The sequence below is a fragment of the Musca autumnalis genome, unplaced genomic scaffold (genome assembly GCF_047663935.1).
Source record: "Musca autumnalis isolate F117 unplaced genomic scaffold, ASM4766393v1 scaffold_5, whole genome shotgun sequence".
NCBI lineage: Eukaryota > Metazoa > Arthropoda > Insecta > Diptera > Muscidae > Musca > Musca autumnalis.
Window position 1 is genome coordinate 172,658,651 of NW_027412088.1, and position 117,830 is coordinate 172,776,480.

The 117,830-nt window shown below is 36.6% G+C and overlaps 3 protein-coding genes and 1 long non-coding RNA gene across 6 annotated transcripts; 1 reads left to right on the forward strand and 3 right to left on the reverse strand.

Annotated features, from left to right (window-relative positions):
• Positions 1-721: 721 nt before the first annotated feature.
• Positions 722-33,941, reverse strand: LOC141406568 (UPAR/Ly6 domain-containing protein crok). 3 transcript variants are annotated; one of them, XM_073992296.1, is made up of 4 exons: positions 33,631-33,941; positions 11,737-12,417; positions 1,819-1,983; positions 722-1,188 (listed from the first exon to the last, which is right to left on the reverse strand). In XM_073992296.1, exons 2-4 carry the CDS (start codon positions 11,792-11,794, stop codon positions 929-931), a joined length of 483 nt encoding a protein of 160 aa, XP_073848397.1. In that variant the 5' UTR covers positions 11,795-12,417; positions 33,631-33,941; the 3' UTR covers positions 722-928. The 3 variants fall into 3 exon arrangements, with proteins under 3 accessions (XP_073848397.1, XP_073848398.1, XP_073848400.1); XM_073992297.1 differs by having other exon boundaries at positions 33,546-33,841; XM_073992299.1 differs by lacking the exon at positions 33,631-33,941 and adding an exon at positions 24,554-24,826.
• A 9,391-nt stretch (positions 33,942-43,332) lies between these two features.
• CtsL1 (cathepsin L) lies at positions 43,333-91,818 on the forward strand. Its single transcript, XM_073990950.1, has 4 exons — positions 43,333-43,627; positions 54,567-54,691; positions 90,301-90,515; positions 90,591-91,818. The coding sequence occupies exons 2-4, from the start codon at positions 54,599-54,601 to the stop codon at positions 91,294-91,296; spliced, it is 1,014 nt and encodes a 337-aa protein (XP_073847051.1). The 5' UTR covers positions 43,333-43,627; positions 54,567-54,598; the 3' UTR covers positions 91,297-91,818.
• A 9,923-nt stretch (positions 91,819-101,741) lies between these two features.
• On the reverse strand, positions 101,742-103,755 carry PIG-V (phosphatidylinositol glycan anchor biosynthesis class V). Its single transcript, XM_073990546.1, has 2 exons — positions 103,624-103,755; positions 101,742-103,562 (listed from the first exon to the last, which is right to left on the reverse strand). The coding sequence occupies exon 2, from the start codon at positions 103,534-103,536 to the stop codon at positions 102,205-102,207; it is 1,332 nt and encodes a 443-aa protein (XP_073846647.1). The 5' UTR covers positions 103,537-103,562; positions 103,624-103,755; the 3' UTR covers positions 101,742-102,204.
• Positions 103,756-105,194: 1,439 nt separating this feature from the next.
• LOC141387362 (uncharacterized) lies at positions 105,195-105,726 on the reverse strand. The gene is made up of 2 exons (XR_012408552.1): positions 105,517-105,726; positions 105,195-105,452 (listed from the first exon to the last, which is right to left on the reverse strand). It is a non-coding gene; the product is annotated as an uncharacterized lncRNA (long non-coding RNA).
• Positions 105,727-117,830: the final 12,104 nt, after the last annotated feature.

A 117,830-nucleotide genomic window follows, 5' to 3' on the forward strand; every position in this document is an offset into this window, starting at 1 on the left:
AGCACAAAACCATTAAGTACCAAAAAGCCCATAATTTCTTAAAAATAATACTTAATTTAAGAGGAAAATAAATATAACTAAATACATTATAACAAATATTTGTTGTTGGTTTCGTGTTGTTTTTTAAATTTAATTTTCAGGCAGTTTTTCTATTGTTTTATTATTTATTTATATATGGAAAGAAAAACCTCATTCTTTAAACACTCATCTAACACTCCCCACACAAATCAACTATCTTATACAAAAAACACAAGAAATACACAAACAATTGTAACTCACTTTATGAGTTACATGAAAATAGAATACCAAAACAAATTGTATCGAAACTGATTTAAACAAACGGAAAACTGTAAATATCCCCAGCTGATTCAAAATATAAGTGTATTCCCTTTTTCTTCTTCTTCTTCTGTTTTTTTGTTATAACAATTAACTAAATTTTCGTAGTTTATATTTTTGTTGTTTTATTATTCAAGACTCAAACCAAATGCTAGCTCGTACTTTTGCTCTTTGCTTTTTGTTGTAATGCTGTTTTTTTTCTTCTTTGTGGCTCTGTTTTGTGTGGTTTTTTGTTTTTAATTTTAGTAAATATCCTCCTTCAGATAATCAATATCTTGTTGTTTAGTGTGTTTTGTTTTTATCTTTGGGTTTTTCTTGTTTTAGTTTTTGTAATGTTATCGTCAAGCGTAAATTTTCTTTATGTATTTTTTTCTTAGCTGTGTAATTTTTTACTTTTGTTTGAGTTTATTTTCGTATTATATTTTTTCTTTTATTTCTCTATATGTATTACCTCTTTCCGTTCTCCAATCCAGTGTTTTACTTCATTTCCTGCTGGCGCTTTTTCTACTTAAATCTGCTTGCAGAGCTCCGGTCCTTACTATTATTTGGTTTTTATTAAGTTATTTGTTGTTGTTGTGGTTGCAATTAATATTTATGAAGTTGGCTGCAAATGAAGATTGATACGTTTACACGAGAACATAATGAATAGGGCAGCTAGTGTATAGGGCATTAGGTGTAACATATAGTTATTGTTGTTCAGCGTAGATGTGCCATGATTGCACAAATCTGTGGTGCAGGCACAATAGATGGCCTGTACATCATGGGTACCCGAACGCTTAAGGCAGGCACCATCATCTGTGTTGTTGTCACGTATATAACCGCAACCGCGCACAATGCGTACTTTGCCATAAACTGAAAGTAGATGAAGATGGAATTAAAAGATATTTTCGCAAACTATATTCCGTTTTTTAAAATGTAAATATAACGGGTATGAGGTAATGTTATTTTTTGAGAATTCCGTATGAAAATTAGTTTAATTTTCTAATGCAAAAGAGCAGTTTGAAATTTTTTTAAAAGTCCAAATTTTTATATTTTGCAGTTTTCCTTGCGGCAACTGTCAGTTTGAGGAAGAGAGAGAGAGACGAGGCATATGGGAACCTTTTACCTCTTAACACACTTTCTCACCGACAAACTGACGATTGCTCAATAATAAGTACCTAATGTAAAATCGGGACTATGTACAACGCTAATGGCAAACCTTTTGTTCAAGTAAAGTTGCTCGGTTTGAGTTTTACGTTAATAGAAATACTGTTGATTAACTTTTTCTGAAAGAAAATGTCTATAGACGAGCTTTGGCCACTTTCTTCTATAAAAATGGACTTGGTGAATATGTTTTATGTATTAAAAAGTCCACTGATGAACCTTTTTTACAAGCATTCCAGTTGGAAATTTTGTTGTACCAAAATTGCTAGACTTGTTTTTTTATATTCTAAAAATTTAATATTTATGGGAAAAAAGAACAAATTGGCATTTTAAACTTACCCTTTTGTATGGTTTTACGGCATAAAACTGGGACCTTATCCTTAAGATGTTCACGTGGTTCCTGTTTGCTGCAGTTAACCTCACCTATCGAATAGGGATCGAATGGGTCACCGCAACGACGATCATATTCACTATTACAATCATAGCACATAAGAGCCGTTGTAACTGCAAAAGAAAATCAATTAATTATAACAAATGTTTAAATACAGTCGGATATACCAATTATATCTATCGTAAAAATCATGGTTTAATAATAAAGGTTAGCTAAACCTTCCTGCCAATTTAATTTTTTTTCTTTCGACTGTTCCTAAAACGTCAAAACAATGTACACAATCTTTGTATGTGTGTGTGATGTTTGAATAATATGCCAACAATTTTAAAAACAATCGAATTCAATGATTTTCAAAATTGTTTTTAGAACATTTGTGTGGAAGAAATCGTTCAGCTTATTATTGAAACACACATTTTATCATAACCACAACTCGATTACGTGGAGAATCCTTGGCTCTTCATTGGTATTTTGTAAACAAACCCACTTGTTGCCTTTTTGTTTACTAATTTTGAAGTTTTATGAATTCAGGAAAAACAAGGGTTCTATAGATTTTTTTCATTTAAATCTACCTCTTTACTTATACCATGGTAAAAATGTAAAAAGCAATACCCAATTACGTATGTACATATTTTAATTTTACCTCGTTTAAATTGTAAAATCTTAAAGCCTAGTTGTAGGCAATAGCCTACACATGTTTCGTATTCATACACGCTATGCTAAGACTGGCTATTTTTAACATAATCCACTTAAACGGTTTGAATGATAATTACACACGTGCCGCGTATAAGTTTGTACTCTGTGATGCGGCCAAAAGAATGCATATTTTTATTTATCTGTCATTGGTATATGAGAAATATTCCTTGGTGTATGCAAACTTTAATCTTGAGAGCTACAAAAGTTTTTCTATAAGCTACTTAATGACCTCTTCTTTTCCAAAAATATACATCTCTCTTAAAACGTATGTCAAGTTTTATAAAAATATAAGTAAAACATATTAAGAGCATATAAACGTAGCTTTACACGCAGAGAAAAAATATTTTTCGCTTTTGTTGGAACAAAAATATATGTTTTGGTTCCAAAAATGTATTTGTTTTGTTCAAACATTGTAATCCAAATCCAAAAATACCATCTTTTGTTCCAAACATAGAAAACAAAAACAACTTTCGAATTTCCGCAATATTGTTAAAATCGTTAACAATACCGATTGTAGGAACTATCATAATCTAATTTTGTTTACAAAAAGTATTGTCAATACAGAAAACCAGCCCAGAAATTTTTGATTTGAGTGCATATACTTCTCATATACACTTTTCGCATAACTTGGATATAAATGTCGCGTATAATATTGCAATCATTGATGAACACAATACATGGTTTGCTGCATTGGCTGACAACAAAGACAAACAAAAAGCCACAAGAACCCACCACAACATAAGGAATAATTAAACACCATAACAAACATGAAAAGGAAAGAAGAATGAAACAAAACAGAAACAAATAAAAACAAGAGTTTCACAAGTACATACAAATAAAAACAAAGGTAAAGGCAGCATGTCATACAAACACACCACAACTCACCAAAATTGTTTTTTCAACACGGCATCGAATAGCGAGAGAAGAGAAACAAATGTTCGAAGAAAAGAGAGAAATATTGTTCAGTTGACACAAACTATTTTTGGATTTACAATACTACATGAGGAATCCAACAATATGTTAACAATACATATTTTGCTCTTGGAATATTGTTGGATCAAACATATTTTTTTCTCTGCGTGTACGGAGTCATTAAACTTTATTAAGAGTATAAAAACATAGCCTGAAGCTCTAAAAACATCAAACGTTCAAGTAAAGCTGAACGTAATTTCTGATAGAAGAATAAAGAAAAAGTCAATCTATGTTGCCCTTGCTCTTTTATTCTTCTATCAGAAATGACGTCCAACTTTGCTGAAACGTTGGATGTGTTTAGGGCTTAACAGAGTCGTTAACCTTTATGACACAGCTGTCTTAATCAAACACAGTTCACCTGTTCAAAATGCATTAAGCTACATGGCCAAGAATTAAACTAGATCTGTAGAATAATAACTCTACATTAGCTTTGTTCCTTTACTTTTTATTGGAAAAAGTGAAAACTGTCAAAATTGCTCTCTCATGGCCATGCGATTCTCTAACACATTTTTTGATTTACCGACAAAAATCGGTAAAATTAAAATGCTTATAAATTCGGTAATTAACAATATTTTTCGGTAAGTTAGCGACAAAAAGAAAGTAGTCGTAAAGTTCTACCGATAGCAAAAGTGTCGTCAACTTTTACTTGAACTTTTCATTCATAATTTTGCGTTTTAATTTTACCGACATTTGTCGGTAATTGAAAAAATGAGTTAGAAAATCGCACTACGGATAACATGTCAAAAGGAAACATAAAAATTCAAGTTTTTCTTTTATTTCACTCTTTTTAAAATTGTTTTGTCAGCGTTCTCTTTTTTTTCTTTTTTTTTTGTTACTTTTTTATTCATTGCCAAATAATCGTCAAACAAATGTCGAAAATCAGTTTTCAGACAAATTTCTTCGGGTAAAACTGAAAACTGATTTTCGACATTTGTTTGACAATTATTTGGCAATGAATAAAAAAGTAACAAAAAAAAAAAAAAGAGAACGCTGACAAAACAATTTTAAAAAGAGTGAAATAAAAGAAGAAACTTGAATTTTTATGTTTCTTTTTGACATGTTACCCGTAGTGCGATTCTCTAACTCATTTTTTGAATTACCGATAAATGTCGGTAAAATTAAAACGCAAAATTATGAATGAAAAGTTCACTGTTGCTATCGGTAGAACTTTACGACTACTTTCTTTTGGTGGTAGAAGATAATGTTATTTTTGTTCTCACTCTCTTAAAAATTGCATCCACTTTTACCACCTTTTTAGGGTTAAGGAACGCTTTGCAGGTTCAAATGATAAGAAATGGTAACCTCAAGCAAGTAAAGGAACACAACTATTATGTTAATCTTCAAAAAAATATGTTCACTAAACACAGCTCAATCTTTCTAGCAATGGTCATTCTATTAATGATGTTTGACCTGTAAAATTTTCTTAATGGGGATATTATCAACGAAAAACAGCATTAAAAAGCTTCTTTTAGAAGATAATTCATTCATTCATTAATTCAAAACATTTGTGTTAACTAAACACAGTTCAATTGTCCCAGTGATGATCATTAAGCTACCTGGCCACACATCCCAATAGTTTCATTAATATGGCGTGCGAATCGCCCTAATACTTGTGCCAGACTATGAAAATGTTTTGAGCTTGTGGGTAAGAAGGGAGACAGGAGGCTCTTTCACCTAAAAGCTAAACAATTTTCATGTGCTATTTTCAATGTCTGGCACAAGAGTTAAACTAAAAAACTCATGTGTTAACTGAACACAGCTAAATTGCGGGAGAGGCTATCATTAAGCCACATGGTCACACACCAAACACAATTGACAAACTCTGTGAATTTCATTTTAAAAAATTCATGAAATTAGGCGTTGTTAGATCAAATTCCCTACTACAGCAATTTTATGATTTTACTCGATCTAGAAACGCATAATTTTGTGAAATGTTTTAATGAAATACACGATAGTGTGGTTAAAAATATGCCGAAACGTGAACCTATGGAAACATTTTTTTGGTGAAAAAGTGTTGTAACAATTAGGATTCCTAATTCACTTTATATTTCATTTATTTTTACAAAATTGCCAAAAATTTGTTAACCCGACTGTCTGTGAAAAAATGATGGACAGCTGGAAGACAGCCGACAAATGTTTGTATGTGTTAGTAAATCAGAGTTGTATTTGAAGACAAACTTTCTGGTGTAAACGTCTAGTAAGTCATTTCTGGTAAAACAATAAAGAACGACAGAGCCAAATACCAGAAATAACTTAAGGCCCCGGCACATGCGGTCCGTTGAGTGTCGCGTTACAACTACCACAAACAATCTTCAAGAACAAATTTGGCATCACTTACACATTTTTCATGTGCTTTTTTTTTAGCGCGAGGCGCGACTCGCAACGGACCGTATGGACCGAAGCCTTAAATCAAGTATGCGAAGATGCTCATGTACGGAGCCCTAACTTTTATAGCGGACACAGAATGTTTCATATAAGTTTGTGAATAAGGAAGACTATTGGGCGTTCACCGCTCCCTCTTCCAATAACTGAGAACTATTCCAATTTATATTGCAGTGTCATGCAGATATGGCTTTGAACTGCCCTAGTTCTATAGTTAACTTTGTGTCAAATAAATACTGTTCAACTATAAAGGCCTAGGTACATAAGCTGCCTTGCCTGCATGCCTTGCTTGCTTCTGATAAAATAATAAAAAAAAAGAAACGGACAATCCAGTTCGAAATTCGCTCGACCTTCTTTATGCTTTTATTTTTATTATGTCAGAAATGAAGCAAGAAAGCAAGGCAAGCAGGTGAGGCAATAGATGTCAGGAATGGGTGCATTTAAGGGATTGCTCTGGACTTGCCCACGCGAGGGACTACGATAGGAACTATGTTGCAGCATGCTGCGCGCACACAGCCCCCAGTGAATCGTCGTCGTCAGATTACGAAACTCCTTCGTCGTCGGATTACGAAACTCCCCCGCAGTCCCCCCAACAGCAGCCGCACGCGCAGCATTTAACACCAGCCGTTGTTGTTCCAATCCCAGAAAATGCATCCTTTTTGCAATTTAATTGCAATGGGCTCCGAGGTAAGATCGATGTAATAGTGGAATTTATGAATCGGAAAAAGATCAAGGGCGCGGCGGTGCAGGAAACCATGCTGAACGACCACAGCTTAGTACGTTGTGATGGTTACAACGTAATAAGGAAAGATCGCACCAGATGTGGAGGTGGGGGATTAGCTTTCCTTTTCCACCAGTCTGTTCAATACAGACCTATCTCGCTTGAGCCTGCCTCTAATGACATGGAATGTATGGGGGTAGCAGTCAGGTGTGAAACTGCCGAGATAGAGTTGCTGAACGTATACATCCCTCCGAAAAATAGCTGTATCTCAGATTATACGCCTGACATTAGCCCGCTTTTGGAAGGTCATAATCGTCTGGTACTGGAGGACTTTAATGCGCATCATGAGAGGTATAGCGCTGACTGAGCAGATTGATAGCTCTACGTTTTGCTCGGTCGATGAGGGCGCCCCTACCAGAATTAGAGGAGCGTGTCACAGTTCGCCAGACAAAACCATCGTATCACCTGGTCTGACAAATGACGCCACCAGGCAACCCGTCATTTCCCTTGTATCAGACCATCTCCCCATAATTGTCTCCATCAGCAGACCACCCGATTTCATCACCTCTGAACGCCGCACATTCGTCAATCATGGGAAAGCTGATTGGCTGAGTTTCAGAGAGTTCACCAATCACCGCTTCAGAGAATTGACCAATCCTTCTGATGTTCGGGTAGCGGAAAGGACGTTCCGAGACATCATCAATGCTGCAGCCGCTCGCCATATACCTGCTGGTCGAATACCAAATTTCCCAGCAGAGGCGACGGGATTAGCAAATGAGCGTGATGAGCTTCGACAAAGCAACCCCGACGACCCCAGAGTCAGGGAGCTGACACTGGAAGTTAACAGGCTGGTCGGCGAACATAACAAGTGGTTAAATCATCTGAAGAGTTGCAACTTTGGAGCCGGTATAAGTAAATTGTGGACAACGGTTAAGTCACTCTCGAACCCCGGAAGGAGGGATGACAGGACCTCAGTCACGTTCGGCGACGTTACGTTGACTGACCCGAAGAGGTGTGCAAGTTACTTCAATCGACTGTTTGTCGAGCACCCCGAGAGTGACAGGGTGAAGAGAAGAGTGTTACGTCCCATTAGATCTCTTCCTGCCGAGGATGAACCACCACAGTTTACAATGGATGATGTTGCGAATGCCATCAGGAACGCTAAATCATCCAAAGCGTTGGGCCCTGACGGAATTTCCATCGTAATGTTGAAACAGCTGGATGAGCCGGGTGTGGAGTATCTCACTAAAGTTCTCAACCTGTCGCTAGCCACCCTTATTGTTCCCGAAGTCTGGAAAATGGGCAGGGTGGTCCCGCTACTGAAGCCAGGCAAGGATGCCAACAAAGGCATCGTACAGGCCGATTTCGCTATTGTCTCCCGTAGCGAAGACCCTTGAGGCCTTATACTATGTTTACATTTACGAAATCCACTCGATTTCATCTGTCAATTCCATTGCTCAAACGTAAAATGAAATCCAATCGATTTCAGATGAGTTTTCATTTGACGTATACACAAAGGAATTGACAGATGAAATCGAGTGGATTTCGTAAATGTAAACATAGTCTTAGTCCTCCACAGCATTAGAAATAGCTATCAAGTTGCCGATCATGAGCATGGATTCCGTAAGCAGCACAGCACGACAACAGCGCTGCACACCATCTCCACACATATTTGTGGAGGGCTCAACCAGGAGCGGCCGTGTGATAGAACAGTGATGGTGGCGCTTGACTTATCAAAAGCATTTGATACTGTCAAGCACTCCACGCTGTTCGAGGACATCGAGCAGACAACCCTCCGGCCAAGTCTGAAACGTTGGATAATCAACTATATGTGTGGTCGCCAGTCGTATGTGGAATTTAGGAACAAGAAATCCAAGCCCCGTAGAGTGAAACAGGGAGTTCCCCAAGGAGGGGTGATATCTCCGGAACTGTTTAACCTCTACCTTTCCTGTATTCCGCCCCCTCCAGACGGCATTGAGATCGTAACGTATGCGGATGATTGTACGATCCTGGCGTCAGGTACTTCCCTGATGACATCTGTGAGAGACTGAACTCCTATTTAACCGATCTAACCACCTTTTCCCACGCGAGGAATATGCAGATATTCGCCACTAAATCGACGGCCAGTCTGTTCACCACATGGACGGCGCAGTATAGAAGAGAGTTGAATATCAGTGTCGATGGTAACAGAATTCCGACCACAAACTGCCCCAAAATTTTAGGGGTCACATTCGACACCAGTTTCACGTCGTCCGCGCATGCCACAGCTATCTGCGATAAACTGAAATGTAGGAACAAGGTCCTCAAGTCCCTAGCCGGCAGCACTTGGGGTGCAGATAAAGAAACCTTGTTGACCACGTATAAAGCGATAGGTCTGTGGTAAGCTATGCGGCGCCAGTTTGGTCTCCGAATTTATGTGACACGCAGTGGGATAAGATTCAAATTTGTCAGAATGCCTCCCTGAGAACAGCAACAGGGTGCCTCCTCAAATCTACAGTGGACCATCTACATGAAGACGCAAAGATTCTTCCAGTACGACAACATAATGAGATGCTATTGTTGCAGTACTTGCGCGGGTGTTACCGTGAGAGCCATCCCAATCACCATCTGCTGGCCACCGATACACCCAGGCATAGCAAGAAGGATATTCATGCTCTAGAGATGACGGTCCAACAATAAAGGAGAGAACCTCTAGATCAACAGGCATATCAGGCAGGTTTGAACAGCATTCACACGGACACAGTTGCTAAGTGAATGCAGTCATTGGAGCACATCCCCCATCTATTGCAGCTGAAGAGCGTCAGCTGCCACGACAAACCAGAGTAGTTTTGGCTCAATTACGCTCAGGATATTGGAGTCGCCTAAATTTCTATTGGGCGGGAATCGATTGCACCGTGCAAGACATCTATCCAGTATGCAGCATGGGCCCGCACGATACTAAGCACCTATTGAACTGCCCCGCCAAGCCTACTCATCTGACTCCAGTGGATCTGTGGTTACATGCCATCGAAGTAGCCAACTTCCTGGAACTGGAGATAGACCCAGAGCCAGATTGAACAGGAGAACGAACATACAAACATAATAATAAAACACTGTTACAACAACAACAGCAGGTGAGGCAGCTTATGTACCATTAAGTTACCTTCCCACACGTCAAACTATTAACATTTTGTATTGAATTAGTAGAAATATTGCCTCCTTTGAGTTATTTAATAATAGAATGTGTTCAGAGAAGCTCTCTTCGAAAACTGAGAAATAGTCCATACAATGTTTTGGTGTTTGACTTGGGAGTAATGACTGCGAACTCCCCTAATAATGAAATAACATCTCTGTCAACTAAACACAGTTCAAATGATGGTCAATTTATCACAAAGTACCTAGTACACATCAAACTATTGGTCTGTTCCAGAACTGCAAGAATCTACTAATTTTTACTATTTTTTCCGATAACATAAAGGGAAAAATGCTATCGTAGTAAAAAATAGTAGCTTCTTGCAGGTTCTGGAACAAAGCATATTATCATTTTTGAATTAATTGAATAATCTCATTTTTCGATAAATTGCTCAATTATACGCAATATAGGAATTAATAAAGATTATTATTTAAAACTTAATTTCTTTACTTGAATATGTTTAATGTCGAATAATATTGGCACAAATTACAAGCACAATTTATTTTCTAATTAATATTCACTGGACTTTCTTAACCCTACGATCCATAACCACATGGACGAACGGGAGTCCATAACCAGGGTACCCGGGTACCCAAGTGAAGTTTTTTTCGTTTATATTCAAATAAAATAATATTTGTATGTACAAATTATTAAAATCGCTTAGTTTTTACATCTCAACTGTACAAATTTCATGTTTGTAAGATAAAATTGGTTTCTATGAGCATTTTCTAGGATAGAAAGGCTCACAAAAAAGGACTAGTTTTGTGTTTTAAGTAGAAAATGTTGGGTTTTTTATTTGTGTACCCGGGTACCCTGGTCATGAACCCCCGTATACAAAAACTTTAAAGTCATTTTTTTGTTCATATATTTAACCAAATTTGATAAACTTTTATCCAGTCTCTAAGTTTGGCCGAAATCCCTGATGATCCGGAGTTTCATGTTGATATCTTCAAAAATAAAGGAACAGCAGCACTTTAAAGTTCAAAAAGTACCCGGGTACCTGGTTATGGACCCCCGTATACAAAAACTTTAAAGTCATTTTTTAGTTAATATATTTAACCAAATTTGATAAACTTTTATCCAGTCTCTAAGTTTAGCCGAAATCTCTGATGATCCGGAGTTTCATGTTGATAGCTTCAATAATAAAGGAACAGCAGCACTTTAAAGTTCAAAAAAGTACCCGTGTACCTGGTTATGGATCGTAGGGTTAATTTAGGATAAATTGACCAATTTGTACATAAAATTTTAATTAATACAGACTATTTTTACCATATTTTAAGTAAAGTAAAAGATACCTGCAAGAAGATACTATTTTTACTACGATAACATTTTTTTACTTTATGTTATCGGAAAAAATAACAGAACAATTATTTTACTTGAAATATATTTAGTATTAAATAATTTTGGCACAATTTGCCATCACAATTACTTCTGCATAATCTATTGACATACATTTTTCGATGAGGACATGGACATGTATACATACATTACATTGTATACAATTGACGAGCTGAGACTTTAAGCTGGTGGCCGATATAAAAAACGGACATGGATATGCACAATACAATTGACATGTTCCAATGAATGTGGGTTAAAAAGCTAACAATACTTGTTATACATTTGCTATGATATTGCTGGTAATAAAACTAAAGTTTTCACTGTAACTAAAAATTCTTTACAAAGCAAAGTAACTGTCATTAAAACATGATTAATGCTCTATTTTGTATTCCCCAAACCTAATAAAAACTCAAAATCACTTTTATTATGACCCCCTAAAGGCTAAATGGGGAATTATTTAAATCCCTTAAGGCCATAAACTGTCAACCCTACTACCCACTACATTTTTTTATGCGTTACGCATCCCAACTAATCACTGCAAACACTTCAGATTTTTTTTTTTTTTGTACAAATAGATTTCGTACTTACCATGCAGGCATGCCAAGAAGGCAACCAAAAGTAATGTTCTTTCCATAAATGGTGACATTGTTAACTAATTGTTTTGTGGTTGTTGTGTGTTTTTTGTTGTTTTACTCTTTAGAGGTTTTCTGTTCTGCTGTAGTTGCAGTAAGTTTTTTCTTCTGTTTTTTTTTTTAGCGGATTAAGGAAATGGTTAGAGACAACAGCACCACCACAAAGTCTTTACAAAATTACAAATCAAGCACGAAACGACGACGTTAGACGTTATCACTGAACCAATAAGCCAACCAACCGCGAACAAACTAACAACTGATTGATGAACGACGACACACACAAATTTGTTCACAACAATAATATAACGGTTCTATTTCTTATTCTCTTCCTTTAAAGCTGTAAGGTTTGGTTGTGTGATGGATATTCTCTCAGCAGCAGCAGTAGTTGGTTGTCAGCAACAATTAAATCAATAGAGATTCGAAAACACAAAACCCGCACTCAGTAGTGATATATCCTTCGTACTGTTTTTTTATTTCGTTATTTCATCTATTTTATTTTTTTCGTCTCTATATTTCGCTTCCTTTTTGTATGGCACCAACACACTCACACAGAGAGAGAGAAATCAAAGAAACCAAACCGTTAATGTCGAATGTTAAATCAACAACAACATATCGCAGTGTAGCTTTTAGAATAGAACTGTACAGAGCCATAATCCGCAAAGAGGAAGCAAGAGAGTGACATGCAAAGAGAATATAGAAGAAGAAGAAAAAAATAAATGTTATTAATAATGTTAGTTATATGAAAGCATGTTATTGTTTCATAATACCGAAAAAGATTACCGAGAAATGTCATTGTCATATAACAATTTGTTTTTACTTTTGTTTTCTTAAGTCACAGTTTGGCATTAAAGAAATTTGTTTGTAGACGCGAGATGTTGTTTTTAAGCATATCTGTTAATTGATATTACTCTATTCCACAAATAGATTAACGCAGTATAGTATAAGAAAGTTAAGAACTCAACAGTTCAGAACTCTCATTAGATAATAAACCCATGTTTTCGAAAGAAATCGATTTTAAGGTTTACAGGTCTCCGATAGTAAATGGTAAATGATATAAGATTTTAACGTAAAAATCCAGTACAGTTTCAACTTAAAGGCCTGGGTACATAAGCTGCCCCGCCTGATTGCCTTAAGGCCTGGGTACCTTGCTTTCCTGCTTCATTTCTGACATAATAAAAATAAAATAGTAAAGAAGGCCGAGCAAATTTCGAACTGGGTTGCCCTTTTCTTTTTTATTCTTTTATCAGAAGCAAGCAAGGCAAGCTTATGTACTCAGGCCTTAGCTTATGTACTCAGGCCTTAACTTTTCTGCTTCATTTCTGACATAATAAAAATAAAAGAATAAAGAAGGCCGAGCAAATTTCGAACTGGGTTGCCCTTTTCTTTTTTATTATTTTATCAGGAGCAAGCAAGGCAAGCATGCGAGGTAGCTTATGTACCCAGGCCTTAATTTGTTGTATACATAACTCCTCCAAACAGTGATAATCCACCACACCAGTGAAACCTCGGAGGAGTGAGAAAAATTTATAGAAGTACTACTTTGGATCCCAGAAATATCCAGAATTATTTCATTGTATTGCCTATAGTACTTTTACGAAATCCACTCGATTTCAACTGTCAATTCCTTTGCGTATACGTCAAATGAAATCTCATCTGAAATCCATGTGATTTTATCTGACGTTTAAAGGGCTGTTTACACCATATATCAATGTCATATGAGCTGTCATTTCTTTCACCCATTCGACATTCTCTATGTTTGTCAAAATTGACGTCATCCATATAACTTTCAATTTGTGCGTTCATACCTACAAGTGTTATTTTCGTATGACATAACCTATAAATATAAAAACAGATGTTTTTGCCATTGTTTACATTTATTGTTGAGTTGCAAATTTGCGCAAATTTTAATTTTGGTTGAAGGAAAATGAATATCTAGCATGTTTGTTGTGGTAGAATAGGTTTTTGGGGTTATAGAGGCATTTATGTTTTCGCCACAAAGCAATCATTTCCAAGACTGCTTCTTACGACCAATCGATCTGAAAATTACATTATAAACACCCTTTGTTTACTTTTCTAAATATTTAAATATACATAACTTTCCATTTTCTTTTTTTAAAGATTTTGTTTTTCATTTTCTTTTTTTGAGAATGACAGAAAACAGCTGATAAATTTATGTTTACATACATGAATGCCGTATCAAATAGAGCGCTCCCTAAATGTAAAATTTACATATGAGTTGCCAAATCATTTTGATAGAGGAAAATTTTCATAGTGGTCACACTATGTGTACAACATTCGCAGGTAGAAAATTTGACATCTCATACGACATTGATAGATGGTGTAAACAACCCTTAAGCGTTGGAATTGACAGTTGAAATCGAGTGGATTTCGTAAATGTAAACCTAGCATAGTCCCGGTCTACACTAGAGTAATTACAATGAAATTTTGGCATGAAATATTGCATTTTTGGGGAAACACACATATTTTCAAGAAACTAGTATACACGCTTTCATGTGTTCTGCAATTTTGCTTTGTTGCAGTATTCGTATGAAACAATCAGACCGTTTTATTTTAGATTTTCTTTTACTTTCATGTCAAAATTTCAGTGAAATTACTCTTAGTGTGGCCCGGGACGTAGTGTCAACTGCCCTAGTTCGGAAATAATAGGCTGTTTTTATTACAGTTTTTTGTCGGGTTTACGTTTTTATAAGGATTTGTTTGACGTACACGCAATGGAATTGACGTTTGAAACCCAGTGGGTTTGTTAAATCTGGTTTTATGTAAACGTACTGTTATATGCTGTTTATATTAGAGCTTTTTGCAGGGTTAACCTTCTTTGAGAGGATTTGTTTGAAATATAAGCAATGGAATTGACATTTAAAACCCAGTCGGTTTGTTAAATCCGGTTATATATAAACGGGGTATTACACTTGTGTTAACTAAACACAGCTCAACTATTTGATTTTCATTAAGCTATCTGCCACACATCAAATTATCATAATGTTGTGTTGAATTAATGGAAAATATCGGCCCCTTTGAGTTCTTTAATAATAGCATATATTAAGAGAATCAAAACGCTCTTTGCCGAAAATTGAGATATATTCCATAAAATGTATTGATGTTTGACTTGGGGGAAACTACTGCGAACCCCTCTAATACCATAATATCATTTGTGTCAACTAAACACAGTCCAATTTATAGTTTACTGATCATTAAGCTACATAGCCACACATCAAACTCTCATTATTTGGTAGTGTTTTACTAGAAAATAGCGACGTCACCTTTGAGTTGTATGTTGAGATGTGTTCATATTGCTTAACTGTACATATACAATATTGGAAATATTAAAGATTTGTATTTTCACATTTAAGTAAACTTAACAATTCATTTACTTGAACGTTTAGTATCACATTCTTTTGGGACAATTTACAGTTACTTCAGTACTTCGACTTCCAGTCGAAGCCAGTACTACTACCAGTTGTACCAACACGTTTGGGACTGATCGCCCACATCATTCCAACAGGAAATAACATGCTGTCCTCTTTGACTCCACAAAGAACCCACAGGAAACGCAACAACAGAAAACACAAACTATTCAAAGATACTCCGCACTACATCAATGACAAAATTGGCGTCGCATTAACGACCCACAAACTTCGGGTAGAAATATCCATGTGAGAGAGTTTATTCTACTACTCGTAAGTCCACTGAACATATGACGCGTAAAACCACTTAAATAACTTAAGGCCTCTGCACAATGGCACCTTTGAGTGCCGCATTACAACGACCACATGAAAAGGTCACTTTTTAATGTAGTTGTAGTTTTGACTTTTATTTCCTTTTGCATATTGATTCCAAATCAAGGGACTATTGATAAGCAGCACTTAAGGTCAGAACAGAATCAATCGTCGCTTGCTTCCCCAAATGTCAAATTATAAAGGAATGCCAGAGCCTCTTTGCAAATCCGCCTGCGTTCCCCGTGGTATTCCTTTATAATTTGACATTTGGGAAGCAAGCAAAGCAAACGACGATTGATTCTGTTCTGGTCTTTATGGAGCATAATGCTTGGTTTACATTTACGAAATCCACTCTATTTCAACTGTCAATTCCATTGTATAAACGTCAAATGAAATCCAATAGATTTCATATGAGATTTCATTTGACGCTTAAGCAATGGATTTGACAGTTGAAATTGAGTGGATTTCGTAAATGTAAACCTAACATAACAAAGACCGAAACACAGCCAAACATCTTAACATGAGGACTCGCGACAAGAGACTTTGATGTGACATACCAGAGAGATGCCCCATTGATCGCAAAAGCAAATCCACCGTGCCAATATCACGCACCAAACGCCTGCTCAAAGCCAAGTCAGTCCACAAACTCCTCCTGAACAACTCTGCTATCGTTGCCATTTTATCTTTCAATGATTCGAAATGCCACATGAAGTTTATTCTCTCAGCCATAGTTAAGGCCTCGACACATAAAAAGCAAGGCATTCTTGCTGAAGTCATATCAGATAAAAGACTAAAGACCAAGTTCGACCTAATACAAAGATTTCAGAATCACATTTGAATTAGGTCGAACTTGGTCTTTAATCATTTACCAGATATGACTTAAAATAACTAGACCAGAGACCATCCGATGCCTGACAACTTTGCGAGCGCACTATTCCAAGACACGCATTTTATCGAAGCCAACTCATAGGGTAGAACAACGGCGGAATTGCAAACGCTTATGCTATACGTCACAGCTTTTGGAGAGAACGAGGTGCAGGAGCTCTATTTCATATGAAAGTTTTAACGTGTAACATTACCTTATGTGGCTCTGGAATTCCTTTATAATTTGCATGGTACAAATACACAGGTAGCCGCATCGGCAATTGTTGGTAACATAAGATGTCAAAATTTGACATCAATTCAATGCAATTGACACATTATGTTACCATCAGCTGGCTTGATAATGCTACCTGTATTATTGTACCATGATAATTTGTCAGTTGGAAAGGTTAATGAGTTTTGGCCATGGCACAATTACCCAGGTAGTGGCATCGTAAAATTTTGCATATGTTATGTCAAAACTTTCTTTATGTTGTTGGGGAAATTACAACAAAAATAATTTTTGTATAAAGGGATTTGACTTTTCATATTCGATAAGCTGGTGTGATACCACTACCTGTTAGTTCTGCCATGGTTTTGGCCTCAAAGGCCTGCGTACATAAGCTGCTCTGCCTGCTTACCTTGCTTACTTCTGATAAAAGAATAAAAAAGAAAAGGGCAACCCAGTTCGAAATTTCCTCGGCCTTCTTCATTCTTTTATTTTTATTATGTCAAAAATGAAGCAGGAAAGCAAGGCAATTAGGCAGAGCAGCTTATGTACGCAGGCCTTAAAGGTCGTGACAGAATCAGCTCGTTCCTTGCTTTCAAATGTCAAATTGTATGGGGGAACGCCGGCTGAATTGCAAAGAGGATCTGGCATTACTTTATAATTTGAAATTGATTCTGTTTCTACCTTAAAGGTCGCTGCACATACGGCGCATTGAGCGTTGCGTTACAACAACCACATGAAAACTTCAAGAACAAACTTGGCATCACTTACCCATTTTTCATGTGGTTGTTGCTCTCAACGCGCAACGCGTCGCACAACGGACCGTATGGGCCAAGAGCTGCGAAAAAATCACCTGTACGCAGATCCTTAAGCGCTCGGCACATACGTCACGGTACAACAACCACATGAAAAAAGTGATGCCAAGTTTTTTGAAAAACAACAATGTGGCTGACGCATTAAAGTTAAACATAATTTAACTGTTTTGGGCAACGCGTGTCCCAACGTGTCACTAAACGGACCGTATGTGGTCCGCTTTAGCATTGGTTGAACTTGCTATTTGTAAACACTTCCTGAGAACATCAACTATCTGCACATCAGACCTCTTTCCCTTCCTTTCTGAAAAGGTGAAATTATCTAAATAAAATATGTTAAAAATGTTAAGGGAAGGAAATTATGGATACTGTCAAAAGTGTCGTCAAAAAAACAGTGAAATGATTAGAACGTTTTAGGAATTGGGATTACCCTTTTCCAATCACACCGACAACAAAATTTCTAATTCAAACAAACCATCTTCGCCTGAACAAAATCTTCATTATGTTAAGTATCTTTTTCTCGGTACAATCTAGAGTACATGTCCCTCTTTGACATTATCACTGTGACACAGTTTCATAACTTCTCTCCCACCAAATGAATTCTTTTTGTGTTACACATTGTTTTCTTCATTTCACTTAAAGCACCAGCAGCACCGTGCATGTCCTTATTTCTGTTTTATGATTGAATATTATGCTTGATAGAATTTGTAAAAAAAAAAACAGCAACAACAAGAAAAGTTATGTTCAGCTTGCATTTTGGATTTATATGTCTGTCTGTCTGTCCGCCTCTCGGTTAGTTGGTTTGTCTATTTTTATATGTCCACGACCTATTGAGTGGCGTGGTGGTTTCGTTAGTTTTGCGTTGCTTTCGTTTCAAATGTTGGTCGGTCGGTCGTTTCGTTGGTCCTTCCTTTGTAGTTTTGCTTATTTCTTATTGTTCGATTTAGATTTTTTTTTGGTATTTCATTTCTTTTACCTCTTCATACTTGTGCTTCTTCTTCTTGTATGTTGAATACTACATTTCAACTCGATACAACAATGATGATGACGACGATGACGCTATAAACGACCTAATTACCAGCAACAACAACAATAATAAAAAAGTAGTAGTATAGCAACCAACAATAACAACAACAGCAAACTAACGACGGCAACGTTACGTGGTCGTCGTCAACAGAGCCACCACAAAAGCTAACCGTAAAAGAAAAACTATTCTTAAAGAACGCCCAAAATGAAATACAGAAAAGAGCCCTTACAGCCCACTTACTCTCAGGACCCATTCTCATTGACAATAGTTGCATGAGGTTTGGTTTGGGGTATGTGTGATGGACGATGAATGAGTGTTATACCCTGCACTTAAACACATTGGGTGTACTAATTTTGTCATTAGGTTTGCAATGGTTTCAAATACATATAAGGTGGTCTAGAAATTAGGTGCCTGGAAGGGAAGTACAAGCAAAATGAATTGAATGGAGTAGAGAGGACATAAGGAACAGAGCATAATAAAGTTCCCACTTGATAAGAGAAGTGTCATCTAAAATAGTCAGCATATTTTGATATCTGTCAAATATATTCAATATATTGACAATACGTTGCAATGTAAACATAGCCTTAGTGTATATTGAAAGAAAAAACGCCACAATGACATCACTGCCATCAATACATCATTCATAAACGTCATCAATACGTCGTTTTTTACGGTGAATCGGTCGGCATCGTTTTTCTCCGTTTTGCTTGAGCCAGAATAAGAAAGAGCAGTTTGAAGATAGGAACATCTCTGTTGTGGAATCGAACCACTATGGAAAATGTGCCAGATTACATTAAAGGCCTCGAAACAATCGGTTCCTTGCGTTGCGCGTTAAAACAACCACATTACACAAAAAGTAAGTGATGCCAAGTTTTGTATTTTATTTTTTCGACCTTTTTATGTTTTTAATCAATAGTTTAAGACTTTGTCTTATTGGGCTTATTAGGTCTGGGTATTTTGAATGAAAATAAAAAACTATTTATTTCATTTTTTATCCAACGTTTCGTTGGGATTTTCCAACTTCCTCAGGGATAATTTTATTTAAATAAATAATTTTTCGTCAAGTTTCTATATTTAAATTTGGCAAGTGTAGGTTTAAAAAATATATAAACACAACAAACAAACTAATAAATAAATGTAAAAATAATTAAAATTCTTGTAAATATCACAGAGTTGCTTAGGTGCTAGGTATCGCAGATGATTAGAATAAGTAAGTTTTATTTTGATGTTTTCATGTGGTTGTTGCTTTTAACGCGCGATGGACTCACAACGTGCCTATTGTATTTGGCTCCTAAAGGGCTCGGTACATACGGTCCGTTGAGTGTCTCGTTACAAGAATCACATGAAAACTTCAAGAACAAACATGGCATCACTTATACATTTTCATGTGGCTGTTGTTTTTGGTGCCTGATGCGACTAGCAGCGGGGCCGAATGTGCCTAGGCCCTAAAGGGCTCAGCACATACGATCCTTTGAGTGTCGCGTTACAACAACCACATGAAAACTTCAAGAACAAACTTGGCATCACTTACACATTTTTCATGTGGTTTTTATTCCGAACGCGTGACGCAACACACAACGGACAGAACAGAATCAATCGTCGCTTGCTTCCCAAATGTCAAATTATAAAGGCATGCCAGAGCCTCCTAAAGGAGAACGCAGGCGGATTTGCAAAGAGGCTCTGCATGTGCCGGGCCATATGCAATGCCATGTTTATTTTTGAAGTTTTCATGTGGTTGTTGTAACGCGACCCTCAACGGCCGTATGTGCAGAGGCCTTAAACCACTCACAGTGAACGATTAATTTATGTGTTTGTGTTCGTATATTTATTCCCGTACACAAAAAAGTTGTAAAATGTTCACTTCTCTTTAAACAAAAATGGCGCTGAATTACGTTAACAACTTATTACTCGACAAATTTGAGCGTGTAAAAAATAGTAACATGGTTGCCGGCGTCTGATTGGGTGATACGCCGACTTTGACATTTGTTCCAGTTTTTTTTGACGTATTTTCCATTTTTCCGTTCCCGAACTATTTCAAAAAACTTTTGTGTGAGAACAATTTTTTTACAGTTCTCTCTTTTACGAGTTTTACTATTAAAAAGTACGGGAACGAAGCTATTATGTTACCATCAGCTGACTACCTGTATTATTGTACCATGCCAATGAGCGTGATGAGCTTATACCCTAGACCGGTGGTGCTCAAAATATTTGGTGCACCAGTCTCTCTGAGCGAGTCTTTCCTTTGCTAAACTACGACAGATGAGAATAATGAGATCATATGTTGTTGTTGCAGTCACGTTAACGTATATGGGTGATCTTGGCTGCCCTAGACAGACGGCAGCGTTAATTTGCATTAATAACTATATCATGGCACAATTAGGATGGTAGATGCATCAGCCCAGCTGATCGAATCTAAAACGTCAAAAAACTAGGAATTCGCCATGAAAAATCAAAACAAATAACCATATGATTGGGTAAGTAAGAGATAGCATGTCATCACTTTAAAGACAAACACAAGCGATAAAAAGAGACAACAAGAGATCATTCGGCGAAAATTTTGACAGTTTACATTACAAAAAAAGTTGCTTTGTTGTAGCAATTCGCCGATGCATCTACCTTCCTAATTGTATCATGAACTGTATTTAATTTTGGCCTGACAGAAGACAGTTTCTGCATTTACGAAACAGCTGATTGCTGTTTTGTTGTTGTTTGCAATGTATTTTTTGTTTTCCTTGTGTCTCAGAGCATGAATATGCTCTCTCCTCCATATGAATATGGGCTCTCTTCTACGGCATTGCCATATTGAAATACCTAAATGCCTTTTAAATGCAGCTCGATTTTGTGCATTAAGAATGTGGATAATGCACGAATTAATTTGAATTAAGGCAGTTAATGCAAATTAACGCTGCCGTCTGTCTAGGGTATTATTCGTACAAAATATGAAGTCTCAAGGCTAATAGTAAGTTTACATTTACGAAATCCACTCGATTTCTACTGTCAATTCCATTGCTTTAACGTCAAATGAAATCCAATGGATTTCAGATGAGTTTTAATTTGACGTATACGCAAAGGAATTGACAGTTGAAATCGAGTGGATTTCGTAAATGTAAACCAAGCATAATAGAACTTAATATTGAAGTCAAACGGACAGTGGGCGAGCATAAGCGAAAAAAGTGGCTAGACCACCTGAAGTAATGCAACATTAGTACAGAATTAAGTCAATTATGGGCAACTGTTAAATCACTCTAGGGAATCTATGAAAGAAGGATTATAGAGCAACTGTTAAGCCCTGTGTACATATGCTGCCTCGACTGCTTACCTTGCTTGCTTCTGATAAAATAATAATAAAGAAAAGTGCAACCCAGTTCGAAATTTGCTCGGCCTCCTTTATTCTTTTATTTTTATTATGTCAAAAATGAAGCAAGAAAGCAAGGCAAGCAGGCGAGGTAGCTTATGTACGCAGGCCTTTACATTCAACGCTTTGACAGTAACAGATCCGAAGAGGTGTGCGTGTTATTGAAACCGGCAATTTAAAGCGCACCCCGAGAGTGATAGGGAGAAGAAGAACGGATGGCAGAGTGGACCTACTACTGAAAATTCTAGCGGCACTTCTCCTCCCCAGAACGAGAACCTATCGTTCTTCCACCTGTTCAACACATGGACGGCTGAAATAAGGACAACCTAGAACATGTTTAACTAGGCGTTTACACCAGACAGTTTGTCTTCAAATACAACTGTGATTAACTAACGCATACATACATTTGTCGGCTGTCTTCCAGCTGTCCATCGTTTTTTTTCACAGACAGTCGGGTTAACAAATTTTTGAAATTTTTGTTAAAAAGAAGTGATATAATAATTGAAATGTGTTGAAAACAGAAGAATATGAACAAAAACAGAATATTTGAACCGAAAACAAATAAAAATCGACGATTTTCATTCATAATTTTACAACTGTTTTTGCAGTTGTCTGGTTGCCTACGTCGCACAGGCAAATTTTTGGGTTTTTGACAATCAATACATGTACTCAACTGTTCTGTCATTTGTAAACGCAGGGTAAGTCTCCGTGTAAGTGACAGCTATTTTCGACAAGAACAAAAAGTAGGAACAAGGAACTCAAGTCGTTGACTTGCAGCAGGACTTGGGGTGCAAAGAAATCTTGTTTACCTCTTTTAAAGCAATAGGGCGGTCTATGTGTGGTAAGCTATGTGGCGCCCAGTGTGGTATGCAAATCTTAGCGCTAAGCAGTGGAAGAATATTCAAACCTGCCTGAATGCCGCCCTGAGGACTGAAACAGGGTGCCTCCTCAGGGCACCAGCGGACCTTCTTCATGAGGATACGAAGATTTTTGCATGTAGATGCAGCACCTGATTATGTTACCGCCGTGAGTATCCCTGCCACAATCTCACAATCTAGTGGAAAGGCTTCCCTTACCAGGCACGTAAGGATAGATCTTCATGATCTAGAGAGAGATATCCAAAGGTACAAGCGAGAACATCTAGATCAACGAGCATATCAGCCTGGCTTACTTAGTATAAAGATACCGTGTGAATGTCGTACTTGGAGATCATTCTCCGTTCATCGCAGCAGAAGAACGCCAACTGACAAGGTAAACACGAGCCTTAGTTCATATTGGGCCCGAATTGATAGCATGATACCCAACATCTGCCCTGCCGGTTGTTGTCGATGCATTACCTGCTTGGGTATTACCGTCGTCAGGCTTCCATTACCAAGGCATGTCCGAAGAGATATCCATGAACTAGAGAAAGAGGTCGAAAGGAACAAGCGAGAACCTCTAGATCAACGAACCTATCAGGCAGTACGGAATTCACACTGATGCAGTTGCTACTGCCTAGCCTAACAAGTGTGATTTAAGAATAATTAAGATCCGAACGGTGCAATTTCACTTGACTTTGCTCGACGATTTGGAACTAAGTTTTTTTTATTTGCCAAGGCTGTTCTCAATTTTCTGCGGTTTCGTGTATATGTAAGTCCCGGTCCACACTAGAGTGATTTCATTGAAAAATTGCGACTTCCATAGTAGAGTAAAATCATAAAATTGCTGTAGTTGGGAATTCGATTTAGGAACGCCTAATTTCGTGCATTTTTTTAATGAAATTCAGGCTAGTGTGGACCGGGACTTATGCTAAGTTTACATTTACGAAATCCACTCGATTTCAACTGTCAATTCCATTGCTTAAACGTCAAATGAAATCCAATGGATTTCAGATGAGTTTTCATTTGACCTATACGCAAAGGAATTGACAGTTGAAATCGAGTGGATTTTGTAATGTAAACCAAGCATAAGCGATATCCTGCAGAACCATGTTGGTCCTCGCGTTAAAATATTTCCTCCCGAAAACTGTGAACATGTATGTACAGAAGATTATTAACGAAACTCATAATCTATAAACAGTTCGGCGCTACCTAACCTTTTTAGTAGCATCTTAATTTGTGCAAATTTCGTTTTTTTTTTCAAATTTGTTTTGTCAGCAAAATTTTCTCAGTTCCTTTTTTTCTTTTAGACACACATGTATTGTTACGCTATTCCCATGTACATAAACTGAGGTGTAAGCGGTGGGGTATTACGAGTAGTTTGGTGGGGTGGTTGGTTGCTTGGCAGATTGGTCTGTCGGCGCTAGTAGGAAAAGAACAATTTAATTGGATTGGAATGTTAGCTTTTTAACTACACTTGCAATGCATCAACATCGATACATTCGTATGTACATGTAGCAGTAGCTCAAACAAACATGTTCAGACAAGAAGAAAACCACTCAAAGCAGCACATTTTTCAACTACCAGCCGTACATGCTTAAGAGAGTGTGAGACTCACCAAGTGGTGTGGGTTTTGGGTAACGACGGTAGGTCGGTCGGTCGCTTTCTTTTACATCAGTCCCCTTTGGCGCCCGCACCCTCAGCAACCGCTAACTAGGTTGGTTGTCTTTAGTTAGTTTTTTTTTCAGTTTTCCTACTTGTAAATGGCAACGTATGCGTGCCTTTGAGTGTGGGGTGAAAAAATAATAAAAAACCTCCTGAAAAAGTAAATGCTATGAATAACATTGATTTTTTCGCTTTTGTGTTTTATGTTTGCCATTCCTTCAGTCACTCACTCACTATAAGAAACACACAAAATAACAACACAGGAATGACATAATTTTTGTGATATCCTTTTACCGTCGTCTGTTTCTTTATGTTTCCAACTAAACACCGGAAGTTATGTAGAAACGTTACTATGAACTTCACTTTATTCCGTTTACTTAATAGGTTTACCAGTTTTTTTATTCGAAAAAATACCGTTTTTCAATATTAATTTCCTGTTTATTTTGCAATTATAAAATAGAAATCTTGCCATAGATATTTTTTTCTTTCTCTCTCTCGTGTATAAAACTTAGCTCCCTTTTTAACCGTACTCGTTTACCGTTATATTGCTGTCGTTGTTGTTGTCTCTTTTTCTCTACCCTACTGAGCCGAACATGGCTTTATTTCCCTTTTAACAGTCACTGGGACATTTCTTTTTCTAGCCACTACTGTTGTTGTTATTGTTCTGTAAGACGGAAAATAATGGAGAGGGATTGTGTGAAAAGGAGATGTAACATTTACCCAGAGTGAGTTGCTGCCTGACTTTGGCGATGATGGCAACTTGGCGATTTTCTTCTCCTCACACTACATTTGGCTGTTGGGGATTAATCGAGAATTTTATAGTTATAAAAAAAGATGTTGATGTTTTTTATATTCCTCTATTATTCTTATTGTTCTCTAACGCGGATGGAGTGAGAGTGTGAAAGTGAACCGTAACAATCACACAGTGTTAAGTAGAATTGAGTACCTGTCTGCTTTGGTTTTTCTTTTTTTTTTTTTTACTACTGACACAAGTAAGTGATGCCAATATGACGACTTTTTCTACTCCCACTACTCTTGGATGCCGAAAAAATCGATATTTTTATAGTTCTAAAAGAAGAACTCAATGTCCCACATAACTCTAATAAATGGCCTGCTCCCGTACTTTATAAAGTGGTAAAAGTTGTAAAAGTCGTAAACGATTTTCATATAAATTTTGTGTACGGGAACGCAAAATGTGTAAAAGTGGTAAAAATTGTAAAAACGTTTTAGTTCTGGAACAGAGCTAAATATTTGATATTACATGGGAGGTGCGAGAATTACGGCAATAAAAATTGCTTAATGTAAATCAAGACGTATCAAGACTAACTAAATTATGATTTATATATTAATCCATAAAAATTAGTATATTAATACAGGAGCTACCTATAAATATTTTAAATTAGCTTAATCCGATAGCCTTTGTTGCTAGTGCTTTGTAATTATAATTTGTTATTATAATAAACATTTAAATAACAAATATTAGCAATGTCTCTATATCAGCAATGGACATCGCCTGCGCTCATGAGTACAGGGCAGTAGAGATATTTGTTGTTGTTTAGTACATAAAATCACAATGTTTAGCCATTAGTTGTGATCGTTTCCGATACAGCTTTATATCTATATATGCAAAGATGGTAATAGTACGGTAATACCCCGTTTATATATAACCTGATTTAACAAACCGACTGGGTTTTAAATGTCAATTCCATTGCTTATATTTCAAACAAATCCTTATAAAGAAGGTTATCCCTGCAAAAAGCTCTAATATAAACAGCATATTACACTAGAGTTTTTTGCCGGGTTAACCCTCTTCGAGAGGATTTATTTGACGTTTGCGCTATGGAATTGACATTTGAAATCCCACTGAATTAATCCGGTTAAGTGTAACCGGGGTATAAGATATATTTTGTAATTTTACTAAATTATTATATCAGTTTTTGGTCACTGTCTTTCTTTTTATATTTCAATCCTTTCAGCTGAAAACTTATGCGAGGAACCCAAACTTTTTAGTGGCCTGTCCATATACTTTAAAAGTTGTAAAAGTGGCAAATATTATTAAAGTAGTGATCGTATAAATTGTACTGCCATTATGATTTTTACACGTAATATGCCGTTTATATTATACCTTTTCCCGGGTTAACCTTCTTTATGAGGATTTTTTTTAAATTCAAGTATGTATCCTAATTTCACGGCAAGTGATCCCGATCGAAAGGATTCTTCTCTCAAAATCGTCAAATGCCAAATTCTAAAACCACACTTTGGACGCCACATGAATGGGAAACGTCTCACTTCCGAGGTTTTCTAATTTGGTAAATTAGAAACTAAGTTGTCTGAACAAGTTATGGAATATGCAAACGAAGATTCTCAATTTCGACGCTGGCGAAGTGCATCGTGGTTACAGGACGAGTTCCCAAACGAATTCCTGGAAAAATGAATAGCTAAGCTTGGCGAAACTTGAAATGCCAATTAGAACTCGTGCCAGAGTGTGATTGTCCAGGGGCTCAATTCTCATTCTATGAAAATGTGAAATGAAAACTTTTATAAAGGAAAAAACTGTCAAATGAAAAAAATTATAAAGAAAATATTTTTCATTTCAAATTTTCATAGAACAAGAATCCAGCTCCTGGATCCAACTAGAGCTGGCAAACTATCGATATTGCAAACATTGGATATTTACGATAGCTTCTCAATAAAATCAATAGCTACCTATATTATCGTTAATTAGTCATCACCATTAATTAGAAAATGAAATTATGAATTTCGGAAATGTCAATGCTTTTGCTGACAAGTACTTCACTGAAATATAAAGAAGTAATAAAAAGACACAAAAATAAAATTTATTTTTCCGAAAAATTTGTTCGTCTCCCATGGTTAACCTTCTCTATGAGGATTTATTTGACGTATAGGCAATGGAATTGACATTTGAAACCCAGTGGGTTTGATAAATCCAATTATATATAAACGTACTATTAAGGTCTCGTCACATACGGTGCGTTGAGCGTCGTGTTACAACAACCACATGAAAACTTCAATAACAAACTTCATTTCGGGGACTTACATAAATAATTGCGTGTGCGTTATTCAAAATAAAAACAATATATATGAATTTCAAATTTGAAATACATGTATTAAGTCCCAATTTACATTAGGCGAGTTTACTTGCGGCAATTGTCATTTTGTAGGAGAGAGAGGTGAGGCATATGGTAACCCTTTGCCTCTCAGCACCCTCTCTCACCTACAAACTGACAATTGCCGCAAGTAAACTCGCCTAATGTAAATTGGGATTTAGTTTTGAATAAACCACACGCTAATAATTGCGTAAACACCTCAATAGATTTTATAGTATGGTTACATTAGTGTTTTTTTGCCGGGTTAACCCACTTCATGAGGATTTATTTGACGTTTGCGCTATAGAATCGACATTTGAAACCCAAACCCACTGGGTTAGTCAGGTTAAGTGTAACGAAGTATTATGTTAGGGGTTTTCAATCCGATAATATCGATATACAAAAAATATCTATCGATATTGAATTAAAAAATATCGATACTATCGATAGTCCAAAGCTGCTTAAAGGTCTAACGAAGATGTACAAGGATTTTTAAATGGACGAGATTTCCGTAATCGCCACAGTGTCACCGTGGTGGCTCTGGAGAGACGGGAAAGCAAACTGTCCTTTGGCGATCCTGAAAAAGGTGCAGCTGGAGGGGCCATCCACATCATCTTTACACAAAAATTATGCTTAAGGGCGTGCATATCAATATGAAGCACTCTGGAGTCGCTTCAGTAGTGCAATTCCGTAACTCATTCTTCGAGTTACCGACAAATATCGGTAAAATTAAGATGCTTATAATTTGGGAAATTAACGAAATGTTCGGTAAGTTAACAACCAAAATAAAGCTATTGCTAAATCCTACCGATAGCAACAGAGTTGTAAACTTTTATTGATACTTTTCATTCATAATTTTGTTTTTTAATGTTACCGATTTTTGTCGGTAACTCAAATCGGGGAGGCTCTAAATAAAGTCATCATACACGGTTTACGAAAACGAAGTAAAGGGTCTGGATAACAAAGCTACAAAAACATATACATGAATGATAGCTTATAGCATAGCGGATTTCACTGTTGCAAGAGTGGAACTGGGGAATGGTAAGCAGTTCCTTATCGCCTCCTGCTACATGGCGCACCCGAATGAAGGCCAAGCATGTGAGGCCTGGAGTATCATTCTGCCAATAGATATAAACATCAAAGTAAGTACGGCTTGTAATGCAGCAAGGCTACGTGCTCTAGGAATGTGGAGAGATACGGCATACGGCCATGCATGCGTGCTTCACAAACTACCGAGAGAAATAGTAATTAATGATAATTACTTCACACCTGTAATGACTTTGATCAGTCATTCGATACTAATTTTCCAATCAGGAATAAGAATGAAATAACTGACCACTACTGACGGGTCACGACATCAATATTTACATATACGGCTGGCTCTAAAATGAATTGTGGATTCCGTTCGGGTGTTTTCTCGGAAGAAGCAAAAATAGCTACATCTACAAAGCTCTGCACATACGGCGTCTTGAGCGTAGCGTTACAACAACCACAAGAAAGCTTCAAAAACAAACTTGGCATCACTTAAAATCAAATACTGTCACATGAACGTAAAGAAGAACTTTCGGAATTAGGTCATCCGACCAGAGTATTTCCGTCGCAACACAAAATACTATCTATAAATAGGCAAAGATCAGATGGGACAAGACCATGGCGGAATAATACCCCGGTTACACTATTGAAGGTTAACCCACTGGGTTTAATAGATCCAGTGGGTTAATCTTTGCTGGTTACACTTAGCTTTTCGAGGGTATAAACTGTCAGCTGATGTTTGTTTACGTATACATACAAAATAACTAATAAAGTCGTGTGTTACACTTTTACAATTTCTCATATGAGATATCGTCCCCTCTTTGCTCATATTGGTATATTTTACACACAGAGATACATTTTTGTATCATGGTATCAAGCGTACTTTTTGTTAAAAAAGTGTCTAATGTAAAAAAATAAATAATTTTATGATTTTCAAATAACTTTAGATTTATTAACTCCATAAAATATCATGCGACCAATCGTATACGTGTAAAACACGACAAACTCTGTTGCAAAAACAGTTGCAATTTTTGGTACTTTTTGAGTAGAGTTGGATTTTTTTTGCACAAGTACCGAATACAACACTGTATTTTTGGTGGATTTGTGCCGGATTTAAAATAAACCCAGTCGTGAGAGGATTTAATTTTTGTATGGCAAATCTGGTCAGATTTGACCAGATTAAGCAATAAATCCTCATGAAGTGGGTTAACCCGGCAAAAAACTGTAGTGTAACCGTACTATAAGAAGGTGTAACGCCAAAAAAAAAAATTAAACAATTACTGCCGTAGCTGTGGAAACGAAGAAGAGGAAGGAACGATTGAACACATCCTCTGCACGTGCCCTGCACTAAAGCACCGACGATTGAAAGCTCTGAGATGACCTACACTTTCTCGCTGTTACAACCGAAGCAGATCTGGGAGACCATCTGAGGTTTCTTAATTCAATAGAATTCAAACGGAATAGCAATCATTACCCGAGTGGTGTGGGCTTCAAAATGGTATATTAGGCCATGTTTATATTATAGCCTTTTGCAGGGTTAACCTTCTTTATGAAGATTTATTTGAGGTATAAGCAATGGAATTGACATTTGAAACCCAGTGGGTTTGTAAAATCCGGTTATATATATAAAAGTTCTATGAAGCATATTAATTGAGGTTATGAAGGTTATAGCCATGAAAAATTAAGACTATGTTTACATTTACGAAATCCACTCGATTTCATCTGTCAATTCCTTTGTGTATACGTCAAATGAAAACTCATCTGAAATCGATTGGATTTCATTTGACGTTTGAGCAACGGAATTGACAGTTGAAATCGAGTGGATTTCGTAAATGTAAACCAAGCATAAGTCGACATGTCAATCACAAAAAACGGGCAGTCACGATGAGGAACAATGAAGCCCGAGACAGTTGGAAAAAAATGAAGACAGGTCGTCGACCTCATAGAAGAGAGTTTATATGCAAAAGATGGGAGTGTCATCCCAGATCTATGTGTTGTTAGTCCCTGTCCACACTACCGTGAATTTCATTAAAAAATCATGCAATTGCCGTTTGCATTTAACCGGTTTTAAATGTCAATTCCATATCGCAAACGTCAAATAAATCCTTATAAAGCTCTAAAGGTGCGAACAGAATGAGAAATTCACGCTTATCCAAGCCTGAATTTGTGTAGAAGAATAAAGAAATCCAAAATCGCATTTGTATTAGGTATTACCTGGCCTTTATTCGTTTACATGATATTGAGAGTGAAGCAAGCAAAAAAGTTCATTGAGTTTCTACCATAAAGCGCTCAGCACATACGATGCTTTGAGCGTCGCGGTACAACAACCACATGAAAAAAGTGTAAGTGATGCCAAGTTTTTTGAAAAACAACAATGTGGCTGCCGCATTAAAGTTAAACATAATTTAACTGTTTTGGGACAACGCATGTCCCAACGTGTCACTAAACGGACCGTATGTGCCGAGGGCTTAAGGGCCAGAACAGAATCAATCGTCGCTTGCTTTGCTTGCTTCCACAAATGTCAAATTATAAAGGAATGCCAGGGCCTCTTTGCAAATCCGCCTGCGTTCTTCTTTAGGAGGCTCTGGCATTCCTTTATAATTTGACATTTCGGAAGCAAGCGACGCTTGATTCTGTTTCTACCTTAATGTAAACACCGTTTAATAGGTAATTTAGATATGGTATCATTAGCCGGATTTAGGCCATTATCAGGTTTTATTTGCTAAAGGCCAGAACAGAATCAATCGTTGCTTGCTTTGCTTGCTTCCCAACTGTCAAATTCTAAAGGAATGCCAGAGCCTCCTAAAGGGGAACGCAGGCGGATTTGCAAAAAAGGCTCTGGAATTCCTTTATAAATTGACATTTGGGAAAGCAAGCAATGATTTATTCTATTCTGGCCTTAAATCGGGCCAAAATCTACCAGATTTCCCATACAAAAATAAATCCTCGTATTGAGTGGATTTGTTTTAAATTCGGCATAAATCCTCGTATACAGCTCTGTTTTTTGCAACATGTTGCTAGAAAATGCAAAAAGTTGCAAGCTGGCACAAGAAACAAGGTAGATGCATCGGTGAATTGCTACAGCAAAAATAATTTAAAATGTAAAAATTTGTAAACAAGGCGGAAAAATTAAATTTGTTTTGATGTACAAAGTTTATTTTAATCAACCAAGACTAATATTTACGATGTCTAAGCGATAAAATAATTCGTTTATTTATTTTAGATGGGCAAACTGCGATAAAATAATTCTTTATTTGCTCATTAGTTAGCATTAGTAGCATAAAATGCTAACATTTTCAATATGAAACAATAAATTTGCAATTTCCCGTATGTTTTTGAGACGAATTCAATTTACAATAATTTCTTTTGACGTTTCAAATTCGATCAGATGGGCTAATGCAACTACCTTGGTAATTGTGCTATGAAAAAAAATCAGCTGACTGCCATTTAAATCCTCCAAAGGTATATCTTAATGCAATGAGATTTCTACTGGATCTATTAAATCCAGTTGAGGATTTACGGCTAGTCTAAATGAGCTATAAATGACCTATAACCTTCTTTATGAGGATTTATTTGACGTATACACAATAGAATTAACATTTGGATCCCAGTGGGTTACTAAATCCGGTTATATGTAAACATACTATTATTTTTTTATTTAAACCCACTCAGTAAGTCCACTGAGACAGAAGGCCGCAACACATATGGTCCGAAAAAATATTGCTTTGTAATAACTCTCAAAAATCCTCATTCTAACGATTTAGCATTTTGGTTTCTCAGCATTTAGATAATTCTAAAAGTACTGTAAAGTTTTGATTATTCCTAACTGGGATATTTTGGATACTCAATAAATAGATTACATCCATTCAATATATTGTAAATCAAAAATCGCAGGCCAGTTAGGGCTATATATTTTCCAAAAATTTGTTTTTTTTTCTTATTTCTATTAAATGTATAAATGTCATCCACATTCACACTTGGCATTTTACTTTGTTGGATAACTTTTTGGGTTCTCTTAGAAGAAAAAGAAAAAAAAGAAGAACAACAAAAATGCTGTTCAAATTCACCAATCCATTTTGTTTGAACATTCGCAATTATAGTATAAAACAAAAGGGAAGAAAATTACTTTGAAATAAAACGGCTGAACAAATTATCAGGTGTGTGAACTGAGAACAAGGGTTTCGGTGCTAATTTTTGCGATTTTTTCGTGGTTTTAACGATTTTTTACATAAAATTCCATGGGTAACACTGATTGTGATAGAGTGTGACGAAGAGAGAACAGGAAACACTGGCTTTGGTGTTGCTTGTTTGCGTTGCATTGGTAAATTCAGCGATTTTTTTCTTGGCTGAATTATTTGGCGACAGAAAAACCGAAACACCACTGAGAGAACAAATACAAGAGAGATTATGTACAACCACAGAAGAGCAGAGATAACTGAATGCTTCGGATAGAGCTGAGAGTAGAGTTGAGTTGTTGTGATGATTGAAAATTCAATAACTGACCTAGTTAAGTCAATTTCAAGAAACATGACTCTAGTGTTCCACATTATTGTTCCGTTTTTCTATTTCTTTATGTATTGCTCCTCCGTTGCCCATTGTCACATCATTCACAATGACAAGGCAACCTTAATATATATTTTCTTTGTATTGCTGCACCCATCCTTCTTTTTCCAATAATAAAAATAATTAAATAACCAATTGATAGGAGTGGAAAGACCGTAGCAATTAAATGTAGAATATGACTTTGCTTAACCTTATTTTTGTTCTACAAACGTCGTAACGTAACGTGACTCTCACTGTGATTTAATCGTTTTCTTTTCTTTTTTGACTTGTCATAGATGGAACGAAAAAAAACTTATGTAACCATAGGACAATCACATAATTCTTTGGCAAATTTTCATCACCATTCAGTCCCAAATTGTTTAAATTATTAATTTTTTTTAATATTAACTGTCGATTTAAATGAATATTCAAACAAAATCACTTTCACAAAATAATTTCTTTAATGCAAAAAAGATGAGAGTCATTTGAAATATGACAAAAAGTTGTTTCTTTGGAAAAATCTATTTTTTTCTTTAATTACTTAAAAAGTTTATTGGTTTTGTTACGTTTAAAAGTTTTTAATAAATATTTGCTTTAATTTTTCATTTTTTGCTTTGGATATTTACGTAAGAGCTCTCTATAATATTTTTATATCTCTGCAGTACCCGAACGAACGACGCGTTTAAGTAAAAAAAGTTTTCACACAGTTGTGTTCTTTTCCTATTATTTTTTCCACTTTTTCCAAGCCAATAGTGTAGCTGTGATGTACGACGATGACAACAGCAGCCTAACGTTAAAACACCGTTATTTCGTCTTGTGTCTTTTTTCGCAATGAATAACAAAACTCTGGAAAATCCAGCAAGGACGTCTATAGCTTGACTGAGAGATAGCGTAGTGCAATACTGGTCGCCTCACTCGTATGCTGAGTGGATGTCGTGTGGGGTTGTCTCTTTCGCACCCTTGTAATATATGGTCGAGTGAAAAACCGTTAGCTTTATTTGGTGTGATAAATTTCAGAGTTGTACAGAGGCATTTGAATTGCGAACTTAGGCCATGTTTACATCAAACAGGTTTTAGTAAAAAATCGTCTTTTAAAGTGGACATTTCATTGGATCTCTGTCAAATAAATTACGTATTTACGTATAAACAAGTGTTTTAAGTTCCATTCATGGCGGAATCAAAAACAAACGATCATCATTCTTGACAACTAGAATGATGCATTATTGTAAAAAAAAATATCCCAAGAATCATAACATCATGGAATTAGCAGAAAAGGCGGCATAGTACTGGAATTTTGTAATAGTACTGGAATTTTGTAACGGTAAAATTAATATCCAAAATTATGAATGAGAAGTACCAATAAAGCTGAAAACACATCCAACGTTTGAGTAAATTTTTGTGTCATTTCTGGTAGACGAATAAAAGGTAAAGTGCTGCCAAGCGCCAAGTTTCAATTTTTCTTTATTCATCTACCAGAAATGACACAAAACTTTACTCAAAAGTTGGATGTGTTTTCAGCCTAAGAGTTGACAACACTGTTACTATCGGTAGGACCCATCTTCCTATCATTGTCTCCGTTAACCGACCACCCGACTTCATAACCGCTGACCGCCGCACATTTCTGAACCATGGAAAAGCTGATTGGCAAGGGTTCAGAGAAATTACCAATCACCTTCAGTATACTGTGCATTCCCTCAGGTCCTAGGTTATCTGAAACAATTTTCCAAACATAATCAAAGCTTCAACCGATCGCTAAATACCTGCTGGTCAAATAGCAGAAATTAGACCAAATTTTACAGAAAAGGCGACGAGATTAGCAAAATGAGCTTCGTCGTACAAACCCCGAAGACTCAAGGATTAGGGAACTTAGGCCATGTTATCATTATATGCATTTGCAGGGTTAACCTTCTCAATGAGGATTTATTTGAGGTATACGAAAAGGAATTGACATTTGAAACCCAGTGGATTTGTTAAATCCGGTTATATAAAATAACTATTATGCTTGGTTTACATTTACGAAATCCACTCGATTTCAACTGACAATTCCATTGCGTATACGTCAAATAAAAACTCATCCGAAATCCATTGGATAGCATTCGACGTTTAAGCAATGGCATTGACAGTTGAAATCGAGTGGATTCCGTAAATGTAAACAAAGCATTACAACAGGCTAGTAGGCGAGAATAAGCGGAAGAAGTGGCTAGACCACTGAACAGGATTGAGTAAATAGTATCCAACTAATCGATCCGGGAAAGAAGGATGATAGATCAGACAGTTCCGAGGAGGTACCCGTATTGTTTTAACCGGATATTTATAGAGCTGCTCGAGAGCAATACGGCAAAGAGGAGAGGTGTTACATGGTATTAGAGTCCTCCCTGGCAAGGAGGTATCACCACAATTTACGATGAGCGATGTTGCAGATGTCATCCGAATTGCGAAATCATCCAAGGCTTTGTAGAGGTGCACTTGCCAGGATATCTGTTATCATGTATCTGTAATTTATTTCATCTCATATCTCTTGTCTTTCATCTTTAACTGTTTCGAACATGAATTTGAATTTCAAAGATTAGCAATATGCGCCCTCTGGACTTCAAGTTTCAGTGAAAAGTGTCTGGTTATTTTTCCTACTTCTGAGTGCTTTGCTTTTAATCTATTTTATTCTTCTTGCGAACTGTCTGGAAATTTGGGCTTTGAGTTCAGCTCATCCTAGGCTTGTTTCTATTAATTTGCAATTAGCTCGGCCATTTTGCCAGTCATCAGTTTACGAACAAGTTTAAACTTAATGTACAATATAGTACTTTTGCTTTGTTACTTAACACTTTTTCCTACATACAATTTTTGCAAATATTCCTTGGTGAGTTAAAGCGAAATAGTACCTTCAGTCAATAGCTTTTATTAAAGGAAAACCTATTCCTTTATTAGAATCGGACTACTGGATTCCTTGTTCATTGACTTGGCCATTAAGGATATTTCCCAAATATTATCTAAGCTTCGTTATTGCCTTTGTCATTAGATAACCTTAAATCATTAAGCCTGGGTGCAATTCGTTGAAAGCGGTGAGTGGTTGTTCTTTCATTTGTGAATGCGTGTAAACGCAGAAATAATGTTTGCGGTTTTGATTTTTGTTAGGATTGGCACCCAAATTCAATTATTTAATTTGGCTCGACAAACCAAAGGCAGTCATAAAAATATTGGGAGATCTAATTGTTCGCCTGTTTTACTTTGCCATTCCTGCTCTCAAACAGGTTTGCATGCCTAGTGCAAATCAGAAGATCGCCAAGCACACAAGTCGACTGCAAGCTATCATCAGTTCCTTTATTACCTTGCAGTTGATCGAAACCAAAGAAAGAAACAATTGCCATGTGATTTGATGATTGAATTACACTAACGGAATTTTTGCCATACGGAGTGGGAATACCAGTGATATGAAATTTTGCCTTTTTACCAAAGAGAAGATCAGAAAATGTGCTTATAAAGAGGATAACTTGTCCTAAAAATCTTCATCATCCTAATTTCCGAATGTCCGAGTAAGTCCAGGATCATAGAGACATTACTCGCCAAAATCGGCAAATAACTTGCCTTCGCTAAAAAAAAATCCACGAACATCAATGTCAAATGTAATATGAAGTGATGACGTCAGAACATCTCATATAATGGAAAGACACCAAAAATTAATAGTTTAAATAATCTCTAAGTTATAATTGAGGCAAGAAATGAATCAAAACCTATGTGATTTTGTTTATCCTCGAAAATGTGTTTTTAGTTTACGCCTAATTGGATCTGGTTCAAAGAATATAATTAAATTTAAATTATAATTAATTAAGTTAAGCTTGGTGTGAAACTTAAGTTTTGATTCAATGAAGCCTAGATTTAAACCTGCTTCTTTTCGTGAGTGTAACTTCTTAAATTTGGTGCCTAAACAGAAACAAAATATGATATCGACTTGGCTAGAGACAAACCCCCATACACAATGCAATTAATATAAATATTCATTACATACCAACATCAAACATTGAACGGTACAGTTTTTTTTGTAATCATCTCCCCCCACCGTTTACCTTAAGCATCTTGCATTGTTAAGCTGGAAACAGATACAACGTTTGATTAAAGTTTTGCGTTGGGCGTCGAGAAAAAAACAACAACAACAGGGCGACGACGATACCAAAGTCCAGCGTTTATCTGTTTGCCGGCATATATTTCAAATGAATTTGAATTTTTCGGCATCATGCCCAACAGTGTAAAAACGGCCAAAACGACACAAAACTTTACCCAAACGTTGTATCTGTTTACAGCTTTATGGTCTCATTTCTAGGCAAGTCGACGATCTAACGCAAACCCCAAATCCAGCAGCAAATGTTTTGTAGAACAAGTGTTATACTAAATGTTATTTTCTCCCCAATGTTAAACAACATCATCATCTCTCTCGAAAGATCTTTCGCCGGTGGAGTATGATTTGCCGTTTGGAGAAACACATTTGTGAGTACATGATATTATTCTCATTATTTATTTATTTATTTTTGTTCTCTCTGATATTTCGGTCTCAGTATCTTTTGGTGTGATATCGAATGCAAAGTATTTTCTATCTGCTGCTATTGCAATACAATCAACCTGTTGATTTGCCTTAAGGCGGGTCGCATTAACTTTTTATTATTTGATCTGCATCTACCTTATATGCCTATTTGGCGAATTTGAACTGAATAATTAGGCTATAAAGAGTACGTAAATTTCATTGATAAGCTAGATTATATTAGATTATTTTTTTTTTTTGATATTAGCATGTTTCTAGTGTTACAAAAATTGTGGACATACGTCCTGAAAACATGAATTGTGAATTATTATCGAATAAACTAATTATGGATTTCGTTTAATACAGTTTGTATGCCTGTTTGGTTTTAGTTAAGCCAAGTTAAATTTGTCATCAGAATATGGGGTGTCAGTAGGTGAAGTATATTCATGGGATTTATGAGACTTCTGACCTGGTTGGGTGGGCATGATAGGCTATTCAACATCTCTTGGTCTATCTTAATGAAGAATGTCAGTGACAGATTTGCCTCTTTTATCTTCCACTTCCTAATGTCTCTATAAAGCAGCACGTATAAAATAAAATAACTACAATGTAGCGGGAAAAAGTGTCATGAAGCAAGAACCTGCCCCTCCGACGAGCTGACAGGCCGGCCAAAGTACGTGCGCTCGCTTCAATAATATTAATCGGTTTCTACTCCGTAGGTTGTATGCTACACTGAAAACACATACAACGTTTGGGTAAAGTTTTGTGTCGTTTTGGCCGTTTTTACACTGTTGGGCATGATGCCGAAAAATTCAAATTCATTTGAAATATATGCCGGCAAACACATCAACGCCGGACTTTGGTGTCGGCGCCGCCCTGTTGTTGTTGTTTTGTCAACGCCCAACGCAAAACTTTACTCAAACGTTGTATGTGTTTTCAGTTTTAAGGTAAGAACAAAATCAATCATCGCTTGCTTCCCTAAATGTCAAATTATAAAGGAATGCCAGAGCCTCTTTGCAAATCCGCCTGCGTTCTTCTTTAGGAGGCTCTGACATTCCTTTATAATTTGACATTTGGGAAGCAAAGCAAGCGACGATTGGTTCTGTTCCGGCCTTTACTGCTTCAGATGTTGTTGTTGTAGCAACGCAATTATTTACATATTTCAGTTATCTGGTGCTGGTTCCTTAGTATCCAGACTCAAAATTTTTGCAACATGGACTAGTTGTTTTATTTACGATACCCAGCAAAAAGTTTGCATCCGCGGATGCAGTTGAATCACTACAAGTGTACAGTACAAGTGCCGTTGGAGTACATCTTTTTCTATGAATTCACTTATGAATTTTAGAGGGGAGCGCGCAGCTAGGATGCACTCCATTTTGCTTCCACAGCACACAGCTAGGATGCACTTCATTTTCGATCCAAATCACAACTTTTGATGTAGTGTTTCGGATTGCATTTTTCGTCAGTCTAAAGATGCAATAAAAATGCAAGCCATTGCGAAATATCCCAGAATAAATAAAATGCATTTATTATTTGTGTAAAACAATAATACAAAGAACTTTATTATATAAACACAAATTAACATGGTTTAATTAGAAAGGTTAGCTAAAGCTATCTGTCATTTTAATTTTTTTCTTTCGAGTGTTCCTAAAACTTCAAAATTATATACACAATCCGTGTATGTGTGTGTGCTGTTTGAAAAATATGCCAAACAGTTTTAAAAACGAATTCAATGATTTTTAAAATTGTTTTTAGAACATTTGTATGGAAGAAATTCTTCCGCGTTGCATTGAAACAATAATTTTATCATATCCACAATTCAATTATGTGGAGAAACTTTGACACTTAATTCATTTTTCGCGTTTTGTATAACATGCTCAAAAAATGTATTGTAAACAAACCCACTGGTTGCTATTGTGTTTACTAATTTTGAAGTTTTAGGAATTCAGGAAAACAAGGGTTCTATAGATTGTTTTCATTTAAATCTACCTCTTTACTTATACCATGACAAATTAAAAAAGTTTCCATTAAATTCAATCACAGTTGAGTTTACTTTCTCCAATTAATCCAAGCGCATATGATTTTGCTTCATCATCCTAAAGGTTTTTTATGTTGCCTTCCCATCACTAGTTCAGCTTTCGAAATGGACTCCAACTGCACTCTACTCCATTAAAAATTTCCGTCTCGTGAACTACCGCAAAAATTTCCACAACTTAAGTTTTAATTTCTTAGAAATGTATACACTCCCTCTTATTTTTAAAATAAATGATTTCGCCAGCGGCGGGTAGGGATCAACCAACTGTTTTTTTATGGATCTCTAAAGCAACTGCTTATGTATCCAACGGAGTGCATTTTTCATAACTCCGTATGGACTGCATCGAAAAATGTTGTGAAATCATAACTCCACGTGCACAACTTGCAAAATTTTTTGCTGGGTAGTTTTTATTACGTTAATTTTTTTTTCTTTTTTTGAAAATGAAAATTCTGTATGTATGTACAAAGACATAGAACTGTAAAGATTGGACATAGTGCATACTGCAGTTCAATTTTACTATTATACCATAGAGGGTGTTTGTGTATAACAGACAACTAACAGAACACGACGGCAACAAAAACAAGTATAACATAATTTTATGTCACCATATTGGAACATAACATTATGTTATACCTCCAGCGCCATCTGCCGATGTATAGTAGCAATGTAAATGTCCCATCTTGTTATATTTTATGTCTTTGGTATGTACATATCTATGTATGAAATTGAAATTTGTCATAATTTGAACATTAAAATCAAAAAATATCAAAATGGGATTGACACAAGTCGGTCACCAAACGAAAAAAATTGTAATCAGCTGTGAGCTCTGACATACCTTTTTTATTACACCATGGGTAGTAGCATGATAGAATAATAAAAGGTAGGCCACAGCTAACCGCTGATTGCAATTTTTTTCTTAAGAGGTCGTCACATAAGCCCTCGGAACATACGGTCCGTTTAGTGACACGTTGGGACACGCGTTGTCCCAAAACAGTTAAATTATGTTTAACTTTAAAGTCCAATTTACATATGCACATTAATTTTATTTCGTTTTGCGAAATCATAGAATCAAATGAAGTGTATTTACATCTGTTTTTTGCGTCATTTGCTTACGCACACAATCGCACATACACACTTATACAATAACACAAACACACGCACACAATATATTTATTCAGAAAAATAGGAATTTCACAACACAAATGTGTATCAAATAACTTAAATTAATTCTAAAAACAAAAAAAAACTTAATTTTTGCAAGTTTTTTAAACATTTATTTTCACTTTTGTCATCGTTTGAGTATTTTTGTTTTTCTACAACACACACAAACAAACAAAGACATCATAAAACAGTTGCATTTTTTGGTAGTTTATGACAAAAAAACTGGGCTGCTTATAATAGTATGGTGTTTTCGTGCGTTGTTTAGAATAAATGACGCAGCTATCGTCATTTATTTTTGTATGGTAAATGACGCAAAATGTTGCCTGTTTTAGCAAATAAATGACGAAAAAGTTGCTAATGTAAATTGGACATTACTCCCACATTTTGTTTCAACACTGGCACAGTTTGCGAATGAGAACTAAAACGGACAACGCGTTTTTTGAGCAGTCATCGTCTGAAAACGCTCAAAGTTTCTTTTCAAGTTTCTGCTAAGTTTACATTTACGAAATCCACTCGATTTCAACTGTCTATTCCATAGCTCAAACGTCAAATGAAATCTCATCTGAAATCCAATGGATTTCATTTGACGTTTATGCTATGGATTTGACAGTAGGAATCGAGTGGATTTCGTAAATGTAAACCAAGCATTCGTTAGTGTCCACACACGTTAACGTGAAATTTAAGTTTTTTTTGCGTGTCCTCTTAATTTTACCATTCGCGTTTGTTGTGTTTCTCATACCATAAAAACAAACATACATACATAAATAAACTAAAAAGAAACACAAAATAATACCACTCTAGTGGTATAGTATAAGCTGTGTTCCTTTACTTACCTGAGGTTACCATTTTTAACCTGCAAAGCGTTCCTTAACCCCGAAAAGTGGCAATACTGGAAGCAATTTTTAAGAGAGTGAGAGAGAGCGAAAATGGCTTTCTCTTCTACCACAGGCTACCAGAAAAATTTCTGCAGGTAAAAAATGGCAGAACTGATTTTTCGACATTTGTTTGACGATTATTTCACAATGAAGAAGAAAATGGACGAAAAACACAAGAAAAAGTCGAACGCTGACAAAACTATGTAAATTAAAAACTGTGAAACTGTGACGTTTGAACAATGGAGTTGACAGTTGAAATCGAGTGTATTTCGTAAATGTAAACATAGTATTATGCCACACGCTGAAACTTGCATTAAAAACTTTCCTATATTATAGGGTTCTTAGATCGAGTTACCCACTACAGTAAATTAATAAAATTACTCCATTTCTCTACTCTAATCTAAAATTACTCGACCTAAGAGCGCATAATTTCATGAAATTTATTTCGCTGTGTGGCAGGGAGCTTGGAATAAATGAGCAGCTATCGTCATATATTTTTGTATGGTAAATGAGGAAAAGATAGCCTATTTTAGCAAATAAATGACGTAGGTTTGTTGCGTCACATAATTTTTGTGCTAATGTAAAAAGGTTTTTATTTTTGTATGTTAACCCAGATAAAGCCACTGGGCGTTTAAACGCCACAAAAAATGGTTGCAAAAATTGACGTAAAACTCTGCTTTTTTCGAATATTTTTGTGGGTTTTTTTTGCATTTTGTTATAGTATTGTCTGTTATCTGTAAGTTCACGCTGATAACACTTCATTTGACCTACGCATTTCCACGCAATTGGCCAAAAACCCAAGCTATTCAAAAAAATCGACTTTTTTGTAATTTTCGACTTTTGATGAAAAATTTAAATATGCGATAAAAATTTAATCAAAAATGTTAGAATCATATAAAGTCAGGGATTTGTTAGGAATATAGTAAGAGTATTTTCTCAATCAAAAACCAAGGGATTGGCATGTAAGGATACACCTATATTACGCTCCAAAGTTTTTGGAACTTTTAAAATAAGGCCAGATTGCAGGAAAACTATACGTTTTAGAGAAAGAAGTTATTTATTAAAAAATGCTTAAAAAGTCTCAAAAATATAAATTTCATTAAAAATTTTAAGTTTTCTCGCAAAAAACATTTTCGGCGCTAAGTGGGTTAAAGATGTAAAATAGTGCGAGTTTCTGCAAATAAACGACACAACACCCCTAAAACCTGAATAACTTATGATGTAAAAGTGCTATAAGTTACACGTGCTATCATTTTTCGTTGAATAGTCGACCATTTCAAAGACATAGAACTGTAAAGATTGGACATAGTGCATAATGCAGTTCAATTTTACTATTAAACCATAGAGGGTGTTTGTGTATAACAGACAACTAACAGAACACGACGGCAACAAAAACAAGTGTAACATAATTTTATGTCACCATATTGGAACATAACATTATGTTTGGTATCCAGCGCCATCTGCCGATGTATAGTGGCAATGGAAATGTCCCATCTTGTAATGTTATACATCTTTGACCGTTTAAGATGGGACATTTACATTGCTACTGTACATCGGCAGATGGCGCTGGATACCAAACATAATGTTATGTTCCAATATGGTGACATAAAATTATGTTATACTTGTTTTTGTTGCCGTCGTGTTCTGTTAGTTGTATGTTATACACAAACACCCTCTATGGTTTAATAGTAAAATTGAACTGCATTATGCAGTTCTATGTCTTTTACCGTTTAAACTTTTTGACGCCGTTAAGATAAACAAAAGAGTCTTTGTTATCATTTCATTCACGGTTCCAATAGTTCATTTCACAAAATCCGACCATTAAACAAATCCGTTTTAAAACCATTTACGAGGTTACTTTGCAAATAACAAATATAATTATATTCTATTCTGACTAAACAATTCCAGTCAGAAAGACGTGCACGAAAATAGCATAACGCGAGGCAACAAATAATTAAAGTAATACATATTGTTTTTTGTGTTCATTAAAAAAACAACAACAAATACCACAAGAATTTAAAAAACGTTTAATTGTATTAAGAAAGGTAAGTGCAATTCAAGTTTTGATAAAGTAATTAAATCTGAAGAGTATTGATGTGTTTGCGATAATGACGAAGACTAGAGGTCTTTGTTTAGTTTTTTATTACGTTTTTCTATGTTAATCAGTTGGCGGTGTTTTTGTTGTTTTTGCTTTAGTTGGCTGATTCTTTTGTTTGCATTTGATATGCATAGAAAATAAGAAGTGCGGACAGAGAAATTGCGTAGAAAAGTAAGAGGAACAATATATTAAATTTATAACAGTATTTTTCGTTGTTGTTGGTTGTTATTTATCCCGTTACATTTCTTGATTTTTCTAGTAAAGGGGATATAGGATAACCAAAACGACCTGTAACAAGTAAATATAATAAAAGAAGAATAGAATTAAGGTACAGTAGTCCAAGAAAAATATTGTACCTTACAAAAAAACACCAACAACAATAACTCTTTGTTTATTTCAAATTTAGCATCTATCATTGATATTGATTGGGGTTAGTATTTCGTCATTAAAAAGTGTTTTGCAAAAAAAATGGCACAAAGAAGTGATGCAAAAAACACTGTTGAACATTAATGAATAAAGCGGGTAATGAAGAAAGAGAGGGGCGTTTAACCCAGACAACAAAATAAACTTATCAGCTGAAATATTAGCAATGATTTTTTTTCCATTGTAAAACCAGTTTTTTGTGTTTTATATTGCTTTCACCCTGTTTCGGGCTTTGATATTGAGTATTGAAATGTATTATTATTTTTTTAGTTTATGCAATTTATTAGTAATCTTTTTGGGGGTGTTTGTTTAAACAAATGCTTTTGTTATCAACATTAAAATTCCATGCATGAATGACTGCAGATCGGAAGTTATAGTATTTTGTGTGTTAAGCACTATGCAAAAACGTGACAGCTGTAGGAAAGAATAATGCAAATAACCTAAGATTTTGAAGATTATAAACAAACATAAGGAAACAAGTTTAGTTTAGTGACTCCATCCGAATCGATATGAAGTGTTTACAACAGGTTATTATTTTGGAACTGATCACCACGATACCGATTTCATAAGGGGTGGAACCAAACCAGCCAAAATGTGTACCTTTAGACGCTATTTTTTCGAAACTCTAAGTTTAGAGTTTCGAAAAAAAAACGGTTTCGAGTAATCAAGTCCACTTTGTTGAAAATATTGTTTCGAATGTTGGCCCACGCATTTTAAATTTTTAGCAATGGACAGATGCACAAAAGCTTTTGGTAAAATTAGAATCTTCTCTTTTATGAGTTCACATAACTTCTGTAATAACGCATAATTTTTCAATAAATCTTTTTGGGAACAAAAGAGATTATTCGAATTGTAGAAGCCAAATCAAAGTCGGCAAAACACTAGATCTTATTGTCCTGAAACACACAAAAAATATATCGTCGTCCTTTCCATAGAAAAGTCTTAAAATCCCGGCTGAAGGCCGGCCACTCAGAAAATTTTGAGGTCAAGTGTAGGGTAAAGGTGTGTCCCTGCGATTTCATGCCGATTCCAACGATGTATTTCTTTTGTTGGGGAAATGTACACTTACCGAGATATAGGCCTCCGAAGTTCCGAAAATTCCCTTGTTTACTTGGGGAAAAATTTACGATTTACAACAAAGTTTGTTTGCGTAGCCGAAATTCGCTCCTGTCCATAGGAGAAAGTTTTAAATCCCCGGCCGAAGCCCGGCTACTTAAGAAAACTTGGGATTTAAAGGAAATTTTTGTATTTTTTTTCTGTGAAGGGTCGGTAAAGGTAATTTATTCCTTTTTTATTCTGGGGAAATTCCATACATACCGAAATATGAGCCTTGAAAGTACAAAGAAAATAGACATGTCGCCCGACTTGTTCCGAAGGTAAGCAAGCGCCCCCTAATAAAGTGTGTACCGTTATGGTCAGCGCAAGAAGATATAATCGTTGGTACACATTTCGTAGTATTGTTCCTATGGAAAATAAAATATGAAACGAAGCGATTGGAAATGTTATTTAAAGTATTTTTACGTATGCTGGTTTTATGTTAAAATGCGTTTTAGGCTAATGAGATGATCAAAAATGTGCCTTTTCGAAATAATGGGTTTTAGACCCAATTATAATTGGACGAAATCTAGTTTAGACTATTTTGAGTCGATTTAGTCCTTCCGTCCGTCGTCTTGGTTGGTGGGTGCGCACGATAACTGCCGAACGGATCAACCTATTTCGCCCAAACTTTGCCGCTCGTAATATTTTGTCTAAAATTAAATCACGAACGAGGATGGCCCTTATCAATCCACTCCTTAGGGTGCCTTTCCTCCCAAATATTCACTAAAATAGTGCCCACGCTGACCTCAACCGATTTGATCCATACTTTGCACATTCGAATATTTCTATCAGGCATAGATCAGATTCAATACGTTTCCCAAGAGCGTCACAAAATTTTTTCAATTTTTTACAAAAATGCGTTTTATGTCTAGCTTTTGGATCGTTTTAAATTGTGTTGCAACAGATAGCCCTCGTGTCGTCTAACCCCAAATGGAAATTTTTTTCTGGGGCAAGTCAAAACTTCCTGAGATAAGGGCCCAAAAGCTCAAAAAAGCCCTAGCGGAATCATCTAAGTAGCACCTCGTAAAAGTTCTTCCATGGCACACTTAACCAGGTAGTGTCATCGTAAAATTTTGAATATGTTATGTCAAAACTTTCTTTATGTTGTTGGGGAAATTACAACAAAAATATTTTTTATACCCTCCACCATAGGATGGGGGTATATTAAGTTTGTCACTACGTTTGTAACTACTCTAAATAATAATTGTAGACCACACAAACTATATATATTCTTGATCAGCGTGCAATTCTACATCGATATAGCCATGTCCGTCCGTCTGTCCGTCTGTGGAAATCACTCTAGCGTCCGAACGGATTGACGTAGGTGGATGAAATTTTGGGAAAATCTATTATTTGTACGTAGGACTTTTGGTATTGAAAGTGGGCTATGTAGGTCCACGCTTTCGTATAGCCCCCATACAAAATGACGCGTGACGCGTCGTCGTTTTAAGGAATTTTTAAGATATTTGTCCCATTTTACCACCGAATTGGTTGTAATTTGGTATTTTGTGTCTCCAGAGTACAAAAAACATTCCTACCGAAGTTGGTTTATATAGGTCCACGTTTTGGTATAGCCCCCATATAACGCCCCATATAAAGTACGCGTCATTTTAATATATTTTGAATGTATTAGTCCCATTTGACAACAGAATCGGTTGCAACTTTGTATTTTGTGTTTCCAGAGGCTAAGAAACATTTCGACCATAAAATGTTTATATAGGTCCACGTTTTGATATAGCCCCCATAGGACGATATCTCCCGATTTTCGGTATTTTGAAGGTTTTGGCCTCATTATCACACCGAGATGGCTGAAATTTGGTATTTAGTCTTCGTTGGGGATATAAAACTCCCCCCCCCCCCAGAGATTTTAAGGTATAGGTCCGCGACATCATATAGCCCCCATAGAACGGTGACTTCCGATTTTCGGTATTTTGAATGTTGTGGCCACATTAATCAACCGAAATGGCTGAAATTTGTTGTGGAGGGTATAAAAAGTTCGGCCCGACCGAACTTAACGCTTTCCCACTTGTTTTTTTTTTAATAAAGGGATTTGACTTTTCGTATTCGATCAGCTGGTGTGATGCCACTACCTGTGTTGCAATGGGTTCATCCAAAAGTACATCAAGTTTCAAGAAGGTTTATATCGGACAAAACATTTGGCAACTTCCCTCACAAAAGTTCAACATTTTGGCTTAAGTGCAGTTAAAGGCCTGTTCGAGAATCGTTTTGAAATTTTTAAGGAAGGTTTCTCTTGTGGTCCTGTTTACAACGATATAATTTTTTCGTGAACAAGTTCTTGCTTTCTGGTATAAAGACTCAAAAGGTTAAAAATCGTAAGGTAACCACCCAACTAAAAGGGCTAGGAACGATGGCTATCAAAAGGAAGGGACTGGACTTACCATCCTTTGTACATCGTAATATTACTCTCAAACTTAAATCATATTTGAATATAGACTAAAGTGGACAACTTTTTTCAATGTTCAAAATTTTCACTGAAATGCAGTTTAGGGACTGTTCGAGGATTGTTTTGAAATTTTAATCGAAGTTAGTCCTAGTGATTTTGATTACAACGATATAATTTTTTCGTGGGCAAGTCTCTAGTTCTTGACGTAATGGTCCAAAAGTGTTAAAAAATCCAACATTGACAACAAATACGTTGAAATGCCTCGTCCCTTTAAACGTTATTAAGGTTATCATAAATTACCACTTGGGATTCCCAACGTAACCATTTCTCACATTTCTAGCTGCAAACATCGTTGTACTCCCCCTAAATTTTATAACCTATTTCTCAATTTACAAAAAGGGAAATCATTGAATTGATAATCCAGCAAATAATGCAATCGAAAACATTGCATTACTTCCCAGAAAAAATACCTAAGACACATTTGAGAATCCTAACAAAGAACCCGATTATTGTAAAAAAAAAAAAACAATGATAACATAATAACGAATTAGTCATACATAAGAAATTGGAACAATAGTACTCAAGGTTGCAAATAATATTCACTTTCTATGTGCAATATCAATTTCAAAATGTTTTTGAATGCAACACAGGGGGAAAGATATTTCTTCGGAGATAATACAATTGGGTAGTACTTTGAGGTCAATGACTACAATAATCACAAAAAATAACTAACTTAAAATTATTTTGGAGATAATGGTATCAACATTGTTCTTCGTTCTGTTTATACACCCCCATTTTGGAGTTTTTATGGGGCGTATATCTAAGCTAAAGATATTAATGTGAACTAAGGGGGAGACTGCAAATAAATTGCTATACAAATCATTAATTCCTTTTTACTTTTTTATTTTTTTAATTAGAATTTGTCCTCAATCCGCATTTATCTAAAGAGGAACTTTAATCCGGTCAATAACATTGGGACGCATTTAACATGATTGTGACTCGATACGTGCTAATATTTGTAGCACGGATACTCACTGAAACCCTGGCTCCTTCTGACCGACCTTGGGGAATATTTTTTTTTTTTTTTTTGTTAATATTTGATTAATTTTTATTTTCAATCACTAAAAATTCTACAGTAAGAGGAGTTTGGCAGTAATTCGAACATACTTGAATTCGAATCGTCTTAGAGAAACAGACCACAAGTTTCAGATTGATTCTAAATTTTGTGGATATTGTTTGTTGAATGGAAGATGAAGAAATTTCTTGGATATTGCTATGTATGTATTATTGCTCAGTGATTAGTACAGGAACAAAAAAGAGAGTATAAACAAATTTATAATTAATTTCTCGTTGAAGTTGAGCTGAATGATCGACGATTTTCTCTGCAAGTGAAAAAGAAAGCAACGATTCGAATCCACAAAACCACCAAATTATGTGAACTGTAATATTGTAATTAAGCGACATAAGCTTTGCCACTGATCTCTGATTTTTCAAATGCATTGTGTTTTATGCAGTGATGAGCTTTTTTTCCATTCAATCTGCATTGCTTCCACAACAAACGCTTTTTAGCACAGCCTTCGGAAGTTATAAGTTTAGCTTGAACGTCAATATCACAGCTTTGGTTAGGGACCATCTAAAAGCAAAGCCTGACTAAGAAAGTAGAAAATCCCATCTTTAACATTATGCAAATTAGGTTGGCGTAGGTGTTCGAATAATAGAGATATCGCAATGGTCGGTAATACATCCCTTTTTTCCAAGTTCTCTGCAATCACACTACAGATCAGAATTTTGATCGGATCATCACGAAATTTTCTCACAGAGATAGAAGCTTATTGATGTTGATGATGTCGATAGTAGTCAAATATTAAATTAAATATTAATTATTTTGGTTCAGTTCGCCTTAAGTCATTTGGTATAAAAGCCAGATAGGTGAAAACTTTCGTATCTCCCTAAAAGAAATGTTTTCGAGTGAAAAGATAATGCACAGAGGTAGTGGTGTAGGGTATCACATAGTCGGCCCCGTACCGACTATAGCCTTTTCTCACTTGTTTCATATGTTTTCGAGGACGTGGGTTCAAACACCAACCCGGCTCATACTGATTTATTTGTTTGAAAAAATTTGCCGCTTGAACCTTTTTATCATATATAGTTCTTGTCCTGCTTATTATAAGGAGAAATAGTTTTTCACAGTGAAGCCCATATTTCCGGGATATGTATCCTGAACGTTTGGAAAATGTTTCGAATGTGGGGCTTCTATAATAGAAAACTCTAGGTAGTACAAGCCAGCTAGTAATACTAATAGTCCCGATTAAAAAATATAGTTTAATTGGAAGTGAGTACATAACCATAATTGTGGTATAACCCTCGTGGAGAGTATTTCACGATATTTTCTTCTTTAAACGTCAGGTTAGGTTAGGTTTAAGGATGCGTAGCTGCTGTGATGGCAGCCACTCCACTCGGAGACCATTGTGATCATCCTGAATGTTGAAACGGATTATAGTTGTGGTTGTAATATAAAGGAGATGTAGTTGTGTGATGGTAGTTGTGGGTAGACGAAGCTTGTGAGTGATGTGGTTGTAGATGCGTAGAATCCAATAGTTTAGGTGTGGTGGTGATGGTATTGAAGGTGATGACGGGTGAGATGTAGTGATGTATAGGCGATGTCTGCAGATTGGGTGTAATTTTCGGATGCAACTGTAGGAGTAGAAAGAGATTGTAGATGCGAGTGTAGATGTGGTAGTCAGATATAGAAGTAGTGAAATTGTAGTTGTGAAAATAGAGGTTAGTTGTAGCTCGGACGTGGTTGACAATGCTACTGTGTAGGGATGGTGCTTGTCCTGTTCTCAGCACGTTGGAGCCATTTTAGGTCTTTTGCCATGTGTAATAGATCCGACGGCTCTGCTTGGCTGGTTGGATGGTGTCCACACCCATGGTGAATTGTCTTCTAGAAAGGAGCATAGGACAACGACATAAAAGGTGCTCGATCGTTTCTATTTCTTCCTCATCCTTGCACAGCCTGCAGTAGTCAGCAGTGTGGTCTGCTTCCCATTTGCTCGTCATGGATCCTATTCTGCAGTGACCCGTGATGATCCCCACTGCCAGTTTAAGGTCTGATTTCCTCATTGGGAGCAGTGAGGCGGTTCAAGTCAAGAAACGGGATTGGCTAGATTGCCTTGATATGCTGCAGTTTGGTGTGTTTTGCCATTGTTGGCAGAATTTCTCCCGACATTTTTGCTCTATTGTTTTCCTGAAGTGGCACAGTGGTGGCTTGATGAAGTAGTCGATTTCAATGGTTTGTGACTCCGATCCACAGCGTGCCAGTTCGTCGGCTGCCTTGTTTCCTTCGATGTTGCAATACCCTGGGACCCAACACAAGGTGACGATTGATTTTAGTGGCTCCAAGCGTGTTCGCAGTCTAGAACAGCCGCGGACTTGATGTACTGGGACTTGAGTGATTTTAGGGCCGCTTGACTATCAACGTAGATAGTCACCGGTCCAACTATTTCCCCTCTCATGTTGTTTATCAGTTCCGCGGCCTTTCTGATCGCAAAAACTTCGGCTTGGAAGACACTACAATATTCGTTCAGCTTGTATGATTGTCGAAGACCAAGGGATTTGCTGTAGACGCCTGCTCCTGTGCCTTTTTTTAATCCCTGTGGGGTATGTGCACCTTCGTTGCCTCGAAGCACATTTGTGGTGATATATAATCACTAATGTTCCCCATGAACCTAGCTCCTTAAGACGAAGTGCACTCATTGCTGCCAGTTCCTGTACTACTAGGTCTAGCGGATGTAGATCCATTAGCACATTCAGGGCAGCTTGTGGAGTGCTCCTCATGGCACCAGTGATTAGGACTGTTCCCCATGAACCTAGCTCCTTAAGACGAAGTGCACTCATTGCTGCCAGTTCCTGTACTACTAGGTCTAGCGGATGTAGATCCATTAGCACATTCAGGGCAGCTTGTGGAGTGCTCCTCATGGCACCAGTGATTAGGACTGATGCCGCTCTTTGGACGCTGTTCAGTTTGTTTAGATATGTCGTTTTGTTGAGAGCATTCCACCATACCAGAGAGCCATATGTAAGAATTGGGCGTACAATGATCGTATATATCCAGTGGATTACCCTTGGTCTCAGACCCCAGCTCTTGCCAATGGAATTTTTGCAGGAGTATAGAGTTATTAGACCTCTCTTGGTGCGCTCCTTGACATTTCTTTTCCACGTGAGTTGGTGGTCCAGGATAATGCCGAGGTATTTGGCTTCCGAAGAGAGTTCCGTCCAGCACTAGTAGGGTGAATGGTCTGACCTTCCTTTTGTTTGTAAATAGAACTAGCTCAGTCGTTGACGAGTTTACTCCGAGGCCATTGTTAAGTGCCCATCTTGATAACTTGACCAGAGCTCCTTGCATAAGTTCTGATAGTGTCTGTGGAAACTTCCCGCTAAACATGATGACAACGTCATCAGCATATGCGATTGTCCTTATACGCAGCCTATAAAAATCCTTGACTATTGCATTTATCACTAGAAGACACAGTAGTGGTGATATGACACCACCTTGGGATGTACCTCTGGTGACATGCTTCCGGATGGAACTTAACGGATACTTGAATTGATTATTCGACTGCTAAGCATACTATCAATCCAATTGACCAGTGTGGACGAGACACCTAGGTTTATCAGAGACTTGTGTATGGACTCGAGTCTAACGTTATTAAAGGCAGCCTCTATGTCAAGGAATGCAGCTAGTGTATAGTCTGAGCCATCCATATTTCTCTCAATATATCCTACTACCTCGATTAACGCTGTATATACCGATTTGCCTTTTAGGTAGGCATGTTGGGCGGAACTTAGGTCTGTGGCTGAAAGCTTGGCTCTGATGCCAAGATCCAGCAGCCTTTCTAAAGTTTTCAATAAAAAGGAGGAGAGACTAATTGGTCTGTAGTCTTTTGGAAGTGTGTGACTTGACTTCCCCGCTTTAGGGATGTATACCACAGTTACTTCCCTCCAAAGAGCCGGTATGTACGATAAGCATCAACAAATTGCGAATTTGGAATTAATATTTCGTTATATTTCTTCTGGGGTACTTTCCGCACAAATATGACAAAATTTAGAGTCCCAGGATTTAAACTTTATTTAATTTTTTTTATATTTGTTTGATCTTAACCATTTGTAATCCCGATTACAGCCATAGGAACAAATCGATTATACGAACAGCTGGCAGAAAAATCTGAAGGCCTTCTCGTCCTAATTAATAATAATAATAATAATAATAATAATAATTGTTCCACAAACATCCCAGGCGGGACAGGGGAGACTTCTCTCATATGAATGAGTGCACCCCGATTCATATTAGCTCAATGATACGGTTTATCGCCGAGTCCGAACGGCGTGTCTAAGACACCACTTATAGAGAAGTTGTACAAGGCTGAAATACTCAGAAAATGTCGCCAACATTACTGAGGGGTATTTTGCCATCATTGAAAAGTGTTTGATGTTGACTGGCCGGGGAATCGAACCCACGACCTTCAACGTGCAATGCGGGTGTGCACACCATTGCACCACGGTGGCACCCAATTACACAAATTAAAAGTTCATACTTTCCGAGATATGGGCCTTTGAAGTTCCCGAAACTCCCTTTTTTATAACATCGTCATTTTTGATCGCATATTGGCAATATGGGTACCATTGTAAAGCTTGTGGTATACACTAACATATGCAATACAATGTATCTCCAAGTGGCCGGCCTTCGGTCGGGGATTTAAGACTTTCTCCAATGGACAGGTGCCAATCTCAGGTACGGGAACAAAATTTTCTTTTAAATTGTAGTTTTTTCATGTATCCGGCCCTCGGTCGGGTTTTAAGTCTTTCTCATATGGACATTTTTTAAATTGTAATTTTTTCCAAGTAAACAAGGAATTTTCGGAACTTCAGAGGCCCATATCTCGGGAAGTGTGGACTTTTCCCGACATTTTTGATATTTTTGTAATCAGGACGAGAAGATCTAATCATGGTAATGGTTCGGATTTTTTGACCAGCTGTTCGTATAATCAGTTTATGCCCAAGATATTCTGTTCTTAGAGAACAGAATCTTTACACGGTCTACTGTCTATAGAAGCACTTTAAGAGGGTCTTCTGTGTATAGAAGGACTTCTACTACTATGCCAATAGAAGACCTTCAGGTGATTTTTTTTTCATAAGTCATTTTATAATTATAAGTCTTATTTTGCCAAAAGACCGCATAAAAAATCCCAAAAAATTCCCTTTTAGTTAAAACCAGTCTAATGTCCACCGTTTAAATATCTTTGTTTATAGAAGACCTGTAGAAGGTTTTAGGCATTGGTCGTTTATAAGTTCAACCGTCCAATTTTAATGGTGAACTTACTCTTTTTATATCCGCACTATAAAATATTCTGAAACAATTTTAGGAAGACTAGTTTTTTTTGGCCATTGGGAACCCCAAATGCGAAATTGTAGTTGATTCGGTCAGAAAATGTAGCTAACAACTTGAAATCACTTACAATCGGATGGTAGAGTGATTACAACATACGGACAACCCGAAATCAGCTCTTCAGCAAATGCAGTTGCTTAAGGGAAAAAATTGGTTCCAGAAAACTATCAGCAATTTGTTAATGCATCTTCTCGCATGTGATTCCCTACACAAAAAAATAAAAATGTCGGCGAAATTAAAATAATACCTCAATTTTGGACACCCTGCACTTTCTTCCTTGTTTTGTTAACTAAAGATAGAGTTACATTAGGCAAATATTTGCTCCAGCGACCGGCATTGTGCGCTTACTGAGATCAAGTGGGTGTTAGTAATACATTGAATTTATGCTCACTTGCTCTCAGTAAGCGCACAATGCCGGTCGCTGGAGCAAATATTTGCCTAATGTGACCTTACCTTAACAAAATATATTGTGTTTATCGTGAATTATTCTAATCTTTTTTTATTTTATCTTTTTAGCATTCTGTCAAAACATCACCACCTTTAACAAAATGCGTGCAGTACTAGCTTTGCTGGCTTTGGTAGCCGTAACACAAGCCGTTTCATTAACTGAAGTTATTAAGGAGGAATGGCATACATATAAGGTAAGTTTTACCTTCTCTAGCTATGAATCATGATATAAAACAATATGTCTGGTATAATTAATTATATGTGTATAATAATAGTTTAATTTATTGTCAGCTTTAACACATCTAGAAAAAGTGAACAATATAATATAGAGGGATTTTTGTAATATTTTTGTGTTTGCTTTTCAATATTAAACTGCAGCTTGTAAACTTGGTGATCTTATCAAACTTTCATTCAAATGTGTATGCATGTGTGTTCCCATACACCAATGTAAAGCTTTTTAAGTAATTGTTGATTGTAAATGCCACCCTCCCATTATAGAGGGTGAACTAAAGAGGAGGCGGTAGAGTTATTGAAAAGTTTAAATGTTAGAGAGTTTAAAGGAGGCAGTTTTAGCAATATTTGGAGGTTCCCTGTACAGCTACAGTGAAGATACTTTTCAATAACAGATATACGTATGACCAATCGACTTTTGTCAATGCAAATGACCAGAAGACACTTCATTTTTTAAAGTTTTTCATTTGTTTCGTTTCGTATAGTAATTCCGCATTGAATATATTTATTATTTAGCAGATGTTAATTTTTGAAAATTCTCTTTTCCAGCAAAAAGTTTTGTTTTTCAAGCTTATAATTATTATACCCTCAGCCTTTAGGCTATGAAGGGTATATCAGGAAAAATGTCGAAAATTGTATTTTCCATTTCAAAAAAATCAAAAAAAAAATTTGATACTACATCAATGATTTTTGGTACATAGATTAAGAAAAAAATCTGCATTCCAAATCTGTTTTCGTTACTAACTTTGATCGTTGCGCGCAAAAGATATGACCGTTTTAATTATGATAATTAGAAAAAATTCTAAAAAAATCGCGGCTTAATATAGTTAGCTGTTATATCCTATTATCGTTAACTGAACTCGTAACCTTTGCGATGATGCAAAAAATAATCGCAAAGTCTCAATGGATTCGCGAAAAATCAAATTTGTTAAATAATTTCACGTATTTACAAACATATTTTTGAAACAATAGCGCTCATACTTACGAAAAATATATAAAAAAAATTATAACAGCATCCAGACATTTTGAGGAATAAAATGAAACCTATGTTGTGAAGGTTGGAGCTATAGTATTCATGTTATTTGCAAAAATACGAAGAAAATATTAGGAAAAAATTAAAACCATATTATTCTAATTTTATTTTTTTATGGTTTTATAGGAAAAGTTGGAGAAAAAAATGTTTGAGTTCTTCGGCATTTTCGTGAAAAATTTCACGCAATAATGATGATATTCCGTTGTAACAAATTTTTCGCTTATAGTTTTCCTATTGGATAATATTATTAGAACCTTATATTAAATCACAAGGAATTCCAATTGTGGCATAACGTTAAAATAATGTTATATTGAATATTACAACATTTGAGACGCATATGAACCGCGTAATTATGAAAATGACATGATGCGCATCCGATTTTCCAACACAGCGAATCAATCCCTTTTATTTGATGTACAGTTTGTCAAATTCTATTTGGCGGCCACGATGTACCATCTGCTGCATATTTGGATGCAAAATACAGTAAAATGGTTATAATTTCCGCGAAGTTCATTTACATTTAATGCGCATCCGATTTCAATAATCACCATTAAAAAATACATCATTCTATGCCGTTTCAACGCGATCCATCAAGAACCGTGGATGTAGCATCGCACTCAATTTTTAGAAAAAATCTATATATCTCTGGATTTACGAGAGTTTTTAAATATCTGTTTTCGCGCAGTTTAAACACGCGTATCGATCTATTTATTTATGTCGAACTGACACATCCAAACGCGTTTTAATAAGCGATATTTTCAAAATAATTTTTTGCAAATTTTCGAAATTTGAGGGGTATCATATCCGCCGATCTAGTGGGTGGATTTTTACGCGTCGTGGCTTGTTAGATTCGGAACGTAAAAAATTAAATTTACGCGGGTTTCCACGGAAATCGAATGACGTTTGGAAATTTTAAACCAAAAAAATAGGTTTTTGAGAAAAATTTACGCACAAAAATTTCGTGTTTGGTCGCAGATTACTGCGATCCTGTGAGGGCTACACCCTCATGTTATACATTAAAAAATGCGAAATCGCGAGTACTACAATCAAATAATAAGCTGTTAGGGAAATCCAGCTGCGCGTCCCGATTAGAGCAAAAATTCAAAAAAACCAATTTTTCAGGTTTCAAAATATCAGCATCCGTTTGAGGTAGATACAGTGGATATATTAAAAAATCATACATTAGAAACTTCAACTCTGAAGTGTACTCTTTAACTTCTCATTTGAGCATTAAGCTCTACATTGTGTTGTAAAACCACTAATTGGAAAATAACATAATGAAACCCGTTTAATTCAACGATTTTTTCCGATTTTTTTACATTAGTACGACCACAGCTTCCGCTCAAATTATTATTTTAAGAAACCCCTCGGTGAATCGGGCTAAAACAGTTTATTTTACCGAAATGCGGACAAAAGTTATGGTATAGTAAAACTAATCGCGAGTTACAATACCCCATACCTCAGTTTCAACATAAGTTAATTTTCTACAAAAAGCTTGATATACACTTTCATACGGGCAAAATGTGCCTCATCGAAATAATGGTTTTAGACCCCAAGTATGTTTGGACGAAATGTGTTTCAGACAATTTGGAGTCGATTGAGCAATGTCCGTCCGTCTGTCTGTCTGTCTGGCTGGAGCGCACGATAACTCTCGAAGGGATGAACCGATTCGGTTCAAATTTTGGCTTTCGTAATATTTTGTCCAAACTTAGTTTAAGTTCGAAGATGAGCTATATCGGTCCACTCCTTCCGGTACCTCCCCCACAAAAGTTCGAAAATGTTCGGAAAATTTGTACGCACGATAACTCTTGAAGGGTGTAACCGATTTGGTCCATATTTTGCCCATCGTGGAGCGTGTACCAGACTTAGATCAGGTTTTAATATGGACTCAATCGGTCTACTCCGTCGGGTACTTCCCACACTAAATTTTGGAAAAGTTCAGTTTAGGAACATCTCTCGAATCGCTTTGATTTTTGCTTTAGCAACTTGTATTCACTGTCCTCCATACGACGGTATAAGTTTCATCAGGGGCAAGTCCATACTTCCTGAGAAAATAGCCTGAAAGTTGCAAAAAACCCCTATGACACCGTGTGAGGAGGTTGGAGGGCAAAATAACTCTCGAACAGGTCTGCAGATTCGGTCCAAAGTTTGGCCTTAGTAATATTTTGTCCAAACATAGTTTAAGTTCGAAGATAAGCCATATCGGTCCACTCCTTCAGGTACCTCCCCCACAAAAGTTCAAAAATGTTCGGAAAAATTGTGCGTACGATAACCCTTGAAGAGAGTGGCCGAATTGGTCCATACTTTACACATCCTAATATATCTACCAGATATAGATCAGGTTCAAATATGGACTATATTTGTCCACTCCATCCGGTACCTCCCACTCAAAATTTCGGATACATGTTCACTTTAAGACCTGCTTTCGAATCACTTTGATTTTTGTTGAAGCAACTTGCATTGCTGCCTCAATTGCGATGGTAAAAGTTGTTTCAGGGGCAAGTTCATACTTCTTGAGCAAACATCCCTGAAGGTCTAAAAAACCCCTATGGTACCATATGTAGTGGATGGAGATCCATTCTTTTTAGTATCTCCTCCGCAAAACTTTTGATATTAAATCCTAATCAACATTTTTGTCAGTTCAAACGCACAAAATTTTTAAAACTCCCTAAATACATGCGTTTTTTGGAAAAAAATTGTTTCAATATACACAGGCTGAGGGTATATCTCTGTCGGCAAAGCCGACTGATACTTTTTTACTTGTTCTGTTTAGTCATTCAATAACAAATGCATTTGTTCCATGTTCAAATGATATTAACACATATTTATATCGACAACATTTATACACAGACATGAAACAAAGACAGGGAAACCCCCAAAAACGACTTCACTGTCCTTTACAAAAAAAAAAAAAAAAAAAAAAAAAAAAAAAACCGTTCACATCCCCCAATTTTTCAAACACAACAAATTGTTTTTTATGGCATTATTAAGTGCATAAAGCCACAAACACCAACCCTATCTCACGCTTCTGGAAGTTTATATTATCGAAATTTATCCCACACACATTACGCATTCTAATAAACAAAACTAGTTCTCTTTTTTTAAATGTTATCTTGGTGTCAAATTATAAAGAACTTCAAGCTATGTTTAAAAAAATCATAGTTATTGTTTATATTATATCTTGAGTTAGTCAGACATCCCATATGGAATATTATCGGCAGAGCCACCATGCATTACTCACAAAAATATGCAATATCACATGACAATAACAACAACATGATTTGATTTTGTTTAAGGACTACTTTGCCTTTTATGTTCATATTACAAAAAAGACGTCATATAAAATGCCGACCCAAGCCCAACATTTGTTGATTAAGTACTTAGTCAGCTTTGGTTTTTTTGTTTACCAGCTTGCATTCTTTGCTTATCATTACTACGAAGACGTATGGAATATCTAAAGAACATTTTTTTCTTGTCATGAAAAGTGCTGAACTCTCTTCATTTCAATAATTATTTATATGAGCAAAGTTTAAATTCCTTACTTTTTAATATTTTACAATCAAATTGATTGCAATACTTAATATGAAACGTGCACTAGAGGCTAAGTGAGTGACGGGCTTGTATATTCAATGTTTTAATTAGATCTCTGCCACAGCTTCCGATGATTATTCCTCATCTTGTTATCTCATTTTGCGTCTTATATATTTTTAAAACTTATTTATATTTTTATTTACAACAAGTCAATGATTTGGGTCATTATGCATTTACGCCATTGCTGCCTGCTTTTGCTTCCTTTATCAACAAATAAGAAAGTATCAATCAGCTGTGGAATTATACCGGAAATTCATCTGCCTAATATATTGATTTTGTGTCATGAAAAGCAGGAACAATGTTATAGAAGCCCATTATAAGGACAACCTTTAGAAGGACTTGTACTACTATGCCAATAGAAGACCTTAGGCGATTTTGTTTATACCCTCAGCATTTATGCTAACGAGGGTATATACCACTTTCATACGGGCAAAATGTGCCTCATCGAAATAATGGTTTTAGACCCCAAGTATGTTTGAACGAAATGTGTTTCAGACAATTTGGAGTCGATTTAGCAATGTCCGTCCGTCTGTCCGTCTGTCTGTCTGGCTGTTGCGCACAATAACTCTCGAACGGATGAAACGATTTGGTCAAAAATTTGGCTTTCGCAATATTTTGTCCAAACTTAGTTTAAGTTCGAAGACGGGTTATATCGGTCCACTCCTTCCGGTACCTCCCCCACAAAAGTTCGAAAATGTTCGGAAAATTTGTGCGCACGATAACTCTTGAAGAGAGTAACCGATTTGGTCCATATTTTGCGCATCGTCTTATTTCTACCAAACTTATATGAGCTTTCAATATGGACTCAATCGGTCCACGCCTTTGGGTACCTCCCACACACAATTTTGGAAAAGTTCAGTTTAGGACCTGCTCCCGAATCGTTTTGATTTTTGTTGTAACAACTTGTATTCACGGCCCCCCATACGGCGGTACAAGTTTCATCAGGGGCAAAACCATACTTCCTGAGATAATAGCCTGAAAGGTTCAAAAAAAACGTCTATGACACCGTGGGTAGTGGTTGGAGCGCGAGATAATGCTCGAACGGATCTGCCGATTCGATCCAAAATTTGGTCTTCATAATATTTTCTCCAAACTATGTTTAAGTTCGAAGATAAGCCATATCCTTCAGGTATCTCCCCCACAAAAGTTCAAAAATGTTCGGAAAATTTGTGCGTACAATAACTCTTGAAGGGAAGGACCGATTTGGTCATTACTTTGCACATTATGAAATTTCTACCAGACTTAGATGAGGTTCCAATATGGACTCAATTGGTAAACTCCTTCGAGTACCTCCCACACAAAATTTCGGAAAAGTTCCGTTTAGGAACCTGCTCACGAATCGCCTTGGTTTTTGTGTTAACATCTTGTATTCACTGTCCCCTATACGAAGGTACAAGTTTCCTCAGGGGCAAGTCCATACTTCCTGAAAAATAGCCTGAAAGTTGAAAAACAAACCCTATGACACCATGTTTATGGGTGGAAGCGCAAGATAATTCTCGAACAGAAATGCCGATTCCGGCCAAAATTTGGCCTTCGTAATATTGTTTCCAAACTTCATTTAAGTTCGTAGATAATCCACATCGGTCCACTCCTTCAGGTACCTACCCCACAAAAGTTCAGTCTGTTCGGAGAAATTTATACCTTTGGAAATTTATACCGATGAGATGTTCTTTGTGGTCCTGTTTACAGCCATATTATGTTTTCCGTGGACAAGTCCATGCTTCCTGGCATACCCACTGAAATGAACTTTAATCCTAATCCACATTTTTGTCGGCAAGTTCAAATGTCCTAAAAGCGCCACAAAATTCTGAAAAGACCCTAAATACATTCGATCTGTCCGTAGATTAAAGTTCCAATTCACATAGACTGAGGGTTATCTCTGTCGGCAAAGCCGTCTGATACTTTTTTACTTGTTTCATAAGTCATTTTATAGTTCCTATTTTGCTAAAAGACCTTTAGAAGGCCTTCTGTCCAAAGACAGGTCATCTGTTCACAGAAAAACTTTAGATGGTCTTCTGGGCCTATAGAACAATTTTAGAATGTCTTCTGTCCAAAGAAGATATATTGATTTTGTCTCATGGGTTTGTTTTAAAATACGTTGAATCTGACAAACTGAAAAGCAGCAGGAACAAGGTCCTCAAGTCCCTAAGACGGCAGCACTTGGGGTGCAGATAAAGAAACTTTGTTGACCTGACCACATATAACGCGATAGGTCGGTCTGTGGAAGTTGGTCCCCGGGAAAATGTGATACGAACTGCTGGAAAAAGCTTCAAACCTGTCAGAATGCCGCCCTGACAAAAGCAACAGGGTGCCTCCTCAAGTCTTCAGTGGATCATCTATCTATATGAGAAGGCAAAGAATTTTCTAGTAAAGCAACACAATGAGATGTTAGACTTTGAAGATGTCGCCACTGTCACAGGCTTGTCATCCCGTTTTGCGAGCTTCCCCCTACCCAACAGCTGACCCACCTCCATCACCTTGTTTATGGGCTTAGAAGAAGGGGCAGCAGCAGAGGGGTTTGGGGAGGCAGTTGTTTTTTTGGGCCTGGTTTTTGACCTTACTGGCCTCTTCACAGCCTGTGTGGACTGTGATTTTGCCAGGTCACCGACGGGTATGGTAGGAGGGCATTCTGTCGTCACTTCCATGCGGGTTACGACAGGATTCCCTCCTTCACACGACGTGTGAATTTCATTAATTGGGAAATCCTTAATCGTTAGGTGAGGATATTTTCTTTCGAACCTCCTCACAAACTTTAGGTTTTTCCTAATTAATTTAAACTCCCTTTCGGTGATCGTCTTGGGGTCTTTATCGACGCCTGCAATACGAGATTGCAAAGCGATAGTCTTTCCTGTCCATTGCTTTTTTACTTGCGCTTTTGAGGTTGAAGCTGAAAACACATACAACGTTTGAGTAAAGTTTTGTGTCGTTTTGGCCGTTTTTACACTGTTGGGCATGATGCCGAAAAATTCAAATTCATTTGAAATATATGCCGGCAAACACATCAACGCTGGACTTTGGTGTCGGCATCGCCCTGTTGTTGTTGTTTTTTTGTCAACGCCCAACGCAAAACTTTACTCAAACGTTGTATGTGCTTTCAGCTTGAGGGTTTTTGCGACTCATCCCTGACCTCCATGGTTGCGTCGCACTCTCCGACAACTTCATCCACCGCAGTTTGCCTAAGAAACGATGGTGGTTTTTCTCCTGAAAAAATTGGAGCAGCGACCTTGTCAGACAGAAGTGGCGACTCAGCTTGACCGGTGGAGGGAATAATGGTGGTTTCCATTATTTCTTCCTCACTGGTTAAAGTTGAGTCGTTCACCTCGTGACCTGTTCGCCATCCAGATTTGTTGGTGGGAGAAAGTTTTCATCTATTTTGGAAAAAAGTACCCTACTTTGTCTATTTAGACTGTCATTTATGTATAAAGTAGGGCTGTCGACATACATTGCCCCTAGTTGGGGTACCACGCGAAGTGGAGGGGGAGTTTACGAGAGAATTGTCCGTGCCCATGTTCCTAATCGTCAACGAGAGAGAGGTATTTGCACTTGTGGCGGTGAAGACTGAGGGTGCCAAGGCATCCACACCAACATCAGTCGGAGTTTTTTGTTTTTTAGAGGGTTTTTGTTTTTTGGGTGTTTTTTTGAAAGTTCTAGAATCCATGAGTTCCATAATTTACTGGAAGGTCAGGAGGTCAACCGTGGCATTGCCTCCTTACCACGGTAGGGGCTTGACAGAAAAACAGGTTCGTTACTCGTTGATTCGCCCAGGTGTCAACGAGGCTCCGTTCGAATACAGTTTTAGGTACCCCACTGCAAACCTTGAAACCGATAGGCACGAGTATTATGCATAACACCCCGGTGTTGGGGGATCTCTAATGGGTAGGAGATCACTACCTGGATAACCTTTGGTCAGTCGCACTTTCCCGTTCTCAAAAGGTCATGTAGAACGGAGCTCTGCTAGTCCGTTTAAGATGCCATGTCGAGTATCGAGAAATTGCGACCTAAGCCCCTGTATCGCGTCAAGATTGTTACCTCTGAACCCGTATAGTCCATATTTCGACATGATAGTTTGGACCAATTTGCCATTTTAGTTGGTGCCATCAGGATTTCTTGAAGCTTTTTGGCTATTATCTCAGAAAGTATTGACTTGCCCCTGAAAAAATTGTACTGTTGTGAAGGGGGCAGCAAGAACTTGCTGAAAAAATATCAAAACGTTCCGAAAGGAGGTCTTAAACTGCACTTTCCCAAATTGTGTGGGAGGTACCCGAAGCAGTGGATATGGTCCATAACTGAAACCGATCTATATCTAGAAGGTTTAATATAGCGTTTCTGTAGAATTATCGGCGTGCACGACCGACGGACGCACATGGATGGCTAAATGGACTCCAAATTGTCTGAAACGAATTTCGTCAAAACTTACTTGGGGTCTAAAACCATTATTTCGATGAGCACATTTTTTGTGTATATACCCCCTTTAGCCTAAAGGCTGAACTTAAACTCTTCTTATACTTTTGGATTAATTTACAAATTCATATTTATTGATTTCTGCTGTTTAGCCTCACTATTCATCGCAATGAACACAATGAACAAAAAATAAAAAATAAAGCATAATTTTAGGCAAAAAGTTATATTAATTGGTGGTATAACAAATTTGTCTTGCAGAGTTGCCAATTGAACAAAGTATAAAACCGAAAATTGGTATAAAACTGAAAACTTGTTTCTCTTTTTTTAACTAATAGTGCGTTTACATTGTACTGAATTTAAATTGTGAATTCCATAAATCCTTAAAAAGTAAGTTAACCCGGTAAAAATCTTTAATACAAACGTTTCTTAACGTTTTATTTTAATTATTTATTTGTTACACTAACTTGTAGTAAATACGAAGCTAATTAGAGGGTAGCGTAGGCTACTAAGGTCATCAGTAGTGGAATTCTGTAATTCTTTTTTCGAGTTACCGACAAGTATTGGTAAACTCAAAATGTTTATGATTTCGGAAATTAACGATATTTTTCGGTAAGTAAACAACCTAAATGAAGCTGTTGCCAAATTCTACCGATTGCAAAAGTGCTTTCAACTTTTATTGATACTTTTCATTCATAATTTTGCATTTTAATGTTACCGATTTTTGTCGGTAATTCAAAAAATATGTTAAAGAATTCCACTACAGCTATCTTTATTTTAAATTATATGCAAAAGCATGAAAAAGAGCAGAGAACAGGTTAAAATGGGGAAGTGACAAATAAAAGCAATGGTTGTATTTCAGAGCAATTGGGTTACTGCGAGCTAGTCGTTCTATTGGCACAAGAAATTTATGATAGCAGCGGTATTGTCCACATCTAGCTAGGAATTGAGGCAACCAAAGGCTAATTGAGACAAAACTACTCGAGTTTGTCGATGGGATGGCTTTCACCTGTGCAACCCATATTTAATACTTCCTGATAGTATCGTTTATTGTCTAGAGGTGGGAAGTTGTGGGTCCAGGCATGTGAGCAATGCAAACGTTTGTTGGCTAGAAGTTAATTTGTGGTGATATATAGCACTAAATAATTCACCACAGTGGTAATTCTATTCGTTGTAGAATCTCAATAGCGGTATTCACTCATTGTAGTAGATTTACAACTCTTGTTAATGTACTATATGTACCAGGGTTTTTTACAACGAAGTGTGAATGCCTTTTTTGTGAATATCGTAAACAAATCAAAGCATCTTAACGTCGTCGTAAGTCTATCTTTTAGTTTCAGTTTTATTACACTTTCTTCATAAAAAAATGTTTTTTTTTCTTGCCTCCATTCTTTTATTCTTTTTATTTTTCCCATTTTTTCTACCAAAAAAAAAAAAACTCCGAAATAAATAAAACTCACAACAAAGTGACGACACAAGAATCAGCTGTTCTAACCCTTGTAAAAGTACAATGGAATGTTTACAATACTTTTAGTTGTAAATTAAACTTTCATGTATTTTGTTGTTGTGGTATTGTAAACACTTGTAGATCTACAATATTAACAAGATGTACAACATCTACTATGCCACTTTACCAACATGAGTGAATACCGCTAATGTGACCATATTCATAGCTGCGCCATACATTTTATTCCTTGTGCCGAAGCGCATTCATAGATGGCAGTTGCTGTAGTTCAAGATCCAGTGGAATTGAGATCAAGTAGCACATTGAAGACGGCTTGAGGAGTGCTATTCATTGCACTAGTGTTAGGGATTGATGCCACTCTTTGGGCATTTTCAAATTTAAGTAGATAAAATATTTTGCTCAAAGCATTCCACCACACTAGAGCCTCATAGATAAGAATTGGGCGGGCGTACCGTGGCAAAATATGGGTTAAAGTTTAGATAGGCCGAATTCCTTTTTTATTTCTTAAACTACTGAGGGATAATTTTGGAGCATACTTTTAGGCTCCTACATTCCTGAAATAAAAACCTTTTCAATGGCAGATACGTAGCTAAGTTTCATTTCGCTCATATCTGCAGACTAGTTATGCACAATTGGTGTTGTTGCTATGTTGCCAGTAGAAAAAAACTTAACCAACAACAAGTAAAAAAGTATCAGTCGGCTTTGCCGACAGAGATATACCCTCAGCCTGTATATATTGAAACAATTTTTTCCCAAAAAACGTATGTATTTAGGGGTTTTTAAGAATTTTGAGAATTTGAACCGACAAAAATGTTCATTAGGATTAGAGATGAAAAGTTTTGCGGAGCAGATACTAAAAGGAATGGATTTACATTGACCATTAAGTGGATCTCCAGCCACCACTACATATGATGCCATAGGGGGGTTTTCACACCCTTCGGGATGTTTGCTCAAGAAGTATGGACTTGCCCCTGAAAAAACGTTTACCATCGTAATTGAGGCAGCGAATGCAAATTGTTTCAACAAAAATCAAAGTGATACGAGAGCAGGTCTTAAAGTGAACTTATCCGAAATTTTGTGTGGGAGGTACCGGATGGAGTGAACACATATATAGTCCATATTTGAACCTGATCTTTATCTAGTAGATATATTAGGATGTGTAAAGTATGGACCAATTGGGCCACTCTCTTCAAGGGTTACCGTATGAACACATTTTCCGAATATTTTTTAACTTTTGTGGGGGAGGTACCTGAAGGAGTGGACCGATACGGCTTATCTTCAAACGTAAACTATGTTTGGCGAAAATATTACTAAGGCCAAATTTTGGACCGAATCGGCAGATCCGTTCTAGAGTTATCTTGCGCTCCAAGCACCTCACCGGTGTCATAGGGGTTTGTTTTTTTTTTTTTGCAACTTTCATGCTATTTTCTCAGGAAGTATGGACTTGCCCCTTATGAAACTTGTACCGTCGTATGGAGGGCAGTGAATACAAGTTGCTGAAGCAAAAATCAGAACGATTAGAGAGATGGCCCTAAACTGAACTTTTCCGAAATTTTGTGTGAGAGGTGGGTGAGTGGACCGATTGAGTCTATATTGAAACATTATCTAAGTCTGGTACAAATTTTACGATGGGCAAAGTATGGACCAAATCGGTTACTCCCTTCAAGAGTTATCGTGCGCACAAATTTTCCGAATATTTTCCAACTTTTGTGGGGGATGTACCGGAAAGAGTGGACTGATATAGCCCATCTTCGAACTTAAACTAAGTTTGGGCAAAATATTACGAAAGCCAAACCGAATCGGTTCATCCGTTCGAGAGTTATCGTGCGCACCAGCCAGCCAGACAGACAGACGGACAGACAGACAGGCGGACGGACATTGCTAAATCGACTCCAAATTGTCTGAAACACATTTCGTCCAAACCTACTTGGGGTCTAAAACCATTATTTCGATCAGGCACATTTTGCCCGTGTGAAAATGTATATACCCTCGTTAGCATAAATGCTGAGGGTATAATTATGGGTATATGCCCATGTTTTACTGTTTTACTGAAGCCCCATGCAGGTATTTAGCCCGATGTCAGGTATCTACTTCTTTTTTTTTTTTTTTTTTTTTTTTTTTTTTTTTTTTGACGGAATTATGTAGCTATAAATTGGCACTTCGGGTTAGAAGAGGACAAAAGTATCTCTACCCAAAATTGAGGACATAAGTTCAAAATGAATTATGATGTGGAGGGTGTAGAAATATTCGGTATTATTACATTTGTCATTTCGTTTGTAACACATCAAAATATTAGTCGGAGACCCTACAAAGTATATATAATCTTTATCAGCATAAGTCCAAGTCTATATAACCATGTCCGTCTGTCTGTTGAAGTCAAGATACAGCTCACAGTATTTAAGGTAGAGCTTTATAATTTAGTACAGAAGTTTATATTACCCATTGGTATTGAAAATGGGCTACATCGTTCTACGTTTTGAAATAGAACCTCATAGAACGGTACCTCATGATTTTCGATATTTTGTAGGTTTTAGCGAGTAAATATCGAAATGTATGCTTACTTACTTACTTAGCTGACCTTTTACAGAACAATTGTTCCATAAGCCGAACTAAGAAAAAAATCTCCAATCCTCTCTGTTTGCTGCTGTATTTTCCCAATCTGGGATATGTACCTTTCTGATATCTCGTTTCACTTGTTCGCTCCAACGAAGCTTTGGCCCGCCAGATCTGCGAGAACCTCCATGCGGCCCGTATTTATACGCCTTTTTAGCGGGTTCATCATCACTCATTCTTATAACATGGCCAATCGTTGTATCTCGATTCGTTACATTGTTGTCATTGTATAGTTGATACAGCTCGATGTTCATACGACGCCGATATTCGCCGTCAACACAGACTGGCCCGTAGATCTTTCGAAGAATTTTTTCGCCGTGTACTGCCAAACCAACTTTAGCAGATTCTCTTTCGACTTTACCGATCGACCCATGATGTCAATGTCGTTGGCATAAGCCAGTAACATATGGCTGTTCGTGTATATCGTTCCATTTCTTTTGACCTTCGCGTCTCGTATGACCTTTTCCAGCAGGATGTTGAATAGATCACGCAACAGGCCGTCTCCTTGCCTGAAACCTCTTTTGGTAATAAACTCTTCGGAGAGGTTCTATCCTATTTTAACTGAGGATCTCGTCTCAGTTAATGTCATTCTACAAAGCCGAATGATTTTTGCAGGAATACCAAAATCAGATATGGTTTGGAACACCTTTGAACGTATAGGGCTGTCGAATGCTGTTTTATAATTGACGAAAATATGGAAGGTGTCGATCTGCATTTCTTGGGTCTTTTCCAGGATTTGTCTCAAGGTAAATATCTGGTCAATGGTGGATTTGCCAGGTCTAAAGCCGCACTGATAGGGTCCAATAATTTCATTGACCATAGGCTTTAGTCTCCCACACAATATGCCAAATACTATCTTATATGCAATAGGGAGCAGACTTATGCCCCTGTAATTGGAGCACACAGTCTTATCACCCTTCTTGTGGACTGGACATAGGATGCTCACGTTCCAATCGTCGGGTACGTGTTCTTCCTGCCAGATGGTGCTAACTAGCTGATGCATACACCTTATCAGCGTGTCGCCTCCGGTTTTGAACAGCTCGGCTGGTTGGCCATCTCCTCCTGCCGCCTTATTATTCTTTAGCCGGTTTATTGCTGTCCTTACCTCATCTTGGCTGGGCGGTATACATTCAATACCAAACCCAAGTTTTTAACGTTCTTATGGGTGAACGCGCGGCACATGTTAGCTCACTACCTTTAACGGGTGTTAAAGGTAGCTCTCCAGGTGACACCACGGGAAGGTCAGTGTCCACTTGAGATGAGAGAGGGACCAAGATAAATCCTGGACTTTACCATGTTAAAGCCGGTCAGGACCGTTCCTTGGTATCTTTTATCCCCTACGTCACCGAAATGTATGAAATTTGTTATTTAGTCATCCTTGGGGGTACAAAACTTTTAACCTGAAATTTGTCGGTGTAGCCTTCATATAGCCCCCATAGGATCATACCTCCCGATTTTGGGTATTTTCACGGTTTTAGCATCATTATCGCGCCGATAGGGTGCCACCGTGGTGCAATGGTATGCACACCCACCTTTCACGCTGAAGGTCATGGGTTCGATTCGCCAGCCAGGCAACATCAAAAACTTTTCAACTGTGGCAAAATACCCCTCAGTAATGTTGGGGACATTTCCTGAGTATTTCAGGCAAACTTGTGAAATAAATTAATAAATAAATAAAGTGGTGTCTTGGACACGCCGTTCGGACTCGGCGATAAACAGTAGGTCCCATATCATTGAGCAAAATATGAATAGGGGTGCACTCATTGATATGAGAGAAGTCTCCCACCGTCCCTTTATGGGATGTTTGTGGAATAATTTTTATATTATTATTATATATGGCGCCGATGTGGCTGAAATTTCGTATTTAGTCTTCGTTGGGACATTAGTCTTTCTCCCAGAAATTTGTTGCAATATTTCCATGTTTTGATTTAGCACCCATAAGACGGTAACTCCTGATTTTTGATATTTTTAAGGTTTTAGTCACTTCGCTTGGGGTATAAATCATTCCTAGAATTGTCGGTGTAGATCCTCCATTGAATATAGCCCCAATGTAATGGTACCGCCCGATTTTTATACCCTACACCACACTGTGGTAAGGGATATTTTGTCTTTGTGCATTTGTATGTAACATACAAAAGCAAACGAAATAGACACATAGTTCCTTTTAAGGATATACATATTGGTGGTTATCATGAACGATAATTCCCCGTGAATTTTTTCACTTTCTCCCTTAAGTTGCAACGGCGGAAAAATAAAACTCACGGGGAAATTTCATTCATTATAACCCACATAATCACTTTCTGAGTCGATTATGCATGTCCGTCTGTCCATGTATTTTTGTTCGCAACGTACAGGTCGCATTTTTTGTCCGATTCAGCTGAAAATTGGGGAATATATTTTTTTAGCCATAGGAAGAACGCTATTGCTTTTGGTGAAAATCGGTTCAGATTTGGATATAGCTCCCATATAAATTTTGAATGTGTGACTGAATTCGGTCTACAAATAAGTGTGCCAAATTATATCGAAATCGGTTCAGGTTTGGATATAGCTCCCATATATATTTTCGACAGATTTCACGTATTTTCTGTACCAAACACGCTGTATATATCCGACTTCAATGAAATTTGGAATGTGTGACTGAATTCAGTCTAGAAATAAATGTGCCAAATTATATCGAAATCGGTTCAGATTTGGATGGATATAGCTCCCATATATATTTTCGCCCGATTTCACGTATTTTCTGTACCACACACGCTACATATGTCCGATTTCGATTAAATTTGGAATGTGTGACTGAATTCAGTCTAGAAATAAATGTGCCAAATTATATCGAAATCGGTTCAGATTTGGATATAGCTCCCATATATATTTTCGGCAGATTTCACGTATTTTCTGTACCACAAACGCTATATATGTCCGATTTTAATGGAATTTGGAATGTTTGACTGAATTCGGTCTAGAAATAAATGTGCCAATTATATCGAAATCGGTTCAGATTTGGTTATAGCGCCCATATATATTTTCGGCAGATTTCACGTATTTTCTGTACCACACACGCTATATATGTCCGATTTCGATGAAATTTGGAATGTGTGACTGAATTCGGCCTAGAAATAAATGTGCCAAATTATATCGAAATCGGTTAAGATCTGGATATACCTCCGACTTTTATTTTACATATTCACAGTGGTTTAGGGTATCATATAGTCGGCCCCGCCCGACTTTGATCCTTTCCCTACTGGTTATATAATTCGTGGGTTCTTTGCCACTTTTTTCGAAGCGCAATGTCGTTACAAAAATTTTATTCGGAAAATTGTTGATAGTGTGCAATGTTTTGGTAGGTACCCCGTGGCGGAGGAGCTTAGGACCTTCAATACAACCTGTGGTGGAGGGTATAATAAGTTCGGTCTGGCCTAACTACGACTTTTTACTTGTTTCACTTTAAGTAGTTAACCTAATCTTGATTTAACATGTCTTCGAACATTAATACAACAATTCTTTATAGACGTGCTAAAATGTAGCACAATTGTTTGTACTTGATTAGTTTTTTTTTTTTATTAAATGTTCTGCTAAACAGTTTATCAAACAATAACACAAACCGTTTATTGCGTTTGCTATTTGCATTCTTGAATATTTAACGTTATTTTTTTTTTTTTTTTTTTTGTCAAAGAAACGTGTTACTGAAAGATTTATATAAAAAGAAAGCAATTGCCGCGATGTATTAAAAAAACCTCATGGAAATAGATTTCTTATTGGAAATCATTTGTTAATATATGTCAAAAGATGATCTGTTTAGCTTAATTTATCCTATAGTTTTCATTTCCGCCGCCAGCATCCTTAACCGAATGTCATTGCTGGGTTGGGTAATTGCCTTATATGTGGTGTGCTCCTCCTGTGTATTCTCGATTTTACTCTCACTTACTGTATTTTCCTCTCTTTGTTTGTTTTGAGGAGTGTTTTACGTTTTATGTTGGACGTAGTATGTTTCCTTTGTACATTAATAACCCTAAGAACCACTCCTCTTTATGTCCATCCATATGCCTCCATGTGCATGCAAAGAAGCAGCAGCATATCACAAAGGAAGCACAAACAACAACAAGAACACACACAAAGTGGTTGGAACTTGCTTGCTTTGATTGTTGTTGATATATTTGTTTTCTCTGGTTTGGTGTTTTTGTTTTTGGCATGACAGCGCTCGATTGCTTGCCTGCTTTTTCTTCTAGTGCGTCGCTGAGCCTTATATATGACGTTGCCATAGTGCCTAATGTTAGTATTTATGATAATAGTGCTCTCAGTAGTATTAGAGACATACCCAAGTGTGGTTGGTGGCTAGTCGTTTCGCATAACGGCGGCCTTTGGTGTGTGTCTTTCTTCTTTTTTTTTTGTGAATTGTTTTTGGAAATCCCAGCAAAACATCAACAACAATTTATTAAATTATTTAAAACGACGTGAAATAGTATTTTAAAATACAACAAAAATATTTGCATATTTCAACAAAAAATAAAAAAGAAAGAAACAAGAAAAAGTCATTTACTAAAAAACAAACTGAGCAGAATTGGAGGAAAAGAAAAAAAAAAAACATTGCAGCACTTCTTAAAATAGTGGCCGTTTTTTGAAACAACAACCTATCTCTGGATTTTTAATTTACAACACCAACAAAATGCCTAAAGAATTGCAACCCATTGATATGGTGACAGACGTCTATGTGCCGGCCGCCATTATTGCTGTACTATTCATTGTCAATGGCATTATTTTGTTTTTGATATTCCAAAAACGGAAATTAGTTGTCTATGAGGATATCAACGATGAACCAACAGCAGCTACCTCCAACTCTGGTCACCGAGCAGGAGGTGATGGCAATACCATAGAACTGGGATCACTATGAAAGCAGCGGCAGGAATATTTTGGCTAGAAGAAGAAACAAAAAAAGAAAAAAGAAACAAATATATTGGTTCCTGTTTGTGTGGTACCAAACTTTGCTGTCGCCAGCATGAAGTTGCTGCCTTTGTAGTCAGCCAGCCATCCCATGTGTGTTGTTTGGCAGTGAAATTTACAAATTTAGCTTAAGTTTTTTTTATTTAGTTTGGCTTAAAAAAGCAAAGCATTTTTCGTCATTTGTATTAAAGAACTTGATGTATACTAGGAGATCTCTGGATTTCCCTTAATTTGTATTAGTTTTTTTTATAGATAAGTCAATAATGTTTTTTTTTTTTTTTTATAATTTAAATAACCCTGCTCCTCTTTTTAACTTAGTTTTTAAATCTGCTATGAATTTGAATAGAAAAAGAACGAATGAAATGAATGTTAATAAAATGGAAATAATGTAACAAAATCCCAAAAAAAAAAAAACAATCATCAACTTGTCTAACATTGCTTTATAAGGATTGAATACCCAACCGCATGGCATACTTAATGAATGACCAACCATTTCTACCGCCACCTTTCAATCCAAATACCTAAGCAAATTTGTTTTCCATTTGTAATGTCCACTGTGATTATTTACATGTAATTATCAATTTCCTGTGTAAGAAAAACATGTTGTACAAAATCACTATGCATGGGGTGTGCTCTGCTTAGTGTGCGAGCTGCTTGACAAATCCAAAGGCTGCTGAACCTTCCCTGCATTTTGATATTCTTGCTGCTACCTTCTCCTCAACACTTGTCTGACAACTTGTTGTGTTTTCGTCGTCGTCGGTCACCTGCAGTTTACTTTTTGTGCATAGCAAAACATTTGCTTATCACATGTTGTTGTTTTTTTCTATTTCATGACAAGTTTTCCCAGTTTAATTTTACATGATTTTTTGTTGTTGTGCTTGGTTTTTCCGTTAATTGTTGGTTTGGGTTGTTTTTTGACCACCACTATTCAATCATCATCATTATTATTTGGTTGTGGAAGTTTGAAAGACTCAAACTACACAATTTTCGCATTTTTCTTGCTATAGAGATTTGAATATATCCACTCGGCCCTAAAACAACTGACTGTTCCTTATACAACTATTAATGGGATTGATATGATAAAAACTTGGGAGCAGGTGTTTATCAATTCAATCAAACATAGTTCTGCTTCTAGCTCCGAATTCGAAAATGACTCAATTTTTCTTGCTATAGAGATTTGAATATATCCACTCGGCTCTAAAACAACTGACCCTTCCTTATACAACTTTTGATGGGATTAATATGATAAAAACTTGGGAGCAGGGGTTTATCAATTCAGTCAAACTTAGTTCTGCTTCTAGCTCCGTAATCGAAAATGACACAATTTAGCCATAACGAAATGTAAGCTATCCCACGGCAGAGTTTTTTTACCGGATTGACCCGAAACCAAAAGTGTTTCGACCAGCGGCTGCCAACGCAGCATAAAACCTATGCTGTTATAGCCACTTTTTCCCGTTTGTGCTTACCAATTGATTTACAAAGTCAGCTCTCTGACTCTGAAGTCGCTAGGATTCGTATGACGAAGCACACACGCTCATTTGCTAATCTCTTCTCCTCTATTGTGAAAATTTGGTCTTATTTCAGGTATTTAATATGACGAGCAAACAGAAGCAGTGATGATGCTTAGAAAATTCCTCTTTTCTACCAGAACATAAATTCCTATTTGCTATATGAAGATCGGAAGGATTGGGCAGTTCTCTGAAACGTTGGTAGATGAAGTCCTTGCCAATTGTCTTTCTTCTGGGAAATTCCTCTCTCCTACATGAAAGTCAGAGGGTATATCGTCAACATAACCCACAAATCCAAAATGTTACAGGAGAGTAATTGGAGTATTATCAATCCTTTACGAATGGGAATAAGTAGTGAAACCAAAACCGCTGAAGCACTTGGTTTTTGGATCCTCCATTACAACAAAATCTGCAATGTTATGCCATTTTCCGAAAGGCCACTTCTTGAATAGGATCGTTATTTTTGAACGTAGAAGCTTGAAATTTTGCCAGAGCATGTATTTTAGCTACGTATCGGATTCCTTCACAAAATGAATTTCAATTTTCATGTGGGTTACGTCTTCGGGCATTAATGGTGACGATAAGGAACTACAATTACCCAGGAGGTGGATACCAACATCGATCGGTACCAGGACACTGCAATATTCTGAGAACTAAGGTGGCTAATATACTGGCGGGATGAATGCGATCCCTTTTTGGGCTCTAATTGAAAAGGACTGCGTCAATTCACCTCTTTGTTTTTTATCAACCCATTTTAGGGGTCGCCTAACGATAGATCACCGAAGGGGGGTCCTTTAAAGATAGAATCCCCCTTTAAGGGGTCGTCTAAAGATAGAAGGCACTTTTAAGGGGTCGTCAGTATATAGAAGACCCCTTTAAGGAGTCGTCTATAGATTGAAGATCCCTTTAAGGGGTCGTCAATAGATAGAAGACCCCTTTAAGGCGTCGTCTATAGGTAGAAGACCTATTTAAGGGGTCGTCTATAGGTAGGATACCTATTTAGGGGGTCGTCTATAGACAGAAGACCCCTTTAAGGGGTCGTTTATAGATAGAAGACCTCTTTAGGGGGTCGTCTATGAACAGAAGACCCCTTTAAGGGGTCGTTTATAGATAGAAGACGTCTTTAAAGGGTCGTCTATAGATAGAAGACCCCCTTAAATGGTCGTCAATATATAGAAGACCTCTTAAAGGGGTCGTCTATAGATAGAGGACCTCTTTAAAGGGTCGTCTATAAATAGAAGACCCCTTTAAATGGTCGTCCATATAAAGAAGACCCCTTTAAGGAGTCGTCTATAGGTAGAATACCTCTTTAAGGCGTCGTTTATAGATAGAAGACCTCTTAAAGGGGTCGTCTATAGATAGAAGACCTCTTAAAGGGGTCGTCTATAAATAGAAGACCCCTTTAAGTCGTCGTCTATAGATAGAAGACCTCTTTAAAGGGTCGTCTATATATAGAAGACCTCTTTAAATGGTCGTCAATATATAGAAGACCTCTTAAAGGGGTCGTCTATAGATAGAAGACCTCTTAAAGGGGTCGTCTATAAATAGAAGACCCCTTTAAATGGTCGTCCATATATAGAAGACCCCTTTAAGGAGTCGTCTATAGATTGAAGACCTCTTTAAGGGTTCGTCAATAGATAGAAGACCCCTTTAAGTCGTCTATAGATAGAAGACCTCTTTAAAGGGTCGTCTATAGATAGAGGACCTCTTTAAAGGGTCGTCTATAGATAGAAGACCCCTTTAGGGGGTCGTCTATAGACACAAGACCCCTTTAAGGGATCGTTTATAAATAGAAGACCTCTTTAAAGGGTCGTCTATAGATAGAAGACCCCTTTAAATGGTCGTCAATATATAGAAGACCTCTTAAAGGGGTCGTCTATAGATAGAAGACCTCTTTAAAGGGTCGTCTATAAATAGAAGACCCCTTTAATGGTCGTCCATATATAGGAGACCCCTTAAAGGGGTCGTCTATAGATAGAAGACCTCTTTAAAGGGTCGTCATAAATAGAAGACCCCTTAAAATGGTCGTCCATATATAGAAGACCCCTTTAAGGAGTCGTCTATAGACTGAAGACCTCTTTAAGGGGTCGTCAATAGATAGAAGACCCCTTTAAGTCGTCGTCTATAGATAGAAGACCTCTTTAAAGTGACGTCTATAGATAGAAGACCGCTTTAAATGGTCGTCAATATATAGAAGACCTCTTAAAGGGGTCGTCTATAGATTGAAGACCTCTTTAAGGGGTCGTCTATAGGTAGAATACTTCTTTAGGGCGTCGTCTATAGACAGAAGACCCCTTTAAGGGGTCGTTTATAGATAGAAGACATCTTTAAAGGGTCGTCTATAGATAGAAGACCTCTTAAAGGGGTTGTCTATAGATAGAAGCCCCCCTTTATGGTGGTATCTACTAATAGACCTTCCCTTTATCTGAAGACAGATGACCGCTTTAGCAGGTGTGATGGAAGAATTCTTATAGGGGGCGTCTACAGATAAAAGACCTCTTATAGGGGGCGTCTACAGATAAAAGACCCCTTATAGGGGGCGTCTCCTGATAACAGGCTCCAGCTAGAAGGCTACTTTAAGGAGGCGGCTATTGATATAAAACCCCTTTAAGAGCTCGTCAAAATATAGAAGACCCATTTCAGGGATCGTTTAAAGATAGACGACCCATGAAGTGGACCCTTTTAAGAGGCCGTCTAAAGATAGAAGATCCCTTTAATGGGTCGTCTAAGTATGGAAGACCCATTTAAGGGATCGTCTAAAGATAGAAGTTCCCTTTAAGGGGTCGTCTAAAGAAAGAACACCCCTTTGAGGGGTAGGAAGAATTAATATCAGCACCCCAAAGGGGCGTATATTGATACAAGATACATTAAGTAGCGTTTATAATAAGGCGGCCTTTAAGGGGGCGTCTATTAATAGAAGGCCCCTTTAATGGGCCCTCTCTAAATCAAAGACGCGTTTAAAGTGCCGTTTAAATATCGAAGATCACTGCAAGGGGTCATCTAAACCCAGCAAACCAATCGTACCGACATCTTAACGAAATCGGAACAAAATTCGGACAATACGTCCTATGTCTGATCCGAAATCGTAACGATATCTTAACGAAAGTTGTATGAAGTGGTTGACATAATTTCGGAACGAAATGTCGGAGCGACATCGTACCGATTTCGATCCGATTTTGTAACGAAATCAGAAGAGAATCCTTGGGAAATTCGGAAAGGAAATTTCTTTCCGACATTCGTTCCGAAATCGGTACAAAATCTGAACTATTTCCGCTTCGAAAAATCGTTTAGAAATCGGAACGAAACTGAACGACGTTGCTTCCGAAATTGTTTAGACGTGTCGGATATCCGACATTTGTTTTGTTGGGAAATATAGAATACCGCTTTAAGGGGTCATATAAAGATATAATAACCCTTTAAGGGACGTCTATTGATAGAAGGCCCCATTAACAAGGGGTTGTCTGTAGTTAGAGGACCCATTTACGGGATCGTCTGTAGATAAAAGACCGCTTAAATGTTATTAGGTCACTTTAAATGGCATGATAGCTGACGGCTTCAAGGATGCGTCCATTGATAGAAGGCCCCTCCCTAAAAGGTGCGTCCATTGATAGAAGACCTCTTTAAGGTCGTCTATAGATGGAAAATCTTTTTAAAAAGGGCGTCTATAAATAGAGGAAACATTTATGGGGTCGTCTATAGATAGAAGACTAATTTATGGAGGGTTTATTGATATACCGTTTCAAGGAGGCGACTATTGATGGAAGTCCCCTTTAAGGCAGTTTTATAGTTAGAAGACCAATTTTAGGAGCGTTTATTGATAGAAACCCGTTTCAACGAGGCGAAGATCCCTTTAAGGGAGTTCTGTTGATAGATGACCCCTTAAATGTATAGTCTCTTAATAGAAGACAAGACCCCTTCAATAGGGTGTTTATTGACAGAAGATCTCTTTAAGGGGTCGTCTCTTCTCCGGTTATATTCACCCTCAACATGTTGTTTCCCTCTCCGTACACTTCTTGCTCCTCTATATCTTATCAGGATGAATTCCCGCGACCTTTTGCCTTTAAATGATTTAGTAGCTACCGTATCGTATCTTCCATAAGCTTTTATGTTTGTAAAGCTTGTGGTTTTACTTGGGAATTTCGTCTACTACATAAATGATATTTTCTCATTTCAAAAGTCAAGTTTTGGTTTTTTTATAAATAATCCCAATTTCTCTGACCACACGCCACCACTCAACTAACCCTGTTAAATACTTTGTATGATTTATTTTTAAGGGGAGTGTGTTCAATTTTCTCTTTGTTCGGTTTTTTTTTGAGTTGATACGTCATTCGCTACTTATCCCCCCAGTTGTTGATTTGTGGTTCATGTTATTCTTTATTTTCCTCATCAGCGTCACCCACCACAACAACACAGTTTTCAAATAGTTTCATTCCGCTCAATGTTTTGAGTTCAAAAAGTCATTAACGAGATGTGTTTTTTGTGCTTTATTTAGATAATTTCACTGTCATTATGGTGTGCGATCTGCTATTTGGGGAGAGATCATTAAAAGATCAATCTTTGGCAAATGATGATTTATACGGTTTTATATTTAGTGTGGTTAGTTTGATGAGGTGGAATGTTTATAATCGACAAATTAAATTAGAATCATTCCTTTTCTTTTGGGTCAATCTAATTATATAGGGGAGCAACACATTTTTCCCACGCATAAAATTGGCACAAGTCCAAAATAACAATAAAAAAATCGTATGTGTCATAAGCAGGAAACATAAAACTGTCATTTAAATTTGTTAAATAATGGAAAAGACTTTGTGAATGGGTCTATAAATATCATCACATGATCTCCTCTTTCTCCCCGTCCTTTTTAAATAATAAAAATGACTGATGTTCTTTAATTAGCTACTCTTACATTATCCACATGATCTCTAAAAATGTATTTTTTTGTTTCAATGGTCCTCCCTAATATCTGCATTACCCACATGCTGCACATGTGCATCAAAACAAAAACAAAAATAGAATTGAATTTTCCACCAAATTGTCATTTTGTTAATTTATTTTAATTAAAGTAAATACATGTTACAGCAAGCAAAGACCGACCGACAGACCAACCATTAGCTTCGATGTCACTGGCTTTGGTGCCTTATTGGCTTCTTCTTTGTTGTTTCTTGTGTTTTCGATGGATTCTCACCATCATTCACCAACAATCATCATTTCTTTCATTGAGACGCCGCCATCTACACCCAGCTAACCAGACACCTCCTCCATGTTGTTGTTGCTGTTCTTCTTTTTATCATAAATTAGTTTAATTTTATATTTGTCAATCATTCCTTTGTGATGTTGTTGTTCATTCTTAATTGAGTGGCATGGGATAGTTTACTTTTTTTCGTCATGTTTTCCGTTGTTGTTGTTGTTGTTTATTGATGAAATTTATTTAAGTTTTATTTATTGTCTCTCTGCAAATGAGATGTTTGCATGTTGGTGGCAAAAATGTAAAGTGTTAGGGGGGTCTCTGCTTCAATTGGAATACTGTAGATGGGCAATGATTTGGTGGTTAAACCACAGATTATACACTCTTTAAGGGGTTGCCTAGTGATAGAATTCCGTGTTGAGAAGGCGTCTATTGATAGAAGACCGCTTTAAGGGGGTTTCTATGGATGGAAGACCCTTTAAAGAGGCGTCTATTGACAGAAGACCTCTTTATAAGAATGGTCTGTGTGGTTAGAAGGCCACTTTAAGTGGACGTCTATTGATAGTATAGCCCTTTAAGGCGGTGTTTATTGGTTGAAGACCTCTGTAAGGGGCCATCTATTGATATAAGTCTCATACAAGAGGCCGTCTATCGATTTAAAACCACTTTAAAGGGCGTCCAGAGATAGACGATCCCTCTAAAGGGTTGTCTATGGATAGAACACCCCTTTAAGGGGTTCTCTATGGATAGAATAAAGTTTAGAGAATGCGTCTATTGATAAAAGACCTCTTTAAGAGGGTTCTATTGATTGGAGACCCCTTTAAGGCGTTGTCTATGGATGGAAAACCTTTAAGGAGTCCTCAATTAACAGAAGACCTCTTTAAGGGGTTGTCTATGGATATAACACCCCTTTAAGGGGTTGTCTCTGGATAGAATACCACTTTAGGGCGGCGGCTATTGATTAAAAACCCATTTAAAGAGCTGTATATGGTTAGACGGCCACTTAAAGGCGGCGTTTATTGATATAAATTCTCCTCTAAGGGCTTGTCTATGGATAGAACGTACCTTTAAAGGGTTGTCTACAGATAAAATACCCTTTAAAGGAGACGTCTACTGATAGCAGAACCCTTTAAGGGGTTGTCTATGGATAGAAGACCACTTTAAGGGACCGTTTATTTATAAAAAATCCCTTTAAAAGGGATGTCCATTGATAGAATACAGCTTTAAAGGGTCCGTCTATAGATAGAAGACCACTTTAAGGGTCCGTCTATTGATAGAAGACCCATATAAGGGGCCATCTACAGATAGAAGATCCCTTTTAGGGGCCGCCTATTGATAGAATACCCCTTTAAAGGACCGTCTATAGATTGAAGATTCCTTTAAGGAGCCGTCTATTGTAAGAAGACATCTTTAAGACCCGCCTATTGATAGAAAACCCCTCTATGGAAGAGTCTGTTGATAGAAGACCCTTTTAAGGGGCCGTCTATTGATAGAAGATTCCTTTAAGGGGCCGTCTATAGATGGATGGAAGGATCGTCTATAGATAGAAGATTAAGCCAGACTATTAAAAAAAAAAACAAGATAGAAGATTGCTTTGAGAAACCGTCTATAAATAAAATAACCCTTTAAGGGGTGTCTATTGATAGAAGATCCTTTATAGACGACCCCTGTCTATAGATGGAAGACTCTTTTAAGGGAGGGAGGTCCATTGATAGAAGACATCTTTTAAGATCTGTAGATAGAAGACCACTTTAAGGGGCCATCTATAGATAGAAGATCCCTTTTAAAGGGACCGTCTATAGAAAGAAGACTCCTTTAAGGGGCCTTCTTAAAACAGAAAAATCCTTAAGAGCAGTCTATTGATAGAAGACACCTCAATGGAGGAGTCTGTTGATAGAAGACCCTTTTAAAGGGACCGTCTATAGAAAGAAGACTCCTTTAAGGGGCCGTCTTAAAAAAGAAGAATCCTTAAGAGTCATCTATAGATAGAAGATCCCTTTTATAGGGACCGTCTATAGAAAGAAGATAGAAGACCACTTTAAGGGGCCATCTATAGATAGAAGATGCCTTTTTAAAGGGAGCGTCTATAGAAAGAAGACTCCTTTAAGGGACCGTCTTAAAATAGAAGAATCCTTAAGAGCCGTCTATTGACAGAAGACCCCTCAATGGAGGAGTCTGTTGATAGAAGACCCTTTTAAAGGGGCCGTCTATTGATAGAAGATTCCTTTAAAGGGTCGTCTATAGATGGAAGACTCCTTTATGTTGGCATCTATAGATAGAAGAACTCTTTAAGGGGGCGTCTATTGATAGATGGCCCTTTGAAAGGGTTGTCCATAGATAGAAGACATCTCTAAGGTAGCGTGTGTTCTAGAGGGGTTGTTTATGGATAGAACACCCCCTTAAGGAGTTGTCTATGAATGGATAACGTTTTAAAGAGGCATCTACTGACAGGAGACCCCTTTAAGGGGTTGTCTGTGGATAAAATACCAACTTAGGGAGGCGTCTATTCATAGAAAACCCCTCTAAGGGCTTGTCTATGGATAGAACATACCTTTAACGGGTTGTCTACAGACAGAAGACCATTTTAAGAAGACGTCTATTGATAGCAGAACCCTATAAGGCGGCGTCTATGGATAGGAGACTACTTTTAAGGGACCGTTTATTTAAAAGAAATACCTTTAAAGGGAATCAATTAATAGAAGCCTCCTTAATGGGGGCCTATTGATAGAAGACCCTTTGAAGGGGTCGTCTATACATGGAAGATCCCGTTTAAAGAAGGTCCATTGATAGAATATATGTATCTTTAAAGGGGACTTCTGAAGATAGAAGTCCCTTTTGGAAGGCTGTCTATTGATTGAAGATCGATTTAAGGGACCGTCTATAGATAGAAGACCCCTTCTTTCAGGTAGCGTCAATTGATAGAAGATCCCTTTAAGGGACCGTTTATTGGTAGAACATCTCTATTAAGGACCGTCTATAGATAGAAGCCCCTTTTTAAGGGACCGTTCTACCCTTCAGGGATAGAATATACCCTAAGGGGTCGTTTATAGCTAAAAGACACATTTAAGGGGGCGACTATAGATGGAAGAGCTTTTTAAGGGGCCGTCTATTGATAGAAGATCCCTATAAAGGGCCGTCTATAGATAGAAGCCCTTTTTAAGGGGCTGTCTATAGATATAAGACCCCTTAAGGGATAGAATATCGCTTTTAGGGGTCGTTTATAGATAAAATGCTCATTTAAGGGACCGTCTACAGATGGAAGACCCTTTAAGGGAGCGTCTATAGATAGAAGACTTCGTTAAGGGGGCGTCTATTGAGATATGACACTTTTAAAGGGTTGTCTATAGATAGAGGACACCTCCAAGGGAGCATATGTATGTATATTGAAGACCCCTGGAGGCGCCTGGTGATAGAAGACACAATCAAGGGGGAGTATATTGATAGAAAATCCTTTTAAGAGGCATCTATAGATAGAAGACTACTTTTGGAGGCGTCTATTGATAGAAGACCCTTTTTATGGGCCTTCTATACACTAATGATCCCTTTAAGAAGACTTATAGATAAAATACCCCTCTAAGGTGTTTCTATAGACTAAAGACTCCTTTAAGAAGACTTCTATAGATAGAAGATCGCTTTAAGCGGGCGTATCTTGATAGAAGAACCCTTTAATTGGGCTTATATTGATAAAAGGTACCTCTAAGAGACGTCTATTGATGTAAGGCCCATTTAAGGTGTGTCTGTAGATAGGAGAAATCAATCTGTTTTAAAAAAAAAAACCTTTAAGTGGGTCTCTTTCGATAGAAGACCACCTAATGGTGGCGTCTATAGGTAGAAGATCCATTTAAGGGACACCTATTGTCAGTAGACCCCACTAAGCGAGTTTGTATACATAGAAATCCTTTTAAGGGAGCTTTTATAGATAGAAAACACCTTTAAGATGGCTTCTATGGACAGAAAACCCCTTTAACGAGGCTTCTTTATATAGAAGACCCTTTAAGGTCGACTTTTGTATAGAATGCCCTTTTAAGTGAGTGTTTATTAATAGAATGCCAATTTACAGCTGACAAAAAAACTACCATAAAGCGTCTTCTTTATATTGTCTGCACTCAAAACTACTCTGGGGTATATTTTGGATATCGTTCATTTTGCTCTGATCTACTCTCCTCATTTATTTTCTTGTCTTACCTATCGCTCCACTATAAAAACAATAAAACTACACTTGTTACCTTCTTTATTTCTATAAACTATTTGCTTAACCATTATGAAGTTCAAAACTAAGGAAAAACATGTGCGTCAAGTAGACGACAACCAGCAAGGGTGGTATCTCCTCGTTTTGTTTTTATTTGTTTTGGTGGGTTTTTGTCAAATCCAAATTTGCTTTTTAAGTCTCGCCGTCGACGACCCTTCTTTTATTGTTTATTTAGTAATGTGTAACAATAAATTCTTATCACGCTACCTTCTACCTTCGTCACCCACCGTCTTTCCCTTACTCCTTTTCTTGTTTATTTCTTTGTTCGTTTTCATTTGTTTCATATCTAATATTGTATATTACACACACATATTACTGCTCAATCATTTTGGAGAATGAAATTGATTTTAGATCGTTTGGTGATGTGACGTTTTTCTGCCAAAGAATGAGCGAAGAGGGGGGAGGGTATGAAGTTAGGTTTATTGTCGAAATGTTGAAGTGGACACAACCATCGTCGTAATCGTGTCAAAGATTATGGAATATAATTTATGTTTTTATATTGACTGACCGACCACCATTGCCACTCGTTATTTTGTGAATTTGACAAGATTAGCCAAGTCCAGAGAGGAAGAGAACTATGAGATAACGGGTTAAGATATTGGATTTTGTTTTTGTGGTATTATAAGAGAAATTTCTTGATTAATAGAGTCTCTTTAAGCCTTAGACGGACACCTGATTTAAAAAAAAACGCATTAGTGCCCCCTTTAAATAAACCTCCTGCGGATTCGTTGTGATGTTATGGGATGGGTTTTTGAAGAGGTAAATTTAGAATTTGCATAAGGACCATACTCTTTATTGCTCATTATGGTGATCTGTTAGTCCCAAACCTTTTTCGATTCTAAATTTTGTAAAATGTATAGCTTGAGATTACATCCACTTATATCTATGCATTGATCCAGCCTCAACTCTGCACAAATAGGTTTTGTTTTCTTTATAAAACTTTTGATAACAGTAAAATTTATTGTTATTATTACTATTTTGCTGCTGCCGTTAACAATGTCGTTGCCGTTAACAAGAATGAGCCGTTAACACGATGTCTTTGTTTATTTAACTCCATTGCAAACCATATAGATTGCCACATAGAACGTTATGTTTTCAAGAGATTAGTTAGATCTTTGCTTGAAAATGAACCTTAACTATACATCCAATGTTTGCCAATTTATTAAAATTCTAGTTTTTAAGTCCAATCCAATGTAATCTGTGAGAGCATAGCTCGGTAGATGAAATAAATAAAAATAAAAAAATAAATAAAAATAAAAAAATAAATAAAAAAAATAAAAAAAGATAACAGTAAAATTATTGTTATTATTACTATTTTGCTGCTGCGTCTTTCAATATTGTTTTTATGCATAATTTCATTATCAGTAAACTGCTTCTGACTTGAAACGCAGAATATTTATATTCCCGACTGCATCAAAGATCCCCTTTGTTGTTGTTTTGCAAATAACAAGTGATCTTTCTTATCAATAAAATAGCCAATTGTATTTTGTTTAAACAAATATGCAATACTTTATGAATACATATAAAGAAATACATCTAATTCAGAGATTAATAAAGCTATTCGAAATCAGAGTTGCCTTTTTTTGAAACATTAGAAATGTAATTATCCACTTGGGCGACGCACACTGGTCGAAACCACTGATCTAGCGGCGCGAAATTAATAACTTGCAAACGTATTGAGATACGTCACTGAAATTTGACACAAACTCAGCTTGTAACTGTGGGTAATAATGGGCCAAATATGAACAATATCGGCTGATGTTTTGGTATAGCCCCCATATAACGGTACCTTAAGATTTTCGGTATTTTGAGGATTTAAGCCACAATTTCGTAGCAAATTACCTGTAATTTGGTACTTAGGGTTCCTAGTGGTCAAAAAATAATTTCACCAAAAATTATGGACATAGGTGCACGTTTTGATATAGCCCCCATGTAACCGTACCTCCCAATTTAAGGTATTTTGAATATCATGACCACAGTTTTAAACCGATAAAATCTTCTTACAAAACATTTTCAACACGGATTTATGTTTCGATATAGCCCCTTTTATGGTACCCCCGATTCGATGAATTTTTACTTGTTATCCCATATTTAATAACATATTTAGCTATAATATGGTATTATAGTGTCTCCGAGGGTAGAAATCCTCCTTGCAAACATTTCTCAAGATAGGTCCATATTTTGATTTAGCTCCCATACAAATGCACAGCTAAATTTGTATGAATTTCATGCAAAATCCCTTTTTTTAAAAGTGCAGTCATCAAAAGATTTGCAAATATTTGCAGCCCAAATGTGGTTATTCCGTATCCAGAGAGTCTAATTTGTTTCCCCAAAAAATAATCGAACCTAAGTTCGGCTAAGTTTACAAGATGCACTCTATGGAACAAGCGCGTACAACCCATAAAAACACAAAAAAAAATTGATTTTTTTGAAAATTTATTGCTATATAACTAAGTACCTCCGAACCCCAACTAATTTTTATAATTTAAATCTCACCCTCTGCTATAATTGAATATAAATCTTGTCCAGTTTCATTACGAATGCATTTAACATTTAAACAAATATGAAGTGACGTGTTATCTTAAAGGACGCGTATTTGTAATTAAAAAAAATATTTTAGATTAGGTTCTGGAATGTGCAGCTACCATTGTTGGAGACAACTACTTTATTCGGTGATCAGCGATCCATTGTGTTCATCCTGAAAAAATGGAAAAGATAAACAGGGAGAAGGAGGATGAAGCTTAAGTCTCGTTTAGGGGCTCCTCTCGGATCGGGCTGAAATTTTCACCATAGGTAGTCACTGGGACCCTGATCACAACTATATATATCTTTCCCGGGGGAAGTCCACACTTCCAGAGATATGGGTCTTGACATTTCGGGAAAGTCCTTCTTTAACTCCATCACTTTATTTATGGGCACCCCTCGGATCGGGCTGAAATTTTCACCATAGGTAGTCTCTCGGGAAGTATGGACTTCCCCCGGGAAAGATATATATAGCCGTTATCAGCCCGATCGGAGAGGTGCCCCTAAACGAGACTTGTTGTTAATGCTTCTGCCGGATACTAACAGGCTGCAGGATCTTTGGAAGAGAAGGGATAAATAGTGAAAAATACAATCTAGTTGGCACCAAATAGCCTGTGTATTTTATTCATTAGACTAGGACAACGACAGAGAAGATGCTCAATTGTTTCAGTCTCTTTCTCGTCGTCTTCACTGAGTCTGCAGCACTCACTGTCGTTGTCTTCCCACTTATTTGTCATAGATTTTATGCGCCAATGTAATTTTACCCCCTACATCAGTTCTAAGCTCTGGCTTGCTAAGAGGGAGAAGGGATGCAGTTATACGTCCTGAGATTTTTGGACCATATTGAATTCGATACCTTACAACCAGGTCCGTCCTGCCAGATCCGAGTTAAGAGGTGGCATAACATTCACACTACCAATGCTTGATGGGGTTGTCCTGGAGCTGTCTCTAGAAGCCAAGTACCTCGGCATCATCCTGGACCATCAATTAACATGGAAAAGGAATGTCGAAGAACGTGCCAAGAGAGGTCTAATAGCACTCTATTCTTGCAAGAACTCCATAGGTAAGAGCTGGGGACTGAAACCACAGGTCATCCATTGGATTTTTACGACCATAGTGCGCCCAATCCTTACCTATGGTTCTCTGGTATGGTGGAATGCTTTTAACAAGACGACGCTTCTTCATAAGTTAAACACTGTTCAAAGAGCGGCATCACTATTAATTACCGGTGCTATGAAAAGCACTCCACAGGCAGCACTCAACGTCCTACTTGATCTTCACCCGTTGAATCTTGTAGTACAAGAGTTGGCAGCCAAGAGTGCTCTCCGTCTCAAAGAGACAAACTCATGTCGCAACACTGATTATGGTTATGCCTCTATCCTACGACGATCCGGATTTCTACTGGGATCTGAGGTAATCAGTGATTACATATCACCACAGTTACACTTCGACGAGATTGATGTACGAATAGGGAGGCCTGGACCCACAATTCCCCACCTCTATTCGGTATAGAGGTTTTTCCGACGGTTCCAAGATGGAAACGGGAACAGGAGCAGCCGTCTACAGCGATACCCTCAATTTACGGCTCTCATACAGGTTGAACGAGCATTCTAGTGACTTCCAGGCCGAAATCTTTGCAATTAAGAAAGCAGCAGAGTTGATAAGCAATAAAAAAGGGGACATAACTGGACCGGTGACTATCTACGTGGATAGTCAGGCGGCCCTTAAATCATTTAAACCCCACTCAATCAAGTCTGCTGCGGTCTTGGACTGCAGGAAAGCTCTAGAAGACCTAAAATCAATCGTTACCTTATGCTGGGTCCCGGGTCACTGCAATATCGAAGGATATGAGATAGCGGAAATTAATGGTTGGAACAATCACAGGACACTGCAGGATAAGATCTCTGACCTGCAGATGGGATAGAGACGACACTACTGACTACTGCAGATTATGCGAAGATGAAGAAGAGATGGAGACGATTGAGGACTTATTTTGTCGTTGTCTAGAGCTAATGACCAAGAGACTTCGAACGGTGGGTGAACACACCACAACATCCCTAAAAACGCTCTGCCGACGAAAATACTTCTTTTGGCCAAAGGTTTAAAATGGCTTCAACGAGAACCAACCAATGCGCCTTAGCGTGGCAAACTCTCCTCTCTCGCTCTTATACCTAAAACATCCTTTTCAATGACTTCTCTACCATTAATACTCTTTTACTCCATTACCTTGTTTAACTCTTTCTTTGATATCTATTCTTCTTTTCCAAGTAATATACATTTCTTCTCTCTTTCAAACCCCCTATAGGACGAACACAATGGACCATAAGGTCGCCGAGTGAAGTGGCTGTCCAATATGACAGCTACGCGTCCATTAACCTAACCTAACCTAAGAGGTGGCATCCATGTTGTTTTTGTCTGGATAAGAAAATCATTCTATCCCTTTCCTGAAAATTAATGACTTTACACCCTTGAAAATCGCTGCCCTGCCAAAGTCTTCCTGTTATCCACATCGTCAGATGTCATGATCTTCCTCTGGCCAGGGTTACTTTTGCAGTCCTTCTAGGCACCTTCGCGTTCGAAACTATCATTCTCTCACTAGCTGAGGCTGTTTCGTGACTGTTTCGCTTGCGTCTGCCCTTTCGGTCTCTACGACTTTGGAGCGGAAGCCACATTGATGGACTACGATCGTGTCGTTGGGACGGAATAAGTCAAGTTTGCTGGCCCTGCCGCAGAATCCCCCGTGGGAATATGTCCACAAACTGGAGCAATATTGTATCGCCCTCTTATAGCCATACTTGTCCTTTGATGGATGGGGATGTGGGAGAGTGATCAATCACTTCGTCCACAGTCTCGTCCGTCAAGACGTCCTGCCTGTGAAGGTTAGGTGTGTTGGAAGGACTGACACTCTACACCCTAAAGCGGGGTACACACGATCAGTTTTGACTGTTGATTTTTCGAAATTATCGATTACTCTCAAACAGTCCAGCAACCACAAAATATTTTGTGGTTGCCTGATGACTGACAAAAGTGAGTGGCCACACTAGCATGCAACCGATTATTTGAACAAAACTGACAGTCAAAACTGATGGTGTGTATCCCGCTTAAGGGAGTTTTCCCCCCTAATGTTGTTTTAGCAGCTTATGATATGTTTGTAAGTTAATTTTTCTGCTTAATATGACTCTGGGTCCATCTCCAGTTCTAGCAATGATACTGCTTTGATGGGTTGTAACCACAAAGCTGCTGGAGTAAGTTAAGTAGGTTTGGCAGGGCAGTTGGAAGGTGTTGTGCACGCTGGGCAGATGTTTTGCACGGTCAAATCAATCCTTGCCCTATAGGAATTTAGGTAGCTGCACTATCCCGTGCACAGTTGAGCCAAAACTACTCCCTAGTTTCTTCCTAATCATCTAGGTTCGTGTTTCCTAGAGCAACTGAGGAGGACGCCTTCTCTGTTCGATTGAAATGGGATGACCGACCGTGGTGTCCATCTCATTGTTCGACAAGGGAATGTCTTCCAATTTACGCACGGGAGAAGTTTCCCGACTCACTTCTCCTCATAAGGTGATCGAGCAGAAGAATTTGTAAATGAAGAAACTGAGGACAGCCTCAACAAGCATGAATTAGGACTTGGTAACTAAGCCTACTTCGCGTTTGAGAACCCAAGTGTCAACGAGGTTCCGTTATATTACAGTCGTTATCCTGCTTTCATACCTGAAACACTGATGGGCCCGTGTTCGCTTGACACTTCGGAGGGGATCTCCCAAAGGTGTAGTGTGAAATAGTTGGACCAACTCACTGGTTTGTGAAAGAATCCCTACGTCAAAGTTGTGTACTCCATGTAACATTTTGGGGGTTATCATGAACGGCAATTCCCCGTGAATTTTTTCACTTTCTCCCTTAAGTTGCAACGGCGGAAAGATAAAACTCACGGGGGAATTTCATTCATTATAACCCCCTTAATGTTTTCGTTCGGCATTTCACCTCCTCCATAACAATTACGAAGCACCTTCTCTTTAGGTTTTTTATTAATTTTTTCATTCTCTCAATAACTAACAATTTTTTTCTCTCTTTTTAGTTGGAACATGGCAAAAACTACAACAACGACATGGAAGAACGTTTCCGTTTTAAAATTTTCACCGAAAATCGTCACAAAATTGCCAAACACAATCAATTGTATGCCACCGGTAAGGTATCCTACAAGCTGGGCTTGAACAAGTATGCCGATATGTTGCATCATGAATTCAGAGAAACCATGAACGGCTATAATCACACAATGCGCAAGGCATTGCGGTAGGTTTAATAAAAATGTCCATGAAATTGCAGTAATTGAAACAATTTATTAATTTTTTTTCTAATTGCTTTCAGTGAACAAGGTGTTGTGGGCATGACATTTATACCACCAGCCCATGTTACTGTTCCTAAAACTGTTGATTGGCGTCAAAAGGGTGCTGTTACCCCCGTTAAGGATCAAGGTCATTGCGGTTCTTGCTGGTCTTTCTCATCGACTGGTGCCTTGGAGGGACAACATTTCCGCAAAACTGGTGTTTTGGTTTCATTGAGTGAACAAAACTTGGTCGATTGCTCCACAAAATACGGTAACAATGGCTGCAATGGTGGTCTCATGGATAACGCTTTCCGTTATATTAAGGATAATGGTGGTGTTGATACTGAAAAAGCCTATCCCTATGAAGGCATTGATGATTCATGCCATTTCGATAAGAGCGCTGTGGGTGCCACTGATACCGGTTTTGTTGACATTCCCGAAGGTGATGAAGAGAAAATGATGCAAGCTGTTGCCACCATTGGTCCAGTGTCCGTTGCCATTGATGCCTCTCACGAATCATTCCAATTCTACAGTGAGGGTGTTTACAATGAACCTGCCTGTGATTCCCAACAATTGGATCATGGTGTTTTGGTTGTGGGCTATGGTACCGATGAAAATGGCCAAGACTATTGGTTGGTCAAGAACTCTTGGGGCACTACATGGGGTGATAAGGGTTTCATTAAGATGGCTCGTAATCAACAAAATCAATGCGGCATTGCCACTGCCTCCAGCTATCCCACAGTTTAAACGATTTTAATTTTCTTTTGATCTTTATTTCCACTATTATTATTTTCTTTTCATTTAAATTCTCTCTTTTTAGTTTGTATGTTTTGATTTTTTTTTATATGTATGCGTTAAGTTTATTGTCTTACGTTTTTTGCTTAGTCAGCGTTTCAGCTTATTTTCTTTTGTTTTTTGTTCTTCTTTTTTCCTTTTTTTAATTCTATGTAGAAAATGAATTACTTTATCGTATTTGTAATGAAACACCATAATACACTTACATTACATACTTATAAATATATATTGAAAACGAAAAGCTTTAAATTTCTTTAAGCATTTAATTTTTAGCTCTTTTCTATCGTTGTGTTTATATGGAGAAATTTGAAACCTAGAGTTTTGAAGGGAAGTTGCATTCCATTATTCACTTTGGGTTTCACTTTTACTTTTTTTGCCAACCTAATTAGCATCCATGTAATATTCCACTTGTCACACACAAAGAGTATGTTCAAATATAACCAAATAAAACAGTTATGTAGACAATAAAATAAATTGTATGTTTTATTCAATATCAATCACACCAGTGGCCGAGATAACATTTTAGCTTTTTCTTCAAAGCAAAAACAAGATCTGTAAAAGGTAAAACTGTAAAACAAAAATAGATATAAGAGTCTATACTATAAAAGGTTTATCTTAAGAAAATCCACGAAACGTCTTTTCAGTATAGGTCCATTCCTTCGGGTACCTCCCATACAAAACTACAAAAAATTTGGCACAAGTGCAGTTTAAGAACACATCTGTGATCGTTCTGAAATACTTAGCAGCAGGTTGTCCTCGCGGCTCCCATTACGATGGTACACTTTTTTTTCGGGAGGCAAGCCCTTATTTCCTGAGGAATGGACCAAAAGTTCTAAAACTCTGCCGACACCAACTAAAATGTCGATAACTTTCCACATGGTAATTTTTTTTTTCAAATGACGATCAAGTTTCAAGAAATCTACATCGGCTGCCCGGGGATGGTTTTGAAATTTTGACCGAAGCAAGTTCTTATGGTCCTGATTGCAAGGATAACATTTTGTTTGAGCAAATTTCTCTCTCTCTCAACTTAAGTCATGTTCGAAGATGGTCTATCTTGGGTAACTCCCCCACAAAAGTTAAAAATCTGCAAAATTACAGTTTAAGGGCTGTTTAAGGATAGTTTTGAAAATTTGTACTGAAGGTAGTCTTTGCGGTATTGATTACAACGATATCTTTTGTTTCGTGGGCAAGTCCATACTTTCAGTTTTTTATTTCATTTATTCTGACATAATGGGACAAAATCTCTACAAAAGTTCATTCACAATTTTCGCTTTAGTGCAGTTTAAGGGCTCTTCAATGATCGTTTTGAAATTTTTTACCGATGATATTCTTTGCGATCCAGATTACAACAATATAGGGGTTATCATGAACGGCAATTCCCCGTGAATTTTTTCACTTTCTTCCTTAAGTTGCAATGGCGGAAAAACAAAACTCACGGGGAAATTTCATTTATGATAACCCCCATAATTTTGTTCTTGGGCAAGTCCATATTTTCTGACATATTGGACCAAAACTATACAAAATGTTCGCTTTATGGGTCTATCTTGTATTGCCACTAAACTTGAGTTGCGTTGTCAGTTGTCTGCGCGACTGAGACGAAATGTTGTACCATTAATGTCAACTCAACTGGGTGGTCGATAAACATGTTATCGATCAATGTTTTGTCAAACTTGTGACCTCTATTCTCCAAAAAAAAAAAAAAAAAAACATTTTAAAAATAAGTGCGCTTTGGATAACTTTTGTGTATTCTGGACAATATTTTAATATTTTGGCTGAGTTTTCGAGCAAATTTGGAAAACAACCCAAGATTGGAATATAACCTGCCCATTGAATCTTCGGATCGTCAAGTTTTATTTGCTGTCCCAAAAAATGATAAGTTCGGTGGAATTATTTTTTGATGATGAAGAAAATGTACAGGACATTGCATCTATTAGAAGAAATTTGAGGGACAAGTCGAATCCATTGGAATTGCCATCTGCACTGTAAGCTGATGATCATGTGGAAAGATCTGTATAATCAGTAAATTATTTCAAAATACGCCTTAAATATTTTCGATTGCCAAAGGATGCCGTAGTTTAGGTTGTGGAAACGTTAAAGGATGACTTCAAAGTAAGTTAAGGTAGAATTAGACGTGACATAACCATAAAGCCATAAGGCCATATGAATCAGCTGATTCAACCAAACCTATGGAAATCAATGTATTCGATTAGTAGTAACATAACATAATGCCATAGCCATAACCATAAGAAACCAATTGGGTTTTGGTTTTCTATGGTTATGGCGTTATGGCTATGTCACGTCTAATTCTACCTTCACAGATCAACAGCAATACCCCCACTTTTAAAAGTGTGCGCAGCGTTGCGATTCTTGGAGGAGGGAAGTTTCCAAAAGTCCCATGGCAATGATTTCAACAATTGCATGGCTCAATCTACATTGTCGAAAGTATTGAAGAAAGTTGTCCACTTGATAGAGGACAAATTGTGCCAAAATTGGATCGTTTCGAAGTTGACAGAGGAGGAAAAAAGGCAAAATAACCATTTTTATTCAAAAACGAAATTCCCTGGTTTAGTTGGCTATATAGATGGAGGATGTTCGTCATCTGTACTTAAACTGTCACCAAATTCATTTGCAAAAGATTTGCTGCTGTCCGCTCCAAAGGAGATAAATTCACTTATTGCGATGGACCACCATCAGTCCTATTCTGAACGCATGGGAGTTGGGAATTTTTTCCCATTCCCACATTTTCGTATTCTGAACAAAATTTTGTGGGAGTTTTTTTCCCATTTCCCATCTCCCCTCATTCTGAATGAAGTTCGAATTGGGAATTTGTTCCCATGGGAAAAAAGTATACATTCTCTATCTTGAATTGTGGGAGAATTTTGTGTCTTTTTGTGGGAAAAATCTCCCAAGCAAACAGTGTGGGAGTTTGAAAAAAAAAAATTCAAGAAATTTCATATTTTTATGAAATTTCATATTTTAAGACATCTACACGACAAAATTATTGCAAATATTTATAATCGCCATGTGTTTGCTTAATAAAAGCATACAAAATGTACTGTAAAATATGTCATTAGTAGACTTCGGATTTTGCATATTCTTATATGATACAAAAACCTGCAAGAATCTAACATGTTTTACACCGATAAAAAATTTTCATTTATGTTATCGAACAAAACATGGTTTAATAAGAAAGGTTAGCCAAAGCTTTATGTCAATTTAAATTTTTTCATTCGAGTATGCCTAAAACTTCAAAACAATTGCTTTGTTCCAGAACCTGCAAGAAGCTACTACTTTTTACTACGATAACATTTTTTCCTTTATGTTATCGGAAAAAATAGTCAAAATTAGTAGATTCTTGCAGTACTGGAACAGACCAAATATAAACGAACTGTGTATGTATGTGTGGTGTTTGAATAATATGCCAAACAATTTTAAAAACAATCGAATTCAATGATTTTTAAAATTGTTTTTAGACCATTTGTATGGAAGAAATTGGTGAGATTTGCATTGAAACAATCGGTTTATCATATTCACAACTCGATTATGTGGAGAAAACTTAACTCTTCATTCATTTTTCGCGTTTTTTATAAAATGCTCAAAAAATGCATTGTAAACAAACCCACTTGTTGCTTTTATTTTGAAGTTTTAGGAATTCAAGAAAAACAAGGGTTCTATAGATTTTTTTCATTTAAATCTACCTCTTTACTTATACCATGGAACAAAACAAAAAAAGTAGTAAAAATTAGTAGATTTTTGCAGTTCTGGAACAGACCATATGTATTGAAATACGAGAAAAAGAGTCATGGTTGATTCTATTAACGCAGAACAACAAGTAAAAACAAATCAATTTCAAAAGAATTTTTGGCAATAATTATTAAAATATATTGAAAAATAACCATAATATATACAATTGCTCTGTTCCAGAACCTGCAAGAAGCTACTACTTTTTACTACGATAACAATTTTTCCTTTATGTTATCGGAAAAAATAGTAAAAATTAGTAGATTCTTGCAGTACTGGAACATACCAAATCTTTACAACTTTTATTCATTTTCGTAATATAACTTTCGGGTTTTTTAAATCAGACGACCAACGTTCTATTGAAAACGTGTTAGTCTCCTCAACGACACGACAAAGGTCGCAATGCTATTCCATTTTCCGAAATGCCTTTTCTTGAATAGGATCGTTATTTTTGAACGTAGAAGCTTGAAATTTTGCAAGGGCATGTGTTTTAGTTTTAGATTCAATCACAAACGTATTTTATTATTATTATTATTATTATTTTTTTTTTTTTGTTTTTTGAGATACGTCTTCGGATATTTATGGTGACGATATGTAATAACAAGCAAAAATATGTAATAATCAAGAAAAATATCCGAACTTTTCTTTTTGAATTTTTTTTAAAAATATGCAAAATACGAGTTCTAGCGATCATTAGGAATAAGTAAAACTAGCGATATACTCGTTAAACCCCTAACTAAAATTACTCGGTATCAACATACAATTTTTAAATTCGTTACAAACTTAAAAAGTTCCTATTACTTTTTACATAAAAATTATGTTTGCCTACTAATTAAAAAATGCTTACAACAATTCGCACAATCTGAAGAAAATGTGCTTATTAGAACAACATCACACATCGTTGACTCCATTCACTTAAAAAATCCATAAATCAATGCACGGTTGTTGAATTAAGTAAGTTGTGCTTTTGCTAATCTAATTCAAAAACCGCGAATTCAATGCAAATAGGCATTTTGTATTACAAAACAAAATTACAGCCCCCTAAAAGTATGCTATCATAATTTGGTGTAACTAATTTCGAATTTCGAAAATTCAATTCCCATGATTTGATGTTCCCACGTCGTTGAGAATATGGAAAACGTGGGAATGGGAAATTTCGCTCCCATGGGAAACAGTTCCCATGGGAATGTTCAGAATAGGGCTGCATATTGATACACAAAATTAATTAATGATGCAAAGAATCAATAATTGTTAATAAAATGTTTATTTTTCCTTCTATTTTACTTCTTGTTTCTTCGAAAATGTTCACTGCAACTGAAAATTTGTGGTTGCTGAAAAACAGCCGCTTCGTCAACTGAGATTCGCAACTTCAGTTGAGTGTTGCCATACGTGGATCAATTTTGACAACTGGCAACGCCACTCAACGATAATTGTTATCGATGATCGACCCCTTAGTACAGTCTACACGGTGCTCTTGAACCAAATTTAAATGGAAGTGCTTACACCTGGGAAGTTTTTGCGGATTCTGAAACTACTGAAGAGAAAAATCAAAAAAAATCCTACGAGCGCTTTTTAAATAAATCGCAATTCAAGTCCTATCGAAATGGGACTAAAGAAAATGTTGCTATGAAAATTCTCTACCAGATAGACTTCTATGATATCTTCGTAGTTTTTACCGTTATTGGGATAGGTTAGGGGATGTGCAGCCACTAACTTGTGACTGCGTCACTCGGAGACCTTCCGGTCCATTCCGTTGAAAAAAGCTGCAGGATAGGGGGAAAAAGAGAGGATAGGGGGAAAAATAAAAAGAGGAAGTTGTTAGAAAAGTGAAGAACGAATAAATTACAAGAAAGTTTAAGAGGGGAGTAATAGTTTTAGAGTAGGAGAAAAGATTTATTTTTAATAGAATAGTTGAATTAATTTACGCGTTCAGGTTGCGCTGTCCCAGCCACTTCAGATTTTTGATGATGTTGTAGATCACAGCAGGTTCCACAGTTGAGTAGAAAGTTAGACACGGTGGAAAGTGAACACCTACTAACCTATGCCGTCTACGAGCCATTGCTGGACAACGACACAGGATGTGCTGGATCGTCTCTAACTCCTCCTCGTCCTCACAGAGTCTGCAGTAGTCAGTAACATCCTCATCCCATTTGATGGCAAGGTCCCTGATATAGCAGTATCCAGTAATGACTCCCGCCGTTACTCTAACTTCAGCTTTACTCAGGTTCAACAGAGAGTTCGTACTTTTGACTGACAGAGACGGCCACATGGATCTTGCCACAATGCACCTAGGTTCATTATGCCACAATTCACTGGCTCTTTCGTCAGAGAACGTTTCAATTTTTTGAAAGAAATGACAAATGGGTGGTTTGATAGAGTCAGCGATAGCTAGATCTGTAGACTGCTATCCTCGTCTAGGTAATTCGTCTGCTCTTTCATTACCCAGATAGTCGCGGTGTCCTGGTACCCAGCATAGCCGGAAGCCGTTAGTTAGCGTTTCCAAGGCTGATCTACACTTAAGGACGACATCGAATTAGATGTTGCAGGATTTGATGGCTTTAAGAGCCGCTTGACTATCCACAAAGATAGTCACCGGTTCAAAGATTTATGCATCCAAACTTTTTATCAATTCCAAATCGCGAAGATTTCAGCCTGGAAGACACTACAGGTACTGTCTAGCCTGTAGGTGTACTCAAGAGATTGCCTTTCACAGTAGACGCCAGCCTCGGTACCTTCCTCCATCTTGGAACCATCTGTATAAAAAGCCAGACCGTCCAGAGGGGGGTTACTGCGGTTCCAGTCGTCTCTACTAGGTATAACGACGTCTATATCGTCAAATCTCAGGACTGGTGATATATAGTCGCTCAGTTTTCCGCGTTGGTTCACATTTATGCCTGATTCGTTCAGGATACATCCATGCCCATAGGTACAACCGCGCCAGAGATCCTGTTCATGCAGCCGTAGAGCACTGCGAGTTGCCTGACACTTAATGCTGAGACTCAGTGGTTTTAAGTTCAGCATTGCGTTCAGAGCAGCCTGTGATGTGCTCCTGGTGGCTCCAGTTATAAGAATCGAGGCAGCTCTTTGTACCTTGTCAAGCCTACCGGATGTCGATTTTTGGCGCAGTGAGTGCCACCAAACAGGAGAACCATAGGATAAGATGGGTCTAACCACGGTGTTATACAACCAGTGTATAATCGATGGGTTTAGACCCCAACTTTTCCCAATAGAATTCTTACATGAATAAAGTGCAATCAATCCTCTCTTCGCCCTTTCCTCAGCATTCCGGTTCCATCGCAATTGACAGTCCAGGATTGTGCCAAGGTACTTTGCCTCGGGCGAGAGCTGAAGCTGCACTCCATCCAGTGTTGGTGGTACAAATACGCCGAGCTTACAATTTCTCGTGAACATTACCAGTTCTGTCTTGGTCGAGTTACTCCAAGGCCATTGGCCTTAGCCCAGCGCGACAGCGTCGATAATGCTCCTTGCATAAGCTCCGATATGGTTGAAATGGTTCGTGCATGAAACTAGGAGTTCTTAAAGCGAGTTCCATACTAGAGTAATTTTATGAAATTGCAGTAGTGGAGAAATTATTTTAAGAACCGCATGTATACCAGGCAACTGACAATACGAAAGTCGACAATCTACCGCAGAAAAAGAACACCAGCTACCATGGCGAATACCAGTGGGTTTAGGGAAGACAAGATACAAACGTATTGGGCCCGAATTAATGGCACAATACTCAACACATGTTCTGCATGTGAATTGAAACCACACAACGCAGCAGAACAAACCCCATTCACCGGTCTCTGTGTTTTTTTATGGGCACAGCTAGTCTTAGGGGTCGATTATCGATAGCAATTATCGTTGAGAGTTGTCAAAATTACTTTATGTATGGCAACTTTCAACTGAAGTTGCGAATCTCAGTTGACGAACCGGCTATTTTTCAGCAACCAGTTATTTTCAGTTGCAGTGAATATTTTCGAAAAAACAAGAAGTAAAATTGAAAGGAAAAAACATTTTCTTAACAATTGTTGATTAATTGCATGATTAGTTAATTTTGTGTATCAAAAATATGGTGAAAATAACAATAGAACAACAGTTTGAAATATTAGTTGATAAATTGAGTGCAAATCCAATGTGCGCATGGGTTCCATCTATACAGCCGACAACACCAGGGAAATTCGTTTTCGAATAAAAATGATTTTTATTTTGTCTTTTTTTCCTCCTCTGACAGTTTCGAAACGATCCAATTTCGGCACAATTTGTCCTCTATCAAGTGGACAGCTTCCTCCAATACGTTCGACAATGTAGATTGATCCATGCAAATGTTGTAATCAACGCAAGGGGACTATTGGAAACTTCCCTCCGCAAAAAAAAGTGGGGGTATTGCGGGGGTATAATGAAAACTACGGCATCCTTTGGCATTCGAAAATATGCCTTAAACCTAAAATAATTTACTGATTACAGTGCAGATGGCAATTCCAAGGGATTCGACATGTCCCTCAAATTTCTTCTAACAGATGTCATGTCCTATAAATTTTCTTCATCAAAAAAAAAAATCCACTGAACTTATCATTTTAAAATGGTTTTTTTGGCGAATTGTGCCTTTTGGATTAATATAGAGTTCACAAGTTTGAAAAAACACTGATCGATAACACGTTTATCGACAACCCAGTTGCGTTGACATCAATAATCCAACATTTCATCTCAGTTGTGCTGACAATTGACAACGCAAATCAAGTTTAGTGGCAATGCATAATCGACCCCTTAATTGTCGTATACCTTCGAATATTCATATTCTGATTTGGAACCTAGTAGCTTTTTTGTAAGTACTTGGAGCAGTTTGGGAGAATATGTAAATATGACTATCTTTTTGTGAAAATTACTGGCGTATGTCATTATTATAATTACCATTCTTAATTTTCCCTAACCTCATCAATGGTGGGTGCCACCGTTATTACCAGCACCAGAAAGATCAATCTGTTGGGAGCCTCCGTTATCACCACCATGAACATCAATGTGCTGGGTGCCACTGTTATCACCACCAGCACCCTTGCAGATATTGATATGTCAATTTATGCATCTATTTTGAAGGATACACCGCCAACATCAAGGACATAGCTAGTCCAGACTGTAGAATTTTAATTTTGGAATCTGGACACTGAGGAACCGGAACAGATAACTGAAAAATTTATACGGACGAACATAATGGCGTTGCTACAATAACAAGTTTTCTTCACCCGGTCGCTATCGGGGTGCTAGCTATTTGTTGCGGCCCCCTCGTTGGAGAATTTCTGTAAACCTACAGTTGTTTGTTCATCAAACCCTACAGGGAATATCGAATGCTGTGCTTCTACACGGACTGCTGGGGGGAATTTGTAATGTTTGTATATCGTCGAATATTCATATTCTGATTTGGAACCTATTATTTTTTTTTTAAGTTTGTTTTGGAGAATATTTAATGGGCCGATTCCGTACAGCGAGGCGAGTCGTGTCGCGTTGCCAGTTGCAATTTTTCCATTACGTATGGCAAAAGTCGCACGACGACGTCAAATTTTGTCGCCGTAATGTTCATTTTCCGGCGACAACAAATTAGCTGTCGCCGTTCATTTTTACTAACGAATAAAAATAAAATAAAAAAAAATAAAAATAACTTGTTATCGACGATTATTTTCTATCGCTGTACGTAGTGCATTTTTTAAATTTTGTCACAGAGACGATAGACGACGCGACATGACTCGCCTCGCTGTACGGAATCGGCCCATAAATGTGACTATCTTTTTGTGAAAATAATCGACGTAATATTATTATAATTACCATTGATTAATTCTTCCAGAACTTTTTCAACCGTTGCGGAGGTTGGTAACATTTGATTAGGGTCATTCACTATAATTTCTAGCACATTGCCATGTTGAACAGTTTCACTGTTCATCTTCCTGACTTAATTCTATTTCATTATGTACCTCCACTACTCCCAACATTTTTATTATGGTTAAGGAGAGATACATACCTAGAGGATTTCTTTCTGAAATGAAATTAAATTTGTTTTTAAAATTAAATTTGTATTTGAAATTAAATTTGTGAATACCTACCATGGACATCACTGAGATCCCCGGATTACATAACGGCAACCATACTTGTTTGAAGATATGCCGTCTGGGTGGTAAGCGATCGTTAGGGGTATGGCCAAGAATACTCTCAAAAGTCCTCCTAAATATGGCAATACTGAAAAAATGGTCAGTGAAAATTTAAATTCAATTCTAAAATACTTACCACATTATAATTTTTTCAAGCAAATTCAAGTGGTTTTAAATCTTTAAATTTGTTCCTCTCTCACATGAAGTGAGATTTTAAAGGGAAATTATTAAAATAGTTAAATAAGAAATTACATTTTTATCAATCAGATCATTTGAAAGGAGCCCCTAATGTAGACTTAAGCTTTTCAATTTTTTTCTCTTTCCCATGAAGATAGGGGTTTTAATGGAAGATTCCCTGCCAACCCCACACGACTAGTAGGAATGTTACCAGTGGAAGTATGTCTAAGAAGTCTCAACAGAGGTCTGTTTACAATATACCCGATGACTTCACTTTAATACATACCATATTCCTCTTTTGTTTCCAAGCAGATCCAATAAAACCAACAACAACAAAAATTAACTTATCGTTTTTAAAGGGAAATTTATTTACACATCTTGGCAATTTATACACAGACTGGGGGTATTAACAACGTATTAGTGGGTATTTTGCTTTAATACATACAGACATATTTGTAAAAATTGTCAAGAAAACAAAAAAATGAATTTAATCTAATAGAAAATATTAAACTAATAAAACAGCACAGCACAAATTATGTACTACAGATTTTAGGGGGGTTGGTTGGTTGTTAGGGAGGGAATTTGGTTTGGCATTAACAAATTATGTAACAAAAGAAAATTAAAAAATACAATTACACAGTCTTATTTATTAAACAACTAAATCGATTCATTAATCAAACTGGCGCGGTATATACTAAACATAATTTTGGTATAGACTCTTCTAGCTGTTGGATTTTTTTCTTTTGGTTTGGTGCGTTTGTAGCTGTCTAAATTCGTAATTACTCATCCTCCTTGTTGCCCTTTATGTCCACGGCAAATTGTTGCTAAACATTACCGTTCCCACAAAGACATATGATCCGAACCATAGAAATATTAAACCTGCCTTTGAGCGTAACTCAAATTTATCGAAAGACTTGGGCATATAGTCGGAGGCAAACCAATATATACAAGGTGTTGCTGAACACAGCAGCCTTGTGGATATTTGTATGTGGACAAAGAATAAACAAAATAATGTCAGGGCAAAAGCATGAATAATATACGGTAAAGTTTTATATTCCTTGACCAAATAGAACAGGGGATATTTGGGTAAAAGGGTGGCCAGAAAATTATACAAATATTTAACACAATGCCATAGCATAAACAGTAATATTGGTGAGGCCAACATAAAGTTGGGTATCTGTTTCCATTGGTAGTACTTCAGAAAACCCACATGCCAATAGTGTGATTGTATATAGGAATAGGGAAAGGGGAAACTATCGTCGCACCATGGTGATTGTTCACCATAGCGATAGCCGGATAAAACATATTTTCTCTCTCTGGCATAACTCACAATAGTTTCACTATGATTGCTGGGTTTGTCAATGCCACAAAATTGGCGAAAAGCATAGAAATTGAAAAAAGTTAAAGGCGCCAAAGACAACAACACACAAAATAGCACTTTCATTAGGGTCCTCACCAATGTGGATTGTTTCAATATAAATTTACGAACCAAAAAATATATGGGAAAACCCAAATTAACCAAACCATTTGAACGTGCTGCCACACTAAAAGCCAATGCTGCGCCAGCCCGCACCACCCTTATTTGACATGAACACTCGAGCATTACATACAGCGAAAGCAAACAAAATATTGTCTCAGAATAAGCGGCCGTAAAGAATATCGAAGCCGGGTTGAAGCAGAACAGCAAAACAACATTCCAACTTTTGTTTAGATCATTAAAAATACGTTGAGTCAGCGCATACAAAATATTAGCCGCTTTGCAAAATAATGCCACATTTAAAACCACACCCACCAACAAACAGCAAGAACGCATATTCATGAAATTGCCCAACACAAAATTCACGCCATATGCTCCTGACTTCACCATCATGGGATATAGGGGGTAGAAGGCCAGTGTATTCTCATAGGTATAGCCATACTCGGCAATGTGTAAAAAATATTCACCATCCCAATGACGAAATCCGTTGAGGGCGAAAGTAATTGTCTTATCCAACCAAGTGATTCTTTCATCCGTTTGCAAAGGAGCACGAAAAACATCTGGTTTATGATCAGGAATCAATTTGTTAGCCAGCAATTGTAACACCATTACAAAAACACGGCTGACTAAAGCCAATTTCGTCACCTTTTCAGTCATCCCTTTTACTCCGTGTGTGCTGTTTTCTAGAAAAAAAGTTGTATTGTTTTTTAATTTTCGTTAATTAAAATCTATTTAAAAATTTACTTTGGCAGTTTTTTTAATATTTTGTTATGAAGCGAACGGCGGAAGTCCTTTAACCGGCTCACAAGAAAAAAAAAAAACAAAATCATAACAAATACCAACATTGACAGTTAGGGTTGCCAAGCTTCAACATTTACATGGTTAGTGATATCGTAATTACTCACAGACGTATAACCACGTTACGTAGGTATTTTCTCTGCTTTCCTGCTTCATTTCTGACATAATAAAAATAAAAAATAAAGAAGGCCGAGCAAATTTCGAACTGGTTTGCCCTTTTCTTTTTTATTCTTTTATCAGAAGCAAGCAAGGTAAGCAGGCAAGGCAGCTTATGTACTCACCCCTTTATTCTTTTATTTTTATTATGTCAAAAATGAAGCAGGAAAGCAAGGCAACCAGGCAAAACAGTTTATGTACCCAGGCCTTAAGGCAATCAGGCAAGGCAGCTTATGTACGCAGGCCTTTAAGGAGGCCGAGCAAATTTAGAACTGGGTTGCCCTTTTCTTTTTTATTATTTTATCAGAAGCAAGCAAGACAACCAGTAATGCGATTCTGTAACTCCTTAACGACAGAATTAACGACGAATGTCGGTAGTTAACGATAATTTTCGGTAAGTGGTATTCTGTATACCAATTTTAACAATTTTTGTCGGTAAATTTTGTCGTTAATTACCGAAAATTATTGTTAAGTTAACAACCAAAAAAAGTAGTTGTTAAGTCTTAACGACAGTACATGATTGCAATATTTAGCCGATTTCTCTTAACAAAGGCGTTTTTATTTGAACATATGTATGTATGTTATGTTAATAAGAAGGGTATACAAGATAAATTCCGCCTTATTGAGAAAAAATCTTCTTAAGTCATTAACATAAGGGTTAACTATGTAGGATACATGGGCAGCTCCGCCGCTGTTGCTCTTTCGCCAGCGCCGATTTTATTGAAGCTACATAAAGATCGTCAAAGGGAAATTTTTAGATCTTCGACGGTCTTTATGTAGCATCAATCAAATCGGTACTGCCGAAGACCATTTTACAATACATATCAAGGCTACGCTAATATTTGTCTTTATTTTTAAAGAGGAAAAACGTTAGCTAAAGTTTTAAAAGAACTCAAGGACGGCACCTTTATATAAGACCTATACCAATGCGCTTAACACAATCTTTCTAGGAGACTTTCGTTGGCTTTAATGCCGTATTGAGGCCAAAACGTGTATAGTGTTCTTATAACCTACTTTGTTCTGTGGTAATCTTATAGATTTAAACTCAGCATCACTAACAATAAGAATGCTCAAAATGGCGTATAAGTTCGGATTTCCGAACTTTTCATACTCTCCACTATGAGAAATTCTGTTTAATGTGGGCGTGAGATGAAGATCTGAATATATAAACTTAAATGACGATAACGTGGATCCACGAAAATCACTGAAGGGACAGGCTTACGTCATGTTATATTTTAAACCTTAATCTTCATCTTGTTCTTCTTTTTATTGCGCTATTCAGAATTTGCTTTCAAAGCGCCACAATCCAAAATATGACCTTTGTAATTAGAAAAAAAAAATAAAACAGCGCTTTAAATACATACATATAGGATTCTACATTTATATTTTTATATCACACACATGACATTTTGAGCAACGATTCTGATTACATATATCTATTAAACATATACATATAATGAATCTTCTTTCACTGCAACACAGACGGTGTATACTTCCTGAGACTGCAGGCAAATTTGTTGGTCCGCAAGACAAGTTCCTGTCCACTTAAAACACATAAATCGGAGATATTCTATATTTTTCGTTGTGGTCCCTTTACGTGGAGATTAATGCAAAATATTCTGGAAAAAACACCAAAATCTATGATATGTATGTACTGTTAATTTATCTCCTAGAAGTACTTACATACAAACTTGACGTTGAAGTTACCCTTGGGAAACGCATTGTTGGGATACTTGCAAACACCCATTGTAGGCACATTACTTCCAAAAAGAGATATGTTTTCTTCCTTACGCGTTTTGTCTTCTGTAGTTGCGAAGAAATAACATTTTCAAGTTAAAAATACAATAATAAATATTAAAATATAATTTTGACAATTTGTCTTTCTATCGATATTCGTCGGTATGTGCTACCGATTTATACAATCGGTAACATAAAGTTACAGAATAGCACATTCGTTACTAGGCGTTTACACCAGACAGTTTGTCTTCAAATACAACTCTGATTTACTAACACATACATACATTTGTCGTTTGTCTCCCAGCTGTCCATTATTTTTTCACAGACAGCCGAGTTACCAAATTTTTGACATTTTTTGCAAAAATAAGTGAGATAATAATTCAAATGTGCTGAAAACAAAAGAATATGTACAAAAACAGAATATGTGAACGAAAAACGAAAAGGAATCGATGATTTTCATTCATAATTTTACAACTGTTTTTGCAGTTGTCTGGACGCCTACGTCACACAGGCAAGTTTTGGGTTTTTGACAATCAATACATGAACTCAACTGTCCTGTCATTTGTAAACGCAGGGTTAACACAACCGAATATTTTCGTTAACTAACGATGTCGGTTCGTTATTAAAAAAAGTTACAGAATCGCACTACAGGCAAGGCAACTTATGTACGTAGGCCTTAAAAGTTCGAAATTGGCTCGGCCTCCTTTATTCTTTTATCAGAAACAAGCAAGGCAATCAGGCGAGGCAGCTTATGTGCTTATGTACCCAGGGGCTCAATTCTGTTTCTATGAAAAAGTGAATTGAAAACTTTTATACATGGTAGAACAATAAAAGGTAACAGCCATACACAGCTGACTGAGCTGGGTTGTAACGTAATCCAGCAAAAAGTTTGCATCCGCGGATGCAGTTGAATCACTACAAGTGTTCAGTACTTCACTTATGAATTTTACAAGAGAGCGCGCAGCTAGGATGCACTCCATTTTTCTTCCACAGCACACAGCTAGGATGCACTCCATTTTCGATCCAAATCACAGCTTTTGATGTAGTGTTTTGGATTGAATTTAAAGGCACTCTTCGAATTACATTTTTAATCAGTCCAAAGATGCAATTAAAATGCAAGCCATTGCGAAATATCCCAAAATAAAAAAATGCATTTATTATTTGTGTAAAACAAGAACACAAAGAACTTTATTATATAAACACATATTTAAAAAAGTTTCCATTAAATTCAATCACATTTGAGCTTACTTCCTCCGTTCTCGATTTAATCCAAGCGCATCTGATTTTGCTTCATCATACTAAAAGTTTTTTATGTTGACTGTTAACAATTTTCGTCTCGTGAATTACCGCAAAAATGTTCGCAACTTAAGTCTTTATTTAATAATTTTATAACAAATTCTTAGAAATGTATACACTATCTCTTATTTTTAGAATAAATAAATGATTTCGTCAGCGGTTTTTTTTTTTTTGTAGGGATCTCTAAATCAACTGCTTAATTTATATCCAACGAAGTGCATTTTTCATAACTCCGTGTGGACTGCATTGAAGGATGTTGTGAAAGCATAACTCCATTTGCACAACTTCCAAAAATTTTTGCTGGGAATCTTAAAGACTACTTCAGCCTACAAAATAGTTGTTTGAAATGTTAAAAAATCTCAACTCGTTTCCAAGTTATCAACTTTTACAATCTTTGTTTCATGTTGCATCATTTGTCCCGGTCCACACTAGAGTGATTTCATTGAAAAAATGCATGAAATTATGCGTCTCTAGATCGACCTCCATAGTAGAGTAAAATCATAAAATTGCTGTAGTGGGGAATTCGATTTAAGAACTGTCTGCAAATACAACTCTGATTTACTAATACCTACAATCATTTGACTAGTTGCCTCGACACTGTCTGGTAATTTTTCGTAGACACTAACTAGGCGTTTACACCAGACAGTTTGTCTTCAAATACAACTCTGATTTACTAACACATACATACATTTGTCTTTTGTCACCCAGCTGTCCATAATTTTTTCACAGACAGCCGGGTTAACAAATTTTTGACATTTTCGTAAAAAAGAAGTGATATGATAATTGAAATGTGTCGAAAACAAAAAACATGGACAAAAACAAAATATGTGAACGGAAAACAAGAAGAAATCGATGATTTTCATTCATAATTTTACAACTGTTTTTGCAGTTGTCTGGACGCCTACGACACACAGGCAAGTTTTGGTATTTTGACAATCAATATATGAAGTCAACTGTCCTGTCATTTGTAAATCCAGGGTAAACATGCACATTTTCGAATAAATAAATACAAAACTATTGCAAATAACAAATAAGACAACAGGACTGGATGAAACGAGACAAAATCATACATATGTGAACGGAAAACAAAATGAAATCGATGATTTTTATTCATAATTTTACAAATGTTTTTGCAGTTGTCTGGGCGCTTACGTCACACAGGCAAGTTTTGGGATTTTGACAATCAATACATGAAGTCAACTGACCTGTCATGTGTAAACGCAGGGTAAAGAAATTCGCCTCAAATACTTTTCGTCAGGGCGAAACCTATAGCTCTGCGTGTTGCGTGTGCGTTCAAAAATACAAAAACAAAATACATGTATTTGTTGTTGTTTTCAATTTGAAATACATGTATTTTGTTTTTGTATTTTTGAACGCACATGCAACACGCAGAGCTATAGGTTTCGCCCTCACACAATTTTGTCACTTCTGTTCATGGCACAATTACCAAGGTAGATGCGTCAGCCCAGCTGATCAAATTTAAAACGTCAAAAAAAGTTGTTTTGTTGCAGCAATTCGCCGATGCATCTAACTTGGTAATCATGGCCCAATTATAAAGGTCCTCTCTCAAATACAAATGATTTTGATTTGAGCTGTCAAAATTCATATTTGTCATTTGAATTCGCTGTGAGGTAGAGAAATGTCAAACTGTAGAGGAACAGGTAGATGTATATCGAAAAAAAGTAAACAAATAAACTTTATGTTGTACACGTAAAATGTCGACATTTGTTGAGTTTTGTATTAGAATTTAATTTAAAACATTGTTCCACAACATCCCATACGGGACAAGGGAGACTTCTCTCATATCAATGAGTGCACCCCGATTCATATTAAGCTCAATGATATGGGACCTACTGTTTATCGCCGAGTCCGAACGGCGTGCCTTAAGACACCACTTGTACAAAGGTTTTTCAAGGCTGAAAGGCCACCGTTGAAAAATGTTTGATGTTGCCTGGCCGGGGAATCGAACCACTGACCTTCTGCGTGCAAGGCGGGCGTGCATACCATTGCACCACGGTGGCACCCAATTAGAATTTAATTTACAATAACTTATTTTGGCAGCTGGTATTTTCTGTTACGCCAAACTAAAACAACAGCGTCAACAACTTTTTCTCGGAAAATGTTATGTATGCATCTACCTTAATTGACAATAAAGAAATTCGACTCAAACATATTCCGTGTCGGCGAAAACAAAATTTTCGTCTTTGTTTATGATTTTTGACATTTCAAATCTTTGTTATACCCTCCACCATATGGAGGGTATAATTAAATTTGCCATTCCGTTTGTAACACATCGAAATATTCGTCGGAGACCCTATAAAGTATATATATTATTGATCAGCATAAAATTCTATGTCGATTTGACCATGTCCGTCTGTCCATCTGTCTTTTGAAATCAAGATACAGCTCGCAATTTTAAAGATAGAGAGTCAAAAATTGGTGCAGAAGTTTTTATTACTTGCAGGATGGTTGGTATTGAAAATGGTATATATCGGTCCACGTTTTGATATAGCCCCCATAGAACGGTACCTCCCGATTTTCGGTATTTTTAAGGTTTTAGCTTCATTATCCTATCAAAATGGCTGAAATTTGGTACGTAGTCTTTTTTAGGGGTATAAAACTTTCCCCCAGAATTTTGTCGGTATCGGTCCACATCTTCATATAGCCCCCATAGAAGGGTACCTCCCGATTTTCGGTATTTTTAACGTTTTAGCTTGATTATCCTACCAAAATGGCTGAAATTTGGCACGTAGTCTTCTTTAGGGGTATAAAACTTTCCCCCCCGGAATTTTGTCGGTATCGGTCCACACCTTCATATAGCCCCCATAGAACGGTACCTCCCGATTTTCGGTACTTTGAAGGTTTTAGCTTCATTATCACACCGAAATGGCTGAAATTTGGTACTTAGTCTACGTTGGTGGTACAAAACTTTCCCCCAGAACTTTGTCGGTATCAGTCCATGCCTTCATATAGCCCCCATAGAACGGTACCTCCCGATTTTCGGTATTTTGAACGTTGTGGTCTCAATATTCCACCGAAATGACTGAAATTTTGGATTTAGACTGCGTTGGGGATACTCAAACTTTCCCTTAAATTTGTCGGTATAGGTCCACGCCTTCATATAGCCCCCATGGAAAGGTACCTCCCGATTTTTCGTATTTTGAAGGTTGTGTCTTTAATATTTTACCAAAATGGCTGAAATTTGGTATTTAGTCTTCAATGTGATATAAAACTGTTCGCCAGAAATATGTCTGTACAGGTCCACGCTTTCATATTGCCCCATTTCTGAGTAAAATTCGTCGGTATAGGTCCACGTTTCGATATAGCCCCCATAGAACGGTACCTCCCGATTTTCGTAATACTGAAGATTGTGACGTCAATATCCAACCGAAATGGCTGAAATTCGTTATTTAGTCTTCCAAGAGTTATAAAATATTCCAGAAGAGTATTATCAGTATAGCTCCAAGTCTTCCTATATCCCCATAGAAGCGTACTTCTTGATTTTCGGTATTTTTTAAGTTTTAGCCACATTCTCTTACCGAAATATAGGAAATTTGGTAGTTAGTCCCAATTTACATTAGGCGAGTTTACTTGCGGCAATTGTCAGTTTGTAGGTGAGAGAGGGTGCTGAGAGACAAAGGGTTACCATATGCCTCACCTCTCTCTCCTACAAAATGACAATTGCCGCAAGTAAACTCGCCCAATGTAAATTGGGACTTAGTCTTCTTTGAGCCTATAAAGTTTCCGTCAGAAATTTGTCGGTATAGATCGACGTTTTGAAATAGCCCCCATAGAATGGTGCCTCACGTTGTTTTACCGAAATTGCTGAAATTTAGTATTAAGTTTTCTTCATACACGAAAGGAAACTTATTATTCCATTTTACTTCAATACAACTTGTGGTGGAGGGTATAACAAGTTCGGCCCGGCTGAACTTAACGACGTTCTTACTTGTTTTTGTTTCAATTCGCTTGAGAGAGGACGTGTATAATTGGGCCATGATATTAGGTCTGTACCATGGTACAGCAAGTTCCAACAACTTCTCTCAGTGAATTTTACTCTCTCAAGCAAGAAAAATTTTATAAAGTTATCGAACAACATTTTGCAAAATCTTACAAGAAAGTCAGCCCTTTATTTGTTACTTTTGATATTTTAAACCAAGTGGAACAAAAACATAAATTTTAAAATGCATTTGACTTACAGCGTGTTCTGTAAAAAGTTTTTGCCCATTCGTTCGTCGATTTCATGACCGAAGACACAATTTGGTTTTCAAAGCGATTAACGTTTATATTCGTGTGACAAACAAATGAAAGCTTTTTCTGTTTAATATTTTTGACCAATGTAATTTTTTATTTTCTTTATTATGTATTTTGTTGGGCTTTTCGTGGTCAGATTGCTTTATGACAATAAAAACAAGTTTTATTTCATTTTCTGCTCGACGTTTCGCTGGCTTTTTTCCAGCTTTTTCAAGAGCTTTTTATTGAAAATCTGGTAACAATTTTGGAAGAAATTTTAAAATTTTAATTACATTATTTTTCTATTGCACTTTAATTTTTTTTAACTTACATTATTTATTTTTCATAATCATCTATTATTATTAATATTAAAAACTGGACTCCACAACACATAATTAATATAATAAAAATAAATAATTAAAATAAATAAATAAATCACAGTAAAAATTAAAGCTAAATCACAGGTGTCGTTATGTTATTGCAATGGAATACTGAAGATTGGTTTTATCTTTGTCCTCTTTTGTGTTCATAGATATGTCAAGTCGTTGTTGTATACGTAGGCTTTCAAGTGTGTATCTCCTGTTTTGCCTTTTTTCTTTATCTAATATTTTGACATTTTTCCAATCAGCTGTATGGTCATTCTCTTTCATATGTTGTGATAGCGCGGTTTTTTCTGTCTTCTTTTTTACATCTGCTTGATGTTCACCCACTCTCACTGATAGCATTCGCTTTGTTGTGCCTACATACACCTTCCCGCATTCTTCCTTCTCGTTGCCCTTACATGTGATCTCATACACAACATTGTTCTGGTTCATTTTTTCCTCTTTTGTTTTTGGTCTTTTGAATATCGTTCTCAATGTTTCGTTTTGATTTGTGTGCTACCTTTGTTGTTGTTGTGTCTTTGATGATGCTTCTTAGGTTTTTTGTGTCCGTCAATTTTGGCAAATATGGTACACTGAAAAAATAATTATCAGTCGTTTCTTTTTCATTTTGGCAATTGTTTTTAATATTAATGTTATTTATTATGTGATTGATAACGTTAATTGGGTAACTATTTTTCTCCAATATCCCAGCGAACTTTTTTATGTTTTTCTTCAAAAATTTGTCGTCAGTTATATTTAATATCTTATTTAAAAGGCTTCTTGCAGTTAATAATTTGTCATCTTCTTTTATTATTAACATGTCCAGATATGGTAATTTTTGAAATTCTTCCTTTTCAATAGTAAATTTTAATTTTTGATGGTATTTATTAAGAAGGTTTAGTATCGTTTCCTCGTCTTTTTTATTTATAATTGCAAATATATCATCCACATATTTCGTAAGCAATTTTATTGTGATATTCTGTTCGTTGAGTTCTGCAATAACGTCGTCTAGTAGCGTGTCAAGTACGATGTTTGCAATCGTAGGAGATAATGGATTGCCCATTGGCATACCATAAGTCTGATGGTACATTTTGTCATTGCACTGGAAGTAGTTATTGTCCTTCAAAACGAAATTCAATATTTTTAGGAAGATTTGCTTTGGTATTTTGGTTGTTTCTTGGAGAATTGTCCATTTTTCCATGATGTTTTTTATGGCTAGATGTGTTGGTATATTTGTGAACAACGATACTACGTCAAATGAAACAATAATGTCGTCCTTGTCCAAGGTTATGTCTTTTAATTTTTCTTTTACTTCCATACTATTTTTTACATTATACGTTGGCGATACTAGTGTTTTCAGGATTTTTCCTATATATTGGGCCAAATTGTAGCATGGTACATTTATCAAGGATGCAATCGGTCTAAGGGGGTTGTTTTCTTTGTGGATCTTTGGTAGTCCATAAAGTTCTGGGGCTCTTGCGCCTATACTTGTCAATTGCGATTTTTCCCATTTTGTAATTATATCTTTATTCTGTAGTTCGGATACTAAGTTATTGTTTATTTTTTGAAGTTTCTGTGTTGGATCCTCTCTTATTATCTTGTACGTCGATTTATCTTCAAGTAATTTGTTGAGTTTTTCCGTGTAGTCTTCTTTATACATTATCACAGTCTTATTTCCTTTGTCTGCCGATGTTATGATTATTTTATTACTTATTTCTTTTAGATATTGTTTAGTATCTTGAAAAATCCCTAGTATAAATTTCTCTTTTTCGTTGTTATAAATATTTCTTTTGTAAGTTGTTATTCGGTTTGCTATTTTTGCCCTGGTTAAATCCTTTTCTGTGTCGTCTTTTAAAGTTTGAACCCATTGTTCAATGTCGGCTATAAGTGATACAGGATTGAAATTCTTTCTTGTCACTGGTAATGCAAATTTCTTCCCCATTGACAATATCCATTTGTGTTCTTTTTTGAACTCAAAATTAGTGCAGTTTACAAACCAGTCATCGTTTAAGATTATGTTGTATTCCGAGAATTTGTCATCCTTCAATTTGTTGATCTTGGACAAGTGTGTCTTTTTAGATTGTGCTCTTATATTATAGTATCTATTCCATTGGTCGTCTTTAAATTTTTTAAGTTCTGTTTTTTCCAGTGTATTTAGCATTATTTCTTCTAACTGTGATATTGTTTGCATGGTACAATAATACAGGTAGCATTATCAGGCCAGCTGATGGTAACATAATGTGTCAAGTCCATTGAATTGACGTCAAATTTTGACACCTTATGTTACCAACAATTGCCGATGCGGCTACCTGTGTATTTGTACCATGATTGTTTGTTTTGTTCTTGTAATTTGTATATGTGTCTCTCTTATTTCTAAGTTGAGAAGTTTACCTTTAAAGTTATTCCTTACTTTTTCTGCCTGTTGTTGTGTTTTTGTATTTGAAAATAATGAGATTGATTCTTTTATGGAGTGAGAGATATGTTTAGGTATAATTCCGTATTTCCTACATGTTTGTAAAAAGTGTGATCTTTCCATATGTTTTGCTAATTTTTCTATTGCTCTGCAGTATCTTTTAAGTGTGAATGTGGTTTCCTTGTTGTATTTGTAGTTTATGTGTTCAAAGAAGTTTCTCATTTTTGGTGTTGTTGTTATTGATGATATTCCAGAATTTCTTGTGTTTTCTTTTTTGTCGGCTGGCCCTCCGATATCTGTTTCTGTTTAATATTTTTGACCAATGTAATTTTTTATTTTCTTTATTATGTATTTTGTTGGGCTTTTCGTGGTCAGATTGCTTTATGACAATAAAAACAAGTTTTATTTCATTTTCTGCTCGACGTTTCGCTGGCTTTTTTCCAGCTTTTTCAAGAGCTTTTTATTGAAAATCTGGTAACAATTTTGGAAGAAATTTTAAAATTTTAATTACATTATTTTTCTATTGCACTTTAATTTTTTTTAACTTACATTATTTATTTTTCATAATCATCTATTATTATTAATATTAAAAACTGGACTCCACAACACATAATTAATATAATAAAAATAAATAATTAAAATAAATAAATAAATCACAGTAAAAATTAAAGCTAAATCACAGGTGTCGTTATGTTATTGCAATGGAATACTGAAGATTGGTTTTATCTTTGTCCTCTTTTGTGTTCATAGATATGTCAAGTCGTTGTTGTATACGTAGGCTTTCAAGTGTGTATCTCCTGTTTTGCCTTTTTTCTTTATCTAATATTTTGACATTTTTCCAATCAGCTGTATGGTCATTCTCTTTCATATGTTGTGATAGCGCGGTTTTTTCTGTCTTCTTTTTTACATCTGCTTGATGTTCACCCACTCTCACTGATAGCATTCGCTTTGTTGTGCCTACATACACCTTCCCGCATTCTTCCTTCTCGTTGCCCTTACATGTGATCTCATACACAACATTGTTCTGGTTCATTTTTTCCTCTTTTGTTTTTGGTCTTTTGAATATCGTTCTCAATGTTTCGTTTTGATTTGTGTGCTACCTTTGTTGTTGTTGTGTCTTTGATGATGCTTCTTAGGTTTTTTGTGTCCGTCAATTTTGGCAAATATGGTACACTGAAAAAATAATTATCAGTCGTTTCTTTTTCATTTTGGCAATTGTTTTTAATATTAATGTTATTTATTATGTGATTGATAACGTTAATTGGGTAACTATTTTTCTCCAATATCCCAGCGAACTTTTTTATGTTTTTCTTCAAAAATTTGTCGTCAGTTATATTTAATATCTTATTTAAAAGGCTTCTTGCAGTTAATAATTTGTCATCTTCTTTTATTATTAACATGTCCAGATATGGTAATTTTTGAAATTCTTCCTTTTCAATAGTAAATTTTAATTTTTGATGGTATTTATTAAGAAGGTTTAGTATCGTTTCCTCGTCTTTTTTATTTATAATTGCAAATATATCATCCACATATTTCGTAAGCAATTTTATTGTGATATTCTGTTCGTTGAGTTCTGCAATAACGTCGTCTAGTAGCGTGTCAAGTACGATGTTTGCAATCGTAGGAGATAATGGATTGCCCATTGGCATACCATAAGTCTGATGGTACATTTTGTCATTGCACTGGAAGTAGTTATTGTCCTTCAAAACGAAATTCAATATTTTTAGGAAGATTTGCTTTGGTATTTTGGTTGTTTCTTGGAGAATTGTCCATTTTTCCATGATGTTTTTTATGGCTAGATGTGTTGGTATATTTGTGAACAACGATACTACGTCAAATGAAACAATAATGTCGTCCTTGTCCAAGGTTATGTCTTTTAATTTTTCTTTTACTTCCATACTATTTTTTACATTATACGTTGGCGATACTAGTGTTTTCAGGATTTTTCCTATATATTGGGCCAAATTGTAGCATGGTACATTTATCAAGGATGCAATCGGTCTAAGGGGGTTGTTTTCTTTGTGGATCTTTGGTAGTCCATAAAGTTCTGGGGCTCTTGCGCCTATACTTGTCAATTGCGATTTTTCCCATTTTGTAATTATATCTTTATTCTGTAGTTCGGATACTAAGTTATTGTTTATTTTTTGAAGTTTCTGTGTTGGATCCTCTCTTATTATCTTGTACGTCGATTTATCTTCAAGTAATTTGTTGAGTTTTTCCGTGTAGTCTTCTTTATACATTATCACAGTCTTATTTCCTTTGTCTGCCGATGTTATGATTATTTTATTACTTATTTCTTTTAGATATTGTTTAGTATCTTGAAAAATCCCTAGTATAAATTTCTCTTTTTCGTTGTTATAAATATTTCTTTTGTAAGTTGTTATTCGGTTTGCTATTTTTGCCCTGGTTAAATCCTTTTCTGTGTCGTCTTTTAAAGTTTGAACCCATTGTTCAATGTCGGCTATAAGTGATACAGGATTGAAATTCTTTCTTGTCACTGGTAATGCAAATTTCTTCCCCATTGACAATATCCATTTGTGTTCTTTTTTGAACTCAAAATTAGTGCAGTTTACAAACCAGTCATCGTTTAAGATTATGTTGTATTCCGAGAATTTGTCATCCTTCAATTTGTTGATCTTGGACAAGTGTGTCTTTTTAGATTGTGCTCTTATATTATAGTATCTATTCCATTGGTCGTCTTTAAATTTTTTAAGTTCTGTTTTTTCCAGTGTATTTAGCATTATTTCTTCTAACTGTGATATTGTTTGCATGGTACAATAATACAGGTAGCATTATCAGGCCAGCTGATGGTAACATAATGTGTCAAGTCCATTGAATTGACGTCAAATTTTGACACCTTATGTTACCAACAATTGCCGATGCGGCTACCTGTGTATTTGTACCATGATTGTTTGTTTTGTTCTTGTAATTTGTATATGTGTCTCTCTTATTTCTAAGTTGAGAAGTTTACCTTTAAAGTTATTCCTTACTTTTTCTGCCTGTTGTTGTGTTTTTGTATTTGAAAATAATGAGATTGATTCTTTTATGGAGTGAGAGATATGTTTAGGTATAATTCCGTATTTCCTACATGTTTGTAAAAAGTGTGATCTTTCCATATGTTTTGCTAATTTTTCTATTGCTCTGCAGTATCTTTTAAGTGTGAATGTGGTTTCCTTGTTGTATTTGTAGTTTATGTGTTCAAAGAAGTTTCTCATTTTTGGTGTTGTTGTTATTGATGATATTCCAGAATTTCTTGTGTTTTCTTTTTTGTCGGCTGGCCCTCCGATATCTGTTTCTGTTTAATATTTTTGACCAATGTAATTTTTTATTTTCTTTATTATGTATTTTGTTGGGCTTTTCGTGGTCAGATTGCTTTATGACAATAAAAACAAGTTTTATTTCATTTTCTGCTCGACGTTTCGCTGGCTTTTTTCCAGCTTTTTCAAGAGCTTTTTATTGAAAATCTGGTAACAATTTTGGAAGAAATTTTAAAATTTTAATTACATTATTTTTCTATTGCACTTTAATTTTTTTTAACTTACATTATTTATTTTTCATAATCATCTATTATTATTAATATTAAAAACTGGACTCCACAACACATAATTAATATAATAAAAATAAATAATTAAAATAAATAAATAAATCACAGTAAAAATTAAAGCTAAATCACAGGTGTCGTTATGTTATTGCAATGGAATACTGAAGATTGGTTTTATCTTTGTCCTCTTTTGTGTTCATAGATATGTCAAGTCGTTGTTGTATACGTAGGCTTTCAAGTGTGTATCTCCTGTTTTGCCTTTTTTCTTTATCTAATATTTTGACATTTTTCCAATCAGCTGTATGGTCATTCTCTTTCATATGTTGTGATAGCGCGGTTTTTTCTGTCTTCTTTTTTACATCTGCTTGATGTTCACCCACTCTCACTGATAGCATTCGCTTTGTTGTGCCTACAT

Coding starts and splice junctions, on each gene's coding strand:
- CtsL1 (XM_073990950.1), top strand. CDS start 54,599: ATGCGTGCAGTACTAGCTTTGCTGGCTTTGGTAGCCGTAACACAAGCC. Junction 54,692..90,300: donor AGGAATGGCATACATATAAG/GTAAGTTTTACC, acceptor CTCTCTTTTTAG/TTGGAACATGGCAAAAACTA. Junction 90,516..90,590: donor ACAATGCGCAAGGCATTGCG/GTAGGTTTAATA, acceptor AATTGCTTTCAG/TGAACAAGGTGTTGTGGGCA.
- LOC141406568 (XM_073992296.1), bottom strand. CDS start 11,794: ATGTCACCATTTATGGAAAGAACATTACTTTTGGTTGCCTTCTTGGCA. Junction 1,984..11,736: donor CTTCTTGGCATGCCTGCATG/GTAAGTACGAAA, acceptor TTTCTTTTGCAG/TTACAACGGCTCTTATGTGC. Junction 1,189..1,818: donor CCGTAAAACCATACAAAAGG/GTAAGTTTAAAA, acceptor ATCTACTTTCAG/TTTATGGCAAAGTACGCATT.
- PIG-V (XM_073990546.1), bottom strand. CDS start 103,536: ATGACTGAAAAGGTGACGAAATTGGCTTTAGTCAGCCGTGTTTTTGTA.